The sequence below is a fragment of the Marmota monax genome, unplaced genomic scaffold (genome assembly GCF_021218885.2).
Source record: "Marmota monax isolate L192 unplaced genomic scaffold, Marmota_monax_Labrador192_F-V1.1 WCK01_AAM20220418_F8-fsc00003, whole genome shotgun sequence".
NCBI classification, from domain to species: domain Eukaryota; kingdom Metazoa; phylum Chordata; class Mammalia; order Rodentia; family Sciuridae; genus Marmota; species Marmota monax.
In genome coordinates, this window is record NW_026694084.1 from 844421 (window position 1) to 985942 (window position 141522).

The window sequence follows — 141522 nt, forward strand, 5'->3', positions numbered from 1 at the left end:
ACTCAGTGAGACCCTGTCTCTAAATAAAATACAAAATAAGGCTGAGGATGTGGCTTAATGGCTGAGTGCTCCTGAATTCAATCCCTGGTAGACCCTCCCCCGCCCCCCAAAAGAGACATGTCACTAGGAGGCTGTCAGTGAGGGTTTAAAGGAAGGAAAATGTTGGAAGCTAGAACAAAGGTGATTCATGTTACATAGTAGCAGAAAGCTAGCAATGCTGGCAGTATTAACAGTGAAAAATAAAACATTTATTTCATCAACTGGATGATAGCTAAGGAGCTTTCTAGGCAGAGTGTTGAAAGTGCTCTTAAGAATCTTCTAGCTGGAGCTGGGGTTGTGGCTCAGTGGTAGAGTGCCTGCCTAGCATGCAGGAGGCACTGGGTTCAATCCTCAGCACCATATAAATATAAAATAAAGACATTGTGACCACCTAAAACTTAAGAATAATAAAAAAAGAATCTTCTAGCTGCCTATAGTAAAAGATAAGAGGAGAGAGGTGAGCAGAGGAAGAATTGTTAAATATAGAGGCGCCATTCTTTAGGATTGATAAGTGTGTTAGTTAGCTTTTGCATTGCTGTGACCAAAATATCCAACAAGAAAAACTTAGAAGAGGAAAAGTTTATTTGGTGCTTACTGTTGCAGAGGTCTCAATCCATATGCAGCCAACTCCATTGCTCTGGGCCCAAAGTGAGGCAGTACATCATGGGGGAAGGACCCAGGGGAGAAAAAGGGCTTAGCTCATGGCAAGGTCAGGAAGGGGGAGGCAGGGAAGATGCAGGACCTACCTCCTCTAGCCACATCACACCTGTGTATAGTTGCCACCTATTCAGTCCGTTCAAATGAGGACAGACTGATTAGATTATAGCTCTCATCTAATCATTTTAATCTCTGCATATTCCTGCACTAGCAGGAGCTTTTGGGGAAGACACCTCATATTTAAACCACGAGAAAAAGCAAAAACTGTTATAGGTTCAGCAATTGAACGGAAAACAGAATCAGTCTGGAATGGCCTCTACCCACTTAAGACAGTTGACACATAGCCAGTGGTGGTTAGTGTCAGCTGGGGTATTAGCATTACAACATCACTTTAGAGGTGATGGGTGTTAAGGGAGGTTTTCTTGTGGTTTTTTTTTTTTTTTTTTTTTTTTAATGAAGACATGGCTTTGTTTAGATATAATAACTTGATTCTTATAAAACTATATTTGAAAGATCAATTTGGAAGAGATAAGACAAAGAACAGTAATGAGGTAGCTGAAAATTGTTTTATCTGTCCTCCTTATAACTGTAAGTCACTATTAATCAGTACCTGTTATTTTACTGCTAGGATAATGATGTTTGCATGATGTCACTAAATTTAATGTTGTTGAATAAATGAATAAAGTGAATCCTGAATACCAAAGGAACAGTTGACTTGTGATCACAATACTTTCAAGATGGAATATATTTTACAATGTTTACATTTTTGGAAATTAGCAATCTAAATGTCACACACACACACACACACACACACACACACACATATATACCTAAATACCTCCAAGTCTCCTCCTATCTGGACAAAAATGGATTTCTAGTAACAATCAAATATCGTTGGCTGTAGCTCCCCCATCCTTCTTTTTGTTTTTTTCAAATGTACACAATAATAGCAAAACTAGCGTCAATAGCTTCTACATACCTCCTACTCAGCCTTGATAATTGTCAATGTTTTCTCAATCTTGTTCAATCTGTTCTGAACACTTGTTTCCCCTGGGCAATTTTAAGAAAATCCAAGACATCATCTTATTCCACCTGAAAATTTCAGTATGCATTTCTAAATGTTAAGTCCATTTAAGCTAAGTGATACACCTTTTCATTATCACAGAAAACCAGATTAATAATTCCTATTACCTAATACACAGTCCATGAATAAGTTTCCTTTATTGACTCCAAGATATTTTTATTCAAATCAGGATTCAGCCCAGGTCTGACATTGCATCTAGCTGTTATTTGAATTACGTTTCATTTTCTTCACAGCAGTTTTCTCTCTTTTTATTGAAATCATTGATTTGTTGGTGAAACCTTGTGCCATTGGCCCTATAAAATTTTCCATGTTCTAGATTTAACTGAATGCTTTCCTGAAAAGAATTTTAATATGCAGTCTAGAAAATGGGTAATTAGATCTTGAAGCCATGATTTGATTCAGGTTCGATTTTTTTTCTTTTTGGCAAGAAAATTTATTTGGTGGTACTGTGTACTTTTTATTACATCCTACATAGAATTTATAACATGTGATTGCCCCAGTTTTAATGATGACTAAAATTGATTAGTTAGTTAAATTATTAACTTGGTTCCTTCCTTATAAAGTCTCTTAGCAACCTTTCATTGAATACTTTTAGCATTCAATTTGATTTTTGCATAGATTCTTTATTGCTTTAGAAACTTGCAAAAATAGTTAATCTTCTAAAGCTATTTTCCTTCCGTATTTATTAGCTTAAATTTTTCTATGAATAAAAGCTTTATTAATTATTAGATTATGCTGATGCAGTTTATACTAGAAGAGCAGAATAAAGCTTAATTTCTTCCTCCTTATCAATTTCATATTGAGTTAGCAACTTCCAGTGTGATTAATGAGTTTCTTTTAAAAAAAATACCATTTTGAACTCTTTAGATTTTAATATGGTTTGATGTGTTTCAATCCACTCTAATTTTTTCCTACCCAGATCTTCAATATTTTTCATCTTAAACTAGTGGAGCTCTCAGAACTTGGCTCCTGTGTCCTTTTGATGTGATCTCATTCGTCTTTGATAACATCTTTGTCTCTGGCCTAAGGTATTCAAGGTTTATCTTGCACATTTCCTGCTCCAAACCTGAACCAGCTATTTTCCCTCTCTGCCTTTTCTATAGGAAACCATCCAGTGCCTCCTACCTTCACCAGGGAGGATCTCAGAATGTTTCTGTTTCTATGACACACCAATTCTACAATTAAAGATTCTAAAGATAAATAATAAAGAACTCTAATCTTTGATGTGACATTACTTTCTTCATTTTCTACTTCTCTTCAATGATCATGACTGAGAGATTGTTAATAAGAGCAATAAAGGGTCACGGACAAACTCAGATCGTTACTTTGAATGGGAAAAAAATAAGAAAGATGCCCTCAACTTTAGAACTATTGCCTGACCTGAAGAATCTATGTCTTCAAAATAATCTAATCTCCAAAGTGTGCCCTGAGATAAGCACCTTGACCCAGGTGAGGAATTGGGTGTCTTTGGGTTGAGGGTGGAAATAGGAAGAGAGACAGAACAATAAGACTTTGATCTATGATGACATAGCTCTCTGGAGACTTAGTGTGGAGTGTTGTTGGAGAGGCATCAGAAGGTTTTCTTGCTTAGGGAATTACACATGGTAGGGAGAGGAGATGTTTCAATTTATTCATGTGCTCTTTGGCCTACATCTGGAATCAGGGGATTAGGTCTCTCTACCACACTCATCTTTCTGGAGGCTGTCATCTGGAAAAGGGCTAGAAGCCTGGGTCTGTTCTCTACCTTGGGGGCTCACATCTGGAAACAGGTTTGAGGATCCAGGAGAGGCTGTTCACCCTGAGGATGGTCCTTAAGCTTTTACAGAAGAAACGAAGAGACATTTAGGATGTAGAAAGGGAGTTCCTTTTCAATTTCCTGGAGCAGGTCAAAACTTTGAAATGGAGCATTGGCAAGGAATAGGAAGGAGGGGAAATTCATTTCTTCTGAAATAGTCTTTAAAAGAAGGTTAATATTTTAAATAAGGAATGCCCTTCTTAAGGAGCAACAATCGACATGAATGAATCCCAGATGCTTGTGTTAAACATTTCTGTGTAACAATGTGAATCTCCAGCTGCGAAAAATCTTGAGGTTGAGAGAAGGCCAGGGATATTAATGTTGTTTTTTCTTTTTATTCACTTCTAAACTGTCATTGCCAAAAGAACGTATAAGCAGCTAACTCGTTTTAGCTCACTGATCTTTGAGTTCCAGAAACTAAATATCTTCTTATCTTCACTCTGCCTCATTGCCTTTTTAGGTTTAAAGAAGTTATTTGAGCTTGTTATCGATGGTTGTATCTTTACAAGAAATAGGGTAATGTTCACAAATTCCTCCCTTGGGTAGTAACTTCAAATAGCACACTTCTAAGGCAACAAGGATTTGAGCTTTTCTAATGAGTAGATGAATTTCTATGCAAAATGATTTAAGGTTTGACTAAACCATGATTGGATTCTCTCTCTTTGCTTGAATTTATTTCTGTTGTAATAATACTGTACATTGTTTCAAGAAAATGAAATTCTAAAAAAAAAGCTTAACATAAAAAACTATCTTTTGTGCCACCCTCCCTTATACCCAATGGTAACCTCTACAAAGAATCACCTTTAATTCTTTTTTCTTGACTTAACCCATTTTAGATATCATTCTTCTTATTTTTTTATGATGTGTGTTATTTACATTCCATTCAGTTATAACCCTGACCAAGTCTTTATTTTGCCTCTTGGAGAATTCTAAACTGTATATTGTTATTAAACAAATATCATTCAGATGGAGTCAATCTACCTTGATTATATTTTCTTTAGATACCATTTTGTTCTCTTGGAGTTTTTAATTGCCTTTCCTTTCCCTTTATACATTTGCCTTAACAAGGCCTCATTTAATCTCAAACTCAGTCGTGTTAGATACTTTATCAAATGCTCTCTTCCCCAGTAGTTTCCATTCTCTATCCTCCTGCCCCAATATGAGTTGATTGCCATCTAGGTTTGCTGTCACTGTCAAGGCAGGACACCCCTTTGATACCTGTGTTGAAAATAAATCATGGTTGGATCCCATTCCTCCAGTGTTGAAGATTGAACACCTGAGAAATGCTGAAGCAAAAGCAAAAAGTTTTATTTAAAGGAGGGAATTGGGTGGGTGGAGGGGAGGAGCTCCTTTCTAGAGGAGGGGGTCCAAAGCTGGTGCCCCGGGAGTGAGGGTATCCTGCCCCTTTTATAGATTTCAGATTTCTTTTCTTCTTATGCCCCCTCCTCCTCTTATCTTTCCTCAGTGACCAAAAAGTTGAGTAACCAAAGGTGGGAAAGGGACTGTCCAGGGGTACAAACAGGAAAGGAGCCATCCAGGGGATATTCATCAACAACTCCTTGCAGGGAGGAACAATTTCTTGGAGGCAGATAACCTTGGCAACAGGTTGGAGGAGGGGAAGTGCTCTGGAGGTATTAGCATTTTATTTTCTTTGAATCAGCCTCCATCTTCATGACCCATTTTCATAACCTCTCTAAAGACTCACCTTTAGTTATTTTTTCTTGACTTACCATTTATTACCTATATTGACTGTCTTTTTGCCCGTCTCACCTTTACTGCCCTCCTGATTGGACCCATGGTTTTTCTGTATTCCATATTTTCCCCATATTCTTTTTTTTTAGGTTTTTTTTTTTTTTAGTGGTAATTCTCAAAATATCATCTTAGTCTGGGTATGTGATTTTTTTTTTATCTTTTTCATACCTGAAAGTGTCTGTATTCTTATTAAATATGGAAAATAACAAATCCCCAAAATAGTGAGCCCTGGGGGAATGAAAAGGAAAGCATACATTGAGAGCACTGATCCTTTCCCAATACATTCTTTCCGGGTGATAAAACAAAACATGGGGAAGAGGTGTCCATAAAACTTCAGAAAGGTAGTCTCTGGGAAGAGGCCAAAGCATTAATCTTTCTATAAACAAATCCTTTCCAGATATCAACTACCCCAGGCCCTCCATTAGGTCTAATAAGATAAACCCCAGAGCCTGACTGCTGACCCTAGACTCCCTCCCATTTCTCCCAGTAAAACAGACCTCCAATTTTTGAGTGCCCAATTTTGACACGTGCCGCAGTCTGGCTGGGCACAAAATAACCGAGCCGCCACACAGCCTTGTAGGTTCAAAACAGGAACTCCTTTATTCTCCACACTCCCGCAAACGCCACGCACACCACACACGAACCGGAAAATCCCTTCTCCAGCACTTCCCCAACCAATGGGAATTCTCCGGGAATTCCCGAGAGAACTCCAAAGTAGCGGGCGCCTGAGGCAGCAAGAGCTACCCCATTGCCCGACAGTAAAGGTCAAATATACAATACAATCAATCCAGCATCACAGCAATTATATACAGCTTAACTCAAATCATCATCTCAATGGTTCCCTGCGGTCACCTTTCAACCACTCCATTCTGGCAAAAATGCCATGCGTCATTCCGACTTGGCTATCACTCTCAGCAGACAGGCTCATTAATTAAGTCACCTCTCAGTATAACCTTCATAAGCCCAGTCCCCTCCTTTGTTCAGGAAAGTGGGTCCATTCCCATTTGTGTAGTCCCATTTCTGAATAAAGGCTGAAATGATCTGTGAAGTTTGCATCTGGCCTGGTCTCTTTGTTCTAGCAAATCTTTCTTACATTTGATTAATAGTTTTTGTAGTAAAGACTTATATGTTCTAAAATACACTTTGGAGGTGGTAGTGGTGCAACAGTCTGATTGATTGCCCATAGCATTGTCTTCATTTTGTGACTTCTTTGGTGCTTTTTTCCTCATTATGTCTACTATTCCTGAGTAACCCTAAGTTTTTACTTCAATTTACTCTCTCTCAATTTCTTCAAGAAGGAACTGTATCAATTCTTCTTATTATCAATATTTTCTGGGGGATGGGGGTACTGGGGATTAAACTCAGGGGCACTCAACCTCTGAGCCACATCTGCAACACTATTTTGTATTTTATTTAGAGACAAGGTCTCACTGAGTTATTTAGCGCCTGGCTTTTGCTGATGCTGGCTTTGAATTCTCCATCCTCTTGCTTCAGCCTCCCAAGTCACAGGGATTACAGGCGTGGGCAACACTATGCCTGGCTCAACTCTTATTTTTAAAGAAGAAATCACATTGCTACAAATTCAACTGATTTGAAACTTGGCTACTTTTGGTCCATCTTTAAAGAGCTTTACAAGGTTGATTTGTAAGGGTCCGGCGAACGACGGAGGAAGAGACCACCAAGAGACTGACTCATGCAACCGCAGAAGGGGGTTTATTGAGAATCCAGCGCGCTGGGGCTCCGTGCTCACTCAACAAGGGAGAGCGGCCCAGAACCCTGAGCAGGGGTTGAGCAGTGCTTAAGTACACTTTTTGGGGAGGACGGGGACTTTACATACATCACAGTCTCCTTTAACAAATCACCATACACCGCGGGAAAATCAAACAACAATTCTTAGACATGATCAGTACATTCATTGGCGGGAACAGGTCAGGCGCGAAGGGGGGGTACATTCAAACTGATTGGTTTGGGCCCTGAATGCCTACGTGCCAAACTGCAGAGGGTCCAGGTTATTTATCTACTGGACAGTCCTGGGAATTGTTTTAACAGCTACAGGAATTTCAGGTTTTGGGTGTAGCATAGGAACTTAACAATACCTGGTCCTTTACATTTTAACTCAGGCTTTGCAGCTTAGAAACTTTACAATACCCGGTCTTTTACACTTTAACTTCAATTTCTTTTACTCTTACAGATTCAGGCTAATGGCATTAAGCAATGTAACTGTTCATGAAATAGTAGTTTTTCTTAAAGACTAGGATTTTTTTCTTAAAAAAACGAGTAGTTTTTTTCGAAGATTGTGGGATTTTGAAATTCAAAACAAAAATATTTCCCCTTTGTAATGGAAGTTCTAGAAGCAACTACAAGAGAATGTACAGGAAATACTTGAAGAATGGATATAGATTTTGACACAATTCAGAAATATTTCTCAGCCATGCAACTGCTAATAAAAAGAGCGAGAGAGAGAGAGAGAGAGAGAGAGAGAGAGAGAGAGAGATTGAAAATAAGAGGAAGTGCTGCGATATAGAAATGTTGCAATAACTGTACTGGTTCAGCCACTTTTTAGTTAAATAGAAGTCACTTAATCTCTATAGGTCTTGCCAACCTAAGGAACATACAGAGAAAGATTCTCCAAAGATTAGCACATTTATTTGGAACTAGTAGAATACTGCAATATAAATATATGTGACATGGTAAACTATGTGTGTGTTCAAAGATGTTGAGGCAAGGGGATATTTTAAGGCAAATGAGGAGGATTATGTAAATTACTTTGATAGAATAATCCTGGGCCACAAGGCTGGTGACAAATTTGAGAAGACAACTCCTGAATAGGAGTCCTGGCAGAAGTTTTCTCCTGCAAGGTTGTGGTTCTGGTGGTCTTTTGTCAATGGTTGTTGTTATCAAGCACGCTACAAACATGATTTTCTCCTTCATAATCTCCCAGTTCTATTATTATTATTATTATTATTATTATTATTATTATTATTATTATTATTGTTTATGTTTTTGTTTGGGCTTCACAAATTAACTTCATTTTGATTCTGACTCCTTTTACAACCTCAATTTCTGTCTTCATTTATTAAATCCACAACACTATTGAGCACCTGGAAACTGGTAATTCAGTAATGAGCAAAACATGGAAATCTTGCCTTCACAGGATTTACTTCTGTCAGAAGAGTTGTAGGAAACAACCAATTAGGAGGCTAAGGGATTATTAGAACTCAGGAGAAAAACAAAGCAGGGCAAAAGAGTGGGGCTTGTGGTATCCTCTGAAATGTTGAATGACCTGTGATGAAAAGTGTCCTTGTGGTCTTTATAACTTGAGATATACATGCCATACTTCAGTAAACATGACAATCCTTATTGTAACATTTTCCCGTATAAAATCCACAATGTAATTTTCAAAAGTTAGTTTGAATTCTTTCTTGCATTGCTGTAAGTTATACACTTCATCAATAATGATTTTAAAACTATCTATCCATCCACTACTTTTGTTGATATTGTGCTTGTCTTTTACTACCTTTTCTTTAATCATCACAGGAATTCCAGTTTACTATAGTTTGGGGATTATATTAGATGACAATATTTATAAATCTCCATAGCTGGCACATGGGAACTTTTCAATATATTTTTGTTGCTAATATAATTAATGTTACCATTAGGATGTAACTAACAACAATGATAAAAATAAAGGGGTTTAGTTCTTTGGAGAATTCCAATTCTCTCTCTTCCTTTATATATGTGTGTGTGTGTGTGTATACATATGTTTATATTAGTTGTTGATAGACCTTCTTTTATTTATATGGTGCCAAGAACGGAACCCAGTGCCTCACATGTGCCATGCAAGTGCGCCACTGCTGAGCCATAGCCCAGCCCCTTTCTCTCTTCTTTTTGATATTTTTTGTTTTGTTTTATTTGTTAATTTGACTGATGAAGCTCTGAACAATTCTAACCACTTGTAATGACTAGGAAAAAAGGGTTAAGTTTTTATAATTTATGATGATTTTTGTTATATCCTTCACAGAATGCAGTGTATTAAAATAGTCTTGATAATTCTTTGGTTCCTAAAACAAGCATACCACGTTTACATTTCTGCACTCAAAAGCCAATAGAATAACATCAATCACTTATTGAGAGCCAGATACCAGAGCAGGAGATCCTCATTCATTTTATGTAATCCTGAGAGGGAATTGCTACTCTCCAGCTGTTATTAAAAGTATTGTTCAGGAAGAGGTTAAGTCACATGTCAAAGGTCACCTAACCAGTGAATACATTTATAAAATGAGGTCTCTTCTGAGGTTGTTTTCAGCTCTATTATTTTGCTAGTCTATATATTTAGTGTGAAATTTCTCAGAGTATGGTTTTCAATCTACAGTTCTTAAAAAAAAAATAGGAATCAGGTTGACTGAAGATGGCCAGCTTGGACACTATGTGGAATTGCCCTTGTTTGTGTACACATTCTTTTGTCAAATGTATCCCATTTACTTCTTTATGTTTAAGCTGGTCCTGAGAATATAGGTGCGAGAAAACTGTTGCTTCTCCTTCATGTTTAGGGATTAAATCAAATGTTAATATATATAAAACTCCATAGCTAGCACATGGAACTTTCAATACATTTTAGTTACTATTATAATTGGTATTACCATTATGATGTAACTAACAATAATGAAACAAAACAAACAGAGGAGGGTCTTTAATGAATATAGATCTTCCTTCTCCTCCACTGGTCCTTTTGCTAATTTGACTAGTGAAGATCTGGAAAAGTTCAATTACCTGTAGAGACAGGAAAAAAATGAGTTGATTTCTTATAATTTATGCTGAATGTATTTAGCTTATTATTGTTGAAACGTTGAGATGTCAATAATTTATAAATAATTACTGTATGAATTTTGAGGGCAAAACTGTCTTGTTTCTAGTGCCTGGCACCTAGTAAGCCATGTATTGTCACCTCAAGTGGAATGCAATGGAAGCAATTTTCAAAGTCCAACTTAAATGAACACAATACTCTTATGATTATGGAATCATCTAGGAAAATGTTTTCTTAAAGGCAAATAAGATATCATTTTAAAATCCCCAAAGAAACAAACAGCTGTCATGTCTAATTGTGTTAGCATTGTTGAAACGCATCACAAGGTTCCATGGCAGTGTGGCAATGTTCCCTTTAAGCTGCTCACATGAGTGGGTTGCCTGGGATAAGCCCTGGTCTGCCATAGCTTTTTATTTGACCATAAACAATTGACAGTAAATAAGACCAACTCAAAGCAGAGTTGAATAGCTTATAAATTTGTTATTGTGTCCTCAGTCTCTCCATTTCATATGTTTACTGTTCTTATCACCCCAACCCAATTAATTTTGTTCATTCATTCATATAATTAATAACTAGTTATATATGCCTGCAGTAGTCTAGGTACTCTGCTAGGTAGTGACAATATAAAAAGGAACAAAACATCCATATGTCCCTGTTCTCAGGTTTAGTTAGGAAAGGCAATAAATATATAGATAAATGTAAAATTGTAATTGCAAAAGGTGTTATGAAAGACAATTGCTTTATGCTATTTGAGTCTCTAGTCAGAGAAGTCAGAGAATTTGATCCTGTGGAAGTTCTAAAATAATGAAGGAGAGAGTTATATAGAGGAATAGGAGAAGAATGATGGTAGGTAGATTTTCCCTCTTTGGACATTGAGTCTCACTTTCAATCCTACCAAAACAGAGAGGATCTGATATTATTTATACCATTTATCAGCATCAGGTCTTTCCTTTCTTTTGTCCAACCCATTTAAAACCTCTTCTTTCTCCATCATCTATATGAAAACCTCTTCTTTTCTAAGCCTGGCTATCAAAGAAGGGATTCATTATCCTGGTTTATTGTATCCTGTTTTGGTACAGGGACACCTAGTGAGTTCCTTTTTTCCAAGCTACTTTCATTCCTTCCTTCATCTGCTTCTATGCTCAGGCTTGCTTAGGAGGCTGAGGCAGGATGATTGTGAGTTCAAAGCCAGCCTCAGCAACTTATTGAGGCCCTAAGCAACTCAGTGAGACCCTGTCTCTAAATAAAATAAAAAGGGCTGGGGATGTGCTCAGTGGCTAAATGCCCCCAATTTCAATCACTGTTACGCCCCGCAAAAAAAAAAAAAAAAAAAAAATCCCAATGGTATATTATACAAAAATAGAAAAACAATCCTTAAGTGCGTAAAAGGTCCTTAGTAGCCAAAGCAATCTTGAGCAAGAAGAAGAAAGTTGAAGGCATCATAATTCCTGGTTTCAAAATACATTACAAAATCATAGCAATCAAAACTGCATGGTTTTGCCATAAAATAAGACAATGGAACAAAATAGCCCAGGAATAAATCCATACATTTGTAGTGCACTTATCTTTGATGATAGTCCAAGAACCCACAACTACAAAAGTATAGTCCCTTTACTAAATCCATATGGAGAATAAGAAAATTGAGTCTGTATTTCATACCATATGCCAACATGAACTCAGAATGGATTGAAGATTTAAATATAAGACCCTAAACAGTAAAATTACTAGAAGGAAACATAAGGGAAAAGTTTATTGGCATTGCTCTGGGGCAATGATTCTTTTAGAACATGACACTAGTATACAATAAACGTAAACAGACAAATAGGACTACATCAATACATAAAAGCTTCTGCATAGCAAAGGATACAATCAACAATGTGAAAAGGAATCCTATGGGAGGGAAAATATATTTACAAATTCTGTATATAACAGGGGGTTGATTCCTAAAATATGTAAATAACTAAAGAACTAAATAGAAAAAAAATCAAATAATCTGATTAAAAATGAGTAAAAGGACTTAAATAGACATTGCTCAAAAGAAGCCATTAGTCATTAATGTAAATACAAACAAAACCAAAATGGGTTGGCATTTTATATCTGAAAGATTGGCTATGATCAGAAAGAGGAAAGATACCAATTGTTGGTGAGGATGTAAAGAAAGGGAATCTTTGTGTACCATTGGTGGGATTATAAATTGGTATAGCCACTTTGGAAAACAGTGTGAAATTTCCTCAAAAAATAAAAAATAGAACTACCTTTATAATCCAGCAATTCCACCTTTGGTTATATATCCAAAGGAAATACAATCAGTATGTGGAAGAGACATATGCACTCCTCTGTTCATTATGTCATTATTCACAAAAGATGAAATATGGAAATAACTTAAAGGTCCATCAATGGTTGAATGAAAAAGTGTTTGTGTGTGTGTGTGTGTGTGTGTTAGAACGAGTGAATTTCTGTCATTTGTGACAACATAGACGAACCTCATAAATAAGTTAAGTGAAATAGGTCAGACACAGGAAGACATACTACGTGTGATCACTTTATGTGGAATCTAAAAAACTCAAACTCTTAGAAATAGAGTATACAATGGTGGTTACATGGGAGATGGGGAGATGTACGTTAACAGGTAAAATGTTCAGTTTTACATTGTTAAAAAACCTCTGTAGATGTAACGATCAATTATATTGCTAGAGGTAATATTATTGCATATTTGAAATTTGCTAAGAGAGCAGATCTTGTGTTTCTCAACACACACACACACACACACACACACACACACACAAAGTTACACGAAAAAGTTTAGAACCTTGGGTAGAGAAAGATGCTAAATAGTAGAATGAGATTTTGTTTGTGGGCCATCTATTTTAATCAGAAGCTGAACTCATCTCCTGGCAGGTAACATATTTGTGAGAAGGGGACCTACAGGAACTTTGTGAACTTGGGGGCTCACGCATAGTCGATAGTGGCAGTCTAGCTAGTACCCAACTCTAGTGGATTTTTGCCTCATCTGGATTGTGTTTAAGGTTTTGTTGCAATCAGACCACTTAGAAAAGCTTCTATTAGTCATACCCATTGTCCAAGCTGATTTTAGATGTAATTCAGTAAATGGAATCCATTACTCTCCAAGTGTTAAATTGCACAGGAACGTTTCTCTCAATTATTCTAGTCTAAAAGTGTTTCTTAAGTGTCTCTTAGTTTTTGAGGGTTCCCCTTTAGTAATTTGTAATATAAAGTGATTTTCTAAATTCATTCAAACTAGAAGAGAAAATAGGTTTGTCATTAGTAACTGTGGCCCACAACTGTGGTTAGAGAGTTATTAGTGTGAAGCAGGCTGATTTCTAGGCCCATGGCTGACCCTGCACATGGAGATCCTACCAATCCTATTGCATATTTATGGATATTGTGCCTGCAGCTAAACCTAACAGGCATGGTTTGCCTTGTACTGAGTAATTAATGTGTGTTTGTAATTTAATCATGATTTAAACTGTATTAAACTTTGTGCCCCAGGCCTTTTAAAAAAAGTGACTGTGACTGTAGAAATATTTGAAAAAATGAGCTAGAAGTTAAGAAAGCAAATAGGTTTAAAATTTGAAAATAAGTAGAAGTGTGTGTGTGTGTGTGTGTGTGTGTGTGTGTAAAATACCTAATGCATTTCTAGCACCATGTGTAACATTTTCTCCCAGGACCTGGGCCCAAAAGGTTATAGTTAGTAATTAATAATAGCTGTTATTTGCCAGGCACCTCATAGTACTGTCACTAATTCTTTTCTTTTCTTCCTTTCTTTTTTTTCTAAGTGTTGTATTTTTTTATCTTTATTTTATTTATTTATATGTGATTCTGAGGATTGAACCCAGTGCTTCACACATTCTAGGCAAGTGCTCTATCACTGAGATACAGCCCCAGCCCCTGATGCCAATTCTTAAAACTGCTTCAAGAAGAAGATACTACTAGCATCCCCATTTTCAAAAAGAAACAGAGGCTTAGGAACTTGAGTGACTTGCCCAAGATCAGGTAGCTAGTACACTGCATAGGGGATGGTTTCCAAAGCCTGTGCTTTGACTATTGCACAATACGCACACAAATAAAAGAAGTGTACTTAAAGTGTACATTCAATGAGTGTATGTGAGACAATTCCATTTTGTGTGTGCATTTGTAGGTGTATGTGTATATGTACGATCATTTTGAGCAAGAGTAAGTTCTCCTTGAAAATAGATAGTGTAGTTGGTATAATAAGTTCGGAGTGTAAATCATAGAGCCAAGAGAAATTATTTCACTCTAAATCACAGTTTGGGCCTTGGATTCAGTTTCCTTTAAAATCAGTGTTATTGTGAGGTTCATATTAGTGTTCAAGACTATTTATCACATACTGAATTCCACTTAAGTGTTAGCACTTAGTATTATCATTAATAAATTAATCAGTTACTTTTTCTTCTTAAATTTTGTATGTACTTCTCTCCTACTTATACAAAGACTGCTGCTATACATTTAAGCTAGATTTTATAATCCAAAGGCATCAATGAACACTGACATGCTTTCCTCCTATTCAGTTTGAAAGAAGAACTATATCTACCTCAAGGCAGGTCACTGCAAGGTTAAGTTAGAGGTATGAGGGGGCCACTGGAATTAAATAAATTTAGGAAGAGTTGGGAGAGAGAAAGATACTATTTGTGGCAAGTGTACAAAACCAAGAAAAGGCTACAGGGAGGTTGAAAACAGGATGTATTAGGTAGGGAATTCCTCAAAGGTTGATTATTGGGCAATTATTTAGGTATTGCCTAGTGGAGTTGGGTAAAGGAATCTAAGTGATAATACATCCCATTCTTTGCATCTTCTGCTATGCAATGTCATAGACAGGCATAATGAGCACTAGTACTAAGGGACAGAAGTGAAAAGATGCATTTAAGAGCAATTTTGATAGTGGAAATTGGTGATAGTTGATTTAGTTGGAGGAAGACAAAAAAGTTCTAGGTGATTCCTGTTTTAGTGCAAAAGACGGAGTCAGGTGCAAACTTCATGGATCAGCACAGCCTTTATTCAGTGGTGAAATCACATATCTGATGGACCACTTTCCTGGTGGAAAATTAGTCATTGGCCAAAGTGGGAATCTGTGCTTATATAGATTACACTGAGAGGTGACTTAAATTAATGAGCATGTCAATTTGGGGACTCAGGAATTTGAGATCTGTTTTTACTGGGCAAGATGGAGGGTCTGGGGAAGGATTTGTTTTGGGAAAGATCAATGTTTTGGCTTTTTCCCAGAGACTGTCATTCCAGGCTTGATGGATGTCTCCTCCCCAGGGCTTGTCTTGTCACTGGGAAAGAATGTATTGGGAAAGGGTCAATGTTATCAATGTGTGTTGCATTCTTCCTCATTTCCTCTTCCCAGGACACACGATCTTGGGGTTTGTCATTTTCCATATTTAATAATTCCAAAGTTTGACCATCAAAATATAATAAGAACAATGGGTGTATTGACCATAGTAGAGATGGGGAAAACATATCTAGCTTGTTCTGCAGTCTTGTCTAGTTTTAGGCTTTGAATTAAGAGTGACCCTCTGGAGATGACTTAGGAGCCAAAACCAACAAGATACAATTTTTACAGAGTTAAATGTAAATCATACATTTAGGTTAAGAAAAGAATTCAGTTGCACAAGTTCAGGATGTGGGTTATCTGCTTGACAGCTAACTTAGGGGGGTTTGTTGGCCACAGGCAAAATTAATTATGCACCAACAACGCGCCCTGTTGCTGAAAGAGTGCATGCCATGTTAGAATGCATTAACACGAGTGTAATCATCTGCCCTAGGGAGACCCAGTGGTCCCACCAGCATCTGTGCTATGAGCTCTCATTTCTCGTCTCACCCCAGGCACCACATCTTCAGAGGGGAGCACTCAGAAAGATTAGAGAGCAGTCAGGATGGTCAGGGGTCTGGAAATTATGTCCTAAGGGACATGGTTAGGGGAGAATGGAGCACATTTAGGAAGAATATGATCACAATCTTCAAAAATGTAAGATTGTTACATAGGAGAATAAAACTATTTTTTATTGTTGATGTGGAAGAATTATTTAGAAGTTACAGAAAGCCAAATTACAAAAGGTAATGAATAGATGAAAATTTTGAACAGGATAAAAGAGCTCCTATTACTGATGTGTTCATGAGGAAATGCCCAACTGTGTTTTTATGTTGGACTTGATGACTTATAAAAAGTACTTCTAATTGTGAGATGCTCTAACTCCCTGTGTCATGGGTTTATAAGAGTTATCAACAAGAGGCTACATGTTAATTTCCAAAGGATAGAGGAGTTACTAAGAATACCAACAGAAGTTCATTCTTTAGATAATTATTGAAGTAAAGCAGGCTTTAAAACTTATCAGGTTGTATATTATATAACTAAAAACCTTTCTTTAGGAACTATCCACAACCATGCAGTGTTACTAATGAAACATGGCAAAAACTCTTTCCTGTGGGGCGGTGGTATTAGTGTGTGTATGTGTTTATTTTATTTCTGCAGATCTTTTCAGTGAACCATTTTAACAACCTTATCAAGGAGTCCTAAATTTCTTACTTCAAACATCTCCTCCTCAGAGAGACCTTTTCTCACAATTTAACCTGACCTCATGTTACTTTTCATCTCCTTTTCCTGGTTTCTTTCCTTCATATCTAGCACTGAGCACTAAAGGGAATTGGTGGTCTGTTTTTTACTTACTTGTTGTCTGCCATACTTCTCAACATATAAGCAGGATCTTTTGGATCTTGTTCACAGTGGTACTTCTAACATTCAGAAGAGAGCTCCCAGTATGTAATAAACACATGATAAATATAACTGAATTCATGAAGCATCTAGGTTGTGAGACATTTCTCAAGGTAACTCAGTCTTTTCCTCAGTGTCCCTGCACCTTATGTGTAATTTAAATAATATGTGTAGAAGCCTGCATGTTTGCCAAGGCAACAGAATGTGAATACTGTCATCTGTCCTTTAGGAGAAATGTGTGAAGTTAAAGGCCACTACTGAGATATCCTTTGGTTATCTTACTCTATGAAGGATAACCTTTCTGGGTGCTGTGGCACCACCTATAATCCCAGTGACTCCGGAGGCTGAGGCAGGAGGATTGCAAGTTTCAGATCCTCAGCAACTTAGGGAGGCCCTGTCTCAAAAAAAATAAAATAGGGCTGTGGATGTGGCTCCGTGGTTAAGCACCTCTCTGTTAAATTCCTGGGAGAGGGGGAAGGAAAGAGGGAGGGGGAGGGGAAAAGGGAGGAAGAAAGGAAGGGGGAGGGAGGGAGAAAAGAAAGAACGAACCTCAAGTTATATTTTCTTCACCCCCTTTTAACGTCTACATTTCACAATCTTTCTTGTAGAGCTTAGAATTTGTGGAACATTTTTTAGCCAAACTGCTATGTAGTTAATACATCAGATAAAGATGGCCTTTCTGGGTCTTCTATGCCTTTTGCAACATTTTTTTTTCTGGGAGCTAAGCTGGATCAAAACCCAACCATGATGGTCAGTCCGCCTGTGGAATTTATAGCTTACTTTGTACAATTTTTTTTTTCCTTTTCAGACTCTTGTATCTTCTCCTCCCACTGGATGACTTTGTCTCATATCCTGTGTAGAAAACAGACACTGCCAGCCAGTCAGGAACCCCATCTTTCCATCACCAAACCCATTCTCTTCCCTACCTGCTCTTGCTTTCTCTACCTCTCTTCTTACTACCCCAGATGACGAACCCCTACTCCTCTGGCCAGCATCCACTTGTACTTTGAGTTCCATCTTCTAAATCATTTGATTCTGTAATTATCCCTCTCCTTATATAATTAGTTTCTCAATTCCCATAGGATTTTTTTTTCTATCAGCATATAAATAAGCTGTACTATCTTTTTAGTTTTGAATTTAAAGGAAAAAAAAACCCCTCCAGTTCTTTCCTTATTTTTTATTTTTTTCTTAATAGCAAAAGTTCTTACAAGAATTTTCTACAAGTCATTGTCTTTGCTTTCTTATATTTTATCCACAGCCCACTTCAATCAGACCTTTTTGCCTAGCACTTCACCCCTATTGTTAAGGTCACTAATGGCTTTCATGTTGCTAAATCCAGTGGCTCTTTTTATACTTTCTTAAACTTAACCTTCCCCTGGGAGTTGACCCGCATCTTTCTTCTTGAAATCTTGAAATCGTTTTCTTCTCCTTTTGTTTCCTCTTGGCTTATGTGACACTGCATATCCTGGAAAGCGGGAGATAGAGACTTTTGTAATCAATTGAGGGAGAAGCATGAAAGGGAGTAAATACAGGACAGAGCAGGGAGAAAAAAATTAAAAAGGGCAAAGATATGGTTGTGATAATTTGTTACAGGAGCAGTGTGAAACTAATTCCGTCTCAGACTCTGAAATAAGCCTTTTCATTCAAATGACTGCAAGAATGTATTCCAACTTCACCTTTACAATAGAATAAGATCTTCAAACTAATAAATGCATTGTGCTTGTGTACACATGCATACGTGTACACACACACACACACGTATATAGAACAATGTTAATTCTCAGGTGAAAACATATATGGAAGTGAAACCATTACCATAAATTCTTGGGATAAGAAATTTCATTGTAAAAGTCTCTGTTTTTTTAAATATTAATTTAAACTATTGACAAAAGTCTATACCACATATAAGTAAAAATGTAAAACTGTCCAAATTTGCACCATAATTATTTTTCTTGTCTTGCATAAATTGATTTGTGAAAGCACCCAAGATTCATTTTCTTTTGCCCTTAATATTAAAAGTCTAAACTGTGAAGTTGATAATTGTCCATGAGTGGTAAATTACATTTGGAAATCAAAGAGCAGATTTTTTGTCTCTTGAAAAGACCAGTAGAGTAGAGGAAGGGGACAGGGGGGGAGGGAGGAGGGGAGAGGAAGGGAGGTATAGGAAACAAAATTGACAAAATTATATTGCATATATAAATATACAACAATTAATGCACTATTATGTACAGTTAAAATGCACCAATAAAAATAAAAAGAAAAGCCAGGCATAGAGGTGCACGCCCTAATCCCAGCGGCTCAGGAGGCAGCGGGGCTCTCCAGTTCAAAGCCAGCCTCAGCAAAAGCCAGGCTCTAAGCAACTCAGTGAGACTCCATCTCTAAATAAAATACAAAATAGGGCTGGGGATGTGGCCCAGTGGTTAAGTGCCCCTGAGTTCAATTCCTGCTATAAGTAAGTAAATAAATAAATAAATAGAAAGAAAGAAAGAAAACTGCCATGCTTTAGAAAACAATCCTTTATCACTGATTTATTGAACTAAAGAACTAAGAAGGAACTTTTAAACTTTTTCTATGTGCAGTTCTTCCTATGTCTGACCAATCTGTTATTTGTAGGACAGGTATATCCAGGGCACATCTTCTCTGCTTTACTCAGACCATTTCAGTAGATGCCTTTGTGAATTTTGTGATCACACAGAGGGCCACCAAAGTTAAAGACCCTCAGTTATATCCACATAATGGAGTGGTCTTGTTAGCTCATTTGGGAATAGTATGATGGAAGTCTTCAGATCTTTAGCTGTTTCTGATTTCCATTTACTGAGATTTCAGTGGTTGATTCTGTGGGTCACAATGTTAGAATACTGCTGGGTTGCTCAAGTGAGTTATGAATGGGTCATTAGTTCATTTTAAAATGCCCCTTTTAATTTTTTCATAATAGCAAAAGTTCTTCCAAGAATTTTATTACATATTACAAGAATTTGTAATATGATTTTAATGAAGTTGAGTGCTTTGATTGAGACTTAAATTGTGATTTAATTGGCATAGCATTTGAGCATGAAGCTCAAGTGAACTTCATAAAGATATTTTCAGGTGTGTAAATGAAGTAATTCTCAAATATCTTGGTTTCCTTAAGTTAGGTAGATCTGAGCAAACGGGCTTAAATTATTTATTTTTTCATCTGAAGGTGGATAATGTATGAGCTGATTAAATCTCTATATGTTTGTAGTTGAAAATACTAAATCTAGGAAACAACCTTTTAGAAGAAGTCCCAGAAGAGATGAAATACCTTACCTCCCTGAAGAAGCTTCATTTATTTGGAAATAAGATTTGTAGATTTGCATCTGGAGCATGTGGTAAGTTAGTCAAAGAATGACATTATAGTTTCAAATTTAACCCCTCATATTTAATAATACTGGACTGAAATGAGAAAGAATTTTTCATGCTATAATCATTTTTTGTTGTTGTTTTGGAGCTACTTTCACTTTTAAGATTAAGAAATTTTTGAGGCACTACTTTTGCTTTTCAATTTTTATAACAAACATTAATTACATGTAGATCTAAGAGAATAAATAAGCGTTAGTGTTAAGCTTAAACCAAACTGGTGTTAATTTTCTCCTTTTCAGAACTGGTGTACATTGAGACTCTTTGGAGGTCTTTTTCCTGAGTCAGAGTAAAATATTTTGAAAACAAAAATCAAGAGGAGCTCTCTACTATTCTCCTTGTTCTTTTCATTTTTTATTTGCTCCAGCTATTAAGTCACAATCTTTGGTCAAAATGTTAAATATGAGTCAATTAGGGGAGGATTTTAAAGGAAAGATATGAGATCCAATGACTTGCAGTCTTTACTTTGTGTTTGTTTTCAGCTAAATATTTCTCCATTCAGTATGACACTCTTATTTAATATAGGTACAGTGGGTTTAAGGATACATTTATGACAAAGAGATCCCAGGTGGTCTATATAGCTTTAACTCATGTAGGCACTTCACCACCTTGTATATTTGTTCCTGTGTTAGTTAGCTGTCATTGCAGTAACAAAATACCTGAGATAAACAACTTAAAAGGAGGAAAGGTTAATTAAGGCTCACAGTTTCAGAAGTTTCAGTCCATGGGTACTGTGTTAGTCAGCTTTCTCGCTGCTGTGACCAAAAGACCTGACAAGAAGAGGAAAGGTCTATTTTGTTTTTTTTTTTTTTTTGAGTGTTAAAGATTTATTTATTTATTTATAAAGCAAATGAACAATGAGTGCTTCATTTAATGAGCAATTTACTGAGTTATAATTACCTTAGTTATAAGAAAAATATTTTAACTTACAGGGTTTTTTTTTCTTTTTTTTTTTTCTTTTTAAATTTTTTATTGTGGGTTGTTCAAAACATTACAAATTTCTTGACATATCATATTCCACACTTTGATTCAAGTGGGTTATGAACTCCCACCTTCACCCCATACACAGATTGCAGAATCACATCAGTTACACATCCATTGATATACAAATTGCCATACTAGTGTCTGTTGTGCTTCGCTGCCTTTCACATCCTCCCCCCTCCCCCCTCCGAAAGGTCTATTTTGAAGTTCACAGTTTCAGATCATAGATGACCAACTCCATTCCTTGGGACCTGAGGTGAGGCAGAACATTGTGGTGGAAGGATATGGTAGAGGAAAGTGGCTCATGACATGGCACCAGGAAGCAAAGAGGGTGTTTTGTTCAAGAAAGACAAAATATAAACCCAAAAGGAACAAGCCCACTGACCTACTTCCTCCAGCTACACCCTACCTGCCTAGGTTACCCTAGGCAGTTAATCACTGTCAGTGGATGAATGCACCAATTAGGTTAAAGCCCTCATAATCCAATCATCTCTCCTCTAGACTTTCTTTCATCATCTCTCGCATGAGCTTTTGAGGAACACCTTATATCTAAACCGTAACAGGCATTTGGCCCTGTTGCTTTTGGGCCTGAGGTGAAGTGGCACATCATAGTGGAAAGTATGTGAGGAGCAAAACTGCTCACCTCAACAGTGGCCTGAAAGCAAAGAGAAGGCAGCAAGGGGGTGAGGAGGAAGGGTGTGGGTTTCCAATACCCTCTTCCAGGGCACTCCTCCACTGTCCTAACTTCTTTCCACTAGGTCCTGCCTCCTAAAGGTTCTACCATCTTCCAATAGCTCCATCAAGTAGGGACCAACCCACCAACACATGAGCCTTGGGGGAACATTCAAGATCCAAACCATAACAGTTCCTAATGGCAAAATTAGAGATATGTTATAGAATTTATGGATTTCTGTGAAATTTTGGGGGCAGGGGTGCCATACATCATCAACACTGCAATCACGTTCTCATATAATAACCACAAGGTACTTTATTTATTTCTTATATATTTTGCAAGGTTGGGGATTGAACATGCTAGGAAGGGCTCTACCATGAGTTACAGCCTCAGCTGTCAAGGTAGAACTTTGAAAATTTCCCTGTGATTTATTTAAATTATATTCTATGCAAGGTCCTGATTATCCAGGGGTAGAAGTGATTTGGCATCAGGTGTTGAGCGTTGTTCAGTGTGGGTTGGAAGCCTTGCTGTGTTACATGAGAATCTGTCCCTCTAACCAAAGCAGATTGACCAGGGTAGACATGCATCACCACCCTGAATCAGTCATAGACTCTCTTTCTTGAGGGTTGTGATAGTCTAAAACAGTTTAACTGGTTTGAGAAAAATCACATGACCTGAGACAAATGGAATGAGCTGCATCTGGTTCTTAAATAGGTTAGTTCTGTTTCGTTGGCCATTTCAAAATTTTTAACCAGGTGCCCAAATTTTCAAGTAGGAGAGTTCACAAAAATGTCTAGATCTCTGGCTCTTTTCTGTTTTACAAAAAGAAACAACACTGCAATCATATTCCCCCCTGACAATTGCAGGGAGTTGGCTGCATGGTGGTGGCTCAGGTTGACAAAGCATAAGACTTTCTTGATTTCTGTAGGCAACTGAGATGGAGAAACTCTGTTTGCCCTGACTGTGAACATTCAAACTCAGGAGTTGTGGAATGGTCCAGGATGGGAAAAGAGCAAATCTGTTCAAAAGAGAAAGAACATGTTGGGTGGGGAGAGACAGAGACAAAGAGAGAGGATGTAAATATGAAACTCAGAGAAGCTTTAATGTGAAAATAAAGCTTCTACAGAGTTATTGAAAGAGTATATCCCTGGTTCTGAGTGGCTTTTGGTTCCTAGCTCCAGTTTGTGGAGAGTCTGGTTTTACCTTCTGTCTCTCAGACACCATGACTTAGCTTCTAGTACTGGGGATTGAACCCAGAGGCACTTTGCCACTGAGCTTTATCTCCAGTCCTTTTCTTTATTTTCTTTCTTTCTTTGTTTTTTTGAGACAGGGTCTTGCTAAGTTACTGAGGGTTTTTCTAAGGTTCTGAGGCTGGCCTCAAAGTTGTTATCCTCCTGCCTCTGTAAGCCCAGGACTTCAGAGGCATGTGCCACTGTACCTGACCTCTATGAGGGTATTTGTCAACAGCAACCAAAGCAAAAAGCCAGAAAGAAAACAAAGGTGTATATAAAAGTGACTAAACCTTATTTTCTAACAGATGGCTCAAATGACTGAAATTATTTTCTAACAGATGGCTTACAAAATTTGATCCTGCTTAATCTGAACAGAAATCAGCTTACGTGGCTTCCTCAAGAAGTCAGCAAGTAAGTTGTTAATGGCAAGACTTGGTTAAACATTGCCCCCTTCTCTCCATCCCCATTCAGATCCTCTGAAAGCATCATGTCCAACCTCATGTCCTTGGGGCATTTATACACAACACAAAGGTTCTGAGGGACTGAAGTAAGATGATGATTTCAAGCAGATGATTCCCCCAACACTTAAGAGAACCCAGAAACAACATGACTTGGGTAGTCTTAGTGGAAAAGTGAGGGTTTGAAACAAAGTTCTAAAACTGATGTTGTTACGGATTTCTCAACTCTGGGATTCTTAGCACTTGCTCAGCCACAGAATTGGGGGCATTAAATTTTATTTTATATGAGTGTTGTAACCCATTTTGAGCTTGAGGGAAAAGGTAATATAAAAGCAAAGGATTTAAAACTACAATATCATTTTCATTAAAAAAAAACAAAGAAAAAAGAAACACCCACCCATTGTATTATCACTAACAACAGCAACAAAAAAATGCTGTTTTCTCCTATCCTGCACATCTGTGCAGACAGGCTGCCATTACAGTGCCTTTCCAGAGCCAGCTGAGGGTCTCATCTTTCTGCAGGCAAAACACCCTCTTGGGCTTTTCCTCTGACAGATGGAGAGAGAACTCTGTTCAGGTTTACTTTGGAGACTCTCTTTATTGCCTGTTGAACAGAAACAGATGCATTACAAAGTAAGAGCATCCAGATTTTATGGGAGGTTATGAAACTACGAATAGTTGTCCACGCAGGGCTTTTTGCAGTACCTAAAGTCTGTTCCAATTCACTTGTCTATACCTCCAGCTGAGGTATTATCTTTTAAAAAGAAACTTTTATAAGGAAAGTAATATTGTAAGGCAGGGCACCTAGAAAAAATTGAATTAATTTAATTTGTATAGAGGAGAAATATATATAGTAATTAAAATGCCAATAATTGGCTTCCCCGGAACCCTCTTATTCAGCTCATCAATTGATTTATGTATTGATGATGACATAATAACCAGAGGGTCACCTTAAAAGATCTGGTGAAAAAAAAAAGATCTAGTTAATGAAGTTTAAGCCATATCTTTGTGCAACCAGCCATATGACCTTGGGCAAATAATTTAGCTGCCTAGGACCTCATTTTTCTCATCCCTTAACAGAAGAATTTTGACGATCTGAATGTCAAAGGCCTTGCAGCTATAGTTTGTTATAATTTCATAATTCATAAAGCTTATTTCTGTTTGCAGTAGGATATACAATATTCAAGGAATCATAAATCTCAGGTGATACGTTGAAAAGCGAAGGACAGCTTTCACTGAAAAAGTAGGATGGTGAACTCTACAGGCCCCAGTTGCTTTCTAGATGGTTTTGGGTTGTCTGTATTCTTGCTTGGCCCTACATGCAAGCTGATCAGTCATCTCCCCAAGCAGAATTCCATTTCCTGACCTTGAAGAAGTTTCTTCCCCTTTCCACTCCTTAAATGTCTTCCTCTGCACAAGGAGGATGAAAACAGTACCAACTTTATAGGGTTGTTTTGAAATTCAAATATGTTAATCCATAAAAGGGATTTAGGATTGAGTAAGTGCTCAATGGATGTTAGCTTTTATTATTATGGGAAGCTATTTTTAGTCTGACTCTTTTTCTATTTCCCTCATTCACCTCTTCCCACAGACAAAAGAGTGACTCATTGAATTTGGGAAGAGCATTGGACACACATGGCTTGATGACTCCTCTCCCCCCACTCTGAAGTTAGCAGCCACCTCAGCAGGAAAGCCTATGAATTAAAGTTCAATTCAGAAGAGGGCTAATAAGGAATCTGAGAGGAATCAGGGCAGCTCTATGCTTCTCCTTCTGAGTCCTGTCTTATTTCTCAATTTGTTTAGAATCCAGAAGGGGTAGAGAAAAAGAGAGGATTGTGGTGTTTTGGCTTGCTTAAGCTACAGAGTAGAGTTCATGAGCTTACTGTCAAAGCAGGGGAGGTGAGAGTTTTACCACTAAAGGACTTTGTCATAGGTGGATCTTCAGAGCTTCACAAGGAGGAGAATGTAGGCATCCTGGAGACAGAATCTCTGAAAGACAGAGAGGCAAAGTGGAAGGAACCAAGCCAAAGGACTCATTTTGTTCAAATTCACCACTAGTAAGGTTGTTACATGAAGTCATTCATCAGCTCACTGGGGAGGAAGGAGGACAAGAAGCTGTAAGTGTAGTTCCTCCTCAGTTATTCTTTGGAAAAGTAATTTTCCCTGCTCTGTAGAAATGCAACCAAAATGGATACTTGTTTCCTCCCTCTCCTTTTAACTCCCCCCAAGTGCATGCTGAACACATTTGTAACAGACTCTGAGTTCATTTAGTGCCTTGAAGTAAAAAAGAAAGAAAAGCCAACTCCCATATAGTAATACAGAGTAAAGTCAATTAAACTAGTGATGATACCGCTGGTGATGAAAATCAAACAGGGCTGAGTTCTGTTTCCCCAGATGTGAAGACTGAACACCCAGGAAACACTGAGGTGTAGGAAGCAAGTTTTATTTGAAGGATGTAACTGAAATAGACTTCTCCTCAGAGAAGGGACCCCAGAGCTGGATATGCAAAGAAGTGGGGGTGCCTTGTCCCTTTTATACATTGGGAATTCCTTTGTTCTCATGTTCTCCTCCCCTTATCTTGCCTCTCTCCTCTCCCCATCCTGCCTATGTGACAAATCACTCAAAAGATGGGCCAAGAGTGAACCAAGCAGGAAGGTAGCAGCCCAGGAAGCATTAATTAACAACTCCTACCACTCCTTGCAGGGTGGAACAATCCCTGGAGCAGGTTACCTTAGCAACAGGTTGGAAGAGGAAGGGGAAGGGCTTTGAAAATGTCAGCATTGGATTTCCTTTCCTTTCTAACCAGCCCCTCCATCTTGCTGATCAAATCCAATTATTCATTTTCTACATTGACTGCCTTTTGCCCCCCACCCCCATCTGCTTCAATGATTATAAAAATGACTAATAAAACTCTCCATCCCTTTCTTCATAGGACCTACTCATAAAATTTCGCTCCCTTTCAATCTGAGTTTTTCTTCTATGACCCTTGTACTCCCTGCAAATGAGTCTGCTTTTTACTTTACCAAGAATTTTGAGCTCCCTCAGTTCCCTTCTTTCAACCCCTTTGTCTTCATTGGTCAACTTCTTTCCTTTCTCTCTAGATCCCTCTTTGTCTCTCTAAAGAGCTCTTTCCTTAGCTTTTGTTCATTCTTTCCTGCCCTCCGTTTTATTGTACATCCTTTTCAAAGGTCAATATTGTACTTATGTTAGCCAAATCTTATGGCATTTTCTCTCTCCTGAATAAAAATCACATAAAATTCATGAGGGTATACTTCAAAGAGTTTTGACAAAAATACAAACATCAATAATATATAGAATATTTCCTATAATCCAGTGATTTCCTCATGTTCCCTTCTAGTCTATTTTTACTTCTCATAAGCAACTAATATTGACTTTTATCTCTACAAGTAAGTTTTACCTGTTGTAGAACTAAATGAATGGAATCATACAGTATATACAAATTCTTTTGTGTTTGCCTTCTTTTGTTTAGTGCATATATATATAGATAGATATAGATATATAGATATAGATTTTTGTCTTCTTTTGTTTAGTGCATATATATAGAGAGAGAAAAAGAGAAATAGGAAAGAGAGAGAAATAGAGAGAAGTAGAAGAGAGAGAGAGAGAGAGAGAGAGAGAGAGAGAGAGAGAGAGAGAGAGAGAGAGAGAGATTCATCTTATGATGCTTTTATCAATAGCTCATTGTTTTTTGTTTATCCTAAATGGCATTTTATTGCATGAATGTGCTATAAAGCATTATATTTTTCTTCTGTTTATGCACATTTGGGTTATTTTCAGTGTGGGGTTATTATGAATTAAGCTATCAAACATTCTCGTGCAAGTCTTTTTGTGGAGTTATGTTACTTTCATTTCAATTCCTAAGAGTGAAATTATAGAATCAAAAGGTAAAAGTGTAGGTATTATGTAACTTGTGAAAGATTTACCAAGTTTTAACAAAGTGTATGCCTTTTTACATTCTAATCAGGGTTTTAAAAAATTGTATCCATTCTGCTATGTGTGAAGTAAAGTCTCATCATAGTTTCAGTTTGCATTTTCCTGATGGTTAACGACTTAAGCACCTTTTAATGATCTTATTCACTCTTTATATATCTTCTTTTGTGAAATATTTTTGTCATTAAAAATATATGTGTTGTTTCTTACAATTGAACTGTAAGGATTCTTTAATGCATTTGGGATACAAGTGCAATGACAAGTTCATGTACTGCAGATATTTTCTTCCAGTCTGCAGTTTATCTTTTAATTTTCTTAATGGTAACTTTTGATGGACTGAAGTTTTTAACTTTGATGATGGCAATTTATAAATATTTTTCTTTTATGATTAGAGCTTTTGGAGAGTCTTTTAAAAGAAACTTTTCCTGGCCAGACACAGTTGAAAATTATAATTATAACTCAGACACAGCAGCACAACCTGTAATCCCAATGGCTTACGACCCTGAGACATGAGTTCAAAGCCAGCCTCAGCAAAGGCAAGGTGCTAAGCAACTCAGTGAGACCCTGTCTCTAAATGAAATACAAAAGAGGGCTGGGGATGTGGCTTAGTGGTCCAGTGCCCCTGAGTTCTAACCCCAGTATCCCCCGACCACCCCAAAAAGAAATCTTTTCCTATCCCAAAGTTTTCTATCTTTTGTTTTTCAATGATTGTAGTTTTAATTTTCATTTGGATCTATCACCCATCTTGAATTAATGTTTGTATATGTATGGTGGAAGGGGGTGGTCAAAGTTCATCCAGTTTCTAGAACATTTTGTTCAAAAACTCCCTCTTAGTTGAATTGCTTTGACACCTTTGTCAAAAACCTATTGATCATTTATGGATCATTTGGACTTTATTTTGTTCTGTTGATTTATTTTTCTGTCTCAATCCATTTGGGATGCTCTAACATACCATAAACTGGGTAGCTTATATACAACAGATTTTTTTCCTTATAATTCTAGAAGCTGGCAGATTTGATATCTGAGAGGACACATTTTCTGGTTCAGAGAACAGTGCTTTCTCCTTGTGTCCTCACATAGTAGAAGGGGCAAGGCCACTCTATGGGGCCTTTTATATAAAGCTGTGATCCCATTTATGAAGGCTCCACCCTAATGACCTAATGGTCCCACCTTCTAATGATCTCCCAGTGGTGATGGGTCTCTAACATATGAATTTGGGTGGGTGGCCAGGGACACAAATAGTGAATCCACTACACTATCTTTTTTTTTTTCCCCCCAGGACTGAACTACCTTGGTTACTGTAGCTGCCTTGTAAGATTTGAAGTTAGATTATAGGAATGCCTCCATACCTCCCCCTCCCCTTTCCTCTTTCTTTTCTTTCCTTCCTTCTTTTTAGTTTTGTTTCTTTAGTACTAGTTCTTGCTATTCTGGGTCCTTTGAATTTCCATATAAATATCAAAAAAACCCATTGAGATTTTTATTTGGATCTCTTACTGAATCTACAGATCTATTAATGGAAAAATTGACATGTTAGCAGTGTTTTTTTCTTTCTACACATGAACAAGATGTATCTCTACTTTTGTTTAGAATCCCTTTAAATTTTCTGAGTTATAATTTATAGTTTTCAACATAAAGGTCCCTCATGTCTTTTGTTAAATGTTTTCTTACCTATTCTATAGAGAGTTTTAAAAATTATGTTTCTACAGATGGAATTCCTTAAACTGTACTTTCCGATTGTGGCTACAAGGTAGAGATAGAATAGATCTTTAGAATATTGACCTTATAATTTCTCTCTCTGTTTTCAGTCTTAGCCTTTAGTTTGTTAATTTCAATTATATCTCTTTGACATTTAAACTCGACATTTAAATTCTTGACCATCCCTTTGATTTTTAAGTACTCTTCTCCCACACCTTTAGAGATTACTAGTTAATCTGAGTCTTTTTATATTTCTCTACGCATGACTTCTCTGTGTGCCTTTAAGTTTTAACTGTCAGGTATTCATTTTTCTGAGGACTCCTCCTGTTGGCTTCTCCCTCTCTCTTTCCCTGCCTCCGCTTTCTTCTTTTTTCTCCTGTCACTCACATGGCTTCCACCACTGTGTGCATGGAGTCCCCTCTCAGTTGCTCTCACTGGCGTGATCCCTTCCCCAATCTCCAGTCTCACACTTTCAACTGCCTAAGAATAATAAGAGCAATAATTCTGACTTTGAGACCAGAGATGATACCCGTGTGGAGAATCAGATTCTAAGTCCCCATCCACTGGGGCACCTGAAAAGCGCCGAGGAAAGAGCAAAATGACTCTTACACAGAGGAGGGGGTCGAAAGCTGGTGCCCCAGGGAGTGAGGGGGTCCTTTTATAGATTTCAGATTTCCTTTGTTCTTATGCCCCCCTCTTCTCATTCTGCCCTCTTGACCCAAAACATGGAATGATCCAAATGCAGGAACAAGCCACCCAGGGTACAGGCAGAACGGGAGCCACCCAGGGGCTACTCATTAACAACTCCTTGTAGGGAGGAATAATTCCCTGGAGGCAGGTAAACTTGGCAACAGGTTGGAGGAGGGGGAAGTCTCTGGAGGTATTAGCATTTTATTTCCTTTGGAATCAGCCCCCATCTTCCTCACCCAGTCATTCACTACCTACACTGACTGTCCTTTTGTCCACTGGCCTCAACTTCAGGGTTATACTGATTATTATATTTAATACACAATTCATGCTTAGTGGTAACAATTCCCTTCTGTTTCTTTATTCATAACATTTTCATAGCTTAGCATTCCCTCTTGTTGTTTTCCTCTTTTACTAGTTCTATTTTTCAGAATAAAATAAAAAAATGTTAGTTCTTCCAAAAAAACTTGTGATATACTTCAAATGCAATATCTGCCACATTAGACTCACATTTCCTTAATATTCATTTCCCTATCATCTTCCTTTCTTATTAAATTTTTTCTTTTAGTACCTAGTGATATTTTCCTTCTGAGTCATATCCCTGGTTATTTTTATTTTTTATTTTGAGACAAGGTCTCACTATTTTGCTTAAAGCCTCATTAAGTTGCTGAGGTTGGCTTTGAAATGGGGACCATGGGGGATCCTCCTGCCTCAGCCTTCCAGAGCCTCTGGGATTCAGGTATACACCACTGCACCTGGCTATCCAGTACATTTTTTATCTTCACTTTCTGGTTTTAATGTCTTTTTCTAAACTGTGGTATCTGAAAGAGCAAAATTTGTGGTTGATTCATCTTTGTGTATTCCAGAGCAAAAAATTAATACTCACATCTGCTTGGTACTGGATATGTCTTTACTATTTAATCTATCTCTATCTATTTATACCTATATCTCTATCTATCCATCCACATGTATATGCATATCTTTCTTTGTCCTCTAGCTTCCTTTTTGATAGTTAATGTATAAGTATAAAGATTGAAAATAAAATTTTACTTTTTAAAAAATCTCTATATTTATTATATAACATACTTGTGACATAGCCATCTGATTATAAAGAAATCTTTTTTTAATATTTATTTTTTAGTTGTAGTTGGATACAATATCCTTATTTATTTATTTTTATGTAGTGCTGAGGATCGAACCCAGGGCATCACCTGTGTTAGGCAAGTGCTCTACTGCTCAGCCACAACCCAAGCCCCTAAAAAGAAATCTTTAAAAATTAAATTTCAGCAAAGACTTTTTTGCTAAAATGACTTACAGTAGATGTAAACACTTGACTAAAGTGAACCTCAGATGAGGTACGTAAAATAAGTGACACATGGCTTCTGATGGGTTGTGCCTGTACTATGGATTCTCTTATTATGAGTTTAATTCATGCTTTTTTTTTTTAAGATTAAAAAGCCTTACACATCTGAGTTTAAATTGCAATAAGCTAGTCAGCATTCCCACAGAACTTTGTCTCCTTAAGAATCTTCGTGAACTTCAACTTAACTACAATGAACTCAGTTGCATACCTGAAGAGATTAAGTTCTTGAAGAAGCTCTGGAAGTTTCTTCTGGTCAGGAACTACATTGAAGTTTTGCCAGAGGTAAGCAAAGCATGGAACCTTGTGTTTTTGTTTTGTTTAAGTGAGTAGTATATGTTTAATTTATAACCATCTATATAGAATAAAGCACAGGTTCATTTGAAATATGTGCTGGATGTCTTCCATTTTTCCTCTTTATCTGTCATCAATTCTTTACAACCTGCTCTGTGCCTGGACAGTTTATTAGTTATAGGCATCTAACAAAGGAGTTAGAGCTCCTTTGTCCTCTGGCTTCTTCTTGGATATAACCAATGATATCCGTTAGCTCAGAATGAAAGGGCATGAGGAGAGAGAACCAGAAGCAATTACTATGGCACCTTCTCTGGCAGAGTGAGCTAGGTATACCTTTCCAGAAGGCTGTAGTTCATGTCAGGTGGTCCTCTCATAAACCATGACTTCTGTCCTTTGGCTTTTTAAGAGTAGCATGGTAAAGAACCCCCTGTTACTTCTCGCTTCATAGGTTTAAGGAGCCACTTTTCTAAGGTTTGAGGAACCTTAGCTTCCTTAAAACTAGTCTTTTATAAATAGTGCCTTTACTAAACTTTCCTCAGATTTCCCAGTTCGAGAGTTCTATTCTACCAGGAACATGTCAACACATTTACCTTCCTTCCTTATGCAAATTAGAAACAACAATTTGACAAGGAATGCATGTTATACAGCAAATCAAGGAACAAAAAATTAGCAGATTAGAGCAGATTATGCTAAGTGAAGCTTGCCAATCCCTAAAACACAAATGCCAAATGTCATCTTTGATATAAGGAGAGCAACTAAGAACAGAGCAGGGAGGAAGAGCATGAGAAGAAGATTAACATTAAACAGGAACGAGAGGTGGAAGGGAAAGGGAGAGAGAAGGGAAATTGCATGGAAATGGAAGGAGACCCTCATCGTTATACAAAATTACATATAAGAGGAAGTGAGGGGAAAGTGGGAAAAAAAAAAAACAAGGGAGAGAAATGTATTACAGTAGATGGGGCAGAGAGAGAAGATGGGAGGGGAGGGGAGGGGGGAGGATAGTAGAGGATAGGAAGGGCAGCAGAATACAACAGACACACTAGTATGGCAGTATGTAAAAACGTGGATGTGTAAACGATGTGATTCTGCAATCTATATACGGGGGAAAATTGGGAGTTCATAACCCACTTGAATCAAATGTATGAAATATGATATGTCAAGAGCTTTGTAATGTTTTGAACAACTAATAATAAAAAAAAATTAAAGGACTGTGGGTGTAGTTTGATGGTAAAGCACCCCTGATTCAGTCCTCAGTACCACAGGGGAAAAAATTAAAATAAAAAGAGTAATAACTTGCAATTTGATTCTAAAAAAAATTAGCAGATTGATTAGGCATGTATATAAGTGAAAAATCCCTACCACTTCACTTTTCTTTTATAAGAATAATACTTTAAAAATTTTTAACTATACTATAAAGCAATCTGTAATGACATGGTGGTAGGCTGTATCTGAGCACATTTCAAAAATTTTATTCTAAAAATTCCAATTTCTGTAAACACATAAAATAAATGTTAAAATTATAAAATAAATCTATTAAAACAAATTTTTGTTTGAGGGAAATCAATAAAAGCTGCAATGCATCATCATATGAAACAATTTTTTTAGTGTTCACAACAGCTCTGTGACAACACACTTCGTATTATCACCATTAGAATAAGGAACAAGAACAGTTGAAACTTGACACAATATTGAAAGAGAAAAGGGGGTGATGCCCATATCTGTCTGATTTAAACATATGTTCATCAAATTTGACCTTACTCTTATTGCAATTTTATAAATCCCAAGAAGTATAAGTTTTTAAAATTAAAATTATAATCAGTCTTATCATGAACTTTCATCTAAATAATGCCTTGGATAATTTAATTCTTTGGACATTTAATACGATTCAATCTATCATTTTTCTTTTTTGCTTGCATTATAAGTGATAAGGCATTATAAAAACTCTTTGTTTTGATAAAGAGCAAATTATGAATCTTTTCTTGTACATTGTAAATTACATTTATGTCTGCACATGGACACCAATGTGCACTTTTATGTTTATTTTTACCCCTCTTCTGGTAGGTCAGGCACTTCATTTTATTTCTATAAAATAGTCTGAAGGATAGGCAGATGACTCTCTGACTGAGAAAAGGATGGACCGAGGACTTATAAAATGTGTTTGGAAGAAAAAACTTTCACCATGTTTATGATCATTGAAGTCAAAGAACAATCTCTTTGGATTTGAGTTTGTGTATTGGTAAGCAGAAGAGTTATAAGAGACAGTATGTTAAACAAAAAACTTTGGTTTTTAGAGAGACAAATATTCTATTTAATTGCCAGAGCTGGCTTTCATAAAACTGTTTTTATAGGCAAAATTAGATAATAGAATGATCATAATTCAGAGAAATATGTTTGAATCCCACTACTTAAATGTAGACTGCCACTTCTTGTGGCTTTAGAAGTAAGGCAGATAGATCATAAGGTAACAATGGCAGCAGAATTTGAAAACTCCCAAAAAGAATTTCAGAATTCATAAACAAAGACAGATAATTAGGAACTAAAATAAGAGTGGTCAACATAATGTCTAATCCGTCTTTCCCCAAACCATTCTCCAAAGGGTATGAGTCTTGTTGTATTCTTTTGAGAACATGTGTTTTCAAAGATGCTATCATGGACTGAATGTTTGTGCCCCTCCAAAATTCATATGTTGAAACCCTAACTTACAATGTAATGATACTAGCAAGTGGGGACTTTGGAAAGTGATTAGGTCATGAGGGTGGACCCTCATAAATGGGATTATTGCCCTTATAAAAGAGGCCTCAGAGGGCTCTAAAGCTCTCTTTCTACCCTGTGAGGATCTGAGAAGTTAGCAGTTTGCAACCTTGGACTTGCAGTCTCCAAAAATGTGAGAAATAAATTTTTGTTGTTCATAAATTTCCCAGGCTATGGTACTCTGTTTTAACAGCCCAACTTAGATAGGTATATCACCCCTTCTTGGAGATTTAGAAAATGCATTAGTATGTTAAAAGTCTTGAGAAGTCCTGTAGTAAAGCTGTTTAACTTTGTTAACAGAGAATTTCCTGAATTTAACTTAGATTTCTCACTTGATAGCAATATCCCATGGAATATGCTTTTGGAAAATAGGACAAATGACAATTTTTTTAAAATTTAAAGATGTAATTCATATGTTTTCATTCATCATAATGAATACTATGAATACTATCCTTTAACTCAGTGATTAGTATATAGTTCACATATTCAGTGATTAGCATATAGTTGACATTAAATATATGGTTACGTTTTTCTTCTTAGCATCCATCTATGCTTATTCTCATAATGATATCAGCATTTAGCTTTGTGAAATTCCCCCTTATCCAATCACTTTGTGACATTTCCTTAGTGTTGACCTGTCCCACTGGTCAGGTCAGGTCAGGTCCAGCATATCAGAATATTCCATCCCACTGGACATAGTGCCTTGATCAATGAGAGGCATTTGACTTAAGCTAGATCAATGAGAAGGAACTTTGCTGGACTCATGGGAAATAAATGCATTCTTTGTGTTGTGATTGGTAAACTGGGAGAATGCAAGCCCAGATTTACTAGTTTCTATCTTGTCATTCTTTGGGAGACTCTGACTTCAATGTGCTATCACAAAAGAAAGAGACAGTGGCACTACTGAACACCTAGAACCAGCTATAAGAAAATATCAACATTTAAAAATTTTTCTGTTACCTCAATTTACCCATTTGTTGGTTTGGATTGAGTTTCTATTAACTTGCAATCTAAAGAATCCTAAGAAATTAATACACATGACATGCATAAAAGACATTTCATAATCTGAATTCTTCTTTCCTCAGTCCTTTTTGCTTGCTGTCTTTTGGACCCACTACATGCCTTATGGTTATCTCCTAGGGATTCTTGTCTCTTAATTGAACATTCTTTATTGCAAACATATCAAACAATCTCAGTTTAAACTTTATTTCTTCTGGAAAGCCTTGTCTGATCTCATAATACCAAATGCCCTATAATTTTCTCTCATATTTCTGTATCTTTAACTCTTCAGAACACTTGCCATTCACACAGTACAACTCTGTCATCACTCATTTGTGAGTTTTTAATTCTTGATTAAGGAATTTTGGAGAATGTAAATATGTAAAGATAAAACCAAGTCAAGAACAAAAAATATCAAGAGGGATCAATAGCAGCAGTTATGAACAGCAAGAACAAAAAATGGAAAAGAAACTCAACAGCCATAGAGTTAGCACTATCAAGTGTTTCAAGTGGCTGGAAAGCCTTTATATATATATATATATATATATATATATATATATATATATATATATATATATATATTTTTTTTTTTTTTTTAAAGAGAGAGAGAGAAAGAGAGAGAGGGAATTTTTTTTTGTCTTTATATAGTATCATTTTATTTTATTTTATTTTTTTAATTTTTTTATTGTTGGTTGTTCAAAACATTACATGGTTCTTGACATATCATATTTCACACTTTGATTAAAGTGGGTTATGAACTCCCATTTTTACCCCATATACAGATTGCAGAATCACATCAGTTACACATCCATTGATTTACATATTGCCATACTAGTGTCTGTTGTGTTCTGCTGCCTTTCCTATCCTCTACTATCCCCCCTCCCCTCCGCTCCCCTCCCCTCTTCTCTCTCTATCCCCTCTACTGTCATTCATTTCTCCCCCTTGTATTATTTTTCCCTTTCCCCTCACTTCCTCTTGTATGTATTTTTGTATAACCCTGAGGGTCTCCTTCCATTTCCATGCAATTTCCCTTCTCTCTCCCTTTCCCTCCCACCTCTCATCCATGTTTAATGTTAATCTTCTTCTCATGCTCTTCGTCCCTACTCTGTTCTTAGTTACTCTCCTTATATCAAAGAAGACATTTGGCATTTGTTTTTTAGGGATTGGCTAGCTTCACTTAGCATAATCTGCTCTAATGCCATCCATTTCCCTGCAAATTCTATGATTTTGTCATTTTCTAATGCAGAGTAATACTCCATTGTGTATAAATGCCAAATTTTTTTTATCCATTCGTCTATTGAAGGGCATCTAGGTTGGTTCCACAGTCTTGCTATTGTGAATTGTGCTGCTATGAACATCGATGTAGCAGTGTCCCTGTAGCATGCTCTTTTTAGGTCTTTAGGGAATAGACCGAGAAGGGGAATAGCTGGGTCAAATGGTGGCTCCATTCCCAGCTTTCCAAGAAATCTCCATACTGCTTTCCAAATTGGCTGCACCAATTTGCAGTCCCACCAGCAATGTACAAGTGTACCCTTTTCCCCACATCCTCGCCAGCACTTGTTGTTGTTTGACTTCCTAATGGCTGCCAATCTTACTGGAGTGAGATGGTATCTTAGGGTGGTTTTGATTTGCATTTCTCTGACTGCTAGAGATGGTGAGCATTTTTTCATGTACTTGTTGATTGACTGTATGTCCTCCTCTGAGAAGTGTCTGTTCAGGTCTTGGCCCATTTGTTGATTGGGTTGTTTGTTATCTTATTGTCTAATTTTTTGAATTCTTTGTATACTCTGGATATTAGGGCTCTATCTGAAGTGTGAGGAGTAAAGATTTGTTCCCAGGATGTAGGCTCCCTATTTACCTCTCTTATTGTTTCTTTTGCTGAGAAAAAACTTTTTAGTTTGAGTAAGTCCCATTTGTTGATTCTAGTTATTAACTTTTGTGCTATGGGTGTCCTATTGAGGAATTTGGAGCCCGACCCCACAGTATGTAGATCGTAACCAACTTTTTCTTCTATCAGACGGCGTGTCTCTGATTTGATATCAAGCTCCTTGATCCATTTTGAATTCACTTTTGTGCATGGCGAGAGAAAGGGATTCAGTTTCATTTTGTTGCATATGGATTTCCAGTTTTCCCAGCACCATTTGTTGAAGATGCTATCCTTCCTCCATTGCATGCTTTTAGCCCCTTTATCAAATATAAGATAGTTGTAGTTTTGTGGATTGGTTTCTGTGTCCTCTATTCTGTACCATTGGTCCACCCGCCTGTTTTGGTACCAGTACCATGCTGTTTTTGTTACTATTGCTCTGTAGTATAGTTTGAAGTCTGGTATCGCTATACCGCCTGATTCACACTTCCTGCTTAGCATTGTTTTTGCTATTCTGGGTCTTTTATTTTTCCATATGAATTTCATGATTGCTTTCTCTATTTCTACAAGAAATGCCGTTGGGATTTTGATTGGCATTGCATTAAACCTATAGAGAACTTTTGGTAATATCGCCATTTTGATGATGTTAGTTCTGCCTATCCATGAACAGGGTATATTTTTCCATCTTCTAAGATCTTCTTCTATTTCTCTCTTTAGGGTTCTGTAGTTTTCATTGTATAAGTCTTTCACCTCTTTTGTTAGGTTGATTCCCAAGTATTTTATTTTTTTTTGAAGATATTGTGAATGGAGTGGTTGTCCTCATTTCCATTTCAGAGGATTTGTCGCTGATATACAGGAATGCCTTTGATTTATGCGTGTTGATTTTATAGCCTGCCACTTTGCTGAATTCATTTATTAGCTCTAATAGTTTCTTTGTAGAGCCTTTTGGGTCTGCTAGGTATAGAATCATGTCACCTGCAAATAGTGATAATTTAAGTTCTTCTTTTCCTATTTTGATGCCTTTAATTTCTTTTGTCTGTCTAATTGCTCTGTCCAGTGTTTCGAGAACTATGTTGAACAGAAGTGGAGAGAGAGGGCATCCCTGTCCTGTTCCAGATTTTAGAGGGAATGCCTTCAATTTTTCTCCATTCCGAATGATGCTAGCCTGAGGCTTAGCATAGATTGCTTTTACAATATTGAGGTATGTTCCTGTTATCCCTAGTTTTTCTAGAGTTTTGAACATAAAAGGATGCTGTACTTTGTCGAATGCTTTTTCCGCATCTATCGAGATGATCATATGGTTCTTATTTTTAAGTCTATTGATGTGGTGAATAACATTTATTGATTTCCGTATATTGAACCAGCCTTGCATCCCAGGGATGAATCCTACTTGATCATGGTGCACAATTTTTTTGATATGTTTTTGAATCCGATTCGCCAGAATTGTATTGAGGATTTTTGCATCTAGGTTCATTAGAGATATTGGTCTGTAGTTTTCTTTCTTTGAAGTGTCTTTGTCTGGTTTAGGTATCAGGGTGATGTTGGCCTCGTAGAATGAATTTGGAAGTTCTCCCTCTTTTTCTATTTCCTGAAGTAGCTTGAAAAGTGTTGGTATTAGTTCCTCTTTAAAGGTTTTGTAAAACTCTGCTATATACCCATCCGGTCCTGGGCTTTTCTTAGTTGGTAGTCTTTTGATGGTTTCTTCTATTTCCTCAATTGATATTGGTCTGTTTAGGTTGTCTATATCCTCCTGACTCAATCTGGGCAGATCATATGACTTAAGAAATTTATCTATGCCTTCACTATATTCTAATTTATTGGAGTATAAGGATTCAAAATAGTTTTTGATTATCTTCTGTATTTCTGAAGTGTCTGTTGTGATATTGCCTTTTTCATCCTGTATGCTAGTAATTTGAGTTCTCTCTCTTCTTCTCTTCGCTAGCATGGCTAAGGGTCTGTCGATTTTGTTTATTTTTTCAAAGAACCAACTTTTAGCTTTGTCAATTTTTTCAATTGTTTCTTTTGTTTCGATTTCATTAATTTCAGCTCTGATTTTAATTATTTCTTGCCTTCTACTTCTTTTGCTGTTGTTTTGCTCTTCTTTTTCTAGGATTTTGAGATGAAGTATGAGATCATTTATTTGTTGGTTTTTTCTTTTTTGAAGGAATGAACTCCAAGCAAGGAATTTTCCTCTTAGAACTGCTTTCAATGTGTCCCATAGATTCCGATATGTTGTGTCTGTGTTTTCATTTATCTCTAAGAATTTTTTTTATTTCTTCCTTGATGTCTTCTATAACCCATTGATCATTCAGTAACCTATTGTTCATTCTCCAAGTGATGTATGCTTTTTCCTTCCTTCTTTTATCGTTGATTTTCAGTTTCATTCCATTATGATCAGATAAGATGCATGGTATTATCTCTACTCCTTTATATTGTCTAAGAGTTGCCCTGTGACATAATATATGAACTATTTTTGAGAAGGATCCATGTGCTGCTGAGAAAAAAGTGTAACTGCTTGATGTTGGGTGGTATATTCTATATATGTCAATTAAGTCTAGGTTATTAATTGTGTTATTGAGTTCTATAGTTTCCTTATTCAACTTTTGTTTGGAAGATCTGTCCAGTGGCGAGAGAGGTGTGTTGATGTCTCCCATGATTATTGTATGGTGGTCTATTAGACTCTTGAACTTGAGAAGAGTTTGTTTGATGAACATAGCTGCACCATTGTTTGGGGCATATATATTTATGATTGTTATGTCTTGTTGGTGTATGGTTCCCTTAAGCAGTATGTAGTGTCCCTCTTTATCCCTTTTGATTAACTTTGGCTTGAAATCTATTTTATTTGATATGAGTATGGACACTCCTGCTTGTTTCCGAAGTCCATATGAGTGATATGATTTTTCCCAACCTTTCACCTTCAGCCTATGTATATCTTTTCCTATCAAATGCGTCTCCTGTAGGCAGCATGTTGTTGGGTCTTGTTTTTTGATCCATTCTACTAGTCTGTGTCTCTTAATTGGTGAGTTTAAGCCATTAACATTTAGGGTTATTATTGAGATATGGGTTGTTCTTCCAGCCATATTTGTTTATTTCTGTTACTAAACATGGTTTGTTTTCCTCTTTGATTATCCCCCCCCCTTTACTGTCCTACCTCCCACTGTTGGTTTTCATTGTTATTTTCCATTTCCTCTTCCTGTAATGTTTTGCCGAGGATGTTTTGAAGAGATGGTTTTCTAGCTGCATATTCTTTTAACTTTTGTTTATCGTGGAAGGTTTTAATTTCATCTTCCATCCTGAAGCTTAATTTCGCTGGATACACAATTCTTGGTTGGAACCCATTTTCTTTCAGTGTTTGAAATATGTTATTCCAGGATCTTCTAGCTTTCAGAGTCTGTGTTGAAAGATCAGCTGTTATCCTGATTGGCTTACCCCTAAATGTAATCTGCTTCCTTTCTCTTGTAGCTTTTAAAATTCTCTCCTTATTCTGTATGTTGGGCATCTTCATTATAATGTGTCTAGGTGTGGATGGGAATTTTTTTAATATTTATTTTTTAGTTTTCGGTGGACACAACATCTTTGTTTGTATGTGGTGCTGAGGATGGAACCTGGGCCGCACACATGCCAGGCGAGTGCGCTACCGCTTGAGCCACATCCCCAGCCCAATCCTTTATATTTTAACTTGTAGATACTGAGGACATATTAAGAGTTGGAAAGTCTTTTTAGCTAACACAATAATGAGAGTATCATGGCAATGGAACGTTTTGTGGGACTTAAGAAGAGGACTTTGTGTGTAATAGATGGTATATTTCCCTTCAAGGACCTGCTACTCAGCTGTAGGAGTGGGGACAGCAGACAGGCTTAGTTGGCTATTCAGTTGCAGGGATCCTCCTTTCTTCTCCAAGCTCATTTTCTTCCTGGAACCTCCCAAACTCTGTGATTGACAGCAAGGCAGTGTTATAAATAGATGGCTTTTTCTGACTGATGGAGAACAGTTTGGATGGCAACACCCACTAGAGCTCCCTACCCAGTTGAGTGAAGTCTATTGGGTCTGTAGCCCATCTTGACTTTTCCATTTGCCAATTCTACTTATTGACCCTGCTTTTTATAGGATTGGGTCCTTAAAAACCATCTTGTACCCCAAATTCCATCTCAACATCTGCTTTCAGGGAATGAAACCTGTGATAAGATCAAAGAGATAGGCAGTTGTCACAACTAAAGAGACATATACCATTCTCCAGGGAGAGGTTGGTCATTAAAATAAGAGTGACTGTTCAGAACTCTCTCGACAAGTGGTTGAAATCATTTAGTGTATTATGCCCATATTTTTCTTTTTTTTTTTTAAAGAGAGAGAGAGAGAATTTTTTTTAATATTTATTTTTCAGTTTTCAGTGGACACAACATCTTTATTTTATTTTTATGTGGTGCTGAGGATCGAACCCAGCGCCCCACTCATGCCAGGTGAGCACGCTACCACTTGAGCCACATTCCCAGCCCATATTTTTCAATTAATAAAAAAGCTTTTGATGTTTCTAGTTAAAAATAATCCTACTTATCCTTTGCTTATTACTAGAAATGCTAAAACTAAGATGTACCATAACAACCAGGTGGTTACTATGGCAACGCAGTCACACTGGGTGTAGAGATACAGCAACAGATTTTATTTCCTTTGTAAGGAAAGTTTTTGTATGCACAGTGCTAACCAAAAGGAGTATGCATAATACATTTTGGTGGCATTATCAACAGAAACAACATTCCAGAATTGTTTTGTTTCTCAGATTCTTTCTGTTTTAATAATAAGTACAGACTATTGAGTGCTCATAACATATTAGGCCCTTTCATAAGCACTCAAGTTAGCAACTTACTTAATCTATGAACAGCTACTTGAAGTAAGGATTTTTATTAGCATTTTCATTTTACAGATGGAGAAGTCATACTTATAAAATTTCCCAAAGTTACACGTATTTACTGTCAGAATTGATATCTGAACCTAGAAGTAGTCTAACTCATAGCATGTTATATTGCCCTGGGGTGGTCAGAAAAACTGGAGAATTCAAAATTCTGTGGCAACCCATAGGGATCTTCTTAGGAAAGGTGTACAGAGGAATTGATCAAGAAATTGGAAAAGAACTCACTTTCATCAAGTTTGAACTTAAATACTTGTGATTTTAGATATTAGATTTTATAACATTTCTTTTTCTTGTTTTCTGACATAGGGGATTTGTCATCTTAAAAATCTAAGGATTCTAGACATAGCTGGAAATACTATTCAGATATTTCCACCAGGAGTAAGTAAAATCAACTTCTATTATAATTGAAAATAATTTTGTTGATGCTATTGGGAATAGAAAAATATGGGCAGCCAGTAAAAGCTGCAGTAACTGGAACCTTGAAGTATACAAATGACTCAAAGATTTGCTTTGTTCTTGAATTTCAAAACCTGTTCTTATGATTCTTTGTATTCCGTGCCTGCTGAATTTATTTGAACAAAATGAATTCTGATTGCTATCATAAATATTTTAATATATCAGTTATGATTACATTTTTTTTGGTGGTTACTCATTGCTTTTGATCACCTCATTTTTTTTGAAAACTAGTACTTTATAGGGCATAAATTTTTATCCCTTGTAGTTAGTCCAAAGATGACACTTTTGTTGGTTGTTTTTAAGCTAAACCATGAAAATGCACTTTTTTTTTCCATTTGAAAGTGAAGTTTGAACTTGTTTTATTTCAATAACTGAGAAACACTTTGTTTGATAACTTTTAACTTTTGGGGTAGAAATGCTAGTTTTTCCTTTTGTGTGTGTGTGTGTGTGTGTGAGTTTGTGTGTGTGTGTGTGTGTGTGTGTTTGAGTGAACTTACTTGAACATTCAAGGTGATAATCAGAAGTCCATTAATCCAGGGGATGCTCTATAAATAGCTGTTGATCTACTTTTTTTTTCTGATTGATTGAATACAAATTGAGGTTTTCTTTATCACCCATGAGAAAAGTGAATGATTCAAATATGAAAAAAATGTTTGTATGTGGTGTGTATGTATGTACATATAAGCACATATACTTAAGAAAATCTAATATTTACCATTTAAACCACCTTCAGTGTATAATCTGTGACACTAAGTACTTTCCCCAACTAAAATTCTTTGTCCATTAGACATTCCCCATTCCCTTTGTAGCACTCGTGATAGAGTTCTCTATACATGGTTTAAAATAATTACCTTTTAAAAATAAGACATTTCCCCCTCCTCTGGAAACCACCATTCTACTTTCTGTCTCTATTAACTTGACTATACTAAGCATCAAATGTAAGTGTAGTCATATGACACTTGTCCTTTTGTGACTTATTTCATTTTTTATTATTTCAAAATGTCTCTAAAATTTATCCATGCTATAACATGACAGAATTTCCTTCCTTTTTGAGGCCGAATAACATTTAGTTGTATGTAGATACCCTGTTTTGTCTTCATTTATCTGTGCATGGACAACTGGGTTGTTTCTACCTTTTGGTCATTGTGACTAATGCATGTATGAACAGAGGCATACAAATATTGGTTGTAGTTTGTACTTTCAATTCCTCTGTGTACATTCTCAGATGTAGTATTACTGAATTACTAATTCCATGTTTAATTTTTTAAGGGTTTATTACATTGCTTCCAAAACTTACAGTTTTGAATACGTAGGAACAGTTGGATGTTGTTAATGTGGACCTGGTTAATCCCACGTTTGTATTCATCCTGTGGTCTTAATTTAACTCTCTGTACCTGGGATGCCTCCCTGACTTCCAGTGGAGCCTTCTGGTGCCACTTCTTCCATGGGGCCACTGCAGTTTGGATCTCATAATGGAGTGAGTCTTTACAAGTCTGTCTTTTATTAGATGGTACGCTCCACCAAGAAGGAATGCATTTTAAAAAAACTTTTATCCAAAAGAATCTTGAATATCAACACCATATATATTTCTTAAATGAATAAATTTAAATAATTTTCTTTAACTATACTCAGTATTCACCTTAGTGGTGCTGTTAATTAACTGTTTCTTCTACAAAGTGATTCTGTACTCACAATTTTGATGAAACACCATGAGTTAGGTTCCAAAAATTTAAAATAATTGGGTCAGTTTTGCCTTTATAGCACCTATTTCAGAAATTTTAATAAGCACTCTAAAATAAGATAGTCTATAAACTTATCTGAGTTTGGTGCAAAAATAATTCACTTCAAAATTTTCTAAATGATTTTTCTTTTTTAAAAAAGTAATAATTTGCTTCAAATTATTTTGAAGAAATTGGTGCAAAATTGTTTTCCCACATTTGATAGATGGGAGTTACTAATGGAACAAATGACAAACATAGAGGAATGAATGAATGTAGGCCATGAGCATCAGTGAAAGTAAGTTTCAAAGTGATGGCAATGAACTCTAAAAACATTGACATGTTTTTTTAGGTAGAATAGTAGAGAAATGAAGAACATGGACTCTGGAATCATACTTACATAGGTTTAAAGGCTTAATTTCTCATTAGCTAAATTTATAATCTCAAATAAGTTGCTTAACTTCTGAGATGCTGTTTTCTCATCTATTAAATGGGTATATTAAACAACTAACTTCGTAAGGTTATTAAGTCAGATAATGCTTATAAATCATTTTGTACATCATTATCCACAGAAGGGAAACTGTTATTATTATAAGTTGCATATAAAAATATTCCAATACTCAAATGTTAATCAGTAATATGTAATTAAAGCTATCTTTCACTGTCTACTGGTGATAATAGGAGGCATTACCTTGTATAGTACATTTTAGATTTTTTTTTACTATAAAAATATTCAAACATACATAAAGCAGGATTGAAGTGAAAATCTATGTACCCTTTACTTTGAAGCATACTTTAATTCCAAGACTTGAAACTGTTTTGTGCAGAATTATCTTTACATGGTTTATTTTATTGCCTTACAATTGCTCCCTCTTAAAAAGATAGATCTTTATAGAGGATTATTTAACAATTTTATGACCTAAAATTTGTTGTGCCACTTGGAAAATGCAATTATTTTACAGAAGTATATTTTTTTATTCACAACAGCTTTTATATAACCGAGACTGAATCAGGACTTTTGTATAAAAGTGTACATTAAGTGGAAATCTCTAACAAGAAATGGGACATTATAAATACTTGTTTATATGCAATGACTCTAAAATCTTTTTGGATTATTTAATTATGGAGAAAATTCTGCCATGCATCACATAGTAAAGTTATTGTTTTGGAATTAAATTGGCTCCTTTTTACCACTTAATTAGATGTAGTGTGTCAAGACTTCTCCTTTTTTCCTTTATTTTTTTTTAAAGTTTTAAATATTATATAAATAATGTATCCTCCTTAACATTTCAAGCAATACAAAAATATGGAATAAAGATGAAAGTCTTCATTCTAGGACTTCTCCATGTGTATGATTTTAGAAATGTCTGCTAAAACAGTTTTTAAAATATTATAATGTGTATTCTGTTTTAATTTTTTCATTGCTGCAATCAAAAGACCTGAAAAGAGTAATTTTAAGGAGGAGAAGTTTACTCTGGGGCTCATGGTTTCAAAGGTCTCAGTCCATAGATGGCCAACTTTATTCTATAGGGTCTGAGATGAGTCAGAACATCGTGGTGGGATCATGTGGTGGAAGAATATGGCTCAGGGCATTGCACCAAGAAGCAGAGAGAGCTCTGCCCAACAAGGACAGACTATATACCCCAAAAGCACCCTCAATGACCCAACTCTTTCAGCCATATGTTGCCTAGAGTTAACACCTGGTTAATCCCTATCCAGGGATTAATTCACTGATTGGCTTAAAGCACTCATAACCCAATCATTTCACCTTTAAAACTTCTTGCATTTTTTCACACATGAGATTTTGGGGGATACCACATAACTAAACCGTAACAGTTTCATTATATTCAATTTTCAAGTATATTTTTTTCTTTCTGAAAAAGTACTATCCAAATATTCAAAAGATGCCATCTACTATTGAGAGAAGCCAAAACTCAGGTTGATTTGATCTGATTTATCAGCACACAATTTTAGTACATTCTCAATTCTTCACATAAAGTTATTTGTTATCTAATTCCTTTCTAAGACACAAAAAATTTTTCACCTTAATAGTTTGCAAAGTGTCCTCTGGTTCTTGGATGAATAGGTATTGTTAAGATTTATTTTAAGATAATTATTGTCTTTCTACTCATTTAGCTTGCTTGTCTTTCCATGTCTCTAGTAAGTAGAAAGCTTACTGGAAGCTTTTATAGAAATAATTCATTCATTGTACAAAATGTAGAAAATAAATAAAAGTAGGAAGAGTAAAATGCTGTTTTACTCAGCTTTGTTTGCTGTTTTGGCTTAAAGACCCAAGCAGCACAATTACAGAGGAGGAATAGTTTATTCGAGGGCTCACAGTTTCAGAGGTCTTATCCACAGAAGGCCAGCTCCATTCCTCAGGGTTCAAGGTGAGGCTGGACATCATGGAGGGAGAGTGTGACAGAGGGAAGCAACTGACATCATGGTGATCATGAAGCAGAGAAAGAGAAACTCCACTTGCCAGTTACAATTATGTACACCAAAGCCATACCCTAATTTCCACCTTCTCCAGCCATACACTACTACTTCATTTACCACTCAGTTAATTTACCTTCATTTACCACTCAGTTAATCCCTATCAGGGGATTAAATCACTGATTGGGCTAAGACTCTTAAAATCTGATCATTTCTCCTCTGAACCTTCTTGCATTGTCTCACACGTGAACTTTTGGGGGACAACTCATATCCAAACCATAACAAATGCTAAGTGCTTTTAAATTTACCTCTCAGTGGTAACACTGATATTTTCTTCAAGCATCTTATTTTCATAAGTTCACTTTAAAAATAAAATGGAGAGTACACTTTATAAAAGTATGTTTTTGTTTATCTTATTGTTTTAACATTATATATGGAACATTTTCTTTAATCAAATATTTTTCAAATAATTGATTTTTAATCACTAGATTTATCATATGTTTACTTTTCCTTACATTTTAACTTATTACTGGAGTTAAATTATGTTTTGAATGAACAAACTTTGAAAAAAGAGTGGTCTGAAATACAGTGTCTTTTATTTGCATTTTTCTTTGGGAGAGTAACAGTAGCAAAATGTGGCCTGTGGTGGACAGTGGATAGTCTATGGAAATACTCTTAGTTGTTTAGTTAGTACAGGAAACATGGATCCTTGGTATATTAGTGTTTCACAAATACTATAACATAGTACATTAATTGGGACTTAAAGTAATATGCCTCTACTTTACTGTCTTGAAAGGATGTAAGATCTTAGATTTTGCTTTACTTTTTTTTTTTAGATGATCATCTTAGCTTATTATATCTGCAAAGATTGTTTCTAAATAAGGTCACATTCTGAGGTTCTGGGTAGACATAAATTTGTAGGAGGACACTATTTAATCCTTTACTTTGGTAGAATATTGAATTTTTTATATTCTATTTAGTATCAGTCTATGTAATATATACAAATTTTCTGTGTGAGGCTTATATAAAAAATAAATTCAACAAATATTGAGTATCTCCTCTGTGATTATCTCTCTCTAAAGTGCTGAGCTTGAAGATTTGAAGAACTCCCACCCCTGTGGGACTCTGGGGAGGCAAGAATTATGAATGTTGCTCTGGAGGAACTTTGGGATTCATGTTGAGGAAGTCTCTGGAAATTGAAGTGGGCCCAGGAGAGATCACAAAATAGAGATAAATACAGAAATTTAAAATTAGAAAAATTAGACAAAGTGACATTAATTAGCTTGGAGAAAGAAGGGGAGTAAGTAGGTAATAATGTCATTGCAGAGTTCAAAGGGAGAAATTGTCTAGTTGCCCTCATAACTTTTAACAATGGGGAAATAAAAACATATGGTTATTTACTGCTGAAGAGCTTTGGATAGGGTATTACTGAGACTTCTGGGAGGAAAGGGTTATCAGTCTCTCTCTTTGGATTCTAAAGTAAGGGCTAGGACATTCAGTCTTTGAAGAAGTTATGAGTCAGTCATTTCAACAGGGATAAAAACGAAGTACTGAGTTTTTTTAGTTCCTTTGAAACAATTTTTAAATACATATTTTCTTTCTCTGGCTCCTCTTTCCCCCAGGAGCCCAGTTATTTTCCAAACTGCAATCATTTGAAGAAGTTGAGCTGACAAAAGTGAGAAAAGGTTTAATGATCATCACCAGGGGGCATTGTGAGGTTTGTCTTTGATGCAAAGTTCATTACAAAATATCATATATAAAACTTCACATTTCAATAACGGTCTCAGAATCCTCCATTAGCAATCTATCTAGCCACCTGAACTATTCTGACCACTTTTCAGATAGATAGAGCAATGGCATTGAAAGTTATCATTCTGGATAACTCTGCAATTATCTAGTTATTTGCAATTTTGCAAAACAATTTTTCATGTTATAAAATCTATTGATATTGGATAATCCTTTGAAGAGACAGGTCCTATTATTACTGTTTGAAGCTCCAGAGAAGTAGGTTGCCTCAGGCAGTTGTCGTCAAACTTGAGTGCACATTAGAATCCCTTGGATGGCTAATTAAAATCCAGAAGGCTGGGCTCCACTCCCAGAGTTTCTGAGTCAGTAGGCTGGGAAGCCCAAGCACTTAGATTTCTATTAAGTTCTTAGGTGATACTGAGGCTGCAAGTCTGGGGACCATACGTGGAGAACCACTAGGCTGAATAACAAAGCAATGAAGACTTCATTGCAAGCTCAGACCTCCTCCTGTCTTAGCACACAGCTTTGGAGGAATCTATTCTTTGTCTCAGAAGTAATAAGAAGGGCAGTTTCTGTTTTTCTGCACAAACAAATAAGACATTTCTTTTTATCTCAGTGGGAGTTTGCATTCAGAGAAATTCACTGTGTCCTTGACTAAAATGATACTCAAAGAACATTTCTTGAACAATGGAATTCTTTTACACTGTGAAAAATGCTTTACCTAGAAACTGAAATTTTGGTATGTGAAAACAAGGGATGTCTACACAGTTGGAAGCTGAGCTTTTATGTTGCTTAATGGAGTTAGCTTACTCCTTTTAGCCACATTATGGATGTATTTATTGCCTATATGCCATTGAAAAAAATTTGTTAAAAGTTTACTTATTTGTTTAAGTTGTGTATACTCCTGACTCATTCTGGGCAGATCATATGACTTAAGAAATTGATCGATGTCTTCACTATCTTCTATTTTATTGGAGTATAAGGTTTCAAAATAATTTCTAATTATCTTCTGTATTTCTGTAGTGTCTGTTGTGATATTGCCTTTTTCATCCCGTATGCTAGTAATTTGGGTTCTCTCTCTTCTTCTCTTCCTTAGCATGGCTAAGAGTCTGTCGATCTTATTTATTTTTTCAAAGAACCAACTTTTGGTTTTGTCAATCTTTTTCAATTGTTTCTTTTATTTCAATTTCATTGATTTCAGATCTGATTTTAATTATTTCTTGCCTTCTGCTGCATTTGCTGTTGATTTGCTCTTCTTTTTCTAGGGCTTTGTGATGTAGTGTGAGATCATCTATTTGTTGGCTTTTTCTTTTTTTGAGGAATGAACTCCATGCAATGAATTTCCCTCTTAGAACTGCTTTCATTGTGTCCCATAGATTTCGATATGTTGTTTATATGTTTGTTTATTTTTGTGTTTTCATTTATCTCTAAGAATTTTTAAATTTCCTCCTTGATGTCTTCTGTAACCCATTGTTCATTCAGTAGCATATTGTTCATTCTCCAAGTGATGTAGGAATTTTTCTTCCTTATTTTATCATTGATTTCCAATTTCATTCCATTATGACTGGATAAAATGCATGGTAATATCTCTACTCCTTTATATTTGTTAAGAGTTGCCCTATGGCATAATATGTGGTCTATTTTTGAGAAGGATCCATGTGCTGCTGAGAAAAAAAAGTGTATCCGTTTGATGATGGTTGATATATTCTATATATGTCAATTAAGTCTACGTTATTAATTGTGTTATTGAGTTCCATAACTTCTTTATTCAACTTTTGTTTGGAAGATCTGTCCAGTGGTGAGAGAGGTGTGTTAAAGTCACCCATAATTATTGTGTTGTGGTCTATTTGTCTTTTGAACTTGAGAAGAGTTTGTTTGATGAACATAGCTGCACCATTATTTGGGGCATATATATTAATGATTGTTATGTCTTGTTGGTGAATGGTTCCCATAGTGTCCTTCTTTATCCCTTTTGATTAACTTTGGCTTGAAGTCAACTTTATTTGATATGAGTATGGACATCCTTGCTTGCTTCCGAGGTCCATGTGAGTGGTATGATTTTTCCCAACCTTTCACCTTCAGCCTGTGTATGTCTTTTCCTATCAAATGCGTCTCCTGTAGGCAGCATATTGTTGGATCTGTTTTTTAATCCAGTCTACTAGCCTATGTCTCTTGATTGGTGAGTTTAAGCCATTAACATTTAGGGTTACTATTGAGATATGGTTTGTACTTTCAGCCATGTTTGTTTATTTTTGTTATTTAACTTGACTTGGTTTTCCTTTTTGATTAGTTTTTCCTTTACTGTACTACCTCCCTCTGCTGGTTTTCATTGTTGTTTTGAATCCCTTTCTCTCACCATGCACAAAGATTAACCCAAAATGGATCAAGGATCTAGGAATCAAACCAGAGACTCTGGATCTAATAGAAGAAAAAGTTGGCCCTAATCTCCATCACGTGGGGTCAGGCCCCAAATTCCTTAATAAGACACCTATAGCACAAGAGTTAAAATCAAGAATCAACAAATGGGATGAATTCAAACTAAAAAGTTTTTTCTCAGCCAGAGAAATAATGTGTAAGGTGAATAGGGAGCCTACATCCTGGGAACAAATTTTTACCCCTCACACATCAGATAGAGCTCTAATCTCTAGAGTGTACAAAGAACTCAAAAAGTTAAACAACAACAACAAAAAAATAAATAACCCAATTAACAAATGGGCCAAGGACCTGAACAGACACTTCTCAGAAGAGGATATACAATCAATCAACAAATACACGAAAAAATGCTCACCATCTCTAGCAATCAGAGAAATGCAAATTAAAACTACTCTAAGATACCATCTCACTCCAGTAAGAATGGCAGCCATTATGAAGTCAAACAACAAGTGCTGGCTAGGATGTGGGGAGAAGGTACACTCATACACTGCTGGTGGGACTGCAAATTGGTGCAGCCAATTTGGAAAGCAGTATGGAGAGTCCTTGGAAATCTGGGAATGGAACCACCATTTGACCCAGCTATTCCCCTTCTTGGACTATACCCAAAAGACCTAAAAAGAGCATACTACAGGGACACAGCCACATCAATGTTCGTAGCAGCACAATTCACAGTAGCTAGACTGTGGAACCAACCTAGATGCCCTTCAATGGATGAATGGATTAAAAAAAAATGTGGCATTTATACACAATGGAGTATTACTCAGCACTAAAAAATAACAAGATCATGGCATTTGCAGGGAAATGTATGGCATTAGAGAAGATTATGCTAAGTGAAGTTAGCCAATCCCTAAAAAACAGAGCCCAAATGTCTTCTCTGATATAAGAGGGGTGACTCAAAATGGGATAGGGAGGACGAGCATGAGAAGAAGATTACCACTAAATAGGGAAGAGAGGTGGGAGGGAAAGGGAAGGAGAAGGGGAATTGCATGGAAGAAGAAAGGAGACCCTCATCATTATACAGAATACATATATGATGATGTGAGGGGAAAAAAAAAGAAGTGTGTCACATTAGATTGGGTAGAGAGAAGTGATGGGAGGGGAGGGGAAGCGAAGGGGGGATAGAAAGGACAGCAGAATAAAACAGACACTAGTAATGCTGTATGTATATACGTGACTGTATGGCCAATGTGATTCTGCAACTGTACACTCAGAATAATGAGAAATTATACCCCATTTGATTCAAATGTATGATATGTCAAGATCATTGTACTGTCATGTGTAACTAATTAAAACAAATAAAAAAATTAAAAAGTTTACTTATCAATCTAAAAATAGAAGTTTTTTTTCTTTGCATGTAATTTTAATGCTAAATTTCATTTTGAAGAAATTTGGGGAAAGCCAATCTTCACCATGTTTTTTATTTATTTTGTGGTGTTGGGAAGGCCTCATGCATGCCAGGCAAGTGCTCTATCACTGAGCTACATCTCCAGTCCTTTTTAAAGTTTTCATTTGGAGCTAGAGTCTCACTAAATTGCCCAGGCTGACCTCAAACTTGCAATCCTCCTGTCTTTGCTTTCTGAGTAGCTGGGATTATAGGTATGTGCCCCCATGTCTGGCTCTGTTATGAATTTTTGTCTTGATAAAGTGCCCCATTTACATTGGCTGGTTGTAGTTTGGAAATGAAACTGAGGTTTAGCTGAAACATTTACATGGATACAGATCAATGTGACATCTTACAAGAAGAGCTTTGCTGAGAATGGACTTGAAAAATGTGCTTTAAAGAGATATAAATCATAACCAGTACTACTTTTACACAGTTGCTGCTTTCTTTCATTTTCAGATTCATTATATTAATGTTCATTTGAATTTCTGGCTTCCATAAAAAGATCCTGTGTCAAAGTCAAGAATCTTAAGTATTTGTATATCCCTAATGTTTGCAGGCACATAGTATTTTTGCAAAAAAAAAAAAAAACAGGAAAAAAGTCTCATGCAATGGTGTTGTCATGAGAAAAATTATGCTTGGACTATTTATGGGAAATAATAGTTATAGCACCTATTCTGTTTCATCAATGCCCTCCCTTTTTCCTTCAAGAATTCTTTAATGTTACTATAAATCAAATTTGAGAATAGTGAAAACATTTTTCTCTTTTACAGTATGAGAAATACAGGAGGGAAAAAAAATGCAATGACTTTCCCAGAAACACAAATCATTTGAAGAGTGAAGATTTGAATTCACTGTTCCCAAACAAAAATCAATTTTGCCTCACTTAACAGTTTCCCAGTTTTGTGACCTTCGACATACAAACCAATTCCACTATGTCTCATCTTTTTTTTCTCTGTATGTTGGAGATATTAATAATACTTGTATCATAACATTGTTGGGAAAGTGTCTGACACAGCAGTTGGTGGTTAGCAAAAATAGAATGAATAGATAATGAAATGAGATAAGTTATATAGATCCTTTACCAGTGTCTTGGCACATGATGTTTATTAAATGTTAGTCTCATTTTAAGGATTGATCTGAGCTACCTGTCACTCAACCCATCTCCAATTCATAATTGTATTTGTAGGATTTCAAAACCATATGATCACCTGCATGATTCTATCGCGTAACCATTGATCTGTGACGAGCGCATAAGGGGAGCACAGCCTTGCTAGCATGCTATGCTTCCTATCCTCCATGATCTCTTCCCTGAGTAGTTGTTCCATGTTATTTTTCTCTGCAAACCCATTTACATTCATTTGATTTACCTTGATTATGTAACAATAGAGAACCTACAAACTATCACCCTTTCCCCAAGATCTTCACGTTTGATTCTCTGTTTATTTCTGTCTTATCCCGCCCTTCTCAATTTCTGATTTCTAGATCATATTTCTTTAAAAACAGGCCCTTCATCACTGATTTCCATTTGTCTTTGTCACTTTATTTGACTTGTTTCCTACTAATTATCCTGAGGTCCCTTCTTTTCTTTGATACATTTAGTTTGAAGTGACTTCTCTATTCATAGCAATGCTGACTGATTTTGACTCACTGAAGTCTAAGCACACCTTGTTATAGTGTTATATTATAGTGTTCTTGACTGCAGATTCTGGGCTGACATGTATTATAGTATAGACTCTAGTTTGCTGTCATCTCTGCTTGATCCTTGTCTAATTCAGAATGCTTAAGTATTTTACAAATGCTTCCAGGGTCTTGTTATTTTATCTTTTTGTCTTTAATACAAAGCCAAGTGAAGAAAGCCATTTTATATTTGAATGACTCTTCCATTTCCAAATGGCCTCACCTGCCTTCGACAGAGTAGTTTCCATGTCTGAGCAGTTATACACAAACGTGCATGTTCACAAGGCATTCCTAGGGAGACCATTTAGTTTTGGATTAAGAGAAGCACTCCTGTAAAATTGAACACATGGAGAGTGACAATGACAAATTTCATCTTGTCCATGATCAAATATATCTTTAAGTGGTCCAGAAAGCACATTGTGGGGTAAAAGCCCTTTGGGAAAATGAAACAGTATCATTTTGCAAAAACTTCTATGAAAACTTTAAAAACTCCTTTGCAAGACAGTTAAGAAGAGCCTCAAAAATTAAAAGTGCAACACAGCAAAATGTGTGGAAAGCTGCAGCGAAGAACACCCCCAAACATCTCCATAGTCTAGTGATTTTGACTGAGGTATACATTTCCCTCAGAGAGTCCCGAGAAATTCTAGTTGTCTACTTCATCCCATTTGCTATTCTGCTTCTCTTGAGTAACAATATTAAAGATCCACTTTGTTCTTGTTCCCATATTGATAGTTTATTTTCTGTCTCTGTTGAATATTAAGGAAAACTCTTACCCTAGCCTTGAAACTCATTAAATGCCTTTCTAAAATTTGACCTTGATTTGAAAATGGTTATTTTTCTTTGGTTGTCAATGCTGCCTTCAGTGGCTGAGTTTATTAGGAGACATACATTTAGAACAACATTAAGTGACCTTTAAGAAAATGGGACACAAGCCAATGCTTTCCTAATGGAAACCCCTTGTGGGCTCTGTGGTTTTATGTAAAGTGATGTAAGCTTAGCTAATATAGAATTAGCGAGTTCCAAAACTTGACTAAATCCTTTCCCTGTCACTACTTTTATGAGAATGAGATCATGTTTTCTGCTGTTTCTTATTTGGGGGTGGGTAAAGAGGACAGTGTTGAATGATATGTTATTGCTTCTTTTACTATACTAATTCTAAAATTTCACAAGATAGATTTTTTGAAATGAAAAGCAAAGAGAAAATTTATAAAATATTATTCTGATGCAGTGCTGATTTTTTTTTTTTGGTAAAACTCTGGTTTAAAAATTGAGTGCCCAATTAAGTTAGGGGGTATGACTATTTTTCTCTGCTTAGCTAAATTAAATAATCTAGATTCTGACTTTCCATTTGTATATGTGATCTTATTGAAATTGAAGACAGTCTAGAGTTGGGTGCCTATAAAACTTATGTGCTGCAAAAGGACCCCATGCCACATGGTAAGGTGGTTGGTGAAGAGTGTTTAGCTATTACCAATTAAACACTTGGAAATTTCACTCTTCCAGCCAAGTAGTTAATGGTCTGATGATTCTGGAGATAAGAGGGACCTGATGATTCAGGAGATGAAAGGAGATTCCAAGATTTAAATAATACCCATTTTGTTTCTTGAGAGAATAGAAGGACATGGTTATTTGTTCAGAGTCAGAATGTCTGTCCTTTTGCCTTGTCATACAAGAAGAGTTCAAACAATTACAAAACCAGAGTCAGTAGTTTTCGGAGAACAAGCATAGAAACAAATGAAAAATATAATAAAGAGTGGCTTGGGGGCTTGAGGATGTAGCTCAGTGGTATAGCATTTGCATAGGAAGTGTCCTTGGGTTTGATCCCTAGCACCACAAACTGATTGATATTCAGTAATGTGGCTCTCCTGCTGTCTGTTTATTGATCTTCATTTAGATACTGAGTTCCCTCTCTCTCACCACCCCTCCCTAAGTCAGCCGCATGAAGATAAGGATTTTGTTTCATTTCATTGACGAATTCTAAACACAGAGCTCCATGCCTGATACAGAGTAGGCACCCAGTAAATACTTGATGAATGAATGGATAGACAGATGGGAGGATGGGTAAATGGATGGGTGAATATGAATTTTATATAACAAACATGACTGCTTTTCTATGTCTGAAAAATCAAAACTGATTTGTGGCTGTCAGTAATAAAAAAAAAAAGATTGGTTCAAGGAAATGGTTTTCAACTGGGAAAGATTTTTGTACCCTAGGGTATTTGGCAGTATCTGGAGACATTTTTGGTTATCTAAATTGAGGAGTGGTACTACTGGTATCCAGGGGAAGAGGCTAGAAATCCTGCTAAACATTTTGTAATACATAGGATAGTCTACCCTAAAAAAAGTATTATCTAGCCTAAAATGTCAGTTTTGAGCCAGGTGTGGTGGCATTTACCTGTAATCCCAGTGTCTCTGAAGGCTGACGCAGGAAGATTGTGAGTTCAAGGCCAGCTTCAGCAAAAGTGAGGCACTAAGCAATTTAGTGGACCCTGTCTCTAAATAAAATACAGAATGGGGCTGGGGATGTGGCTCCGTCGAGTGTCCTTGAGTTCAATCCCTGGTACCCCTGCCCCCAGCAAATGTCAATTTTGAGTTTGAGAAACCCTAGTTTAAGCTTTGTTTCCCAGAGCTTATGAAATAGATTTTCAGATGCATAAGCATCAGAAAAGGTGATCATTAAAATTTTGATACCTTGCTATGTACTAATATATTCAGAATTATTGCTAATAATGTTTTGGGTTTGAAGTTATTTTTTTTCTGATATCAATGCAGCTATATTAGCTGTATTTTGGCTAATGTTTGTATGATATAGCTGTTATCTCTCCTTTACTTTCAACCTTTCTATATCCTGGCATTTTAGATGTATCTCTTAAAAATAGCACATGACTCTTCATTTTAAAAAATACAATATGATAATTTTTGTCTTTAAGTTGAAGCATTCAGTTCATCATAATTTAACACAATTTTAGATTTATTTGGAGCTAACCCAATATCTAACTATGTATTTTAAGTTTGATCTATTTGTTCTGAGTTCACTTTTCTTTTGTAGTGATTGGATATTTTTATGATTTCATTTTAAAAATCTTAGTAAAAATTTTATACAATTTACTGTTTTTAACTATCTTAAAAATTTAAAAAGTTCTTCCTTGCTTTATGAGGATAATTAATTTATACTTATGCCCTCATCCTAGAAAATGAAAGAACTATAAATCTATTTACCTGCTCCCATTCTACAATGTTTTCTGTTGTATATTATAATTTTTTGTAATTTAAAAAATTATTCTTTTGCAAGATGGCATTCATTTAGATTTATCATCAGTTTTACTATTTTCATTGCTATTTATTTCTTCCTGTGTCTATGATCTTTCTTTTGGAATTCTACATTTGCCTCTAGCTCAAACTACATTCTTTAGTCTTTTCATTATTATTTTTTTGCAATGAGTCAACTTGTAGTTCATTATCCTAGTTTTTATTCGATTTAAACCCTAGCTTTATTCTCTAAGAAAAATTATAAATTGACAATATCATATGTTACCACATTCAAAATTTCATTGTGCTAACTTCTAGCTTCCAGCTTCTAGCCTCCATTGTTGCTGCTGAGAGGTCTGCTGTCCATCTTGGTCCCATGCTCAAAACATTAGCATGTTTTTCCCCTGTAGGTAATCTGTTTTTCTTTTCCTGGAAGCTTTTAAGATTTTCTCATGGTCCTCTATATTATATATTTCATTTATGATAACTCTAGTTATAAATTTCATTTTACCTTTTTTTTTGCCTGTAGTTTATTGGCTGCTTAAATATGTGGAATCAATGCTTTCCATTATTTTTGAAAAGTTCTTAGTCATTGTCTTTTCCTATATTGCTTCTGCTTCCCCCATTCTCCTTTTGTAACTAACTTTATACCTTCTCACTATATATTTTTTGCACCTTACCTTTTTTGTGTGTGGGAGGGTGAGGGTACTGAGAAATGAACTTGGGGCACTCAACCACAGAGCCACATCCCCCTGCCCTATTTTGTATTTTATTTAGAGACAGGGTCTCACTGAATTGGTTGGTGCCTCCCCGTTGTTGAGGCTGGCTTTGAACTCAAGATCCTTCTGCCTCAGTCTTCTGAGCTGCTGGGATTACAGATGTGTGCCACCATGCCCCTTATCTTTTCTCTGCTCTATTTTCCATCCTTTTGTGTTTCTTTGCTTCATTCTAGAGATGTTCTCCTGATACATTTTACAATTGGATAGTTTACTTCTTAGCTGTGTGAATGCATTTGTTAAATCCATTCATTAGGTTACTTATTTCAGTTTTATTCAGTGTACAATTTCTGGTTAGTTCTTTTTCAAATATACTATTTTTAATATTTTTTCAATTGTTTCTTGAAAAATTTAAACTTGGCTTTTAATTGATGATCATGCTAAATGTACTGATTTTAATGTTTGAGTCTATAAATCCAGTATTTCTGAGTACATTTTAGGCCATTTCTGTTGTCTGCTTATTAGTGTAGTTTCATTCATCCATATCAGTCAGAGTTATTCAGAGGAACCCTATTCAAGCCAAAGTACCATCTTTTTTTCTTATATAGTTGATTATCTTTGACTTTACCTTGGACATTGTAATTAAAAATATTTTTGAAAAAAAATTTTCAGTCTCAGATGAGGTGAATAACTAGAGATGTTTTCATATGATTTTTTGCATGAAAAAGTAATATAGCATCACTTTAATTCAATGGAGACATTACTTACATGGTATCAATTTAATCCAATTTCAACGTTCAAGGAAAACCTAGAAGATTTGACACTGGGCTGCTATCTATGGGGGCCTGGATGATTTCTGATGTACCCTTAATTCTAAGTTGAAAACACCTTTTAGTCCCACAGAACCAAATTGACTCCAAAGGTGAGACATATTCTTTATATATCTGTTTGCTCCTAAATTTTATCTAGACTGTTCCTGATGATCTTTTAAAACCTTGTTGATCTTATGAAGATTTTAATGTATGTTTTACTAAAGTTTACTTGGAGGTATGTCTGAATTAACTTGATTTTTCATTTATTAGAATTGAAAGTACTTGATTAATTAAGACTCTAAGAAAATTGGAGTGACTTTATTCTGAAAAACCCATACTCCTTCTTCAAGAATCAATGCATTTCTTCTTCGTTTCCTTAATGAAAATTCACCTCTAATCATTTCTAGTACTCTTCTACAAGTATCAAAACATTCTGACTCTAGCTCAAACTGTTCTCTTATTGATGTATAGGTCCCAGATCTGACTTTATGACCAAGCAGTGTGGTGGTCTCCTTATTTCCTGCCTTTCAGGAAGAATAGTCTCCCCTTTGATCTTCGCACTGCTGGTTCTTTTGTATGATAAGGTCTCAACTCAGATATCAACTACTCAGAATGGTCTTTCCTGATCAACCAATCAAATAACCATCACTCTATTATATTACATTAAACTTTTTTTCCCTAGAAGTTATTACTATTTAACTTTCTTTGTTTATTTGCTTATTATTTATATGTATCCGTCCTTCATTTTTTATCACCAATAGAATACAAGTTATCATGAGAACAATATATATGTTTTTATTTTTTATTAGAAATTTATAGTTATTCATAGTAGTTGAGTTCATCCTGATAAACTCATACATGCATGGATTTGATTTTAGTTTATGATCCCTTCTTTTTCCTTCCCATCCTCCCTCTCTTCCACCATTTTTCTTCCTTTACTCCACTAGACTTCCTTTTTCTGGTCTATTTATTTGTATTTGATTGGTTCTTTCTACATACATATAAAGGTGAAGTTCCCTGTGGTATATTTATATATGCACACGACATGATGTTTTAAGAATTCATTCTCATTGCCTCCCTTTACCCATCTCTTCACTCTGCCTCTTGATTTCCTCTACATTACTAATTTTCCCTTTATCTTTTTTTTAATGAAACAGGTTTTTTTTTAAATTTTTTTATTGTTGGTTGTTCAAAACATTACAAATTTCTTGATATATCATATTTCACACTTTGATTAAAGTGGGTTATGAACTCCCATTTTTACCCCATATACAGATTGCAGAATCACATCAGTTACACATCCATTGATTTACATATTGCCATACTAGTGTCTGTTGTGTTCTGCTGCCTTTCCTATCCTCTACTATCCCCCTTCCCCTCCCCTCCCCTCTTCTCTCTCTATCCCCTCTACTGTCATTCATTTCTCCCCCTTGTATTATTTTTCCCTTTCCCCTCACTTCCTCTTGTATGTACTTTTGTATAACCCTGAGGGTCTCCTTCCATTTCCATGCAATTCCCTTCCCTCTCCCTTTCCCTCCCACCTCTCATCCCTATTTAATGTTAATCTTCTTCTCCTGCTCTTCATCCCTACTCTGTTCTTAGTTACTCTCCTTATATCAAAGAAGACATTTGGCATTTGTTTTTTAGGGATTGGCTAGCTTCACTTAGCATAATCTGCTCTAATGCCATCCATTTCCCTGCAAATTCTATGATTTTGTCATTTTTTAATGCAGAGTAATACTCCATTGTGTATAAATGCCACATTTTTTTTTATCCATTCGTCTATTGAAGGGCATCTAGGTTGGTTCCACAGTCTTGGTATTGTGAATTGTGCTGCTATGAACATCAATGTAGCAGTGTCCCTGTAGCATGCTCTTTTTAGGTCTTTAGGGAATAGACCGAGAAGGGGAATAGCTGGGTCAAATGGTGGCTCCATTCCCAGCTTTCCAAGAAATCTCCATACTGCTTTCCAAATTGGCTGCACCAATTTGCAGTCCCACCAGCAATGTACAAGTGTACCCTTTTCCCCACATCCTCGCCAGCACTTATTGTTGTTTGACTTCCTAATGGCTGCCAATCTTACTGGAGTGAGATGGTATCTTAGGGTGGTTTTGATTTGCATTTCTCTGACTGCTAGAGATGATGAGCATTTTTTCATGTACTTGTTGATTGACTGTATGTCCTCCTCTGAGAAGTGTCTGTTCAGGTCCTTGGCCCATTTGTTGATTGGGTTGTTTGTTCTCTTATTGTCTAATTTTTTGAGTTCTTTGTATACTCTGGATATTAGGGCTCTATCTGAAGTGTGGGGAGTAAAGATTTGTTCCCAGGATGTAGGCTGCCTATTTACCTCTCTTATTGTTTCTTTTGCTGAGAAAAAACTTTTTAGTTTGAGTAAGTCCCATTTGTTGATTCTAGTTATTAACTTTTGTGCTATGGGTGTCCTATTGAGGAATTTGGAGCCTGACCCCACAGTATGTAGATCGTAACCAACTTTTTCTTCTATCAGACGGCGTGTCTCTGATTTGATATCAAGCTCCTTGATCCATTTTGAATTAACTTTTGTGCATGGCGAGAGAAAGGGATTCAGTTTCATTTTGTTGCATATGGATTTCCAGTTTTCCCAGCACCATTTGTTGAAGATGCTATCCTTCCTCCATTGCATGCTTTTAGCCCCTTTATCAAATATAAGATAGTTGTAGTTTTGTGGATTGGTTTCTGTGTCCTCTATTCTGTACCATTGGTCCACCCACCTGTTTTGGTACCAGTACCATGCTGTTTTTGTTACTATTGCTCTGTAGTACAGTTTGAAGTCTGGTATCGCTATACCGCCTGATTCACACTTCCTACTTAGCATTGTTTTTGCTATTCTGGGTCTTTTATTTTTCCATATGAATTTCATGATTGCTTTCTCTATTTCTACAAGAAATGCCGTTGGGATTTTGATAGGCATTGCATTAAACCTATAGAGAACTTTTGGTAATATCGCCATTTTGATGATGTTAGTTCTGCCTATCCATGAACAGGGTATATTTTCCATCTTCTAAGATCTTCTTCTATTTCTCTCTTTAGGGTTCTATAGTTTTCATTGTATAAGTCTTTCACCTCTTTTGTTAGGTTGATTCCCAAGTATTTTATTTTTTTTGAAGATATTGTGAATGGAGTGGTTGTCCTCATTTCCATTTCAGAGGATTTGTCGCTGATATACAGGAATGCCTTTGATTTATGCGTGTTGATTTTATAGCCTGCCACTTTGCTGAATTCATTTATTAGCTCTAATAGTTTCTTTGTAGAGCCTTTTGGGTCTGCTAGGTATAGAATCATGTCACCTGCAAATAGTGATAATTTAAGTTCTACTTTTCCTATTTTGATGTCTTTAATTTCTTTCGTCTGTCTAATTGCTCTGGCCAGTGTTTCGAGAACTATGTTGAACAGAAGTGGAGAGAGAGGGCATCCCTGTCTTGTTCCAGATTTTAGAGGGAATGCCTTCAGTTTTTCTCCATTCAGAATGATGCTAGCCTGAGGCTTAGCATAGATTGCTTTTACAATATTGAGGTATGTTCCTGTTATCCCTAGTTTTTCTAGAGTTTTGAACATAAAAGGATGCTGTACTTTGTCGAATGCTTTTTCCGCATCTATCGAGATGATCATATGGTTCTTATTTTTAAGTCTATTGATGTGGTGAATAACATTTATTGATTTCCGTATATTGAACCAGCCTTGCATCCCAGGGATGAATCCTACTTGATCATGGTGCACAATTTTTTTGATATGTTTTTGAATCCGATTCGCCAGAATTGTATTGAGGATTTTTGCATCTAGGTTCATTAGAGATATTGGTCTGTAGTTTTCTTTCTTTGAAGTGTCTTTGTCTGGTTTAGGTATCAGGGTGATGTTGGCCTCGTAGAATGAATTTGGAAGTTCTCCCTCTTTTTCTATTTCCTGAAGTAGCTTGAAAAGTATTGGTATTAGTTCCTCTTTAAAGGTTTTGTAAAACTCTGCTGTATACCCATCCGGTCCTGGGCTTTTCTTAGTTGGTAGTCTTTTGATGGTTTCTTCTATTTCCTCAATTGATATTGGTCTGTTTAGGTTGTCTATATCCTCCTGACTCAATCTGGGCAGATCATATGACTTAAGAAATTTATCGATGCCTTCACTATCTTCTAATTTATTGGAGTATAAGGATTCAAAATAATTACTGATTATCTTCTGTATTTGTGAAGTGTCTGTTGTGATATTGCCTTTTTCATCCCGTATGCTAGTAATTTGAGTTCTCTCTCTTCTTCTCTTCGCTAGCATGGCTAAGGGTCTGTCGATTTTGTTTATTTTTTCAAAGAACCAACTTTTAGCTTTGTCAATTTTTTCAATTGTTTCTTTTGTTTTGATTTCATTAATTTCAGCTCTGATTTTAATTATTTCTTGCCTTCTACTTCTTTTGCTGTTGTTTTGCTCTTCTTTTTCTAGGATTTTGAGATGAAGTATGAGATCATTTATTTGTTGGTTTTTTCTTTTTTGAAGGAATGAACTCCAAGCAAGGAATTTTCCTCTTAGAACTGCTTTCAATGTGTCCCATAGATTCCGATATGTTGTGTCTGTGTTTTCATTAATCTCTAAGAATTTTTTAATTTCCTCCTTGATGTCTTCTATAACCCATTGATCATTCAGTAACCTATTGTTCATTCTCCAAGTGATGTATGCTTTTTCCTTCCTTCTTTTATCATTGATTTTCAGTTTCATTCCATTATGATCAGATAGGATGCATGGTATTAATTCTACTCCTTTATATTGTCTAAGAGTTGCCCTGTGACATAATATATGATCTATTGTTGAGAAGGATCCATGTGCTGCTGAGAAAAAAGTGTAACTGCTTGATGTTGGGTGGTATATTCTATATATGTCAATTAAGTCTAGGTTATTAATTGTGTTATTGAGTTCTATAGTTTCCTTATTCAACCTTTGTTTGGAAGATCTGTCCAGTGGCGAGAGAGGTGTGTTGAAGTCTCCCATGATTATTGTATGGTGGTCTATTAGACTCTTGAACTTGAGAAGAGTTTGTTTGATGAACATAGCTGCACCATTGTTTGGGGCATATATATTTATGATTGTTATGTCTTGTTGGTGTATGGTTCCCTTGAGCAGTATGTAGTGTCCCTCTTTATCCCTTTTGATTAACTTTGGCTTGAAATCTATTTTATTTGATATGAGTATGGACACTCCTGCTTGTTTCCGAAGTCCATATGAGTGATATGTTTTTTCCCAACCTTTCACCTTCAGCCTATGTATGTCGTTTCCTATCAAATGCGTCTCCTGTAGGCAGCATATTGTTGGGTCTTGTTTTTTGACCCATTCTACTAGCCTGTGTCTCTTAATTGGTGAGTTTAAGCCATTAACATTTAGGGTTATTATTGAGATATGGGTTGTTCTTCCAGCCATATTTGTTTATTTCTGTTTCTAAACATGGTTTGTTTTCCTCTTTGATTATCCCCCCCCCCCTTTACTGTCCTACCTCCCACTGTTGGTTTTCATTGTTATTTTCCATTTCCTCTTCCTGTAATGTTTTGCCGAGGATGTTTTGAAGAGATGGTTTTCTAGCTGCATATTCTTTTAACTTTTGTTTATCGTGGAAGGTTTTAATTTCATCTTCCATCCTGAAGCTTAATTTCGCTGGATACACAATTCTTGGTTGGAACCCATTTTCTTTCAGTGTTTGAAATATGTTATTCCAGGATCTTCTAGCTTTCAGAGTCTGTGTTGAAAGATCAGCTGTTATCCTGATTGGCCTCCCCCTAAATGTAATCTGCTTCCTTTCTCTTGTAGCTTTTAAAATTTTCTCCTTATTCTGTATGTTGGGCATCTTCATTATAATGTGTCTAGGTGTGGATCTCTTATAATTTTGCACATTTGGCGTCCTGTAGGCTTCTAGGATTTGGGATTCTGTCTCATTCTTCAAGTCTGGGAAGTTTTCTCGTATTATTTCATTGAATAAATTGCTCATTCCTTTGGTATGGAGTTCTATACCTTCCTGTATCCCAATGACTCTTAAGTTTGGTCTCAATGTTATCCCATATTTCTTGGATGTTCTGCTCATGGTTTCTTAACAGTCTTTCTGAGCTGTCTATGTTCTTTTCAAGTTGAAATACTTTGTCTTCATTGTCTGTTGTTCTATCTTCTAAGTGTTCTACTCTGCTGGTAGTATTCTCCATTGAGTTTTTAAGTTGGTTTATTGCTTCCTGCATTTCTAGGATTTCTGTTTGTTTGTTTTTTATAACCTCTATCTCCCTGTATAGTTGATCCTTTGCTTCCTGGATTTGTTTGTGTAATTCATTGTCGAAGTTGTCTTTCATTGTCTGATTTTGCTGTCTAATGTCTTCCTTGATACTCCAGATCATCTGAAGCATGTATATCCTGAATTCTTTATCTGACATTCCATCTGCTGCAGCTGTTACCTCTTCTAAAGTTGAGTTGACCTGCATTGCTTGTGGTCCTTTCTTTCCTTGTCTTTTCATACTGCTTGCGTTGCTTTCTGCTTGGTGAAAGTGTTGTGTTTTTGAAATGTTTTTTTTCCCTATATATTTATATTGCTCTTGTATAGTTGAAAAGGCTCCCTTGCAGGGTCGTGCGGCGGTCTGCCTACCTTGCAGGCGCGGGCGGCGGCTCTGCCCTGCCCCTCCTCCAATTGGTGTGAGGTGTCTACCACTCCCGCGGACCCCTGGGCCTGTTCTGCCGGTCGGTCGCAGGTCTGCCTACCTTGCAGGCTCGGGCGGCGGCTCTGCTCTGCCCTAACTCCAATTGGGGTGACATGTCTACCATGCCGGAGGGTTGCTGGGCTTATTCCGGGCGCGGGAGGCAGCTCTGCTCCGCCCTAACTCCAATTGGGATGTCGTGACTACCACGCCGGCAGGTCACTGGGCCTGTTCTGGGCGCGGGCGGCGGCTCTGCTCTGCCCCTACTCCAATTGGGGTGACGAGTGTACCACGCCGGCAGGCCACCGGGCCTGATCCGCCGGTCGGTTGCAGGTCTGACTACCCTGCAGGCGCGGGCAGCGGCTCTGCTCTGCCCCGCCTCCAATTGGTGTGACTTGCCTACCACACCCGCTTACCACTGGGCCTGTTCCGGGCACGGGCGAAGGCTCTGTTCTGCTCCTACTCCAATTGGGGTGACGTGCCTACCACCCCGGCCGGCCGCTGGGCCTGTTCCACCGGTCGGTCGCAGGTCTGCCTACCTTGCGGGCACGGGCGGCGGCTCTGCTCTGCCCCTACTCCAAATGGGGTGACGTGTCTGTCGCACCAGCAGGCCACTGGGCCTGTCCCGCTGGTCGTTCGCAGGTCTGCCCACCTTTCGGGCACTGGTGGCGGCTCTGCTCTGCCCCTACTCCAATTGCGGTGTCGTGGCTACCCCGCCGGCCGGTAGCTGGGCCTATTCCTGGCACGGGCGGCGACTCTGCTCTGCCCCTACCCCAATTGGGGTGACGTGTGTACCACGCCGGCAGACTGCTGGGCCTGATCCGACTGTCTGTCGCAGGTCTGCCTACCTTGTAGGCGCGGGCGGCAGCTCTGCCCTGCCCCTCCTACCATGCCCGCGGTCCGCTGGGCCTGATCTGCAGGTTGGTCGCAGGTCTGCCCACCCTGCGGGCATGGGTGGCGGTTCCGCTCTGCCCCTACTCCAATTGGGGTCACGGGACCACCACACCGGAGGGGCCTGATCCGGGCGCAGGCGAAGGCTCTGCTCTGCCCCTACTCCAGTTGGGGTGACGTGTGTACCATGCTGGCAGGCCGCTGGGCCTGACCCGCCAGTCTGTCGCAGGTCTGCTTACCTTGCAGGTGCAGGCGGCGGCTCTGCCCTGCCCCTCCTACCATGCCCGTGTACCACTGGGTCGCAGGTCTGCCCACCTTGCGGGCGCGGGTGGCGGCTCCGCTCCGCCCCCTCTCCAATTGGGGTCTCGCGACCACCACGCCGGCAAGCCGCTGGGCCTGCTCCGGGCGCGGGCGGCGGCCCGGCTCCTCCCCTCTGGCTCGACGACAAAGCAAGAGAGACTCGGGTGTCTGTGACTCACCCTCCCTACCAGGAGACCAACTGTTTCTGTCGCCGCTGGTATTGATGAAGTTCTCTCCTCCGCCACTTTCTGATGACATCAGATCTCTGCCATGTTGGTATCCTATGCGAATGGCAGCATTTCGTTCCCTTTGCCGGGTAACCAAAGCAACGGGTGAGTCCTGACCGGCCCTCACAGGCCCCATCTCAGTCCTGTTGCCACTGCCCACAAAGGCTCGGTTGGTATTTACCTCCACAGTACTCAGTAGGACCCGGACCGAGAAGCAGTTTCCGCGGGCTCCTTAGCCCTCGGCCAGAGCAGTTCCGGGAGCCGGAACTCAGCCGCTCCGTGCTCGGTGTATGCTCTGATAAGAGCAGGCTCCAAGAAGCAGTTTCCGCGGGTTATTTAGCACTGAGCCTGAGTAATCTGTCTGCAAGCCGCAGGCGAATGGCAGCCTGAAATTACCTGTTCTATGGCTGAATGAGCTGTGGTCAGTCAAAAACAGGGATGGTGAGGTCAGCTCTCCAAGATGGTGGCCGCTGGCCTCCTCTGTGGTCTGACCGGTGTGGAGAACCGAATTGGACTGCTTCCTTCCCAGTCTCGAACCCAGAATTCAGCACTGAGTACGGTGCTTGCACGGCTGGCAGAAACTGCAGCACTGTATCCCTGCGTCTCTATCTCCTTGTTTCCCAGCGCGCGCTGCAGACTCTAGCCGCGGGGCGATTTGCTGAATAAGCAGTGTTACCCTCCGTGCGACAAACCTCTCGCGTTTGAGTCCCTGTAGCCGATCCTCGTGCGATGGAAATCCTTCCTCCAGGTTCTGGAGCACCCCACTATTCCTAGAAATTCCTAACAAGATAGCCTTTAGCCGTCCTGACTCATCATACTCCCACACAGTGACGCGGCACACGGGGGCAATGCACTCCCCTCGCCGCCATCTTTTAATCTCCCTTTATCTTTATGTTATCCTTTCTCTTTATTTTATTTTACTCTAGCTTCTGCATATGATAGAAGACTTTTGACCTCTGAGCTTCTGAGTTTGGCTTATGCGAACAATATATTTGCCTGTTTATTCATTACTATAATTTTATTGCTTAGAGTACAAATTGGTAAATGACAAAGCTTGCAAAATTTGTTGAATGAAAGAATAAATGAATGGTTGATCAAATCTATTGCCTGATTTCCCTATTTTTTTTTTTTAATCTCATGCCTATAAGTCACAAGCAGTGGGAGGGTCTCAGGAATTTTCATTGACCTTGTGTGAGAATGTATCTCCATTTTGGCCCAATCTTCGCCAATTTCCACTTTATTTGCTTGGTTGTACATTGTTTTCTTGCTCCATTTGTCCTTCAGGGGACTCTGTTCTTCCGTTTTTCAAGATGATATAAAGGTAAATCTCTGATAATAGATATGCTGCTTTAATAATATAGTTATATTCCTTTTAATTTCTATCCTATAATTAAAATTATATAAACCATTTATAATTTTGTTTACCTTGACTGTCAATAAATTTAAAAAAAATTAAGAGTTTGCAATTGTGGAATCATGACCCTTTTCTAAATTTTGATCTCTTATTTAATTGGCAACAATTTATGTATCTTCCATTATAAACCACCTAGATTTCTTTGATCATAAAATATATATTAAAATATAAGTCAAACAAAAAATGAAACACAGCTCCTGATAGAGAGGATATTTCAAGACACATCTAAAGCTCTCTATTTTTTAAATTGCAGTATATTTCACTATATTTGATTTGTTGTCAGCAGTAAAGGTAGGAGACAGAGGGCTCCATTGTCTCATTATTCCTAGGGTTTTTATGAGTACAGACCAAATAAATTTAGAGAAAACTGCTTGCTCTTTTATAAATGTCAAATTTCTCTGGCTTTTTACTCTAAGTGCTCATCTACAGAAAATCACACTGTTGTAGATTGAGGAGGAAGTTTATAGAGTGGTAAGATAGGCACAGTGATTATTGATACTAAAATTCTACAACATAATGGGGAGGGGGACTCACTTCTGTGTCAGGAAGACAACCACTCAGAAATGTTAGGGAATTATGCCCAGGGAAATAGTACTTACTTTTATCAGAGCCACAGGAGCTTTTTTCAAGGAAATTCTGGCAAGGGATTTTCATTGACCAGAGGTCTGATGATTCAAGGCAGTCATCAGAGTTGGACAAAGGCCACTGAAGGCCAAATTTTTAGTCAGTGTTATGTTCAGGATGGTTTGTGAAGGTTTCCTCTTTCTAGTTCACAGCCACTTACTGTACACAGGAATATGCCAAGAGGGGATATGTAAAACTTATATATAAAGACAATGGTGACCAATATTTTTTGATCTTTATGTGGTTGGTTTTGTTTTAAGCCCTTTAATGTATCATATTATTTAAAATGCATTATTACTCCCTGAGCTAGGTACTATTACTATTCCCATTTTATAGATGTGAAGGATATGAGAAGAGATTAAAATACTGTGAAGCTTTGAGAAGAGATTTAAAGTACTTCACCAAAATTATAGAACACAGATGAAATTCAAACCTAGGTTGCTTGCATGCCAAAATACTCTTAATTATTAGAGTGATTTATACTAATACATGCTTGTCACATATATAAATAAACACACGAATTTGTATAAATTCCTGATTGTCATATATAGTTCCTCACTGCTCCACAAGACTGCATGTTCTTTTAATTGTTGAGGAAGGGGTGGCTGAGATGAAGGAGCCAGAGAAAGGATGGATGTGTGAGGCTTCTGCCCACCTTGGCATACCTCCTAACTCCTGTAGGTCCTAGCTCACTTCAGAAAATAGAAGTCAAGCCCAAAAGAAATATGTTCTTTAGGACTATTAAAAGCACAAGTCCACTTGAGATGAGGACCTGAGATTAGCGCCTGACTTGGAAAGCCCTTGTTGGATGGACATTTTGTGCCTGGTAATTAGGAGAAAATATTGGCAGCCTCTGTAGGTCCCCCTACAAAAGGAACATTTAACCTAATGTTGAGAGAAGGAAGCATACAGGGGTTGGGAGTGTTTCATACTCCACATCTTAGAGTCGGTTGCTGGTGTTCCTGTGGTCCAGGACAGAAAGTAGATATCAAAATTACAGGCGTGGCTTTCTAGGAGGGTACACTACAGAGAGAAGAGCGACAAGTCAAGAAAATAATTCCAAACAGAACAAGAGACCATGGGGCTAGTAGAAGGCACAGGTGACTAAGCTGGGCAGTGGATGTCCTGGAACCAGCTCACAAAAGGGTGACAGTAAGTGACAAGGAGGAAACCTGTTTGTGGAGTTATGGGGAGACTGTGAGGCTTTAAATCATGTAGTTGTTTTATTTACTTTAGAGTATTGCAATTTTGGTCACTTTACCTTTCTTATGCTTGTGAGTAGGGAAGTGGTGCTTATCAATTGGAATCCCTTGGTGGTGAGATTTCTTCAGGTATTTGGGTACATTTTTGAGTCTGAGACTTTTTCCTCTAAGCATTTCTGTCATAAGAATTACAGCTGCATCAAACCACAGTCCTTCCCATTCATCTTTAATCAATGCATGTAGTTAATGAGCTTTTCATTTTTTATGTATTATTGGATATATATATATATATATATATATATATATATATATGTGTGTGTGTGTGTGTGTGTGTGTGTGTGTGTGTGTGTTTATTTATTTATTTATTTTTTACATCATTGGAAGAATCTATGTTGGTGCTAACAGCAGAAAGTCAGACATACTCTGGACCATACAAACCTAGTTTGAATCCTGAATCTGACTCCTTATGATTCCTACAGATAACCGCCCATTGCAAGAAATCTCTTAGTTGGTCACAGAAAACAGGATTTTGTTTTTTGTTTTGGTGGATTTATAAATCAGCCCTCCCAGGGACAGCTACCATGATGTCAGGGCCTTCAGTAGGCTCTCCTAAAAGGTACTTTATTGCTTCCTCTTCCAGTTTCCCCCCTTAAATGGCCTTTTAAATATTTGGGAGTCTTGTAGTAATATGTCCCAGCCTATGAGAGAATGAATGGGTGAAGGAGATTTGACAAAATTAAACCAAAAAAGCATAATCTATGACTACCTGAAGAGTACTCTTGGAAATCTAATTTTAATATTAGCAATGACCTTTTAAAACTTTATAAGAAGATGAGGAATTATGATTTATATTCCTGGATAGAATATGTACTCCATAAACTAAGAATAAAAACAACGAAAAGTCAAAAGGTAAACATATAACTTGCTTTAAATACAAGAGTGGGAGAAGCCACTTTATAAGAATATTTTACAGTACACACAATTTTTTGTTTATGTACTCAGTATTTTAGATACAAGTTCAATTGATTGGCCCCTGAGGAACAATAAGCAGTCAACCCAGGACTACCTGTCCTCATATAAAAAGAACACGGGGTTTTATGCCTCCAAGGGACAAACTCAGAACTGCCACCCAAGTGCTGTTTACAACAAAGGTTCTGTCCTTGCTCATTTTAATAGACACAGAGCTGGTAATAAATTCTGTCCTCTTTCCCCACCTACACCCTCTTGATGTTGCCTGATTTATCTGCAGAATAATCACCAGTTTTAGTTAGTGTTTTGCCCTGCCCCTGATGGGCTGTGGTACTTGTTCAATGGAGAGTTGGACAGTGGAGGAAGTAAGAGGGCACCAAGCTGGCGACTTGGTAAATACCACAGAAGCAGCAAACCAAGGACCACTCCCTGAAAGATGAGAAACACATATGAGTGCTTCCAGCATTAACACAGACAAGGGAGAGGACTGGGACATATCCAGAAGTTTGCTGGTCCATGTTTCACATCTAGCTTTCAGCTGGTGGTGGTGGTGCTGGGGGCCCTCATTAGCATGGGCCAATTTCCATGGTGTAAATATTCTCATCATGCTCACTGTTGCCTGCCATTTTTTTTTTTTTTTTTTTTTTTGTCTTTTGAATGCCAAGAACTGTTTTAGGCATTCTGGATAGAGAGGAGAATAAAACAAACTCCCTATCTTCTTGGAGCTTATATTCTGGGAAGAAAGAGTGATAATGAACTGTTTGATAAACAAAAAAATTTAAGCCGTATTATGAAGAAATGCGTGAGGTACCGCAAACCTGGAGAGGAGATTATGTCTTTTGGGCACTATTGTATTCTCAGTGCCTTAGACATTGCAAGAAGGAATGAATGTCAGAAGTCTCTCTGAGGGGTTGACATGTGATCATCCTTTCTTTACCTGGACTTGATTGAGATTAGCAGCCATTCTAGGTCCATAAGTGACAAGTATGAAGACAATGGCCTGCCTGTCAAGCATAAGCATGATGGATGGAAGGTTGGGTCTCTGGCCACCATAGGGCCTTATCAAATACTCCTGGACTCACTCTTCAAACTCTTGTTACACAAGATAATGACACATGACACTTAATGTATTGTCTGTTTTTGGAACTGATATAGCAAACCAAGCCAAAAGGGAAAAAAGAAAAAAAAAGAATATTATAGAAAGTGTAATGAGGATTAAGTGAATTATGTCATATAAAACCCTTGCCAGAATTTAAGAAATTATGCTCAAAAATGTTATATTATGAAGGGCTCAAGTAACAAAGAATACTTACATATTTTGAGCCCCTAATCAGTGCTTTATAACAAGAATGATAATAATATGAGTGATTCCAGAATAAAATAAAAATAATGATTGTTAGTCTAAAATCTTGGGACTAATGTTAATTACTATCTGTACACAGTTCATCAAAGCTTCACACAGCCGTATTTAACAATAAGAAGCAATACAATGCTTAGAAAAAAATCTAGCATTTTATAAAATCTCATCCTTTTTAGCATAGAAACTTCAATATAGAAGCAAGTCATAAGAGTTAATGGGTAGTTTCCTGAAGGAAACGTGTGTATTGTGGTGTGTGTGTGTGTGTGTGTGTGTGTGTGTTGTTTGTGTATATGCTTAAAAAGTCATTAGAATTGGAAGGTATATAAAAGAATAATTTGGGTTTTACAGTCCCATAGCTGAACCAGAGTTTCCTAAGTTTTATTGTTTCCCCACCTCACCCCCACCTTGAAGCCTTTTCAGTAATTTTTAAAATAACTCCTCCAAACCCCTAGTAATTTTAATATCAGTGATATTCTGTATATATGTTTGTACTATCAGTAGGGCCTAAACTAGTATAATTCCTACAAAATTTTTAATCTTTTCCATAAACCAATTTTCACCTCCTTGGGAATTTTATCACCCTTTCATGGACATGCACAAAAAAAGAAAAAGAATTTGAAACAAATATTTCTTACTTTTTTTTTTTTCTACCTCATGGGCAAGATATGTGGGAGAGTTTGCAAACTTCTGAGAAAATGTTAGAATCAGCACCCAGATGTTGATATAACTTTCATGAAACTCTTGCAATATTTTTAGCCCTGGGAAAATTTTATCTACTTTGGGAAATTGTATTTTCAATCTTTTAGCCCAATATAGGACTCTCACGATGCTCTCTATCAAACTTGTCTTCTGAAAGTTTACAGATTGTTAATCAAAATTAGGGTGATGTAAATCTAATTATTCCCAGAAAAACTTAACAAAATTTTTTCCCACTGTGGATTATTTGGGAAATACAGATAAGTGAAAAAGAAAAACAAAATTATGTATAATCTGAATACCACCAGGGGCAGGATCCACACCATCAATATATGGGTTCATATTTGTTAATATTCTTTTAGCTTTTTTAAAAAATAGATCTTTGCATATGAATGCATACATAACATGCACATATAGGTATTTTTCTTAAAAAATGTATATTTACACATGTTCGCATGTCAATATTATTAGTATCACTTATACATATGTGCTTTATCACACAGCTTTTAAAATTTTTATTGTAAACATTTCCCACATCACTGTTTCTAATGTCTGTATGGTATTGATGTGTGTATATATTTAAATAAGTCCTTTTTTTTTGACAGGTAAAAATTTCAGACTTCTTACCACAATACAAAGGATTCCATGAATTTTAGTGTAGCTAATCTTCACATACATCATTAGTGATTTTTTTAAAAAAATTTTGGTTGTAGATGGACACATCTTTGTTTTATTTATTTACTTTTATGTGGTGCTAAGGATTGAACCCAGTGCCTCATCTGTGCTAGGCAGGTGCTCTACCACTGAGCTACAACCCCAGCTCCCCATTAGTGATTTTCTTACAAAATATTGCTAGATGTGTTGTTGCTGAGTCAAAAATTATGCATACAGTGATTTTTATAAATGTTGCCAAGTTTAGCTTTAGAAAGCTTATAGGAATCAACATTTCCAAGTTTTCTCATTGGTTCTTTTTATCACCTTTTCTTGCTTTATTTAAGTAGTATTTCAATCTACTTCCCTGAAAATATGAATTACATTAATTATTATATATTATTCTCCTATTATATCTATTTTCTCTGGTATAAATTCTAGTTTCTCCTATGGTGTTGTCATTCTGTGATTATCAAGTAATATTATTTAAAATTTTTTTTTACCTTTAAAAAAAAAATTTGGAGCACTTGAGAATTCCCTAAAAAGTTGGTAGCTGTTTTTGGCAGTTCATGTTGTAGGAGAGAACAGAGGTCTGACTCGGAAGGCTCTGAAAGGACAGAAATGCCCGAAAAATGCCACCAAGTGTAGTGCGTGCTGATCCCTTCCAGGTGTTGACAGCCACTCAAGGCCCCATCACATCTCTGTTCAAACCACTGCTCCTTCCAGTTATGGGTATGTGGGATTCAGGGGAATAGAGTAGGATGGTAGGAATGAGTATGGCTGTGGGGTGAAGTGTGGGTACTGACTCCACAGAGCAGCCCATTTTTTTAAGCCCTTTTTTTCTCCGAAGGCCTCTATTGCTTCTGTGCACTGAATTCCCTGAATTTTTGGTAAGAGTTCGTCTCTGGGCTTGCACATTCCTTTTGGTTTGATGCTTCCTTCTTCACTTGATACTGTCCACACATGGTTTCTGTTCCTGTAAGAAATTCTCTTCTTGTCTTTAAGTGTCTATTTATTTACTATTTTAAAGTTTTACCATTTCTAGGATACATGATGGGAAAGGAAGAGTACTAAATATATTTAGTTCTGCCATCTTGAATCTGGAAATATTTTTATCTGTTTACTAACACAGTCAGTATATGCAATTTATTATCTTCTGGTAAAAATGAATGGAAGCAAAGTAATTGTTTTAGTTGGTTTGGTCCACTATAACAAAATGTCTTAGACTAGATTATTTATAAAAAACAGAAATTGCTTATAAATTTGAGATGTCTCAGATCAGGGCACCAGCAGATCTGGTATCTGGTGAGGGTTTACTTTTTGCTTCAAGGGTGGTGATTCTTAGCTCTGTTCTCACATGGTAAACGTGGATAATCCCCTAACCTTTTTATTTTATTTTTGGTTCCAGGGATTGAATTCAGGGACTCTTTACCACTGAGCCATATCCCCACCATTTTTTGAAAATTATTTTTTTTACATTGAGACAGGGTATCGCTTAGTTGCTTCATGTCTAAGTTGCTAAGGCTGGCCTTAACTTACAATCATCCTGACTCAGCTCCTGAGTCCCTGGGATTACAGGCATGTACCACTGTGCTTGGCTCCCCAGAACCTCTCATATGAGGGCACTAATCCCATTTGTGAGGGCAGAGCTCACATGACCCTATCACCTCCCAAAGGCCTCACTTTTTATTTATTTTTTAATGATTTATTTATTTATTTATTTATTTATTTTGTATTATAATTATTAATACACCATTATACAATAATTAAGGCCTCACCTTTTAATACTACCACCCTGGGAATTAAATTTCAACATATCAATTTGGGAAGAAGGAGAATGTGAATATTCAAATCATAACAGTAATGAAAAATAAAAGGAAGGAAAAATAATGGCTGAGTCTAGTAAGTATTTTCTGTTGAAATAAAAAAGAAATATGACTTCCTCACTTTAATGGACTGTAGTTTGCTATATTACCTCATTTTCTAGAATGCCTCAAAGTCTACCAAGTACTTTAATAATTCCTCATTTGATTTTCACCATATAATGAGAACGTACAGAGAAGAACAGGCTCAGCTGCTTTAAATGACATGTACAGAGAGGTTTTGTGTAAGAAATGGATTTCAACCCAGTCCCTTCCATTTAGCCCAGGATTCTCTCTAGTAAAATTATTACATAAGATTAAGTTATATGAAAATCTAAAAAACATTTTATTTTTTGTTTTGGTATTTTGATTACAATACTAGTAATTTAAGAGGAAGTGAAGAAAAGCATTGATATCTAGCTTGAATAAAAAGAACAAAGTGAGTGCAATTAAAAGTGTTATGCTTTTGAGAGGCCTAGCCACTCTGGGACTTGTGGGTGTGGAAATCAAGTTAGGAGCAACGAACTGACTGACATTTTTCTGCACTTTCTGTTGTGAATCTGGCCCTTCAAGTTTTAATTTCCTGTCAAGATAAGAGAAATGAAAGACCAAAGATGCCACAATTAGTTTTTAAACCATAAACAGCTTTTACAAAATCCTTGAATATCTTTCTTCTAGCTCCCTGTTCTGAATTGTTGCCCAGTCTGAATAGATTTTGAAATGAAATTCTCCAGTTTAAGTTGTCTACTATCCTAGGCCAGAGGTTGAGAACTTTTCTTTTTGGCATTTCCTGAAGAAATTGCCCTTCATAAGAATTTGGTTTCTGCTCTTTCTTGCTTTTATTCTGTAACCATGGCTTGGAGGATTTGAAATATGATGAAAGAGTATCTCTAGGTATATCACTTCCCTCCCCAGCAGAGAGAGAACTAGTCATATAAGTGGCTTTCAAAACCTAAAAACAAGTTGGGTGTGGTGGTGTTTGCCTATAATCCCAGTGGCTTGGGAGGCTGAGGTAGGAGGATGGAGAGATCAAAGTCAGCCTCAGCAAAACTGAGGTGCTAAGCAAATCAGTGAGACCTTGTCTCTAAATAAAATACAGAATAGGGCTGGGGATATGGCTCAGTGGTTGAGTGCCCCTGAGTTTAATTCCCAGTACCCCAAATAACCAAACCAAACCAAAATAAAAAGTAAAAATAAGACTGTCTAAAGAGTAATTGACTAAGGAATGAAAGTATTAGTTAGTTAGATTGAGAGGAAGTAGATGTGGTTTTGCAAAAGAGTTCATAAGAAAGCAATTATGAAGGATATTTGGCGTGACTCAAGTATTGGAGAAACTTATCTATTTGCTGTGAGTGAGGCAAGAGAATTTTATCACATGTTGGAATTGGCATATAATTGGTAATTTGGTTGCAACATAAGTGAAGTTTAATTAAAGTTACATGGGAGGAGTAAGGAGAATCTTGTAAGGATTTAAACAGACAATATGGTAAAACTGGGCAGGGATCAGGTGTCCTGGAATTAGTATATGATTCTGAGTTCAAGGAGGTTCTGGAATCCTCAGCTGCATGAATATTTAGTTGTGACATGGATCACACTATTGGTATACGTAGCCATATTCCAAATGCATTGAAAACATTTGGAATATGGCTATATACATTTTTTCCATTGCCTTATAGCTTCAACACACACATGGCCCACTGTGGACTCTTCATTCCCTGATATAACAGCTGTTCCATTTAAGCTTCCAGAAATAAGGGGAAAATTATTTCCATATTTCTTGGATCAAATTTCCCCCAAAATATATGATTAGGCTAGTCCTTTTGATTCTAGATGATTGCATCAGAGTTTGTGGCCAGGCTGTGATTGGCTTTCTTTGGCTCAAGAGTCAAGGCCTTGTTCGGTCAGTTCAGTTTCCAGGCAGAAGAATCATATGGTGATATATGATTCATATGAAACCTGCAGGTTGCAGGGCCCTGGGATGGGTGGTTACACTTAGGAAGAAGGCAGGGAGCTGAGCATGGTGGTATATGCCATAGTCTCAGTGACTAGGAAGGATGAGGCATGAAATCTCCTTTGAGGCCAGCCTTAGCAATTTAGCAGGATCCTGTCTCAAAACAATAAAAGGGGCTGGGGATGTAGCTCAGTGGTAAAGTGTCCCTGGGTTCAATCCCCAGTATCACAAATAAGTAAGTAAGTAAATAAATAAATAAATAGGGAAAGAAAGAAAAGAAAAGGAGAGAGGGAGACAGGGAGGGAGGGAGGTAGAGAGAGAAAAGAGAGCACATGTGTGCATGAGTGAGCAGGGAGGTATGGCTCTAGCAAAATAAAAAAAGTTTGTTGGTTCTAATATATGTTTAATTGTATTCTTGATTAATTTTTAGTGTCTTTGAGAGCTAGGCGTAAGTTATGAATGAGATGTAACACCACTTTGGTTCTTTGACATGATCTGACATGTTCTAAAGAACCACTCTAGAAGTTCTTTGGGAAGGATCACTATTCACATTTTGCTGTATTTCCTTCTTGTCCAGGGCAACAACACCTCTTTTGTGAATATTCTTTGATCTCTCATGTATGATTAGTTAACATTTTGTTGGTATATCTATTGCAGAATTTATTGCATGGCATTTTGTTTTCTTCTCCTGATTGTCATCACAGTTTCATTGCCTCTTTCCTTAGCAGAGTCTTTAACTTGTGGTTTCTGACACCATCCTTCTCCATGATACCTCTTAAATAGATATATCAGTGTTCTCTAGAGAGATAGATCTAATAGGATATCTATCTATCTGTCTCCATGAGGGGATTTATTATAATTATAATTATAATTAATTTACTTACGTGATTATGGAGGCTGAGAAGTCCCATTATCTTCCATCTGCAAGTTGGAAAACCAGGAAGGGCAGTGGTATAGTTTCAGTTCAGGCCCATGTCCAAGTCCAAGTGCACAGGAAGACTGATGTGCCTTCTTTCACCTTTTTTTTTTTTTTGTTGTTGTTCTTTTCAAATCTTCAGCGGACTAGATGATGCTCATTCACATTGGGGAGGTCAATCTGCCTCACTCAGTTCATCAATTAAACTGATAATTTCCTCTACAAACATCCTCAAAAACACACACTGATAATGTTTAGCTAAATATCTGGGCACCTTGTGGCCCAATTAAGTTTACACATAAAATTAACCATTACAATAAAAATGTTTAAATTATTTGAAACATTATTATGTTGTCTTATTTGATTTACTTATGTTCATAGTTAACTATGTGGTCATTTTATTAAAAATTGGTTACCATCATTTTTATTTTGGGGGAGAAATCACATATGAATTATTTTATTTCTAATTATAATATTCTTTAATCAATAATGGTTAAATTCAATTCACTAGCATACAAAAGGTGTACTGTCTAGTGCTATAGATGGCAAGTTGAATGGAGAGTATCAGAACTTACACTGCACACGTTGCGCACGTGTGCACGTGCGCATGTCCACACACACACACACACACACACACACGTTGTATGAACATCAACTCATTCAGCATACCTTAATTTATAAAAAGGCTAAAAGTTAACAGGTTTTAAAATAGCTTTTTCAGTATTCTCTTAAAATTATCAGTGAATGTATTATATGAAGGGCCTGACAATCAAGTGTTCTTCATTTCCATCTGTGTTAGTTAGCTTTTCATTGCTGTGACCAAAATACCTGATAAAAACAACTTAGGAGGAAATGTTCATTTTGGCTCACAGTTTCAGAGTTCTCAATCCATGGTCAGCCAACTCTGGTCCTGAAGTGAGGCAGAACATCATGGTGAAAGGTTGTGTGGAGGGGCAAGAAAAGAGGGAGGGAGGGAAGAGCAGAATAGAGAGAGGGGGAGAGAGACACTAACTGGGACAGTATATGGTCCAAGGCCACACTCCCAGTGACCTACTTCTTCCAGCCATACCCTACCTGCCTACAGTTACCACCCAATAGCCCATTCAAATCCATCAGATGGATAAATCTACTGGTTATGTTATAACTCTCATAACCTAATCATTTAACACTCCTGCATTGTCTCACACATAAGCTTTTCCGCAGACACCTCATATACAAACTGTAACACCATCTCAGCTGTTGCTTAGCCTTATCTAAGGCAAATATTCTATCGTATGTAACATTTTATTTTGATCAAACACAATAGGAATTGACAATAATTATTTAAACTTAATAAAAATCATGGCTCAAGTTAATTATTTGAAGGATATTTATTTTGTTAAGTTCATTGTAATTTAGTAAGTAAAATGGCTCTTTTGATGTCAGTTGTGTTGGGGTCCTATATCATATTTCAGAACAGTGAGCATGCCACTCAACATATTATAAACAATCCAACTGGAATGCAGAAGATTTTATTTTCAAAAGAAGAAAGCAAGAGAACAAGAAGAAATGGAAATGAGAAAAACCTATTATTCTTGAGGAATAAAATAGTGTAATGTCTAGCAGCAAATATTAACAAATTAAAAATCTGTCTTGCTTTCTCTTTTCAAACATCCCAAGTTTAATCATCTTTTAACACTAAAGATTGTGGCATGGATTCATCAAGTTTATGTGATGGATGAAATGTGATTGAAATATGATGGCTGAAAGAGTGAAATGGGTTGGAAAGAGTTCAGGACTGGAGGCCTATTTGATTTGTGTTCGCAACAGCTGAGAGGTCGCAATCAACAATGGCTCCTTCTCTTCTTGGGTCACTTAAAATAAGCACTTTGGCACTCATTAACTTGTTCTGATTAATCTTTTTATTCTCATTAATTAACTTAGATGACTTTCTAACAGAGGGAAGAGACAAAAGAATAATGCAACAGAAATATTTCTGATTTTGTAGATTATATAATTAATATAAATGCTCCTTAACTTACAACAGGGTTACAGGAATCCTGATCACCTATTGTAAGCTGAAAATATCAGAAGTCAAAAATACATTAAATACACCTAATCTATAGTTTAGCTTAGCCTACATAAACACACTCAGGACACTAAGAGCCTACCTACACTTGGGCAAAATCAAACATAAAGCCTATTTTATAATACGGTGTTAAATAGCTCATGTAATTTACTGAGTACTGAAAACAAATCCAGAATGATTGTGTGGCATGCTTTAGCATCATTGTAAAGTTGAAAAAATGGCAATTTGAACCATTGCTAAGTAAAGGACTGTCTGTACATAAAATTGATGCAAATGTTTTGGTAAGCAGAGAAGTAGATTTGATTTTTTTTTTTTGTGATCTTCCTGCCTCAGTTTCCTGAGGTTGCTAGAATTACAGGCATATGCCACTGTGCCCTTCTAAGTTGGGATATTGTAATGCAATACACAGGTAGTTCTAAAGCTTCAAATTAAAGTTCTCTGAGTCCAACAGAATGGTAAGCTTTTGAAGGCAGGAATCAGTCTTTAATTCCTTTGCTCATAGCCTGAGGTGACACAGAACATCATGGCAGAAGAGTGTGGTGGAGGAAAGGTACTTTCTATTTTTTTTTTTTTTTTTAGCATACCATCCTCTTCTTCGTAACTCTGGGATTTATCAAGATGTTTGTTGTTTTTGCTTTATTAGTTACCTATTACCATGTAACAAATTGCCATGAAATTTAGCAGTTTAGAATAACAGACATGGTTGTTCCACACAGGTTCTGAGAATTAGGAGGCTGGGAGTGTTTTAGCTGTGTTTCTGACTTAGGGTCTCTCATAAGTTGTGACCAAATTAGCACCTGTGATTACAGTCATCTGAAGACTTGACTGGAGCTGGAGGATTTGATTCCAAAATGACACACTCCTGGGACTTCCGGCAGAAAGCCTAGGTTTCTCACCATGTGGGCTGCCTAAATGTCCACACATCACAGCAGTTGGTTTTCCACAGAATTAAGTAATCCAAGAATAAGAGAGAGCAAGCAGGAATTGCAATGCACACATCTCTTCTTTGTTTTATTCATTAGATGTGAGATGCTAAGTCTAGAGCATAGTCAAAGGGAAGAGGAGGAGGACCTATCTATTAAAGGAGTAGTGTGGTGGGAACATGTTAAAATTACTACAATGTACTAATAGAACAGAATTTGTTCTGTCATATTTTTCTTCCTGAAATTTGTAGATTGAGAGCAGAACTTCAGAAAATATGTAAAATTCTGAAGACTGGGAAAACAAAGATAGAGGAATTAAGAGAATACACAAGGGTTTAGAAGGAACAAGAGTCTGGCATAGGGCAAGAATGTCCACAGCCTGGAGATATTTTGTGGTGATGGTCTTAGGTAATCATAAGAAAGAGGCAAAAGAAAATGATAATGAAGGATGGTAGTGGGGAAAGAATGGAGAAGGAAAAAAATAATTGAGAGGAAAAGAGGAAAAAGTAAGTGATATTCTTAAAATAGTTGTATAAAAAGTAGAAGAGCGAAAGAAGGAAAGAAAAGAAAATACTTTGGGGAAAAGGCTATAAAGAATGGTCAACAAACATATGAAAAAATGTTCAGTATCTCTAGCAATTACAGAAATGCAGATCAAAACTACTCTAAGACTTTATCTCACTCCAGTCACAGTGGCAATTATCAAGAATACAAGTAACGATAAATGTTGGTGAGGATGTGGGGGAAAATTTCACTCATACATTGCTGGTGGGACTCAAGTTGATGCAACCACTGTGTAAAGCAGTATGGAGATTCCTCAGAAAACTTGGAATAGAACTATCACTTGATGTAGTTATCCTGCTCCTTGTCATATACCCAAAGAACTTAAAATCCACATACTATAGTGATGCAGCGACATCCTTGTTTATAGCAGTTCAATTCACAATAACTAAACTATGGAACCAACTTAAGTACCCTTCAACAAATGAATGGATAAAGAAAATGTGTTATATATACACAATGGAATATTACTCAACCATAAAACAGAATGACTTTATGAATTTTGCTGGTAAATGGATGGATCTGGAAACTATCATGCTAGGTAAAATAAGCCAATCCCCCCAAACAAAGTCTGAATGTTCTCTGTAATATGCAGATGCTAACATACACTAAGGGGGCAGGAAAGGAAGAATAGAAGTTCATTGCATTAGATAAAAAGGAATGAAGGGAGGGGAGATGGGACTAGGAAATACAGTAGAATGAATCAGACATAACTTTCTTATGTTCATATATGAATATACCACCTGTGAAACTCCACATCATGTACAACCACAAGAATGGGATCCTACTTAAAATAAGTTATACTTCATGAGTGTATGTTAAAATACATTCTACTGTCCTCTGTATATAAAGACAACAACAACAAATGTCTGTAGAACAAATTTATTGACCAGTTACAAATGAACAAGTTCATTGGGAGTGTGCAAAAGGATATTTTTGAAGTCTTTGTTGTAAAATGGTTAAAATATGAATATTTTAGACGTTGTAGTGATTAAGGTATCAATGCTGAACAGAATGAATTAAGATTTAAGAGAAGAGCAGTTTATGATTTTTAATGTGAATATCTGAAAAAAACCTAAGAATTGCCATAAGTTCTTTGTATGAAGTATTCAGAAATAAAATAGTTATGAGAGACAGAACAATTGTACCACTATAATTATTGCTGGTCAAATTATAAACAGATTTATCTAAGAGAAAAGGAATGTAAATGTGTAATGAAACCAAGGCAAGGCAGGATCGAAATGGCATTGCCTTACTCCCCCAGGAATTACTTAGGGGGTAAAGAAAACTACTGAGGTCATTTACTTTTATAAAATACAGATATAGAGCAATTTTATTATATTGTTGTGTCATGTTTAGATATCAGGGATACAATCGTATGTGGAGCTGACATAATGTTCGTGTGAACTAAGTGATAAGATGGATATATTGCTTTAGTTTTGTAGGTCAGCACAATTACACAAAGAAAAAGTATGATATAAAGTATGACCAAGACATTATTTAGAGGTTAAAGAGTCAAAACTCATAAAAATAAACTGGCAAGATTTTATCAGTTCAGTGTGAAGAGAGGCATTGCAGAATTCAGATAATACAAAGAGTAAATGGAGGTATAACTTGGGAACATCAATAGGAGAAAGAATCAGGTGAATGAACCAGCTAAATGCTAAGTTGGTAGTAATGGTCCTCATGAGAAAGGAATACTATTTAAAATAAGGGGGCTGGAGTTGTGGCTCAGTGGTAGAGCGCTTGCCTAGTATGTGTGAGGCACTGGATTCGATTCTCAGCACCACATATAAATAAATATATAAAGGTCCATCAACTACTAAAAACATCTTTTTTTTTTTTTTTTAAAAAAAAGGATGTTCACGGGATGTAATTAGGTTGTAATAGGCAGAGTAAGACTTTAAAGAAAGTCAGTGGTGACCCAAAATGGAGATTTTGTTTTAAATAAGAATAGAAAAAAATTATTTTTTTTCCACAAAATGTGAAAAAATTAAAAGACAATTAGGAAATTGACAGGTAATTTTTTATGTCACATTAGGAAGCCAATTTTTTTTTTTCAAGATTTAAATGAAGAAAGGATCGTCCATTGTTTCTTTGGGTATAAAGCAGTTTTCTACAGAAAAATTTGGAAAATATAGGAAAATGTGAAAGTGCATAAAAAGTCCTCACTTTAATGACAATTATTAATATTTCAGTACTTCTATGCTTCATGTTAATATTTTTGAGATATCTTTTAAAAGTTATCTTTTTAGAGCAATTTTGCATATTGCTTACCTTGCTGAATATTATATCATGAAATTTTTTGTCACAAATTAATTTTATTAGCTTTTTAATTTTGAATAAATTTTAAGTGGATGATATCTAATCTAAATATTTACTAAAGCTATTATAATAAAATGTATACTAAATAATAGATGTTTAAATTATTAATTGGTTAAAATTACTTGTTGACTATCTGATATGATAATGACCAGTATTAATTATTTATTCTCTCAGAGGCATTGTTCTAAGTCTTAACAGAGATTATGTCCTTTAAAAATCATATTAATCCTATGAATAAGCTATCATTATTGTTCCCATTTTATTTGAAGACATTTGGTAATACGGCTCAAGTTCTCACAGCTAGTCAGTGTAGATCTGGAATTCAAAAAAGGCAATTTGACTCCCAAATCCATTTTCCTAAGTCCATACATTTCTATAACATGTACTAAACCCTGCACTGGGCATTGGGGATATAATGGTAAGGAAACAGCAAGGTTATCTCCACCCCCTCAAAGCCATATAGACAGGGAAATAGATATTAGCCAAGCAATTGACTTCGTGAATGTGTATTTACAAACTGAAATCAATATATTCAAAGAAAGGGACATGTAGGTCTGTGATAGATGATAGGAGCCTGACTAAACAGCTTGGGGAAGTCTTCCTAGAGGAGGTGATTATTCTTCAGACTGAGACCTGAAGAATAAGTAACCGTCAATTAGGTGATCACTCTGTATAGAGTGAACTCGTGGAAAACACCAGGGTGGGAAGACACAGGGATGTCAGGGCCAACAGGAATTCAGAGATCAGATGGGAGGGGACTGGGGCAAAGGAGGGTAGAGTGTGTTAAGGATTTTTGTTCCTTATTTTAAGGTTCATGGAAATCTCACTGTTTTAGATAAGGGGTGACATAATCAGATTCGAATTTTTTAAAGTTCTTTCCCTGTGCATTGTGGAGGCCAAAGGGCATGTGGATGGAATTCTGGATAGATTTTTTGCTGAAGCCAAGTAAGAAAGGATGGTAATTCGGTCCAAATTGAGGCAATAGAGGTGGAAACACCTGAGCAGATTCAATGGATATTTCTGAGATAAATTCGAGATGATGATGGGTTAGTAAGCTTTCTATGGGCTGAGATAGAAATCACTAGAAAAGACCAAAACTAGGAAGGTAGATTATGAATTTAATCTTGCACCCAGTGATTTTGGTGTGTATTTAAGACACCTAAACGAAGAATTTAATTACACAGTTGGCTATAGGGTGTAGAACCAAAGTCATTGCCATAGATAACATTGCCCCCCAGGAAAGAAGATACAATGTAAATAGAGTTCACTAGTCTCTGGGAAGACTACTTCATGGTTGGGTAAAGAATCATGAGTTGGCAAAAAAAGTGTTGTGAGGAGACAGGTTGTAGCCTATCTAATGTAGGTTAGAATTACCAGTGACCATTGAAAGCACACTGGAAGTTGGTGACCATGAATTTATGGTGAGTCCGTCTGCCCTGAGGGGTGACTCTGCAAACAGCACTTGTGTAGCTGGGTGCAAAGGCAGAAAAGCTGAAGAAGACAGGGATGACCCAGGATTGTTTTCAAGGTATGTGGAGTGAAAGGCAGAGGACCCCAGGATTCAGGCACATAACATCATGTAGCATAAAATTGTTAATATAGAAAAAGTCTTTAAAAATATTAAACAACTCTGAGAGATACATTTTATGCTGAAATATTTGTTCCCATTTCCAATATTTCTTTTGGATAAATTCCTAGAATTACTCAAAGAGTAAGAATAACATTCAGAAGGGGCTTTAATGACATTACCAATTTGTTTCCAAATAAATTTCCCTAATTTTGTTTGCAACAGTGTAGTGGGTGTTCTCATTTTCATTCTTTGCATCTTGACAGGCAAAAAGGATGTTCCTTTAAATTCTTGTAATTGTTATTTTTTTGGGGGGCTACTCTGTATTTGATAAATTTTCCTTGGTTAAGATACATATCTTATGGCACATATGAGAAGCCCTTCCTGTTGCTTTTATAGAGCAATGAAACCGCATCTGGTTATTGAGTTTTGGAGTCATAAAGCACTTCTTGCAAACCAATACATTATATTCTGAATTTTTGGACAAATCTGAGTCCAAAGTGTTCCAAGAAGAGGATAATGGAAAGGCCCCAAAGTAGACAATGCTTAGGAAGAAAGCCAGTCTTACCTGAGCAGAGAGGGAGAAATAGGAAAAGTGAGAGAGCAAATGTTAAGAGATGAGGTCAAAAAGATAGTGCAGGGTCCAAATATAACAGAGTCGTGAAACCAGGGTGAGGAATTTGCATTCTGTTTTGAGTGAAATGAGAAACCTTGGATGATTTTGAACAGGAGAGTGATGTGATCTGACTTTAAAGAGATGACACTGTTGGGATGCATGTACAGGACAGAGTGGAAGCAGAAGCCTCTTCAGGATATTAATTCTCTGGTAGTTCAAGGGCAGAAGTGGGGTCTGAAGCAGGTATAGGCTGAGGACTATGAGATGATACAAATAAACCCTTTTAGTTCTGTTCTTTCTACACTGATGTGTAAGTTGAGAGGCTCAAAACAGATGCTGGAGACTTGTTCCTTTAACTTCAATGCCCAGGATGTTGAAGGCAGGGCACGCCTAGGGCTTGGGGATCTTCAGCTGCTGCTTCCTAACGAGAACTGGGAAAGTGTGTGTGTGTGTGTGTGTGTGTGTGTGTGTGTGTGTGTGTGCGTTTTCACAGCCCAGGAGTCCAGTTATCTCTTTCCTCTCAGTCTTGGCTCTGAGCCTCCTCTCTGCAACTCCCTCTAAGGATCTCTCTTGAGACATGTATCTGGCCAATACTGAAAGATTATATCTCTCACTCACTTTCTGCCTATTTTCTCTCCTACTCATGCAGGGTGTGTGAGACAGGGGTTCCAAATGCAGAGTTTTGGGCTTTCTTATGTTCAAATGATGTCATCAACATAATCATCCCACGATTCTGATTAGATAGCAAGTTTATCATGCAGCATCTTTAATTTCCCATTGGACATACATATTTTATCCATATGCTTTTTTTTTTTAGAATTCTTAATTAAATCTATTCTTTGGATGCCATACTCCCTGCACTTAAATCTTACTCTCCTCGCAACTCAACCCTCAGCCTATTTAGATATCCCAATTTTCACTAAAGGGTAACTCTGTGAGCTTTGAAATGGTTTGAAGAGTGTGTAGTAATTTGATATAACTTATCAGTTTTATTTTTGAGTCCCTGTGAAATCTCAGCCTCTTCCCCCACTGTTTGCAATAAAAAGCTTTTTCTAAACTCTCTCTCTTTTGGCCTGCTCCATGATTTTAGGTTAGTCTGAAGTGTACTGGGTTGTGTATATAGTTCCTGTGGCCTAGGGGAACAGTCATGTTAATTTACCAAGTCTAGAGAAGAAAGCCTTTGCTAATTTTGAGTCCCCAGGGAGAGGTGTCTGTTGCAGGATTTTCTGAGAAGATGTTAATTTATATATCAATTATTTATTGGACTTCAGTTCTGTACTTGGTACTGACATGATCTAGTCACTTAAGACTTAATTCTTAAAGTCACCAAAGCTTGTTAAATGAAGACAGACTTTCCAACAACGAATATCTCAGCAGTTTATAGGAAATGTGATTAATTTATACACAGGGATCAATGAGGAGACAGAGACATTTGGTGAAGGCGGGAGGGATGGTAGTTTAGTTCTAAGGAGAAGATCCAGGTTTGGAGTGAGTTAAAAAGGGTACAGCATAAGAAATAATTGTGTCATAAGACACAGACCTGTTGTGAGATCTCTAAATACCTCAGTATGGGTACCAGGTTGGATGCTGGAAAGACCCTAGGAGATGAGGTCAAAGAGATAGTGGACAAAAGGGAGCCATGAAATTCTTTAAGATAGGTTACATTAGACCATATTTTCATTTTAAAGGACTGCGTAGGGAGCAGAGTTTGCTCTGAACCCAGAGTACTACTGCGGTCACTTACTTAACAGGAAATCCTCAATAAAGGTGGGGAAGGGCTGGGGCAAGGGATAGAATGAAACTGTTCAGTGATGGTGCAGATGTGGGTGGAATGGGGGATGGGAATAAAGGATAGATTCTGAAAGGGTTTTTGTTTACAGTATAGAGCTGATTTATCTATTTTTCAGTGTTTATTACAATTTGATTCTTTTTTAAAAATGTGTTTTTTAATTTTCTTTTTTAATTTGTTATTTTTAGTTATACATGACAGTAGAGCATACTTTGACATACATTCATGGAGTTTAACTTCCCATTTTTGTGGTTGAGCATGATATGGAGTTACACTGGATGTGTATTTAATATATGAATGTAGAAAAGCTATGTCTGATTCATTCTAGTGTCTTTCTTATTCCTATCCTCCTTCCTTTATTCCCCTTTGTCTAATCCAATGAACTTCTATTCTTCCCTCCTTGTGCCCTTATTGTGTGTTAGCATCCACATATCAGAGAGAACATTCAGCCTTTGTTTTGGGGGGATTGGCTGAGTAAAATTCCATTATGTATATGTACCACATTTTCTTTATCCATTCATCTATTGGTTGGTTCCATAGCTTAGTTATTGTGAACTGAGTTACTATAAACATTGATGTGGTCATGTCACTGTAGTATGCTGATTTTAATTCCTTTGGGTATATACCAACGAGTGGGATAATTGGGTTAAATGGTGGTTCCATTCCAAGTTTTCTGAGAAATCTCCATACCACTTTCCAGAGTGTTTGCACCAATTTTCAGTCCCATTACCAATGTATCAGTGTGCCTTTTCCCCCACATCCTCTCCAACATTTATTGTTGCTTGTACTCTTGATAGTTGCCATTCTGAGTAGAATGAGATAGAATCTCAGTATAGTTTTAATTTGCAGTTCTCTAATTGCTAGAGATGTTAAACATTTTTTTCATGCATTTGTTGCCCAATTGTATTTCTTCTTCTGTGATGTGTTTGTTCAGTTCCTTTCCCCATTTATTGATTGGGTTATTTGTTTTTTTGGTGTTAAGTTTTTTGAGTTCTTTATATATCCTGGAGATTAATGCTCTGAGGTGTAGAGGGCAAAATTTTTCTCCCATTCTATAGGCTCTTTCTTCACATTCTTATTTGTTTCCTTTGCCACGAAGAAGCTTTTAAGTTTGAATCCATCCTATTTATTGATTCTTGATTTTACTTCTTGTGTTTGAAGAGTCTTGTTGAGGAATTTGGTTCCTAAGCTGACATGGTGGACATTTGGGCCTACTTTTTCCTCTAGTAGGCACAGGGTCTCTAGACTAATGCTTATGTCTTTGATCTACATTGAGTTAACTTTTGTGCAGGTTGAGAGATAGGGGTTTTCATAGCATCATTTCATTTTTCTGCATATGGATTTCCAGTTTTCCAAGCACCATTTGTTGAAGAGGCTATTTTTTCTCCACATTATGTTTATGGAACCTTTATCTAGTATGAGATAACCATATTTATGTCGGTTTGTCTCTATGTCTTCTATAAATTCTGAGAGTTTTAAAAAGGGTCAATTGACTGGACATAGTGAGAAACTTCATGTGAGTGATGAAGAAAAGGAAATAGCAAAATTTGGGAGAAAGATGAGTTCAATTTTCAAATGTTGGAATTTCAGGTACACATGGGACTTTAGCTACAGATGCCCAGCAGATAGCCATTAATCTGAGAATATTAATACAGAAAGGTATTGATACAAATATCAAACTCAAGTTTCTTTGAATATATATTTTGTGTCTGGAGCTGGAGTCTCTATCTCTCTGCTTCTTGATCACCATAATGTGAGCTGCTTTCCTCTGCCACCCTCTTCTGCCTCACCTTCAGCCCTGAAGAATGGAGCTGGTCTTCTTTGGACTAAGACCTCTGAAATTGTGAGCCCTCAAATAAACTTTTCCTCCCCTACAGTTGTGCTGATCAGATCTTTCAGTCATAGCAACAAAAAAGCTGACTAAACCACCCTCTGTCTCTCTCTTCTTTCCTGTGGTGCTGGGAATCAAGCCTGGGTCCTCATGTATGCCAGGCAAATGCTCTACTACTGAGCTATATTCTCTTAGCCCCTTGAATCCTTGATTTCAATGAGCTTCCTCAGTCTTTACTTCCTGAAACCATATATACAGTCATGTCTAGATCTTGACATCATCTTCACCTGATCTAAATTTGAAGAATTAAAGTCCAGAATGACAATCTGACCACTGGTTCTTCCTATGTTCAAGCTCTCTTACTACTTTATAGCCATGTCTTTTCACTTAGGTCATTGAGATTTCATGTCCCTCTACTTTTAAAAATTTGTTCTAATTAGTTGTGTATGACAGTAGAATGGACTTTGACATATTATACATAAATGGAGTATAATTTCTCATTCTTTTGGTTGTACATCACACCGGTTGTGTTGTCCTATATGTACATAGGGTAATAATGTCTGATTCATGCTACTATTTTTCCTACCCTCATACCCCCTCCCCTCCCTTCACCCCCTCTACCTAATCTAAAGTAACTCTATTCTTCCCTAGCTGCCCCCAACATTGAAAATTAACATCCATATAACAGAGAACACATTCAGATTTTAGTTCTTTGGGACTGGTTTATTTGGCTTTGTATGATATTCTCTAGCTCCATCCCTTTACTGGCAAATGCCATAATTTCATTCTTCTTTAAGACTGAGCAATATTCCTTGTATAAATATACCACATTTTTAATCCATTCATCTGTTGAAGGATACCTAGGTTGGTTTCATAGTTTATCTATTTTGAGTTGAGCTGCTATAAACATTGATGTGGTCATGTCACTATAGTATGCTAATTTTAAGTCCTTTAGGTATAAACTGAGGAGTGGAATAGCTGGGTCAAATGGTAGTTCCATTCCAAGTTTTCTGAGGAATCTCCATATCACTTTTCATAATGGTTGCACCAATTTGCAACCAATTTCTTTCACATCTTTGCTAATATTTATTGTTGCTTGTATTATTGAAAATTGCCATTCTTACTGGAGTGAGATGAAATTGTAGAGTAGTTCTGATTTTCATTTCTATAATTGCTAGAGATGTCATATATCTTTGTGTATATTAGCTGATTGATTGTATTTCTTCTTCTGTGATGTACCTGTTCAGATCCTTAGCCCATTTATTTATTGAGTTATTTGTTTTTTTGGTGTTAAGTTTTTTGAGTTCTTTATATATCCTGGAGATTAATACTCTATATGAGGTATATGTGGTAAAGATTTCTTCCCATTCCGTAGGCTCTCTGTTCACATTATTGACTTTTTTTCTGAAGCTTTTTTGTTTGAATCCATCCCATTTATTGATTCTTGATTTTACTTCTTGTGCTTTAGGAGTCTTTGTATGGTGAACATTTGGGCCTACTTTTTTTTTTTTTAACTTCTTGGTCTAATAGTGATTTATAGTGTTATTTCTTTCTTTATCCAATCTGGGCCATAAAAGAATAGTCCTACCTTTTATTGTTCAGAACATGTAATATGCTAATTCCCTTATTTTATGATATACCCATTCTGCAAGTTCTAAATGTTGGATCTGGGATACTGGGTGCTAAGGAGAAGTGACAGGGACCATCACTAATGTGTGGATTCAGTAGGTTCCGCAGCAATTATGTGTCAAATGTCTGCATATCCCTATCTACCCTATCTAGATTCCTCCCCTGAATCCTATAGCATGTTCTAGATCTTCACCACTTTTGACTCTTTCCACACTAATACCATGCTGAAAAACTTGACGGATAGTCTTTCCATTTCAAAGACAAAATAGAAGGAATCATGTTGGACTCCTTCAACATACAATATACCACTCCTTCAAAGGTATCCATGGGAGCTTTTACACGTTCTTTCCTCTGGCCACAGAGAAGAACATAACTAAAAGATGTTAATATTCAAATATCAGTCTGTGTTCTTGACCTGATCATTTCTCTTTCAGCGATTCCTTCTTTCTCTTCTACATTAAGCTGTCTATATTGTCATTTACTGTCAGTTTTGCATTTGCTATGACCAAAGTACTTGACAAGAACAGTGTAGAGAAGGGAAAGTTTATTTTGGGTCACAGTTTCAGAGGGTCAGTTCATGGTTTGTTGAGTCCATTGCTCTGGGCCAAAGGTGAGGCACAAAATCATGGAAGAAAGGCATGACAGAGGAGTACTGCTCACCTCACTGTGGCCAGGAAGAAAATAGAGGGGTAGAGGCTGATGGAAAGATGTATCCTTCCAGGGCACACCCCTAGTTACTTACCTCCTCCAGTGCCATCTCACGTACCTACACTTACCACCAGTCAGTCCATTCAAACTAGGATGGACTGATTAGGTCACAGCTTTCACAATTCAATCATTTTACCTATGAATATTCCTGCATTAACACAGGGGCTTTTGAGGGAAATCTCATATCTTAACCACAACACTTACCTTCTCCATGCTCAAGACTTCTTAAAAAAAAAAAAAAAAGGAAAACCCTCAATTGAATTTGAATCCATCCTTGAGCTGCCAATTCCTTCTCCAAATCAGATGGGTCATTGTCTTTTTATGCTCTTCTGCCTTTAAACCAAATTTCACAACTTCAGCACTATTGATATTTTGGGTTTGATAATACCTTGTTGGGGCCCTGTGTACTCAAGGGGTGTTAGTAGCATCCCTGGTCTTTGGTCTTTACCAACTAGATGCCAGGAGCACTCCCCCTACCAGTTGTGACAACAAAAATGTCTGTAAAAACTGCAGGGTGTGTGTGCAAAATCATCTCAATTGAGACTAAACTCATAACACTGGCTGTTTAAACAGGCGTGCACTGAGACTCTGAACAGACCTTGTTAATGTTTCATTATCAGGGGAGAATGTAGCTGATTTTACTACTGGAGTGACCACAATAACAAATAATTTTGTTTTCTTCAGAAGCTATGCTGACGGGAAACCAGTAGTTCTAAAGAGAGAGGACGTGAATATTCACATCCTGGTAATATTCAGAGTGGACATTAAGAGACCATGTGAGTTTTAGTCAGCTGTTTTGTCACTGTGGCTAAAAGACCTGACAAGAATAATTTGAGGAGGGAAAGTTTATCTGGGGGCTAGTGGTTTCAGAGGTCTCAGTCCATAGACAGCCAACTCCATTCCTCAGGGCCTGAGGTGAGGCCGAGTATCTGTGGAAGAGTGTGATGGAGAACAACAGCTAAGGACATCTCAAGAGGAAGCGGGGGGGGGGAGAGAGAGAGAGAGAGAGAGAGAGAGAGAGAGAGAGAGAAGGGGGAAAGGTGGAGGGAGAGAAGGAGAGAAAGAGAAGGAGAGAGAAAGGGGGAAGGAAAATACTATGTTCAACAAAGACAAAATATAAACCCCAAAGGCCTGCCCCCAACGAACCACCCACCTCCTCCAGTCACACCGTTTACCACCCAGTTAATCCCTATCAGAGGATTAATGTACTGATTAGGCTAAATCTTTTATAATCCAAGCATTTTAATTCTAAACTTGCTTGCATTGTCTCACATGTGAGCTTGTGGGGGACACCTCATATCTAACCCGTAACAGTGTGACTTTAGGTTATTGAAACATACCTGTGGCAAGATACGCGTTATTGACTTTCTTTCCATTAAGGTAACTTCTTTCAGATAGTATTTGTATTGGATTACAAGCTGGAGAATTCTTTTTACTATGCTTGATGGAATAATAGTGAAAGGACCTGAAGGAAGAAAACATGACTGTAAAGAGAAATGCGTGTCCTCTGAACTGGGGTCAAATTTGAATGGGGTTTACATATATTGATGCTATTTACATATCTAAGATGCTCATTTTTTAACCTTTGTGAGTTTAGGTACAAATTATGGATTGCTACTGATTAAGACAAGGAGGAAAAAATGGTTGTGTATAATATTAAGTGCTGGAAGTATCCCTTTTAATTTTAGTAACCCGCATTTAATTATGGCTGCCTTTAGATTCAACTCTCTAGATTGTTTCCTGGAGTGGGATATCACTGGAGACTGCATTAAGAAAGTTAGAATGAATGCCCATGGTGAAACCAGGACTAAATGTGATACTAAAGAGGCCTTGAGCTGACTTTTTTATTTAGAAGTCTTTTCTATGTTGTTCAAGCTTTACTGTAACTTTTGAAACCTAATGACATGGTGCCCTGGAATGATGTTTTAAATCAATTGTTTATAATTTGTTGAGTGCTTGCTATCTTTCTAATCCTGGGCTGAAATTGCAGAAATCTAATTCTCCCATAAATTCTATGAGATGCTGCATTGTGACAGAGCCAACTTACCTTGGCTCACAAGAGTAGATTTTGTATATGTCTCTCCAACTCTGTGTTCAGGGTCTTTCTTTCTTCTTTCCTTCTTGCCTTCTTCTCTTCTTTCCTTCTTTTCCTTCCTCGCTTAATCATTCTTTCTCCCAGGGTACTTGTTGACTAGCATAACACCGAAGATAGGTTCAGTCCTATCTTCATTTTATTGTCCTCATTTTATTGCAGAATTCAGGCTCAGAGATGTAATTCCTTGAACAAGTTTAACTTTTAAAACCACATAAGTTCTTGGGCTCTTCACTGGACAAACATGGATGCTAAGACAATCTTTGAAATTTGGAGTATGCTGCATTTCAGAATATTTTTCATCATGCTTGGTTTCCTAACGTGTATTTCCAAAATGTTCCCAGCATTTGTGTTATTAACCCCTTTATAGCACTGATCAGTTCTGTGAACCTCGGCAAGTGTTCTCAGCCACTCAGTATGGGGGATGTGACCAGGGACCTTTAAGATTCTGCCCATTCATACCAGCATTAAAATTCTTATACTTCTAATGACATCTTCTAGAAGATGTCCCATTTAAAAAATATTAATTTAGAATGCCTTAAATAATTCTAGTCTAATTTTATTGGAGATGCAGCTTTGGTGGTGACATCTGTCATTTTGTTTTAAAAGTTTCAGAATCTGAAGCTGAAGGAATTCTACTGTGAGGAAAACCCACTTTTCGTGAAGCGGCCAGCCATTGCTGTGCAACAAGAGGACATCTGGAGTTTACAGGTGAAGGTTTACTTCATTCACCATAAGTCTTCAAACTAAAGCCATGGTTTAAAGTTTAAAAGGTCTTTCTTTTAAAGTGTTCTGGCCAAGCCAACAAATGATTAATGTAACATAAGACCATTGGCAATGTGAATCCTACACATAATTTTTTGACTTGCTTACAAAATCCAGTGTAATCCTGTCTGATTTCCAGAGTGACTAAACACAGAGAAATGGAAATATTTTGTTGGAACAAAAGAGTGGACTTTATTTTCACTTTGGCCTTCTAAGTACTTTTTCCTGTATCATCTAAAGATGCATTTGATTTGTTTTAGTGGGTTCTTTACCTCTTCTATCTCCTTTTCATTTGTCTCCATTCCTACTGACTGAATGAATATGATCCAGAACTCATGTTTACTTTAGTAAAACAAGATGAATTTTTTTTTTTGTACTTGAAAGTGAACCTGGGGGCAGGGGGAGAGGAAGGTGTAAACACTGACTCACATCCCCAGACATTCTTATTTTTTGAGACAGGGTCTTGCAAAGTTGTGGAGGGCTTCACTGAGTTGCTGAGACTGGCCTTGAGCTTGTGAACCTCCTGCCTCAGCTTCTTGGGTTGCTGAGATTACGGACATGTGCCACCAAGCCCCTCATTGGTGATATTAAAAAAAGAAATAGGAAAGCATAGTAAAGCATTGCATTCATAATCGACAAGTTACAGATTGCAAATCCTCCCATATTTGGGTATCATGAGTTTGGTCTTATCCCAGATCCATTTAGGTCTTAGCTGAGCATGTAAGATTGTCATAGGACTTTCAGGAATTGCATAGGGTTCACATTTCCTATTGTAGGAAACAACCAACCTTGTGTTATTAAATCCCTTTCTAGCACTGATCAGTTCTGTGACCCTCAGCAAGTATTTCAGTATTTTTTGTTTTAAAATACATTTTACCCTTTTTGTATAAGTCATACATACTAATTACTGAAAACTAGAAAATACAGATGGACAAAGAAGAAACTAAAAATTAGTTATAATATACTGCTTTGGGAAGATTCTTACCATGAGTAAAGAAATTAGAAACTGATAAAAAGTACTCAGAATTCTAGTGTGCATAGATATAACCACTCTTCTCTGTGACATTGTTGTTCTAGAAACTTCCTAAGAATACAGATGTGTTTTAAATCAAAGATGAATTCAAACTCTACACATTACACTTGTTGTTTTCACTTAAAAAAAAGTATTGTGAATTTTTTTCCAGTCAGGAAAAGAGATTGACATCTTTTTTGATAGAAATATGGTATTCTGTTATGTCATAACATTTTAACTACTTCCTCCTATTTGAATTATTAATAAGTTTTGGCTTTTTGGTTTTTATATTTTATATTGTCTAAGGCAACAATGACCATACTCACAGTAAATGTCTAGCTCATGTCCACATCTCCAGGAATGAAACTGGTGGAGCAAAGATTTGGATTCTTTTACAGATTAGTTCTTTTCAAATTTTCCTTCTAGAGAATATTTCTATAAAGAATATTATTTCCTACTGTTGTGTGGAAAAATACTCATTTTTGAAATTCGATCCTAAATCATTGAAAAATTGTAGCTTTCAATTTATTTAATTCCTTACGACTCATTTTTCCTCCTGCATCAGAATAGTATAGAATATTTCCGAATATCAGCAGCTAACACTTATTTAAGCTTCCTGTGAGCAAGGCAGGAATTTAAGTGTTCTAAGTATTTAGCAGAAATTGATAATGCAGTTCTTTAAAAACACTGGAAAGGTAGGTACCATTATGGTCCCCTTTTTATGGAGAAACAGACCCAGAGAGGTTATATAACCTGTTCAAGGTCACAGAAATAGTGTTTGAACATTGATATCAGGTTAAAGAATTGAACACTAAACTTCTATTGCAATATTGCCTCAGAAATTGGATGAAGGAAGGTGAGGAAAATGGAGACTGGGTAGTCCTGGTCTGAGGAGATTCTGATTTGTGAAGGAGGCTGGATGACCAGGTAACCCAATATGGCAGCAATCTCTCAGACAGACTTCAAGGGCAAGAATATTGCCAACACTCAAGGTGACACAGCAATATTTTGTTCTTCTAATTTTCAAAACTATAAGGTCCAGAAGCACAAGAGCTAATTTTATATGCACACAAGCATTACATGTAATAAATATATAAGATAAATATATGCTTATACTCATAAGAATTACTATTTTCTTGCAGTATGTGAAATATTTGGGTATTTTAAAAAATATCTCCAAGAATTTTTCTTAGAAAGGTGACTTAAATTGATTATAAATTATATATTTGTACTTAAAGTCACAATCATTTTGACTAGATTTTTGGTTAATGTTACTGATTAAACTCCCTCCTTTGGGTGTCAAAAAATTATAGTTTTGAAATAGTCATGACTTGGTAGAGAATTTTTAAAAACTTCATCTCAGAGATAGGTAAGCTAAAATTGAATGTTCATAACTAAGTTATAACAAAATATTAACCAGAATGTATTGCATTATACCTGCTATGCTGTTTTACCAGTGTTAGCTGATTGAATTCTCAAAACTCTATGTGACAGCATTGGAAAAATCCTTATTTTTTAAAGGAGGGATACAAGATCAGAGAAGTTAAAGGCTTGTCCAAATACGGTTGCAAAGCTTATAAATCCCAGAGCCAGGATTGAACCTCCGTATCTGTTTGAATTTGACAGTGAATTCTTCTTAAATTTTTCCTTAGTGCCTGTCATATACAACATGACAGCTGTTTTTGAAATAGTTATAAAGCCTATCATTTCTTCTAAGGTTTCATATTTGTTTCTACATTTAAAATTTTTATACTTATATAAATACAAATCATAGATGTATAATTTCATAACATAAATGAAATAATCACATGTAAGGAAAAATAAAATAATTCCCATGAAAATAATTCCAATTTATAATGAATTAGAAATAGGAATAACTGACCTGCATAAGTTGGCTTACAAATATTCTAATAATAACATATAAGCCATTCAAAATGAACAATTTATTTGCCTATAAAAGATTTACTAATTTTTAATAACACTGTACTTAGGCCATTACTAAATTGTTTATTGCCCCCCAAAATGCATTGAATGTATCTCTAAGAGGTGTTCTAAAAGGTACTATTGTTCAGGTAAATAGTATTTTACTTTATATATACTTGCATTTCCAGGTAATAGCTTTACTTTATATTTTATTGGTGTACATTTATTCCTCCAAAGTAACACATTGGCAGCAAATAGAAGAATATAAAGAAAGGTTGATGTCAGAATTGTCAAGATATACTTAGTGCAACAAATATGTTTGGGTCCAGCAATCATGCAGGGGAAAAATGATCTATACGAACCTATTTATAGGTCCCATGCATTTCAACAAATTCTGTTTGGGGGTGATGAATACTTACCCATGAATTTTCTTCAGCTTTATAGTGAGACCTAACCACTGAATTCATGTAGCTAACAATGTATTTCATTTAGAATCACCAGCTAGGCTCTGCTTACATAGTTTGAAAAAGGGGGGCGTTGGACATCTGAATTAGGAGTCCTGGTAATATTAGTGCTTTCAGATTCATTCTTTCAGCCGACCTCAGTCCTATAACCACCCAGGAGAATGAGCTGAATCCGGTAGGAGGTTGTGCTATTGAAGGATCAGACATTTAAGGAACACACACTCAGGGTTGTTTGCAGCATAAAAGCAACTCCCTAGTCTCTTGTTAAGTGGGAGGGATAAGGGAACAGGGCTGTAGGAATTTGCAGGAGTTTGTTTTTATTTAAAAAATTTTAATGATTTTAATTGGGGTTAATGAGTGAAAGATTATGTATTTATGCATGCATGCATATATTCCCAAAGATTCCTATCAGAGCCTGATGTAGACTATTCTTATCCTCCTGGGAATTCTTTCAGTTTGGCCAGGAGAAAAAGTGTCCCAAGTAAACTATGCCCATATACCATTAGCATTTTTAAGCAGTGTTTGTGTTACAGTTATACAGGACTTCTGTGCTACTGGTATAGACAACGGGCAGCATTTAGGAAGTGAGGCAAATGTTTGTGTTCTTAGTGAAGATATGATTTTACATATTATATATTATATACTTTTACTTTAGGATGATATATTGCTGATGGTCCTGGCGAAAGGCAACTTCCATTTCCTCACTACCTCTATTATTATTTAATATTATAATATTATTATTGCACAAATCAGTTGAACACCTATGTAACCATGTCTAACAGAGGTTGAATTCAGAGATTTAGTTCATAGAGGTTATTGCTCTTGAACAAGGTGGCATATTCAGGTACTTAATACAGCCCTTCTTAAACTTTAATATGCCCACAGATTACTTGGGCACTTTGTTGAGATTTTGATTCTGTACAACTGGTATATAGTTGGGATTCTTCATTCCTGATAAGCTGCTAATTGATGAAGATGATACTGGCTTGTAAGTCGTGATTATAAAAATTATTTAGACCTTAGTGAATATGACACACTCAATTTTTGAGTCCAGTCAGAATGTTTGTGCGGTCCTGCTTACTAAAATGAAATATATCAAATTTGAGTGTAAACTATATATTACTTTATAAAACAGGTAGTGCAAATTTATTGTGACTTTGATTCCTGTATGCGGGAGACATAAATGTATTACCATGGAAGCAACTTACTTATATTAATTAAAACCAAACTTATTTACAATGTCAGTCCTTTACAACCTAATTCATTATACTGAAAAATCTTCATTTAACAAAAACTTAGGAATAAGAAATTTGAATTAGTAAAATGGGAATCAACAAATGTAAGATTTAAAAAACAATTTTAGAAACCATATTCTTCTTTTTTAATTTAGGAAATAACATCAAGATATGTCATGAATCAGCTAGCAAAAAAGCATCCTTTCCTAATGTGTGCTATTGAACAATATCCAGAGGTCAGGAACTTAATCTCTCAGGGAAAAAAATGTCCAATATGTGGAAAATATTTTTTATCCATATGGCTGGAATGTGTTCGGTTCATTCCTCCACCAAAGGTAAATGGTACTTTTGTGTGAATATGAACATAACCACTCCCATGTTTTGTCCTTACTTTTTAAATCAACCTGTATTAAATAGATTTATATCTAAGAACTGGCTTCTATGGTATAGGTTAATTTTGGGTCGACATATTTGTGTATCTGGCAATGATAATCATGACCCATCCATTTACTTTTACACTTTTTATGAGAACATACTTTCTATCAAAGTTCCAAGGAAATTGAAAATTTGTAATCAGTAAATCATTTTTTGTTATTTTTATTAATAAAACCAGAACTATGTTCTCTTAGGGAGAAGAATTTTTCAGTAGTCTGTAATGTCCTTTGGGTGGAAAACAGGTGCACATGCTGGTTACTTTGTGTCATAATGATATTCTAGAACACCAAATGTGCCAGGATGTGAGCTATAGCATTATGTCACCTGGAAGTTAAGCACCCCTGGCCAGTTTGTAGCTCATAAACCATGTTCTAGACCAGTGCTCAGCAGGTTCCTTTTTCTAAAATTAGCCAAATAGTGAATATTTTAGGCAATGTGGTTCTTGTCACAATTACGTAACTCTCCTTCGTAGCATGAAGGCATGTGTAGACAATGTGTAATTGAATGTGTCTATATTTCAATAAAACTTTATTTATGAACCTAAATTTTTAATTTCATGTAATGTTCACATATCACTAAATATTTTTTCCTAATTGTGTAAAATGTGAAAACTCCAGCTCATGTGTCTTATGGAAACAGAATGTGGGCCAGATTTGGACCAGGGACTGTAGTTTTCCTATATCTGTTCTAGACCATCCAACATATGTTCTCGATGTTCTAACTTCCTCTCTGCTTTTGGTGAACACTGGCCTTTCTTGGGACAGCACATAGTGCAATGGTTGGTAATAATGTTAAATAAATCAGCAAACACAGATGCAGTTCCTGTCATTCTGAAGATTATCATCTGGTGAAAGAGGCCAACATTAAACAAATGAACACACATGCAATTTAAAATTGTGATAAATATTATGACATAGATGGATAATATATTATTTTGTTAAGTCTGATGTAACAGACTTAACATACTGGGTGGCTGAAGGAACAGAAATTATTCTTTCTCTGTTCTGGAGGCTTGTAGACAAATGTCAAGTTATTGGCAGGTTTTTTTTCCTTCTGAGAATTGTGAGGAATAGTCTGTTCCAAGCCTCTCTCCTTGACTTATAAGTGATTCTCTTCTCCCCACGTCTTGTCACATTCTCTTCCTTCTATGTGTATCTGTGTTCAAATTTCCTCTTCTCACATCTGTCATATTGGATTAGGCCCCATACTAAACTGTTTTTTTTGTGTGAGTATGTGTGGTACTGGGGATTGAACTCAGGGCCTGAGCATGCTAGGCAAGTGCTCTATCACTGAGCTACATCCCCAGCCTAATGACCTCATTTTAACTTGACTACTTTTGCAAAGTTCCTGTCTTCAAACAAGATTATCTTCTAAGACACTGGGGGTAAGGATTCACCCTTCCGTTTTTTGGGGGGGTGAGATACAATTCAAATCATAACATGTAGATGTCATAAACAAGGAACAGAGAAATTCCCTTTTAAAATCTGGGATAAAGAAAGTCCTCACTGAGGAAAGGACATTTTAACTTACACTTAAGAGATGAGGAGGAGTTGGTCCAGTAAAGAGGTAGAGAAGAGCATGTCCAGGGAGTGAGAACAGTGTGTATTAAGACTTTGAGATGGGAAATCACTTACTGATTTGAGGAACTGAAAAGCAGTTCAGTCTGACTCGAGAGTATTAATCGAAAGTGACGCTGAGGTAGGCAAAAGTTGTTTCACAGAATACCAAGCAGTCCTCACTCAGGAATTTGGCTTTTACTCAGTATTCAATGAAACCTAGCTGAAGGATTTTAAGTAAGAGTGACATATCCTGATTGGTATTTCAAAAAGGTAACTTCTGAGTGGAGGGTGGATTAGAAGAAGGTGAGGAAATGAGGATATTAGGCAGAAGGCTATCATTCCAAACTGGGTGAGAGAGAACAATGGTGGAGACAGTGGAGATAGATGGATCTGAGTGAGATACGTTTGCAGGAAGAAGTAAGAAGACTTCCAGTTTTCTGGCTTAAATCGCTACATGAATGCAGATGGCTTTTTGTTGATATAGGGATGACTAAGGGAGAAGCAGGTTTGTTGGGGGAGAGATAAAAGTTCTGTCTGGGCATGGGAAGTGTGAAATTCTTACAACCAGAGAACATGGGCAGCTTGAAGATGTAGACTCTGATCTAGTGTGCTGGGAATCTAGAGTTGTGGATATGCGAGTTTGTGTGGTGGGAGGCAGTGGGGGGCAGATTTTGGAGCAGAGCTAGATACATGATCTCTTATATCATTTCTACAGAGTCTCATTCTAAACCTTGTGGTTTTAGGGATTGAAAGTGTCATTCCACTGAGGCAGTCTTTGTGCTAATAAAGGATCTCAGCTGAGTCGGCTTACAGCTGCCTCAGTGGATCTTATCACTAATCACTCACCAAACTTACCTACAAAGCTATTTAAAAATACAGACATTCCATTCCACACCTACTAAATCAGAATCTGTGGATGTAAGGCCCTGGGCATCTACAATTTTATGAAGTTTCCCTGTTGATTTTCATGTGCAGTCAGGGTGGGGAGTCTCTGTCCTTCTTGTTCAGGGCTGTCTTTTTTAGTGAGCAAGGACTCCTCAGTGTCTTATACATAGCTGAGAGCAAGACTCATTGATTGAATGTATGAGTTAATGAATGACCTCTAGTGACCAAGGTGAGATATGAATAATAGTCAAAAAGAAAAGGCGGGGGTTGGTGAAGGGGTAAATCCACTGTGTGTACGGGTGACCAACACATATTTTCATTTGGCTTCCACCTGGGAACCCCTGAGTAAATCCCCAGGAAGTCAGCTTGAGAGCACATTGTAGAGTTTTCTCTCCATCTGTCTGCTTCTTGGAAGTCATGCTGAAAGGCTTTCCATTTATCCGGCTGGAAGCAGAACAAAGGCTCCTGCAGCAGAGATCTGTGTTCCTAAGTGTCTGTGGAGCCAGGATTAGGGCTCTCACAGCTGTTTCTTCCCCAAGGACAGTTGGGGAGCTTATGGGGATGCTGATAATGTATTTTCGCTAGCGTTATTAGTTGCTGTTTCATAGGTTTACATTTCTAACTGCTGGATGAGATCATCACTACTTATATTTCAGAGCTATATTAGGTTTCTCCAAACTGTTAATTGTGGGAATTTCTTTTATGAAATTAGCTATGTGCCATTCATGATAAAGTCCAGTAAGAACAACTACTTTTCCCCACCAACTTTTCATTTTGAAAAAATTTGAAATCAGCTCAAAAACTTGAGTGACTACTGCAGTGGACATTTTTTATACTCTCAACCTAAAGTCATCAAGTTTTAGTAGTTTGTTTCATTGGCTTCTTATATTTTTGCCTTTAAAATTCATTTGGTCTAGAACAAAATTGGATGACAAAAATCAAGAAAAGTTCTTACCTAGAGAGATTGTATCACTTTCTAGGATAAAAAGAAAAGATTCTGATTCAAAGAAATAAAAATAAATAAGTATCTGTGCTTCATATCAAGTAGAGAGCTTTTATCAAAAGTAACCCCAGTTGATGGTCCATAAAATATGTAGGTTATTTTAGCTGTAATAAGCCATGAATAGGTTGTGGAGGTTCCCAGTATTAACTGTTCACATCTAAGAAGCAGAACACAGATTTTATTGTATTTTATTTATTTATTTTTTAGTTGTCAATGGACCTTTATTTTATTTATTTATATGCAGTGCTGGGAATTGAACCCAAGGTCCCCCATGCTAGGTAAGTGCTCTACCACTGAGCCACAATCCAGCTCCAGAACACAGATTTTATAAGAACCACTTTAAGTAGATCATTTATAATTCTGTAGGATGAAATTTGGATTGTCACTTAGTTCACATCACCTGATGTCAGGTTTTTACCCAGGAATGCTGTCTAGCAGGTGACAGGATCCCAGAGCAATGGGATTTTACTCCAATGAGTAAGAGATCTAAGCCAGCTATGGTTGTAGTATGGAGCTTTTAAAATTTTTCTCACAATGTCTTTTGCCATAGTTTTTGAATCCAGCAAGTATTTGCAAATTTTACACATATTATACAAAAAGGCAGGGGAAATCTCTCAAAATTAGAAGGAACACAAATAGAGTAGAGGAAAGGGATTGAGAAGGAGGGAGAAGAGGAGTGCATGGAAAAGTACTAGGGAATGAAGTCTATAAAGTTCTGCTATATCTATGTGCTAATATACTACAGTGAATTTAATGTACATAGAATAGTGCACAGATTAAAACAACAACAATAATAGGAGATCAGTGGAGTAGATCAAATAGATTGAGGGGAGGGGAGATAAGAGCAAAGAAAAGGAAGGTACAAGATTGATCAAATTACGTGCATATATGAATATTGCAAAATGAATCCCTCTGTCATGTAGAGTTATGATACACCAATAAAAACAAATAAAAGAAACAAAGACTAGTAATCCAAAATAGAAAAAATGTTATACATGATAACCCACTTCTTTATGAATGAGCTTTCACTCATCACAAAGGAATGATGCTAAAATAATTCAGAAAGTATATGGGTCTCATTCCTCATATAAATCATTTCTAAGAAATTTGTACCATCACCATAATGCACATTGGCAAGAGATTTGCAAAATACTTTCTTGAGGAATTGGGAACCTAAATGGAAGGCTAATTTTCCCCACTTTTAATCCACTCATGAAAAATCATGTCTGTACTAGGCAGATCTACTTGAGCTTAAGAAAATGAATTTTAAAAAAGAAACATTTAATCAAAGAAAGTGTCCTCAACCCAGCAACATGTATATAAGGCTCTATTTTAGTGATTCTATGCCTACAGAAGTTCTTTTTGAATAAGAAACTGCCATTTCAATTGTCTAATCCTTTAACACATTGATGCTCTTGCTATGGAAATGTCTTCATGGCACTTAGAAAAATTTGAATTCATTTATTTCATTGGTGTTCAAGGACTTTCTTTACCATGAACGTAAGTAAGTACCAGGAATTCAAGGACTGCTTTGGTTCCCTTCATCATTTGTCGAAAACTTCACACACAGCCTGGTACATGTTTGGTTTCTACTAGAATCAGAAAATCTGGATTTGAATACCAGCTCCTCTTTTTCTTTTTATTAGGTTATTAATATATTCCATCAAATGCAGCATAGCGCACAATCTGGCAGACCTGCTACCAGTGAGGGCTAATGTCAAGGTTTCAAAAAAACCTGGACCCAGAACAAACCATGTTGCCAAAGAGAACATTGAAATAATGGGTTAGGAGAAATTTAAAACTAGATGGAATTAAACAGCAAAAGCAAAGAGAGAGCATCAGTGAGAAAGTAAAGATAGAAAAGAATGTTTTAGTCCACAAGCTGGGAGTAAATATGTAATCGTGAGCACATGTATAACTTATCTGTGAATTGTTCACATTACCATCTGGAATGGATTGTTGTAGTCAAGAGTTGTTGAATGATTACAACATGTCAGATTACTTGGCAAAAGTTGCCCCGAACCCGGTTTTCCGCTGGCCATGTTATGAACACCTTGGACAAGTTGCCCTATTCATTTCTATTCTGACAGATTCCATCTCAAAATCATCTGATGAATTGCTAGTCTCATTTTAAATCTCTTTTGCAGACATTGCAACCTAATAAAAATAATGTCAGCTAACACTTAGTTGGCACCATGTGTGTGTCTGATGCTGTGTTGAACACGTCTCCTAAAATACCTTAATTAATGTCCAAAACAACCCAGGACCCTAATGAGAAATTCCAAGCACAGAGAAGTCAAATAATTTTTCCAACTTCTCAAAGCTACCAGGTAAAAAACTCTAAGGAGGAAATTCAGGTGTATGACTTTTTGTTCTCAACCAGATGTCCTGGGTCATCTTTCAGAGGTTTATAACCCAATCATTCCTCATCTACTTCAACCAAATGTAAGATATTTATGTTGAAGAGCTTCCTGTCGTTATTTGTTTATCCACTAAAACTCATTAATTTTTTCCTATTATGAGTCAGGTTCTTTGACAGGCAGAAGGGAATGCAGAACCCTGGCCATTGAGAAATTCACACGTTCCTATGAGAAGTGGAATTAGAATAAAGAGATTGGAATCTGACAACTTAGGCTTGAAGAAAAGCCCCAGTGCTTGCTAGCAGTGAAAGCTTAATTTTCTCTTTGAGGCAAACCTTCTTCAACTGTCAAATGACAATAATAATAGTGTCCACCTCACAGGGATGTGGTGAGGGATATGTGAGGTAATGCATAGATGATACTTAGCATAGCAGGTGCCTAATAATGGTAACACAGTAGATGCTTAATAAGGGGAGTTATTTTTTTTAAATCAAAGGCTTTCAACAAGAAAGGATTTATGACATTTTTTTAAAGAGAGAGTGAGAGAGACAGAGAGACAGAGAGAGAGAGAGAGAGAGAGAGAGAGAGAGAGAGAGAATTTTTTAATATTTATTTTTTAGTTTTCAACAGACATAACATCTTTGTTTGCATGTGGTGCTGAGGATCCAACCAGGGCCGCACGCATGCCAGGCGAGCGTGCTACCGCTTGAGCCACATCCCCAGCCCCTATGACATTCTTGTAATAAGTTGATATGGAGGTGCACAGGGTGCTATGAGAAGAAGGCACCTCAACTAAATCGGATATTCCTTGATTTATACCTGAGGCCTACTGCAGTGATTATATATGGTATATGGAGGATACACAATAAAGGTTTAAACTTATTTTAAAAGGCATCTCTTGGAAATGTGCTTTGAAGAATAGGGAGCATTAGAGTAGATCATGGACCAGTGGGCAGTCATTTTGGATGAGGCAGCTGCCTGTGCAAAGCTAATCTTGTACAGGTAAATTGTACAAGGAGTACTAGAACTCCCTGAAGGTGACATGTGGGGAATAAGATTGGAAACACAAATGGAGTGAGGGAGAGGGCTCTTGTATGTCAAGTTGGAACTTACTTTTGAAAGCTATTACATAGTTTGCTAGGGAAACCCCTATAGACTACAACAGATTTGGGGCCTTCAAAACAGAAATTTATTTTCTCAGAATTCTGATGTCTAAAAATTCAAGGCCAAGGTGTCAGAAGCTTGACTTCTTTGGTGGGCTTTCTCCCTCACTTGTAGGGCTGATTTTTCCCTTGTTTTGACATGGTCTTCCTTCTGTGCATGTATATGTCCAAATTTACTATTCTCATAAGGATATTCATAATATTTGATGAGAACCCCCAATAATTGACTTAATTTTAACCTAATTATCACATTAAAGATCCTATCTCCAAATAAAGTCACTTTGAGAACTACTGGGGGTTAAGACTTCAACATATTGATTTTTGGGTATAGTTTTAGTCTATAAAAGCTACCTGGATAGTTGTAAGTGCTATAGCAAAAAGAAATGTTTGTTTGACAAAAAGAAATTTGATCTGGTGATGTGAATTACAGAATTGTTTTATGGAAACATACTATTTATTGAAGCCATGGAAATGAAGATTGCCCAATGAGATTTACCCAATAAGGAGGAAGAGCTCTTGAAGACAGTGATTTTTAAAAGATGGGAAGAATGTAGAATTAGCAAAGGAGAACAAGAAAGAAAACACAAGGATAGAAGGAAAAAATCCAGTAGCGAGTGCATTAATTGTCCAACTTTAAAATGCAGATGTGTAAGAAATAGAACTTTTGTTTTTCTTCTCTTATTTGGGTTCCCATTCTACTGTAAAATTTATTCTAGTCAATTCCTAGCTTATGTGCTGATTTTAGGATGTTGTTAGTTATTTCAGGTTTAATCTTGATCATTTACAATTTCCTTCCTCTCCCTTTCTTCCTGTACTATCCATCTTTTGGACCTCTTAAATAGTTTCATGGCATTAGAATGTGGGAGCAGAATGTTCTGCCAATGTCCTTTGTTATATGTGGGCATCCCCTGAGGTATATGATCATCCTATCTAGACCTTGAATATGGTCATTGCTCCATGATGATGTCTGCTCCAATGATGTCTATCCATCAGATTCCCTGTGTTGTCTTGTTCTGACATTTAAATCCCATTGCTGGTCCTCTTTCAAACACTGCCACACTATGCTTTGAACATGAGAAAATTTAGTCCCTTCTTTACTTCAATATGGACTCAAACATGCAATTATTAAATATGCCAAGATGAGAAAAAAATGATGGGAAAATTGGAGGAGGACCATGGTGTCCTTTGTGTCACTAAGTGGCAGGGTTGGAAGCAAGCTGCATTAACCAGAAGCCAGAAGGTCAATAAGTCTTGAGTAATCTCTATGAAATGTAGAGTTAAAAGGCAGGAGAGCTACAGTGTGTTTCCTGGAAGGTGAGAAAAAACTTTGAGGTGCGGGAATATGTGCATGAGTTTAGGCTGTGGAAGGAGCTAGCAGAAGATGGAGCTTGAAATCAGTGTGTTTTATATACCACCAGTTCGGTAAGATTTTAATATTTTGATTGTGTCTTGATACATTTAGAAATTAATAGAGCTAGAATTTGGTGACCACTGAATGAGCTTTGTGTATTCCACCACATTAGGGAATTGAATATGCTAAAGAGGAGATTTGAAAGTTTTTATATAGCTAGAAAATGGCCAGTGGCAGTGCTTTTCAATTTACAAAATGATTTTACTGTTTTATTGTTTGTTTGTTTTAATACCTTTATTGGGTGCTTACTGTTTTCAGGGTGCTGTGTTGGGATCTTCAGATCCCAGACACAATCCATTCCACTGCACAGATCACAGACTATTTATTTTAAATGCAATGTTATAAGCATTATCAGAAAGCATTATACCTCCATGCTATAGAATCACAGACAGTGAGTATCTCTGTAGGAAGTTTAAAGGAAACTTTCCACTAGAGGTAATATTTGAGTAACTTGAGTTCCCCATCCTCATATTAACTTTTTGATGTGGTTTTCATTGTCTCCAGTCATAGATGAGAAAACTAAGGCTAAGCAAAGTCTAGTAGTTTTTTTTAAAACAAGTTTCAAATCTATCAAATAATAGAATTAGGACTTCAGCTTATGTAGTTCCTAATAATATCACCTTCAGATTTCTTTTTGCTGCACTATATGTGCACATTTTTATTTTGAACCATAGGAGAGTATGCAAATAAATTTATTGATTCATGGTGATATAGTTATTTCTAGTAGCTACCTTCATTCAGTTGAAAGACCATCATATAAAAGAGAGACAAATATTTTCTTCTACTGATTTCTGGAATGGAACATACAACCACTGGTATATAGGTCAGAAAAGATAGATGGAAGAATTTTGTTACAAGACTTTACACACACACAGTGGTAAACATTATTTATCACTGAAGAAACAACAAAGAGGGAAGAAAGGAAATAAAAGAATAAAGAGATTTGGTATTCAATAATAAATAAATAAATTAAAAATTAATTAATTAATTTTATAAATTAAAAGAGAAGTTAGAATTATTTTTTCAATCAGTTAAATGTGTCTGAAGGCACTATAAAAACAGAAACAGAGTGCATGGGGGATATAGCATGGTTTAAAAACAGGGTAGTTAAATTAAATAAGCCAGACATCTAGGTGTAGATTATAGTTAATGGCAGAAAATATTGAAGAAAGATATAATCTCTCAGATTGAAAAATCATGTTGAATGTCAGGTAGAATAAATAAGCACAAATCCATATGTAAGCACATTTTGGTAAAACTGTACACAACAAAGATAGACTATTAAGAGCTAAGGACAAAATGTTTTGAAAAATATATAGGTCATCTATAAAGAAATTACAGTAGACTGAAAGTAAATTTTTCTTAGCAGTAATAGAAGCCATAAAAAACAAAATAATATCTTCATTTGTGAAGAACTCAAAATCTAGACTTATATGGCTAGATAAGTTGGTAGACAAAAGGCAGTAGAGTGTAAGAAGATTATGAGAAAAAATATTTTGAAAAGGAAAATTATTTTGCTTTGAAACAACCATTCTTTCTAAATCTATTAAAATTTAAAAAGGTAAACTAGTAATAGTATATGATAGTGTAAAAGTATGACAAAGAAACAAGAATAAGTATATAGTATTAATTCTATCAAACAACAGAACTTACTAATCATTACAAGCAAATTTAAGGGTATTTAAAATTATTAAAATTTTAAAGAAGACTTGATTATTTATTACCAGGTGAGCAGCAATTGAAACATACATTTGTTATGCTTAGTTCTTTGTTTACAGAATGAAAACATGCATAAAATACCTGGGGATGATAATCAATTAACTATCATGTTGGTAAATAGTCACTTTTATTTATCTTTAGGGTTTTATGCTGCTTTTCTACTTAAGAAGATAGGAATTATACAAACATTAGTTTGTCTAGAAGCCTCCCTTAAGAAAAAAAAATCAACTTCTGATTATCCCTTCAGGAACTAAACTTAGAGAATGCTGATCTTTACAGTAAAGACTTTATCATGAAGAGAGAGCCCACTTGATAGATCTCAGCGTCTCACTGTCTGTCCTTTTGTGCCTTACAGAATGTTCTGCTAACAGTGCTTGCATTAAAAGAAGGGAGAACCCCGGGTGATAGATGGGCATTAATTCCTGACATAAAACACTGAAACAACCAGATATCAATTGCAATGTCTTATATTCAGGTGAATGTGAGATTATGCCATGCTTGCTTTCGGAAATAGTAGCATGATGATTGGAAAACAGACGGTAAAAAATGACACTCCGTCTCCAATATTAATCTGTACTATAATTCATCTGGAAGCTGTTGTCTTTTTCTAAATGTTTGAATCCTGCCATCTGAGATTTTAGCCCTTAGCAATTAAAGAATTATCAATAATTCTAATGTAATTGGTATTTCAGTATTAACTACTAAGGTTATAAATCTTTAAAACAGCAACAAAAATTAATCCTTTTTTAGTTACTACTAACTTGGGCCACATTTGGACTAGTAACCTAAATAGTTTCATAAAATCCTTTCCAAACACTTGAGTGTTCCTGTGCTCAAGATATGCATTTGATAGTTTTCATTTCTTATAGTTTTCATTAGTTGAACTTAACATTTCCCCAGATTCCTTTAAAGTTGAAGAGTTTAGGGAGGGAACAGTTTGGACATGAACTCTCAACCCTGTATTGTATGATGTAATGTAATTAAAACTACCCTCAAAAGAGATTAGACTGAATAGGTCTCACTACAAATGAGTGAAAACGCTCATCTACTTTATGAAATCTGTAACCTTAATCCCTTTTTTATGACAAACTGCCAGTAATAAAACATAATATAAGATTACATTTAATAATTTTACTCATTACTTATAGAGTAAAATCTTACTTTGCAGTAAAAAGTTATTACTGTTAAGATACCACTGACATTCATTTATGAAACTGATCATTTCAACCAGTCAACTGTGAAAATGAATGTAGGTTTTAAAACATTTATGCAGCAGTTAGTCAAGTTAATGTACATTAGACACTAAGAAGATCAGAAGGCATCCCATTTCGAATACTAAATGGTTGTGAAAGTAATATGTATTTATTGTTCAGAAAAATTGAAATGGTATTGTACTCTCTTTATTTTATTCAGAAAATAACAAAAGACAATTATAGTATAAATGCACTCACACACTGTGTTTTGATTACTTCTATTCTTATAAGAACTCCCCAAATCCTCTTTTCCCTTTAGAAATCTCTCCCTTTTGTTCTTAAACTGCTGGATAGAGTCATAGTTATATGCAGCATCTATGATTCTTTTCTCCTAAAGAATCTTAAAAATGTATCCAGCTCAAGTACATTTATCTGAAGCTGTGCATCACCAAAATGTTGAACCTCCCATGTGAAATTCAAAGGTCACTGATTTTGCAGGGGGTAGTAGCGGCGAGCAGGACCAGTCTGTAGAAGAGAGAATTCCACTTAGCTTCCTGGATGGCTTGGACATGGTAGGATTTTTTTTTCTAATTTCTGCCTTTACCACAGTCCAAAATGGTCTAAGGGTAGAATGACCATGGAATTTGTCATGTAAGCCAAGATGCTTTTGAGAATGGAAGTGAACATTATCAATAGCCGGAAAACTATCAAGAAACCAGGCTGTCCTGTGTGTATCTGAATGTATGGCAACCCTTCCTAAATGGAGGAGTTGACCACAGAGTAGTGCTCTTTGCCTGCACTGTCATTGAAGTCTCAGAGGAATTGTCATTCCGAATCTCCATCTTGGATTTAAGAAATTATTTTTAGTTACTCTATAAATATCTGAGAGCCTACTTTAAGCAGGAAACTCTGGGTGCTAAGTACAAAGTAAATAAGCAGAGGACCTACTCAGTCCCTGGTGGCTTAAAAATTTGAGTTTAAGCTCTAAAAATGTAAAAGACATTTGCAGTCAAAGCTAACTGCTAAACAGGTAGTAAAGACCAATTGCTTTAGGGCTTCCCAGTGGAATAGGAGATCACTGCAGGTTGTTGGCTTGGGAAGTACCCAGAAAAGTACCCAGAAAAGGTCTTACACCAGACCTGTAAAGAGACAGAATTCAGACAGATGGAGAAGGAAGCCAAGAGGACCTGTTAGGAGAGGAGGGCGGCATGGAGGAGAATAGATCATGTTCACAGGGCAGTGAATCAATAAAACTGGTTTGTGTATGGAAGTGGGAAGAAGAGACAGAATTTTTAAAAAGAGGTAAAATTCTATAAGCCTGTTATAGGATAGACTAAGATGTTTGAAATTGACCCAATTTTGAGTGGCATCTACTGAATGTGTGGCTGCAAGTCTATGATATAAAAAAAAATTAGAATTTTTTAGTCATTTGGTAGTAGTGTGCTTGGAGGTTGAAGAGGAACTAAAGAAGGTTAGAATGGTCATCTTATGGTGGGGAAAAGGTATAGTAGTAAGTGTACTGAAGGGAGACACCACAAGGAAGGAAATGACAGAATGTACCACCTCTGGGGGGGGGTGAAGGGAAAGAAGATGGGGGGGCGGGGAGCTGGTTTTTGAGATGTGAACTCAAGTTTCATCTTTGACAAGGGAGTTTCAAGTGATGCTGGATGATTCAAGTGAACATGTGTAATCATTGACCGGAGACAGGAAGAGTAGAGCAATATGCTTCTCTTGGACATTATCTGAAAACATGCACTTTTCTACAACTGGTAATGCTATCAATCTGTTCTGCAATGTCAGTCCACTAATCACAACCATTCATTAGTGAAAGGGCTAGGGATAAGCTATGATTAACACAATCTTGTGAACTTGGATTCTAGTCTGGTCTGTATCTTGAACCATGAGGCCTAAGGTAGGTCACCTACTTTCTTGCTGTATCTGAACTTGTTTCCTCATCTGGACAATGAAGGGAATAGACCAAAGTCTTTTGTAGATTGCAGGTGCCTTGACTCCATAGGGGGATAGAGACTGCCTTCCTCAGGCCTGGTCCTTCAAGGAGAGAGTGTCATTCTTCCTTTGTAACAAGTCCTGCTAATCTGGAATGTGAGACCACTGTTAAGTTTTCTATTCATGCTGTAACAAATTGCCTTGAACTTGGGACTTAACAGAAGATATTCATTATTTTGTGGTCCAATGGGTCAGGAATCCAATATGAGTCTCATTGGGCTAACATGCATTACACGCTAAGTTGCCTTCTGGAAGCTATGGTAGAGAATCCACTATCTTGTACTCTACAGCTTCTAGAGTTGCCCACATTCCCTAATGCATGGTCTTCCTCCATTTTCAAAGCCAGTCTTGGTAGATCTGGCCCTTCTCATATCATATCACTTGAACCTTTTCTTCTGTCTCCCTCTTCCACTTTTAACAATGATTATGATTACTTAGGGCCCACCTGGGTAATTCAGAATAACCTACCTAGCTTAAGGTCATTAACTTATTCATATCTGCAAAACTCTTTTTTGCCATGTAATGTGACATGCATATATATAGGTTCTGTGAATTAGGATGTCGCTATCTTTGTAAGGGTTGGGATGGGGTTATTGTTTTGTCTACCATGATATCTTTTCCTGAGGAAACAGGAAATTATTTTACTCTTTGTTCTATTTCTTGTGCTTCACATAATATTCAAACCTTATCTGAACTTTATACTGTGTGCTATACATATATATTTCAATAATTTTTAATTTATCAACATTTAAAATATGGATGTCATTGTCATTGAGCCATATGTTGAACGACTTAAAAATATCCCAATTCTACCCATTCAACAAACATAAAACTTAGAAAACATGCATATTTAAATTTAGAATGGAAAACTACTTTTTCCCTAAAGTAAGAAGGGGGATATAATTGAGTTTATTTGCCTTAGGAAATAATAAAAATAGTTTAAGAGTGAGAAATTAAACTTAAGTGTAGCGTTTCACTTTTTAAAGCTTTTTTACTAAATGATATCCTTTCAAAACAAAAGCATGTCTATAAACTCTTTTTCTCTTCTCTGTCTTTGGCTTGACAAAAAGGATATTTTGCTCCGTGTTTTAATTTCTGTTTGTAAACAACAATGTAGTAACTGTCTTTGACAGTCGGGAGGATTTGTTAAATGAGGTTTATGAAGAGTGGTCCTCTACAGAGTGTGTCACTTTTCCTTTGTAAAATGCTCTTTTCAAATGGACATATGTTGTACCAGTAGAAACAACGGAGACCAAACCACAAGTGGAAATAGAAATTTCAGCATATGAAGGTGAAGTATTAGAGAATTTTTCTCGTGCAAACTTACTGAGGATGATGAATCTAATGGAAAAGTGTATTTCCAGAAGTCATGTCTAATCCTTTTTACTCAGCAAAATTCCCAGGAAACAGTCCATAGCCCTGAGAAATACTATATTACAAACAAAAGTTATTAATTTAGAGAATAATAACCAGCAAAGTTACACATTCACTACAAAAGTGATAATGGCCTTGTGCAAAACAAATTCCTAAAAATCTAAACAAAACATTTTATTCAATTAACTAAATCATAATCCTCCCCAGAAGAGGAAAAGAGGGCACAGACACTTTACATTCCTGCTTGCAACAAGAGCCAACCCAAACTCTGCCCGTGTAATTTCTAAATGACACAAGGGAGATGGCTAAAACCACAGTGGAAATAGAAAATGCCTTTAATACTTTCTATTATAAACTTTTCATCTCATGAAGAAACTCGGACAAAGCACATTGGATAACAGTATGGCCCCACTTGCTCCCATGGTTTATTTTTGCTTCTTCCTCTAAACTGCTCCTCTTCGTTCACGGCTCTGTTGTTGGTTCTGATGTCTTAAATGGAAGCTGAGTAAGATTGATGTGGCATGGTTTATTTTCGATAGTCCCATAGTTCCAGCTGAGATAAGTTACAGAAGTGGGCAGGAAGAGCTGTTGGATGAGAGGGCTGCCTACTATCTGGAAGGAGAAAGACTACATTCCGTTTTGGTTTTTTGCCATTTGTTCTCCAAACACAATTTCAACACTTAACAATTATAGCTAAGTAATCAATATTATCTCATTTAGAGTACATTCAAAATATTATGTCTCTCATTGCAAAAAGTTCTTTTTACTCCTGTGTTTATTGTTGATATCCCATGGTTTAATGTTTTCTGATCTAGTTATCATTTGTACTGTCTTATTTCCCCATTCTTGAATTTCTGCTCTCAAGTTTACAATTTTTTTAAAAAAATGTCCTCTGGCCTCCTCTACAGGCAGCCACATCTAGTCATCTTCCTTCCAAACCCAGCTTGCCTTTTTTTAATATTATGGAATCTTACATAGGTGCAGTTTATGGTAATGTCTCCTTTCTCTGCATTCATATAGAACTTATCACTATAGAACTAGCCATATGTTTCTAGTTATTTAATGTGTTTAGTTCTTGTCTTTCCAACTGCTAAAAAGGTTCTTGGAGGGAGGGATTGTTTGCTGCATATTTTTGTATTTATGGCACTTTGCCTAAGGTCATGCAGATTTTAGGTTACTTATAATTGATTAGGACTCTTGGTTGAATGTTAAAAAAACCTTAACTCACACATTAACTCAACTAATGAAGGCCAGGGGTTGGTCGGGCTGAATACTTAGCCATTGCTAGACCAGGTTTCCAAATTTATCTGTCCTTTTCTACTTATTATCTCTGCTTCCTTTTGTCTTTCCTTCAGTTTTAGGTAGGAGCTCCCTAAATTGTACCCTATGAAATAGAAAGAGAGCTTTCCTCTCTCAATAGATCTAGAAAAAAGTCCTAATGTTTTTACTCCTTGGCATTATTGGATTGACTTGGATCATGTGATTACCAAGGCTATCAAGGTTGTCAGAAGGAAGTGCTTGGTCATTGGCTGAATCTGAGTTATGAGGTCATTTCTTGAATAACGAGGTGTAGGATTGTGGCCTTGGTGCTCTCCAACACAGGAACTGAGATTGGAAGAGGAATGGTTCTCTAATGGAAAAAGTGTCCTTTTGTGCCGGTAGAAAGGGAAATGGCCATTAAGCAGACAAAACCATGATGCTTACTGGGGAGTTCAGGAAATGTTTGCTAATTGATCAGCTTAACATCTTTGTAGGAATAAGTCAGGATTGTAAATATTCTTTTTACCTTCACCCCAAATATTTTGTGGTTAAGATAGTGCTTCACAGTCCTTGTTTGAGGTGGGTGTGAAGGTGATGTGACCTATGTCTTTGGCTTCCCTCCCCCGCCGTGACAGGTCACCTGTATTAAGGAGGCTGTTATTCCCTCAAGTGTGGGTTAATAACTGTGTGTACGCGGTGTTCAAACCTCTAAATAGGATCTCAAAGTTCTTTTGCGGAAGAGTAGATAGAACAGTAATCAAATCTCTCTTTGTGGTTTGTGATATTGGCCAAATTGTTTCATGGTAAAGCAACATAGAGAGCACTGTTAAGTGACTAAAGTGCTGGTTTTATGTCTCTGTTTTGAATCCATTTACTGAGAACTATGTTGACTCCAGAAATTGATTACAAAGCATACAAATGGTAAGCCTTTGAAGTTGTGAATATTTCTTCTTCTTTTTCTTTTTGGCAGTGCTGAGGATCAAACCCAGGGTTTTGTTATGGTTATTTGGAACATGAGTATTCAGGATATTTTCTGAGTATTCAGGATGGCAGGATTTTGACTACCTATTTTGTACAATGAGAAGTAAGAACAGAAGTTGTTGAAGTGTAAAATTTTAAGTCATGCATTGAATAATTTGCTGGAAATCCAGCCAGTGAACTTCTTAATGAACATTGTAGATAGTGAACAAAGAATATTAGGAAAGTTAATTTACATAGGAAATGGTTGCTGGACAGGCAAAACTGAGATGCCCAGAGGAAAGTTCAGCCAGTGTTTTGCTGACTGACAATTTAATGCCCCTGTCCAACAGGAGTCAGGTTTATGTACTATTTTCACCTTCAACCAAGCACTTTATGGTTGAACTGTGTGCTAAAATTTGTATAAAAGCTCATATAATCCTTTATCATTTGAATTTTGCTTGATATTGAGTATGCATTTCTTATCTAGTTAAGTTTGTTTATTTGTGTTGGGAAAAGAGCAAATCAAGCATAAAAGAAAAGAGTGTGTCCTTTAGAAGTCAATGTTCTGAAACCTCTGAGTGAAGTTATTATAATCAAAAATATTTATTGGACCCTGCCTTAATTTAATTTTTAATCTTTACTTTTTTAGAACTGGAAGATAAGCAGAAATCTACAGCTGGTACCTGTCCAGGTATTAATTTGTTCTTACAAATGTTTAAATCGTCGTGACCCTAACCTCTTTGGAATTGCTCATATGTAGAGCAGGTGAGACGCCCTTTCAGAGCCTCGCTAGACAGCTCTATCAGCTCTGCACATTAGCGTTAATGCCTACCTAGGATGCATCTGGTCTCTTTATCAATATATTAATCAAAGGAAGAAAAATAATTCAATTACAAAGATCTCAATTTAAGTATTATACTTTTAGATTGTTTACCTTCTTAGGTGTGCTATTTTTTTTTCTCTTGGGCTCAAAAAATAAAGCAAATGAATAAAAAATGGAAAAGATCTGTGTGGCACAGAGTTATTATTTTTTTTCCTGTCACTTTATGACCACCAACTCTCCTTTTCTAGAAAAGTATTAAGAGACTTTGATGGGGAGAAGTGTTTATGTGATGAATGTTTTGCGATTGAAAGATTGCAATTGAAAGATCGCTTTTTATTGCTGGATACTTGTATTATGTTAGTATGATTTCATTCGAGATGCTAACATCTATTGACTTAAGTTCAAACTTTCATTCTGCCCTAAAATGGGCGAAAGGCTGGATCTCAAATAAGCTAATTCCTAACACCACTTCATTACTGTTTATAAAGTTTCAATTTTTAAATTTTTTTTTTTCAACAAGAAAAACTTAAGAAAGCCAGGGAAGTAGTGCTTTCTTTGAGGGGCAACATAGAACTAGGAAAAGAAGTTATACAAATGCATGGTATATTTTGCATAGACCAGTGGTTCTTGGGAGTGAGTTTTTTTTCTAGCACCATACACAACACTTGGGAAATTGTTACAAATGCAAATTATTTGGCTCCACCCCAGAAATATTGAGTCAGAAACTTTGGGAGTGTGGCCCAGCAATCTCTGTTTCAACAGCCCTCTGGGTGATTTCTTTGTGTGCTCTAGTTTGAGAACCACAGTTTAGTCTGCTTTGCTGTGTATTCAGAAAAGCAAGAAATTTAATCATAATTTTCTATTTAAACATCACTGGAAATATATTTCTCCATGTAATTATTTTTTGGTTCTTCTAGAGGAAAGCACAGTCTCTTCTTCCATGCATTTATTATCATGTTACCTTCACAGCTAGGCCTTTGTGAGTTCAGTTTAGGGCATGCTCCTTTACGCATTAGAGTTGCCTCTGGCATAACTGGGAAGCTAAATCCATTGGGTACAGCAGAGAGGCTCCCCATTCCAAAGAGCAAGGTTCAGGCCCCACTCCATTACCCAAGAATGCATTTTAAATAAAAATAAAAAATTAGAATAAAAATGAAAGGCTTAGGAGCTCATTAATAATAAGTTGTAGAAATACACTCTGTGCTTATTGAGGAAAAGCTGCTCAGTAGATTGATTTTGATTAGGGAAATATCTTAATACAACCTGTGCTGTTAAAAAAATGTTTTGTTTACCATATTAATTCCTTGACTTCAGTCACAAGTTATGTGCCATTTGGGTTCTGAAGAGAAAATTCTATCTATTTATCTATCTATGTATATACACTAATTTATTCAACAAATATTTCCTTAAAGCTCCAGTGATGTGAGAGAGGATTTTGGCTTGCTCTCTTTCTATCCTGATTTTCTTTATCTCTGAAAGTACAGTAACCTGGATTCTGATTCAGCATTCCACTCCAACTGGCCTTTCATAGGTCATCATGTGTTCCTTCCTAGCTACCTGCTCTTATATAGCTGATACTCATTGCAGGTTTGGGCACCATTGACCAGTGGCCTCCTTAAAACTGTGTGCCTAAAAAAACAACAACAAAAAAACACAAAAAAGAAACTGTGTGCCTAAGTTTCATTCCTCTTCCTCCTCACTTCTCTTTTTTACCTTACTTTTAAAAACTCGCGTTCTGTGAGATTCTCTCATTTTCTTCTCACTGTTTCTTTAGTGAATGAATTCATCTACCCCCACCATTTTTATTCAGTATCGTTGATCATCTGAGTTGGCATCTCTTCAATATCCTCCTCTGTTTTTGACCCATGTTTCCAAGCTTCTCCTTCTAAACTATCTAAAATAGAACAGAGTCTCTTTTACTAAGTTGTTATTTTTCTGTTTATTCATTTATTAGTCAATATTTATTGAGGGGCTATCTATCAGGCACCATTCTTTGTTGTAAAGATATAACAATGAAGAAGACCAAGGGGCCCAGCTCTCATAGAGTTTGCTTTGCTAATGGAGGGAGGTGAATGATAAACAATAGACAAATAATAGGGTGATAAATATTTTGAAGAGAAATAAAATAAGATTCAAGAGATAGAGAATTATGGGAATATTTTTTATGTAGGGTGGCCTAGGTCTGATAGGGCAATATTTGATCAGAGATCTTGAGTTTCTGTAATAAAGCCAGTTGGGTAATTGAAAGGCTAAAAGGTTAGGATGATATCAGAAAGCATCAAATAACCAAAAGTGTGCTAAAGAAAAACCATGATTCTGATGTCAGGAAATTTAGTGTTGCTGGCTGCATGGTCAGTATCAAGTGTTGCCATAGGAACCACACTAAAGAAGTATGCATCTGCCTTTGCCCTATAGGGACACCCCATGTCCTGAATCATTGATAAATTAAATCAGAAAGTTAATCTCTTACTCCATGTGAACGTGAAACCACAATCCATTTGAAATGCTGCTGTCGCATCTGAAACAAAATATTTTTATTATCCAACAATTACAACCAACCTTTATTTAGAGGAAATCGAAGCAACTGGGGCATTAACTTTTTGTGAATTATCTACATTCAATTCTTTTCTCCTTGTTTGTCACTCCCATGAGTACTCTTGGGAATTTTCATTTTCACTCACTGCCTCATAAGGAGAATAAAAAATGAGAAACTTGTGTCTCTTACTGTTTGTTATAAACTCTTATCACCCATGAGAAAGTAGTTTCAAATAGAAGACTCTTATTTTAGAATCATTAATGAATTCTGTTTATGTCCCCAGTATTCATGGCTTCTAAATCTCTATGTTTATGTATCTCCTTTGTATACATAATCCAAGACATTTTTTTCCAGCTAGTTGCTCAAAATTTCTAGCACTCTTTCAGAATGTTATTAATTGAATCCAGATGGTAACGATTCAATTGACATGGCTAAAGAACTGATACAACTTTTCTATAATCTAAGCAATAAGTAAATAAGGATATTTGCTTTTTTTGTCTTTTATGTTAAAAAACTTTTAATGCACATTTTATATTCATATTAACTTATCAATATTTATTAATGTATACTTCACTCAAAATTGTAAAAGTTTTAAATGAAGGTAGTAGACTCTTTTTTTTTTCCACTTGATAAAACATCTAAAAATACCAAAGTTTTGTTGTTTGGGTTGTTTTCTGGCCTCAGTAGTAAAAAATACAAATGGCTGGAAGTCAGCACTTGCTGTTGCTGAAGAATTGTTTTGTCTCCTGGCACAGAAAGTTCTAGGGCAGCTTAGTTTGAAAATCCATTATTGTAACTTTGGGAGCCTTCTGCAGGCAACAGGTTTCCAAATTGCATGAAAGCTCTTAACCAGAAGTTCAAAGGTAACCTTGAGACTCAGAGAGTGGCCAGGCACACTGGGATTATGAGGAGACATCTGAATAGTCCTTTTCCCACTAAAGTGGTGTCCTGAGGAACCTGAGTAGTCACCCGAGGGGAAGGAAGTCCAGGGTGTCCAGTGTGCAGGGCTGGAGTAAGTGAAGGTGGTTTATCGCATGTAAACTTAGGAGCCAGTGGTAGGTGAGTGAATGAGCTGTAAATATTAAAAGAGTAAGGCTACCTAGAATATATGTAAGTGGGAAAGCAAAAGGATCTATAATCTCATAGAGTCAGACTATCGAAGGGAAATGAGAGATCTCAAAGACAAGGCTGGGAGTCTCCAGAGGACAGAAAGGGGCCAGGCAAGTCAGCATCACTGTGGACCCATGCTGAAGGTTAGCCTGGGTCATGTGTTGCAGGCATAAAGCACCAGACATGGGCTCCATGGAGCAGAAGTTTCGCAAGGGCCACCTAATGGGAAATCACAATCTTTTATTCCCTTAAGTTGGTTGATAATTCTTGGAGAGGGGAAGAAGGTGAGTGTATTGGTGAGAGGGGGACCTAGATGGTGGCCATCACTCTCCTAGTCACTTCAATGATAACAAAAGCCTGCAGTTTCTTTGTTGTAACTGAAGAAATCAGGGGCTACACGTGGTTTATTATTTTATCTTTCCATTAAGAGGACCAAAAAGTGCATTTACCACATTTTCAAAATGCTCAATTAAAATGCCTCTGTCAAGTAAGTGATTCTGGTTTGAAAAAGAAAGCACATACAAGAATATCTATATTCCACTGTAAGACTTTCATTTTATGCTTATAATTGCTCATCCAACAAATATTTATTGATACCTACCACAAGGAAGACATTATCTGAACTTAGAATGGATGAGCTATCATCTTCCCTAGACCCCTCGAGAGAAGGATTCCTTTAAGATCAGTCAGATCAAGCTCTTTTCTGCTCAAAACCTGACATCTCCCAACAACCTTTTTCTTTCTTATTTTAAATTTTAGTTGACACATGCTAATTGTACAAATGCAGGGGGTGCAATGTGATGTTGTGATATTCTCACATCTCCTTTCCCCCCGTGGATTACTCTTCCCCTGGGCTGCAGGCTACTTTCCCCACCTTCTTCAGGAAGTCCCCCATGACACCCTATTTAAAATGGTGAGTCCCACCCAGCATGCACCGATGTCCCTTTGGTTTCTTCCAACCCTCATCATCTTCTATTTCAATCTATAATTTACTTAATAGTTTTATTTGCTGTTGATTATCCTCTGTTACAATATATAACTCTAAGAGGACACGGAAGGTATTTTTCCTTTCCTTTTATTATAAAATTTCTAAAATCTACAGAAAAGTTGGAAAAATTTTGTATCATGTGCTTCCCCCTTATTGTGTATCACTCCATTCCTCTATTTAGTCATCAATCCATCTTCCTTTTGATGTTGAAGTAACTTTCAGCACATCAGTACATTTCCCTTCTAATGTTTCAACAGGAATAGAGTCTAATAGTTGTTTGATTTCTTTATTTTTCTTACATGTTTCCATGCACAAACTTACATAGCTCTGGTAAATGTATTTCTAACCCCTTATGAAGACGTGGAGCATTACCACTACCCTAGAAAATTTGCTCATATCCCTTTCCCATATAATTTATAGATTTCACAAGTAACAATGCATGGGACATATTTAGACTAAAAAAAATTTTGTTGTTGATCCTAAATTCAAATTTAACTGAGAATCCTATATTTTATCTGGAAACCCTTACTGTATAGTAAACTTCTACCCCACCATACCTCTGATTTTCTACCTTAGATTTTTGCCTGTTTTAGAATATCATATAAAGGGATAACACTTTTTTTCACACTTCCCAATGTTTTCAAGATTTATCTATATTGCTGCACATATCACAAGTTTGTTTTTTTGTTGCTGAGTAGTATTCCACAAGATAGCCGTAATACAGTTTGTCCATTCTTTCTCCATCTTGGGTTTTTATATGTTATGAATAAGCTGTTGTGAATCAAAGCGTATTTTGAAACATATGATGGCTGTCAGTTAAGTTCTAGACAAAGTCCATATTTCTTAATATTCTTTGTAGGCACTTTGGAACTTAGCTTTTCTTACCTCTTCCCAGGTCTCATCTCTTGTCACTCTTTTCTTGAGCTTCCTTTTCTCTGTCATTTTCCCTTTTGGAACCTGAAGCTTCTGTGCTATTCAGACATTGCACCTGCCATATGCAAGTCCTCCTAACTGGAACACCGTTCCTCATTCCTAACTGGAACTGCTGGTTTCTGCTCATGCTTCTCTAGATAGGGAAGTGTGGCTGGAGGCACATTTCCTAGCTTCTCTGGGCTTCTGTCTGTAACTGCTCTATGTGTTACATTGAATAATAGTTCCCTTCTAGGGGTTATTATGGAGAATAAATGGGTTAGTACATGGAAAGCATTTAACCTGGCACCACAGTAAGAGTCCAGGCAAGGCTTGTAAATGATGTATGGAGAAACTTGAACTTCTAGAAGTCTATTCAAATTGACATATACTAAAGAACAGAGAGTGATTGAGGATAACGGTAACAGGGTGGGAGATAAATTAAAGGAGAGCAAGCAAAGAGGAAAAAAAGCAGATCAGGGTTTATAGCATTAGTCTACATGAATGCACCAAACGAGAGTTGAGTCAATGGCAGTAGGAATTGAACTTGGGAGAGAGATTCAGAGATTATCTTAGAGAGACAACTGATTAAACAAAGTGTAAAGAATGTGGGGATCATAGATGTTTGTCAGCTTTGTGTTCTGGGGATCTGGAGGGATGTGAGTGCCAAGAGCAAGGTAAGGAAGTCAAGATGAGGGTCTGGATATGGAAGGAAATGATGAGATTGGTTAGAAATGTGGGAAATAAGGCTGCTAACTGGGCATTGGTGAAAAAGTCCAGCAGGCCTTTGGAAAGGAAATATAATTAAAGGCATGGATTCTGATAAGGAATGAATTATTTTGTTCCATCATCCTCTGACTATGTTTCCAAGATGGGGGGTAGGGTGGGAAAATGCAGTGCTTTTCTTACTGTAGTTTAGATAATGCTATGCTTAGATTTTTCCTACAATCCTAAATGCTCTTTTGGACTAGTCCTGAATGTGATTCTAATGGAAAAAACTTAACTCTTTTCCTCATAGGCTGTAGCCTCAGACAGTGGACATACAGGTGGAGAGAGATCCAAAGACACATGAGGAGCTTGTTTAAAAGTCAGAAGTAGCATTGTCTGCAGGGGACCACTTCATAAGGTCAGACTGGGTCTGCCATGAAAAGCCTTTCTTTTCCGTTTCTTTCTTCTTTTCTGAAGGCTTAAGACTCTGGCACTTTGAATCATGGTGTTCTGATTTGCACCTTAGAATAAATTATTTTAAATCCTAAAACTGTAAGGGAAAACCTGGAACCAGTCGGTAGCCATTAGGTTCCTGATTTCCAGTCAAGAAGCAAGTATGTATGATGCAGGGAAATTGTGTGTGTGTGTGTGTGTGCACACACATACACTGTCTTCTTTCCATGTTTTGATTCATTTCTTCCAACATGTAGGAAATAAAGATCAGAGAAATGCCTGGTTTGACTATCAAGGGCTACCTCTACTCTAATGAAAACTTGCCAGGGGCTTTATGTCATCTTTTAGAAAATTAGGTATATGTAATCTTCATCTACTGTTGAATAACTTTGTTAGAGTAAAATGTAACATAAATGATCCCACATTTTCAAGCTGACAAGTTCTTTGAGAAATCAAGTTGCTTATTAAGAAAAAATGAAATTGATCTGAGGTTCATTTGTTTTCTCCAAATGCATTTTAAACTACGTGGTCAATAAATAAAGTATCACCTCTCTGATACAGATATATATGGAATGAAATGTTTTTCAAGGGCTATTTATTTCTAACCAAATAATCTGTACACAATAGGTCATTTGTATTTTCCTTTGTATGAGGGTCAGTGTCATGAACCCAAGTTCTGATACATTATGTTCTAAGAGAGATAATTAAAGAAACTGAGAGAATATGCTACGGAAGAGACACAAGGTATTTGACTGTTGTTTCTAAACTTCTCTTTTCATTAAAGGGGTTATTTGTTTTTAGAAAAGTACTTTTCCACTAAGCTACGTCTCTTACAATACTAAAGACATTCCCAGTTGCCCTGTACTAATGAATTTTCCAGGACACATGTTCCATAATTAGTTCTTTAAAATTTTTTTCTCTTTTCCTTTCTTTTGTTGATGGTGCATTGTAGTGATGCATAGTAGTGAAATTCATTGTTACATATTTGTACGTGCACAAATTATAACAATATACTATAGTTAGTTCTTTTGAGCCTATTTTGCTAGATTTCAGGAGCATCTAAGGAAGTCAAAGTGACTTGATTTGAAAATCAGAGTTCCAGAATGCCTGAGTAGGTGACAAGGAGGGGGGTGCCTAGTGACGGAACGATGTTGCCAAACATCCTAAAGGGGCCTATTTTGTGGGACTAGTGCTTGTTCCCAGAATATCCCCAAGGCTCTAAGTATTGTATAAAGGAATCAGGTCCCGCCTATGCCTAGAAGACTTATAATATATATCTATGAAGCTTCAATCTAAACAAAACGTTGATTTTTTCTAGGAAAAAAATCGTTTAGAGAATATATTGATGACTGAAGGAAGTGATCTCTTGGGGCTCCTTTTCGTTCTGTGATTCCAAGAAAGGCTATGCATTTCTGAAAGCCAGTGATTACCAACAGATTAAGGCTTGACAGTTGTAGCCAAGAAAGCTGCTTAATGTTCATCAGGAGAACTGAAGTAAAATGGGAATATTTCCAAGCTGGTGAATACCCAGGGTTTGCAAGATGCTTCTATCAGCTTGCCTGATTATATTTAAACTGTGCTTTTTTTGGTATCCTTGTGGGACCCTGATGACAAAGAAACCTTCCAACAGTAATTTATTTTAGCCTAGTTAAGATTCATTAGTTCAATTTTTTGCAATAATCCAAAGCAGGCTGAGCCCAGAGGGGAAAAGAGAAAACAGGAAGGAAAAAAGTAGGGAAGGAGTTGGCCAGGGCAGGGGCTGTGTGAAAGGACGGTAGGCAGCCCTTCCTCAGAATATGTGGCAGAGGGGCTTGTAACTTGACCTCATCTCACTTTTCAGTAAATGTGTACTTGAAACCCGAAGGGGTGAAGCAGCTTGTTCAAAATCATACTGCATCGATTGTAAAGCACAGACTCTGAGTCCCGTGCTGAGTTTGGTGTGTTTTATCTCAAGTGGGCCTGTGCCTTCTTCCTCATGAGTTCTCAGAGCCTGAATTGTAAAGTATCTCTATTTAGCTTCATTGTTGCTACCCAAGCGGTGGTGGTGGGGACTGAGGATAGCCACTGAGACACATTCCTAGCCCGTTGTTTATATTTTATTTTAAGACAGGGTCTTGTGGAGTTGCTTAGGGCCTCACTAAATTGCTGAGGTTGGCCTTGAACTTGAGATCCTCCTGCCTCAGCCTCCTGAGCCCCTGGGATTACAGGCATGTGCCACCGTGCCTGTCACAAGTGCTACTCTTCAGACACTTTACGTTAACTGCCCTGGACTCTGTCAAAGAATGGAGTGTCTACTCTCCTTTCCTCTGTCCTTGAGCGTTTCTCTTCTCCAACACTCTGTTTAAAATCTGTAATTCAACATTTTAAAAAAATTAGTGCATTATATTAATAGTTGGATCCATTTTGCATCTTCATAAATGAATACTACATTGTTTTCTCCATTTCAATCCCCAGTACTATCCCTCTTCCTCCTCTTCTCCCTTCTTTTGATCCCCTTCCTGTACTCAATGGGTCTTCCTTCTGTTTATTTATTTATTTTTAATTGCTGCATCATATTTACACATAATTTGGAATGCATTGTGATACAGTCACACGTGCACACAGCTTAATCTGGTCAACTCGATTCTCCACTTCTTCCCCTGTGGCTCCTTCTCTCTTACCCTTGGTCTCCTGCCTCTTCTTTGCTGATCTCCCTCCTATTTTCATGAGATCCTTTTTTTAAATTCATGTTTCTCTTTAGTTTCCACATGTCTTCTCCAACACTCCTAAGGATCAAATTCTAAATTCGAGTTTTCAGGAACACCTGCTTATCTAGAATAGACCAGCTGGCAGATACAAGAGACTGGGACAATAAGAGTGGATTTATTGCTGGTTGTGGTGACTCTTGTATTCATTTTCATACTTACCTTCTTTCCAACCAGTATTATCCTCAATTCTCCGAAAGTTCTCATGCCTGTTCTTCTCTTGCAAAGCAGGACTACTATCCCTCTGGATGTGGAGCATTGGTTAGGGATATATTTTGAAGTCATTAACTCTATAACTTAATTGGGTTTAATCAAATCCGTTGGTTATATTACAAACTTTTCTTTTTGATTTTTGCTCACAGGGTCAAATTAATTATTTTCTAGATTGGTCCCTGCAAGGCTTCAGTAACTGGTTTGTTTGTGGTTTTTGAAACCCTTTGAGTCCTCTTAGGAAACAGAGTGGTTGCTTACCACCAATTATGAAAGTTTGCATGTATTAAAATTTTGAAATTGGCAACTGAGAAAGCCATATATTGCATGTGTTAATATTGGGTTGCACTTCTGTTACATTCTATGAAGATGTTGCAGAGAGACTTGGAAGTGAAGGGCACCTGTCTGTACCTCCTTTTCAGATTCACAAAACACCCGGTCCATTTTTTTTAAAGTCTTATGAGATAATTGAGAAATTAAATGTTGAGTATTTAATGCTCTTAAATGAAACAGTAAAATCTGAATCCTAGATTTTTAGTTTTCAGATGGAAAATGATCACGGCTGCAAATAGTCTTCCCATTCAGTGAGCTGACGTGTCGTTTCCGCTAAGCTCTCATTGTGTTGCTGCATGGTTTTCTCAGATATGCTCAGCTAAGTAGTACAGCCAAGGACAAGGGTGTTGTTCTTCTCATCTGACTCATAAATGAGTTCTAGAGGACTGTGCAGAGCCTCCTGTTACTACGCTTACAGCTTTCCTTGCCATAGTGGCCACTGGTGCCCTGCAGACAGATTTGAGATGAACTAGCGAGCTGGTTTCCCAGGTGTGCATTATGTAGTTGGAGCTCTTTGGGGGATTAAGTGCTCTGGCTCCATTGTGAGGCCTGAGGTTTCTGCAGGGCAGGATGGCATCCGAGCTGTCTACCTCTGGTCATTAAGTGCTGAGTCCCTAGAGCCTAAAATATGAGCACCCCAAAGAAAAGACTTAGAGGAGATGTAAAGAAGTATCGCAGGAGATGTACTCTTGCTCATGTTTAGAACGGGCTTTAGAAGTTCCAGCATGCCCTTTCTAATAAATTATTCATGTTCATATCTTCACTCACTCCTATCAAGAGAAGAAGAGAAGATCAGAATTCCCACCAGTCTAGGGACATTGTGAAACAGTGTCAGCTGTAAAATATTTATGAAAGATTTTGGGTGAAAGGGAGTTTGGGGGAGGAAAGAACTCTGAAAGGTCTGTGAGTCACAGAAATACTGGGTAATTGAAAATCGTTGTCTGGGGATTTGAAAAATATATTTAAAAAAAGAGTGGTTCTTTAAAAGGACTCATTCCTAATTTATGTTTAAAATATATATATTTCTCACAAACAAACTCAGGAAGTGCTTTAACAGTCACTGATTCATAACTCTCAAGCCATATCTGAGTTGATATATTACTGTTTTTAATGCCAAGTTTACTCAATTTAACTATCTGCTGCTCACTAAGCCCTGCAGTTCTAGCTTGGGACTTCCATGATATTCTCATGTAAGAAGGACATTAGATAGGGCCAGAGTCAAACCTCCCACAGAGGCTACTTGGGATTCTGAATTTCTCTTGACATTTCTGGAAGGAAACAAGAACTGACTTATTCATTATTTTTTTTTTTTAATTTTACTTACATGCATAACTCTATAAGTTACAAAGCTCTCCTCTCTTTGAGAGACTCTCAGGAAAAATGCTGCTGGGGAAAATAAAACTATCTGAAATAGACACTGGTCCCCAATTGATATAGAAACAAAATTGACAATAGATTATTTAAATCTTAATTTAGATTTTAGGAAAGTTTGCTTTCTTTTTTTCAAAAGAAAATCTTACATCCTTTTGACTATTTGAGAAAGAAAATAGGAACCTCTAACCTAAACAGAAGGAAAAAAAATTCAAAACTGGTAATTGAGAAAGCCTTAAGCTTCATATTCCCAGTTTTGCCCACTTCCCTTACCCCTTCTGCCAAAGTTTTCAGGGAGTAAGAGAGCTGGAAGAAGCTACCAGAAGTCAAAAATCCATCTGAATAATTTCATAATCAAAACTCCTGGACAGCAGGAGTAGGTTTCTTTCTTAGTCAGTTAGATTGCCACAGAAGGGGAGGGAATGGCAGCAGGTACCAGGCCCTCGTGTTGGTGGAATCTGAGTAATTTTAATAAGGCAAAAGGAAATGAGTTGATCTAAAGTGATGGAGACTATTATCTACCATCAGTATTCATCACTAACACAGTTCTGCACAGATGTAGCGGAGCAACCTTTATCCAGGTGATCTTACTGTTTGTTATTGACTTCATGACCACTAGGTGACACTGTTGCTTCAAGAGTTAGCGTAGGAAGCACCACTACCCTTACAAAACTCACACAGGAAGCACTATTGTTCCTATTTGTTACAAATATATTGTTTAGTTTCAATGTGAATCTGGTTTGCCAGTCTGAAACCAAACTATTACTTATTGTCACTATTATTACAAATAGTTCTGACAACATTATCTACTATGTAAAATGTACAGGTGCTTAGAGTAAAACAAACTGTTGCTGCTTCTACTCCTAGCACCATTCACCACTGCACTGATGTCTGATACTTATCAACAGCTTGCTCTGTAACAACCCTGGTTCTTTTTACTTAGGCAAATTTTTCCATTTAATTCTTCGATTAGCCAAATTTGCTGATAATGACAAAGCCAAGAAGTGGTGAAACAAGGAGCATAACCCTGCCTACTGCTACTGTGGCTCTTTCATTGTGAGGGAGAGAACAAGACCTGGACTCTGCAATGGTGTTCCAAATCCAGTTCATGCTGCAATGATACATAAGATGTACAATTAAATTTGTGTTTCTGATAAGTGACTTTTTCAAACCCCATATGCCATGCAAAATTTTGAATTTCAGATAAGCCAGCAATGCCATTAGTTTTTATATAAGTAATTTTTATATAAGTAATCCCATAATTTCATGGGACATTCCTAAACTAAGTGGATGTGTGTGTGTTTGTGTGTGTGTTTGCGTGTGTGTATATTCTTGATTGATCTAAAATTTTAACTTAATACCTGTAAATACCAGATTAACTCTAATTTGAGACAGTTTAAGAAAATTCGCATAATTTATTTTCTCTCTGACTCAAGACTTTTCCCTTCTCTATATTTTCCCTTCCACTCCTGTCTGAGGAATATATATTTGTCCTCTTAACGATGTTCCTGAAATTATACCCTTTGTAACAACTTGTTCCTTCTGGTACTGTCACGTTTGCCTCATTTTTACTCTTTTTGTCTCCACCACATCTTTTTCACATCTATGAAAGTGATTAGAAATTTCTGCCTTAAAAGCCCTCCAGCTTCCTCCGCGTCCTGTTTGGTTATACTCCTTGAAGAGTGGACTCTATTTTCCTACCATGCATTCCCTCTTCAGCTAACTGCAGTCTGATTCCTCTACTCTTTACTATAATAGAGCTTCTTTCCCATAGGTCACTCAGCAACTTTCTAACTGCTAAATCTATACTTTTCCAAGCCCTCATCTTTCTGTTTTTTTTTTTTTCCTATTTGATGTGTTCCATCTCTAATCCCTTATTTCACTCTTGGTATTATTTCCCATGACTTAATCTTTTTGTGGGAGATTCCAAGGTTCCCAATCTTGACCTCTATTGTAATAATATTATCATCACATACCAAATCACATGAAAACATTCCTCTTTGATATGTTGGTCTCAAGGACTTTGCTCTATGACATGGCTTTACCTCTATTCTTGAATCTCTGTCGATTTATAATCCAAATGCATTATTGACCGAAGGAAGAGAATTCTTCAAAAGAATTTAAGATAAACAGAGAATGAATTGTATTCACTTCTCTATCTCAGTCTCCTTAACTGATGATCATAGCGGGTCTTGCAGAAATAAGTCATATTCTTGTGATAGAATTCTTTATTCTTCTAGTCTTAGGAAAACGTTAATAACTCTCGCCTTCAACTGGTTGCTCTTTCATGGTACCTGTGAATGTGGAGGTGGGGTAGAGCAATGCTTTTCTTATCCTAATGCTCAAAGTGGGTCAATAAGTTCAGAAACTGTTTTACTGGTAAATATGGTTTAACCAATCTCATTACATTCACTTTTTTGGAGCATTATCTGCTCAAGATGTTGATTAGTATGTGGGAAAGATCATATGTCAAATCTGCCTTATTCCTAATTTCAATGACTAGTTGCAGAAGAGCAGTCCAGACCTTGAACTCTTAAGTATGTGGTCCTTGGTTTAAAAGACTCTTACAATTCCAGTCATGCTAAAACTCTTGAACTATAAATCACCCTCATTCTTAAGACTTCCTTGAAGTAAGAGGGTAATCCATAGAGAAAATATCAGAAAGCATTTTGATCATCTTGCCTAAGTGTTGAAGAAACCTATTGTAACAATGAATTCAAATGATAAGAATGTTCATAGGATAGAAGACCTCAGAAATATATATATTTAATTAGATGAAATTTTTCACTTAATTACAGGTTAGTAGATAGCCCATAAAATAATTCCTTCTCTATAGACAGCTAAAATGATTGACAGGTGTAAGGAACTATGTGTCACTGAGCATGTTCATTACTTTACTCTTTGGCAGTAGTTTAAAGTTTCTAAGTGTGTAATAAAACCTTGTTTTTACTGATTGAATTGAGACTCACTGTCAATTTGTTAAAAGTGATCTATGATGAAAATATGGGAGAATATTTATGTTAAGGAAATTTCATAAGGAATTGTCTTAGATTAAAAGCCCCTAGAGCAGTCATGGTAAATCCACACTGTTTTTGTGGTCATTCCCACTAATACCCATGGCAGATGTTACTAAAAGGTCTATGCAGATTTTCCTACTGAACACTATGTACTGCTTCAGATTATTCCTCTCCATGTCATATATTTTGGTGTTTCAACACAAGAACTAATTCATCTGGATAGACACAGGATTGACATAGATAGAAACAGTTTTGGGTCATTATTCATTTTACAGACTGAATTAAATAGATAAGTTTGCAGAAAATTACAAACTAGGTAAGATTGTCCATCCCAGGAGAAAAAAATATTTCATTCAAATTGGATAATGAGGAAGAAGTGAGGCTTATAGTGTTATTTCTTTATGCTTTTAATATATAAAGGTATATTTAAAGCTCAGTTTAAAACTCTCAAGAGACTCAAACATTATCCAAATTTTCTTAGCAACTAATGGAAGCAATTTATGGGAGCTAACAGCTAATATTTATTAGTGCCTCTCTCAAATGCCAAGCAATGTCCTTGGTACTCCACTTATCTAAATCCTCCCCTCAAAGACCTTGACAACTTGTTGTTAAGTTTTAGCTTTGCTTGCCAATGTGCTGGTGGCTTGTCTGTCTCCATAGTATAACACTTCAAATATTTCTTTTCTGCTAGGCTCCTTCTGATGTGAATACAAATAATGTTCCTGGGGTTGATTTATCTAGTATATGTATTTTTTTTTTGCTACCAGTAATATAGTGAATATAGTTCTAAATATCATTGTTATCTGTGTGAAATGTAACTCTTGAAACTTTTAGAGTAAATTTCAGTTATGCCACTAATTAATGAGGAGAATGGAAACCCTGGTGCTATTTTCTATATGCTACTTCTTGGAGTGAAAGAAATATTTTGTATAAAAAGTCCCTTAAGACATTGAACTTCCAATAAACTAAAATGGCTTGAGAACTTCTCTACATCTTCCAATAAATGATAGATCAGTAATTATTCACTGTTTCTTTTCCCACTGCTTTGATTCCACTGTCTTGAGTTATACTTAGTCACCCAATTTGATTTCCCAAGACAAATAAGCTGGAGCACTGAGAAATTCTGGGTGGTGTTGTGTGTTGTGGGGGTCAAGACATTAGCAGAAGTTCATATTTGAATTACATGTCAGTTGTAGAATGTGAATCAGCAAGTAAAAACAACCTCAAAATAAAAATACATATTCCATGACTTTATGGTCCCAGGAAAGTCTAAGCATGAGTGCTGCAAGATTTTACTGGAGGGTCAATTAATCCATAAAACTAGGAATCATGACGCTGTGGAAGCCAGCACGTGACAGTGTTGAGTGAGACCACTCAAATGTGAGTTTATTATAGATCTGGGCTCCTGTCAGATGTTGATCCAGAAAACTCTCATGGAAGTATGGGAAAAACATCTACCAATAATATAACATAATTAGGAATCATTATTTGACACTGGAACTCTAAAGATTTTACATCTAAAGAAATAGTCATAAATCTATATGAAGATTTATTCCAAGACTTTCCCTTAGCGTTATCTGTAATAATAAAAGAATTGAAAGCAACCAAAGTCTCTACTTCTTGGGAAATGGGTATATATTCAGGTACTTCTTTATCAAGGAATTGAGTATAATCATAGTGTTCTCTAAGGGTTTTGGGTGATTTGGCAAAGGCTTTTTTGATATAGTTGGTTAAAAAAAATATGTATATAGTAATGCTTAAATAGTAGAGAAAAAATCTCATAGAAAAAAAACTAGAACATCAATAGTGATTATGAGACATATTTTTCTTTTTCTTCAATATGTTTGTATACTCTTCAAAATCTTCTATTTTATACTAGTAATATAATTACTTAATAACTAGAAATTAAGAAAATATTGACAAAAATAAATCACATCTGAATTCTTATTAAAATGTGAGCACTGCATTTGGCCTTGTTCATACTGGTATAATACAAAGCTAGGAATCTTCTAAAGTAAAAGCAATGTATAAGCAAAAACTTCTATTTTTTTTGAAAATTTAAATGACATATATGAGAGCAGTTTGGTATTCTTCAGTTTTGTGAGTTTATCTTTCTATGTATATCATAGCTGTCTCTTGATAAAAATACTTTTGTTTTAGGTAAGTAAGAACCCTAAAAGTAATCACAAATTCTGGATGTTATAATAGTCTTCTACTTTGTACATAAAAATCCAAATGACCATCTCACAGAAATGCTATTTAAACGGTTTTCACATTGCTTGAGTCTTTGCAATTAGGGGTAACCTCTAGACACAAATCTCTATTCTAAATGAGAATGAGGCCAACACACAAGATACACATTAGCTCCAAATTTCCCTAACAGTAATTTCATAAGTTCATTTCCAACAATGTTGGAAAATTTGCTTTTGGGGGCTGATTCTTATAGAAACAAAGGCTGTATGAAGGATTTTAGCCATTTTTCTTCTAACTCAATGGGTATATATAGTCTAGTGTTTTGCTATTATTCTTTCTAGATTAGGACTCAGTGTCTAGGAAGAGAATCTAATGAAGTTATTAAACAACTCGAATATCCTTTTAAAATAGAAACACTATATCAAAAAAATTATATGCCTCATAATTTATACAACTTATTTCTGACTTCAGAAATCAGTTTGTTATAAAGTCTTATGATAACTTTTGGACACAATGAAAAAAAAGTTCTAAATACCTGCCTGTTCTCAAATAATTTGTTCTAAAGAATAAATTTCAATCTCAAGTATAGACTAGTAGGTATGTCTGTTTTTCTTCTTTATTAATGATTTGAATAACAGCTATATAGGCATACTTAATAAATTTTGGGGTAATCCTATGAACTGATGGTGTTTCTTCAAAATTCATATGTTGAGGCTGTAACCCCCAATTACAAGGTATCCGAAGAGGTTGAGTACAAAATACCGTACTCAGATTTGTATAAAAATCTCCAGAAAGAAGAATGGGAGGGGAAATATTGGGAAATGATTTTGGCCAAATTATATTGTTATATTGTATGCATATATAAATATGTTACAACAAATCCCACCATTATGTATAAATATAACACACCAATAAAAAATGAAGAAAAAAAGATTAGAGAATATATCACTTAACAGAATTGTATTTGGGAAAAGTTAGAATTTAACCATGTAGTGTTATTTACATTTTTAAAAGTCCAGAATACAGCTAAGTGTTTTGTTAAATATTAGTGTCAAAATATGAAAGGAAAGTTGACAAGCTGAAGCAAGTCATGGGCAAGGTGATCATAAGGGTAGACTCTTTGAAAGCCATATTATAAAAGGGATAACTGTCACATCCAGTCATTTTTGAGTAGTATGGACTATGGATATGTCTTTGTGCCTCAAACTAATAAAATCACCTGAAGCAGTATATGAAACAATGTTGTCAAGATTTTCAACATTAGCCAATGGTTGACAGAGATCTTAGAGAGATGGGAAGTAAACAAAACAAGCCTTACAATTATCTTGGCTTCTGGTAGGCAGTTTCCCAGGTCATGTAGAGCAGAACATGGAGGTGCCGGAGGACCCTGGAAGTTTGGCCGTCTTCCTAAATTGAAGAGAAGGAGCTGAGATCTGGAGAGGACAAAGCAGCCAGATTTCACAGAGAAGAAATAAGGGGAGCTGTGGGAGCGGGGGAGGGGGCAAAAAGATACACTGAGTGAGAATCTCACAAATCTGCATATGCAGAATGTTTTATTAAGTAATGATCAGCACTGAGTGTGAGGATGCTACAGACACTGGGGGAATAATTATAAGAAGTGATCCTAGAAGCTCACAGAGTTTCCATTAGCCAGAGTAGAAAATCCCATTAGCAAGATGTTAGATTTAAACTCAATCATATTAATAATCACATTAAATGTAAGTGGCCTAAATAAGGCAGAGTTTGTCATGTTGGATTAAAAAAGGAAGACCCAACCACATGAAGTTTACAAAAAAACTGCTTTAACTAAAAAGATACAAATAGGTTAAAAGTAAAAAGATGAAAAAATATATATGGTATGACTGAAGGAACACAGGATGTGTATCTGGAAAATGAGAATACACAAAAGAACAATCACAATCTTCCATTATACACATATTTCCTTTAGCATGAGGGTTAATGTTCCTAAATATAGAACTGCTAAAGCAACAGTTTCAATTGTGCATTTGTTAGGGAAGTAAATTTCCAACATTATACTGGAAAAATACCTCTTAAAATCTTCTTCAGTTGTGATGGGTTCCCAGCTGTAGTTTATTTTATTTGCTGTTTATAATTTTTGGTCAGAAATGAGAAAGGCTTTTTTTCTAATCCTCAATGAAATGCTATCTTTTATTGCTCTCTTTTTCTTTTTAATGCCTCCTTTTCTCCCTTCTCTTTCTTACTCCCTCTTTTTTTTTAGTCTGTATAATCTCTGAAAATCTTATGTCCATTTTAAAATGTGCATTTGAATGTATGAATAATTCTTTTGCTAGGCTTTTTAAAATTACTTTAATAGTGGTATTTCCCTTTGGTCCCTATTATGAGTCAAAAAGTACAGAATATAAAACAATGGAAGAAAGATTAAAAAAACATGGTAGGGCTGGGGATGTGGCTCAAGCGGGAACACGCTCCCCTGGCATGAGCAGGGCGCTGGGTTCGATCCTCAGCACCACATTAAAAAAAAAAAAAAGATGTTGTGTCCACGAAAAACTGAAAAATAAATATTAAAAAATTCTCTCTTCTCTCTCTCTCTCTTAAAAAAAACATGATAGAGAAACAGACTGGAAAGTTCTATTTAGTCTAAAGAAAAACAAAATAAACTTCATTAATAATTAGTTTTGAGAGCACAGAATTTTTTCTCAATGTATAGTACTGACTGGCCTGTCATAAGAAAAATATTAACTGTACCATTCTGGACTGAAATTGATTTGTAAGTGTGCATCTGTACTTAAATCTGATAGTGTTTATGAAGTTAACAATACTAGTATAAAATTAATCATTTTGGTTTTTTGGTATCCCTGAACGAATCAGACCTGGAGCTGAAGAGTTTGTAATAAAACATAGAAATTAGGATAAAGACATCTGAATAGCAGATCTTGGTTCAATGATTAGGAAAAAAATGTTCTAAAAATCAGAATTTCTGAAAATTGGAAGGGACTGTTTTTCTAAGCCTGTTAATTTCAGTCATTGGAAACATTAAAACAGAGGTTGGATTCAGGGCTATTCTAACCTATAGGAAACTTTGGGTAAATTAGGAGAAGGTATCCTGTCTGGCAGACTTAAAGCTGGTCTTTCTGTATGGGTCCACCCTGGCTTAGTGAATAGAGTGGCTTTCAGTTTCCACTTACCCTGTTAGATGAGAGCATTTTGTACTGTCCTCTTATTAGGTGTGCCACAGATCAAGGTGCTGAAGTAATAGATATGAATTAAAAATTGATGCCATCCAAGGTTTATTAACCTTTATTTCCAAGTAACTTGGATATAAATCAATGCTCTAAATGTTCCAGTCTCTGCACAGGTAAAGCATTGTGCTAAAATCAGAAGAATGTTAATCTGTTTTTTTGGTGGGGAGGTACCAGGAATTGAACTCAGGGGCACTTGACCACTGAGCCACAGTCCTATTTTGTATTTTAATTACATACTGGGTCTCACTGAGTTGCTCAGTGCCTCACTTTTGCTGAGGCTGGCTTTGAACTTGCAATCCTCCTGACTCAGCCTTCTGAGCCACTAGAATTATAAACATGTGCCACTGTGCCAGGTAAGAATTTTAATCTTTATCTGTGGCTCTCAAAACCATTAAATGTCATCCAATTTATAATTTGCACAAATTTTCTGTAAAGACTCTTAACTCACTCAGGCCTGGCCTGATCCCTTACACTTCACAATTGCTCCAGGAGCTCTCACGGGCCAATTCCCCAAAACTCTGTAGCTCCAATTCAGGAGATTTTCTATCTCTCTTGTGCTTCTTCCCTCTTTTCTGCTCTTCCCTCTCTCCAGATTCTATAAGATAAGGAGACAGACCCCAGTTGAAAGAACTTTCTTCAGACTAGGAAAGAACAGGGAGAAGTTAAGCCACCAAAGATAAAGTCTCTCTCTACTTCCCCCACTACTGTTTCTAATTCTTGTTCTTTCTCCACCTATTTTCCTGATAGCTTAACAGCACAGCCTGGAAATCAGACTGAGACAGACTGAGTGATTCTCGGGTATTTCAGCAGTAGAAACGTTGTATATTCATACTTACTGAGTAGATCCTAGGTTGTAGCTCCTTCTAGTAGATCCTAAGAGACAAAGCAAAGTATGTGACTAATCCCTACTCATAAGAATTTACAATCTTATGAGCCAGACTGAATAAAATCACATGAAATAGATTTAAAGGAAGAAAACCAATGAATTGTGAAAATGTCTACAGCACTACACTCTGAATAGCCTGAGATTCTATAATCAACCTGAATGTTGATTATACAGCATGGGTAGAACTCTGGGGAACCTGGGAAAGTTTCATGGAAGAGGTAAATATTGAATAAACATTTAGAAAATGTAAAAGACCATGTAACTAGGGAAATTAGTATATAGACTGAAGAGTTAAGGTAATGTGCTACAGAGTGACTCTATTTACCTGTTGGAATGAAGGGTCAAGGCAGAATGAAAAATCCCCCTCCCTTTTTACTTTCTCATGGGGAATGCTAGTCTTTCTCTTCTGAGTTTCCCTACCATTCATTATGTGACTTAATTATCACTTTATCCCATTCTGCCTTGAGTTAGTCATTCATTTTCCTGTTTTCTTCATTAAATGAGAGCTCATCAAATACAGAAACAATATCTCCTCTCTGTCCCCCTCTATAGCTCTTCACACAGAGGCTAGCAAATCATGATTGGTTCCAAAAACCAAAAACCAAAACAAAACAAAAAAACTCCAGAACATGCCCTGTTAAGTAGGATTGATCAGAAACTTGCCAGTGGGTAAGGGAACAGAGAAGGGTCACTTGACTTTTGCTAATGGGTTTGATTTTGAAGATAACAGAAATTAAAATGATGTTTTCAGAACTTTTCCATTGGTCCATGGGTGAAGTGGAAGACAGTAAGTCCGTCTTTTTGTGTAGGTGTTATCCTGGACATTTAGGGAGGTGTGCCCCCTACAGATGGTACATAATTTTGAAATTTAAACTGCCTCAAGTCACAAAAACTTCTTAATAATATATTTAGCCTTTTTGAATTGTATAGGTCAGACAAATCATTTATTTCATGTGCATGAAGAAATTCCTTCATAAGATTTTCTTTATTCGGTATTGCTGATTCTAAGTAGAAATGATACCATATTCTGGAGTGAGATTTGGGCATGTTTTAAATAATGCATCTACATATGGAATTGGAGAAAGATCTGGAGCTGGAATTCTAGACTTGAACTTTAGAAAAAGATTTTTAGGAATGATTTATTCTATTTTTTTTAGGAATTTTTTAATTGAGAGACTTCAGAACTATTTTATTACACTAATTTCTCCTCTCTCCCAGTCTTGAAATGTTTTAGAACAGTCACTAACCCTGATGTGATCTAGAGTACATCTGCACAGATTCACCTTCAATTCTGGAAATACTTTTCATGTGTACTCTTTTTTTCTCTTTTTGGTATCAGGGATTGAACTCAGCGGCACTCAACTGAGCCACATCCCCAGCCCTATTTTGTATTTTATTTAGAGACAGGGTCTCCCTGAGTTGCTTAGCACCTTGCTTTTGCTGAGGTTGGCTTTGAACTTGTGATCCTCCTGCCTCAGCCTCCTGAGCTGCTGGGATTACAGGCGTGCGCCATCATGCCCAGCTTCATGTGAACTCTTTGTTATAAAGACTTAACTCAAATGTTAAAGTGATTGAAATTCTATAAATAGTGAAAATAAGAACTGTCCACTGGTCATTTCCGTCAAGCTTCCAATTATTTTTCTCATTTCGTAGCACAGATTTGAATTTATGACCCAGGTATTTTTTGGAAAAAAAAATCTTCAGTGTTCATTTTGGTTATGAAAATCTTATAATTAGTACATATATAGCTCCTAAACCTCTTTTTGTATATACTGAATGGATATAAAGTTAAAGATAGCATTTGTAAAGGAAAAGCAATATTGCCTCCCTATTAAAGAGTAGATTTACTTTTATCTGGTGAGTCCACTCTTTATGCCAAGAGAATAGGGTTAGAATGCTACAACTTAGTCATTAAATGAGGCTCACTATAGTCCTCAAACCCGAACTATGGAATAGTTTGAAAATCTAATGTAATATAAATAATTAGAAAAATACAAATCAAATTCTTCTGCAGATGGAAATAAAATTTCTCTCTCCCCCCTCCCTCTCTCTCTCTCTCTCTCTCTCTCTACATTTAGAATTCATTGAATTGGGAAAAAAGTATTATTGCACAAGATACAAAGCAAGAGGTGTCATCTTTTAGAAGGCTGAGAAAGTAGCTCTTCATATTCATTTTAAAAACAATGGGGAGAGGTTCTGCAGGGATCCTTAGAAGTAGCCAACAAATCCAAGTACTTTGTTATTCTAAAAGCTTCCAGAAATCAGATTTGTATTCTCTGGACAAATGGGCATTAAAAGGCACTGCAGCAAACTGTATATATGGTATTCTTTATCTTGGCTTCACAATTTTAGCTAGTATATTGGCTTTTCGGTTTAATTCCAATGACACAACTCATAAATGCAGGCTTTTTTTTTCCTCCCCTGGGGGCTGAGGGAAGCCATCATAAAATAAAAAGCTTTGACAGTCTGTCTGTTGTATTATAAAGTGTAACGACCCCCACACCCAAAGTTATGTGAACACAGGGAAATACTGCACACAAAAAAAGTTAGGGACACTTCAAACAATAGTATAAACACCATGTTATTCCTCAATAAATTTCACTTACAATGCATAAGTGTGTGAATTATAGGACTTAGAGAAACTGTCAGAGGAAACTGAAGGAACAGCTTCAGAGACAGGGAAGAACTCAAGCCA

At 36.6% G+C, this 141522-nt stretch overlaps 1 protein-coding gene across 2 annotated transcripts; it reads left to right on the forward strand.

The window, feature by feature from the left end:
* The first annotated feature begins 3046 nt into the window (after positions 1-3046).
* Lrrc69 (leucine rich repeat containing 69) lies at positions 3047-118082 on the forward strand. Of its 2 annotated transcripts, XM_046464755.1 has the most exons (8): positions 3047-3229; positions 20109-20235; positions 23488-23560; positions 31390-31585; positions 42422-42493; positions 95204-95305; positions 100149-100328; positions 117972-118082. In XM_046464755.1, the coding sequence occupies exons 1-8, from the start codon at positions 3047-3049 to the stop codon at positions 118080-118082; spliced, it is 1044 nt and encodes a 347-aa protein (XP_046320711.1). The 2 variants fall into 2 exon arrangements, with proteins under 2 accessions (XP_046320711.1, XP_046320712.1); XM_046464756.1 differs by lacking the exons at positions 20109-20235; positions 23488-23560; positions 31390-31585; positions 42422-42493.
* The last annotated feature ends 23440 nt before the right edge of the window (positions 118083-141522 follow it).

Coding starts and splice junctions, on each gene's coding strand:
- Lrrc69 (XM_046464755.1), top strand. CDS start 3,047: ATGACTGAGAGATTGTTAATAAGAGCAATAAAGGGTCACGGACAAACT. Junction 23,561..31,389: donor CTTCCTCAAGAAGTCAGCAA/GTAAGTTGTTAA, acceptor TTTTTTTTTAAG/ATTAAAAAGCCTTACACATC. Junction 95,306..100,148: donor AGGACATCTGGAGTTTACAG/GTGAAGGTTTAC, acceptor TTTTTAATTTAG/GAAATAACATCAAGATATGT.